We start from the raw sequence: 126,060 nt of genomic DNA, 5'->3' as shown, positions 1-126,060 counted from the left end.
TTTGCTCAAGTCAAGTAAAACAATGGTGAGCGCAGCGTTGTGAGATCCAGGCTACTGGATCTCACCCAGGTGAGAGATTCCTACAGAACAGAGTTATGTGCGTGGGTCCACAGTGTTTGACGCTGTGTGTGTGTGTGTCCACGTCTTTGCCAAAATAGGGGCTGGTGTTGTATAGTACGCAACAGATTTTTCCTGCACCCATCTTTTAATAGACCAACGTCAAGGGAATCATAAGCAGTGTTTTGACTGAGTGACACACGAGAAAATGTATAATCAAGCTATTTTAGTAAGAAATCTATTATAAGCTTGTACTACATCTTTGAGCCAAGACACTGACAGTATTTCAATGTTAGATTGAATGTAGACTGATACATTATGATCAGGGCCCAGAGTAATTCACTTGAGTAGGGCCAAAAGTAATTGAGAAATCCAGGTTCTAGTATCTTTTCCTTGTCAGGTCACTTAGTCCGAAAAAAATACTGGCTTGTTTATGACACAGTGATGATAAGGCCACATCATTGTGGGATGTTTTGACAGGAAAGTCTTTCCAAATCTCTTCTATAAGACAAAAGAAACAAACAAATAGTCAAAAGGATACAGACGTGAAATAATAAATACTGTACATTGAATATAATGTTGATCATTTTAATGGTTCATAAACCCAAACAGTTCCCCTTATCTCACACACATTCCCACAAGGAGTATTAGCCAACAGTTGTGTTTATGTTAACTCATTGTCATGTTTACGTGCAGTACTGTCAATCCTGTTGCAAGAAAGTTCATCTGAGTGAATAACTATTTATTGTCCAGTTTCTTTTCAGATGACAGAAATCTGTATATTTCTTTCAACCCAATTTTTAAAATAAAACTTACACAATTGTAAATCTAAGTGTTGGCGGAAGCGCTATAGGTCTGGGTGTGTCATAAATATTTTCACAGCCCTTATTATGAGTGCAAGAGCTGGCAGTGGAGTTAAAGGGTTGGGTTTTGATGAATAAAGTTGTAGGTGTGAGGAGGCCTTGGCCAGTCACTGGCCAATCAAGTTGTAGGTGTGAGGAGCTCTTGGCCAGTCACTGGCCAATCAAGTTGTAGGTGTGAGGAGGCCTTGGCCAGTCACTGGCCAATCAAGTTGTAGGTGTGAGGAGGCCATGGCCAGTCACTGGCCAGTCAAGTTGTAGGTGTGAGGAGGCCTTGGCTAGTCACTGGCCAATCAAGTTGTAGGTGTGAGGAGGCCTTGGCCAGTCACTGGCCAATCAAGTTGTAGGTGTGAGGAGGCCTTGGCCAGTCACTGGCCAATCAAGTTGTAGGTGTGGAGGCGGCCATGGCCAGTCAAGTTGTAGGTGTGAGGAGGCCTTGGCCAGTCACTGGCCAATCAAGTTGTAGGTGTGAGGAGGCCTTGGCCAGTCACTGGCCAATCAAGTTGTAGGTGTGAGGAGGCCATGGCCAGTCACTGGCCAGTCAAGTTGTAGGTGTGAGGAGGCCTTGGCCAGTCACTGGACAATCAAGCAGTTCCATGGCTTAATACTGCATGTGTTTGTCTCAAATTCTGTAGATTATTGACGGTCTTTGAGTTGTCATCAACTCCCATTTGGCTGGGAATAATATCGTCCGATCCTAGTCTATTGTGGATTGGTACTGCAGTTTATTAAATAGCATTGGCTACATTAACGTGTGGCAGTAACAGTAAAAACAAACATCCAGTGTTTGCTCATTATGTGTTGACAGTCAACATTATGTTGTAATTGGTTTCAACGAGTATAGGCCTTCAAGCATCGCACTTCTCCTCAAATAAAAAATACTAGGCTCCCTTAAATGGTATTGTATGTGTGAGGCACATTCTCAATAAGCAAGATATAGCATAGGCCTACTGTTGATAAGGCATTATAGGACTGAAAAGGTTGAATAGCCTATGTTTGGAGGAGGTCGTCTTTGGTAACGGGACAAGAGGTGCTCTTTGGAAATGGGATGGATCGAATGGAGTATGCACTACAGATACGCCTATGTGAATTGAGAATATTGCAAAAGCATGTCGGCAAAAGCCTCGCGAGTATACCATTTAGAAACCTTTTATGGATAGACTACTTGGCTAATACATGGCCAGGATAAGAAAGACATCTGTCGCATTGCTGTTGAACCAGCTTTGGTTATGGTAGTGTGAGGGCAGCCTACTGTTGGAGTCGACATTTTGAACATTGAGATATTAAATAAATGATAGGAAAGAAGCATAGAATCAAAGGAGAAAGAGACTGGGCCTCAGTAGAAAGACAGATAGCTGTGGAATGTGTTGGGGGACGTGAGCAGAGCGCGGTGTTGATACAGGAAAGACAGATGGATTAGAGGAAGGAGGGGTTGAGGTCAGGAGGTGAGGACAGATTCCCTTAAGGGAGTAATAAAGGTTTGGTATCCTGTTACCCTCTTTAATCTCTTCCTGTAGGACCATAAAATGTAAGGATTGGAGAGAAAGAAGGAGTGTCTTAAGTGGGATATAAATATCTGGGTGTCTTTTGGGTGTCTGAATACAGCTGTACAGAACCTTTGGGAAGAATTAAACTTGGTTAAAGCTTCTCTAGTGTCCGTGAGTTATTTACTCTGAAAAATAAGAACTTAACACTACAAAGGGCTTGATTTTTTTAACAAACGAAATGGAAAACAAGCAATAGTTACAGGAAAATAGTGTCACCGGATGATCTCATCTCTCATTCCATGATGGGCATATAGACTACATGGAGGGGTTTTACAGACATCCAAAATAATAGCAGGAGCTAAAATAATATAATAGCCTACATAGATAAAAAAGGAGATGGTCCGCTCACTGTTTTGCAGTGAGCGGACTCTGTTTTGCTGCCAAGATTTATTTCAAAGTGGTCTCACAAACCAAAACGTTTATTGATAATCCCCACTGGGCACAGACATCCGTTTAAGGTCTAGTTAGTTTTGAGTTGTCAACTAACATGAATTGAATTTGAAAAAAAGTTGGGTACATTTTTCTTTCGACAAAATGCTCTTACTTTGATGACTTTTTGCAAATCCAATCAGTTTTCCATGTTGATTCATTGTCATCACATTGATTTTTTGGGATGAAATAAGGCGGTAACAACCAGTATTATTGGGTATTGACTACTTGCCTGCATCTAGCCGATCTAGGGTGTAAAAAAATAAAGTAATGAACCCTTATTTTACCAGGTAAATTGACTGAGAACACATTCTTATTTAAAACAACAACCTGGTGAAAAGTTACAGGGGAGATGAATGAGCCTATTGGAAGTTGGGGTTGATTAGGCGGCCATGATGGTATGAGGGCCAGATGGGGAATTTAGCCCGGAAAACCTAGGTTAACCACCCAGGGGTCTTTAGTCAGGACACCCATTTAACATCCCATCTGAAAGACAGCACCTTACACAGGGCAATGGCCCCAATCACTGCCCTGGGATAGTTAAAGTATTTCAGACCAGAGGAATGAGTGCCTCCTACTGGCCCTCCAACACCACTTCCAGCAGCATCTGGTCTCCCATCCAGGGACTGACCAGGACCAACACTGCTTAACTTCAGAGGCAAGCCAGCAGTGGGATGCAGGATGGTATGCTGCAGGCACAGTCAAGAGTTGCAAAAGAGAGGTTCTATTGGGCAAATTCAGGTGTGTTTATGCCCATTTCATTCCATTTGATTCCGTTCAAGAAACATTTTTCAACATAATTGGCAAAATGAATACACCCCTGATCACACGCAAACACAGTTCATTTTCACAGCAGTCATATACAAACAGCATGATATTCTTTCTCGTTGTAGAACTCCTTCTCACGTCTATGTGCTCTCCTTCTCTCACATTTTCCCTTTGTGGACTTCAGCGAGCAAAACATCAGCTGTCTTTGACCAGGCAAAAAAAACTTTCCAAGCCAAACTTTCACATCATAACCGCTACACACAGCCTACCTACATCATCGTAGCTACTAGAACTAACGAGTTAGTAAACCCGCTACAATCATGCAGTACAGTGTAGGCAGCAAGTAGTTTAGCAGTTACACCGGCAGGCCCCAATGGCAATAAATTAATAAAACCAAAAGCTTGAGTTGGAAGAGTTCCAGTGTTAGATAGCCATAGCCAGCTAGCTAACATAGCTTCCCTCTAGGCTAAATTAGCTAGCTGCATTCACTTCATAAATGAAAGTTAAAAGAAAAAATAACGAAATATAGCTCTCTCTCGAAACAAATTTGTTCAAAACTGTTAAACCATCGTCTTTCACTTTCTTTGAGTCAACTACTCACCACATTTTATGCACTGCAGTGCTAGCTAGCTGTAGCTTATGGTTTCAGTACTATATTCATTCTCTGATCCTTTGATTGGGTAGACAACATGTCAGTTCATGCTGCAAGAGCTCTGATAACTTCCGGAGGACGTCCTCCAACGTTTCATAATTACTGTGTAAGTCTATTGAAGGGAGTAAGAACCATGACCCTCCTAGGTTTTGTATTGAAGTCAATGTATCCAGAGGAGGACAGAAAATAGCTGTCCTCCGGCTACACCATGGTGCTACCCTACAGAGTGCTATTGAGGCTACTATAGACCGTGTTTTAATAAATTATTTGGTGACTATATATTTAGTTTAGTTTTAGCTATGTTTCATTTATTTTAATTTTTTTTACATAGCATGACTCCAAAAATGTACCTCGACATTATGATTATTCTATCAACAATTGCGCAAGAAATCGTTTTCACCGCAACTTGTCACATAATTCATTTTACAGACACAAAAAGTTCCACCTTGTAAAATGAACAAATTGTCCGTCAACATTTCTGATATTGAACCTGCACGATTTTTCTTTGTAGAGTGGAAACGTGGCCAGACAGGAATTTATGCCTCTGCTACATCAGTAATGTGAAAGCAGATGTCTGGCCCCGAGACCATCCTAGCTGGAATACAGCTTTATTGATAAGTAGATGGTCATTTTACATGAAGGAAAATTGTATGCCCTGCTTCAGCTCTTTAAAAGTATTTTTGTGGTAGTGGGAGAAGTGTTCTGATATTATATTTGAAAAGCAGAGAAGTAGACTAAGATTTCATTCACTCCAAGTTTTTGTCTAACTTGTTGGGAAAGTGGTCAAAATGTCTGTTTTTTTAAAAGTTGGTGCAGTTACTAAAACAGCTGTTTTTTGATTGATAGAAGATAATTCTGTTCTGATTTCAGATTTGAGAAGCATAGAAGTATATCAAGATTTCATACCCTCTATGTGTTTGTCTAAGTTGTTGGAAAAGTAGTCAAAAGTTAGTATTGACAGTGAATAGAATGTTGGAAGTCACAGCTTCAGAATGGGATTTTTTTAAATAATGGGAGGTTTAGAATGTTGAAGAAATCCCATTAAAGTGTATGAAGTTCAATAAAAGTTCAATCGTTTAAAAAGTATAAATGGTTTCTAAAAGTGTATGTAAGCACGATATTTCTCGATCAGTTTGCATGTTTTAAAGTTTGGCATTTCTATCTTAAAAATGTGTAAGAGGAGTAGCCTTGTAAAGAATAATGAAATGTATAAATAAGTGGCACTTTCACAAGCCCACACTAAAGATGTAGATGTTTTGATGTAGGACGTGTATAGCGTCCAGGAAGACAAAATGGTGGTGATCAGGATAAATTGACTATTTTATTAGATTTTCTTGTATATTTTCTTGGATTTATTTACATATTCTATGCTATGAGATGCATAGGGATTAATGTTGTTATGTCTGAATTCCATCGGGGACGACGTTGAAAATAAGTGGAATACTTTTAACATGGAATCCCCTGGGTTGTACTCAGTGCATTTAACAAGGGCAGGATATGGCATCTATAGGATATTGGTACAAATTAGACCTCAGGTTGCCAGTTGACTCTAGTCCAGAACAGATTTCCCGTCAAACTCAGTATTTGAACTGCCGACCCTCCGGTTCTGGACCGCCTCTCTAACCTTTTAACCTCCAGTACCCCCAACAGTACACATGTTCGTTGTAGCCCCGGACAAGAACACCTCATTCAACGGCTTCTTTCCAGCTTCTACCTACAAGCCATAAGACTCCTGAACATCTTGTCAAACGGCTACCCAGACTATTCGCATTGCCCCCCCCCCCCCCCTCTCCACACCAACACCACTCTCTATTGGCCTATCAGAAGCTTCTAAAGCCATGACATCATTTTCTGGAATTTTCCAAGCTGTTTAAAGGCACAGTCAACTTAGTGTACGTGAACTTCTGACCCACTGGAATTGCGATACAGTGAATTATAAGTGAAATAATCTGTCTGTAAACAATTGTTGGAAAAATGACTTGTGTCATGCACAAAGTAGCTGTCCTAACAGACTTGCCGAAACTATAGTTTGTTAACAAGAAATTTGTGGAGTGGTAGAAAAACTAGTATTAATGACTCCAACCTAAGTGTATGTAAACTTCCGACTTCAACTGTACATACTATCTCAACTAACTGGTACATTGACTCTGTAGCGGCACGCCCTTGTATATATTGTTATTTAATTTTTTACTGCTGCTCTTTAATTACTTGTTGCTTTCATCTCTTATTCTTATCCGTCTTTTTTGAAACTGCACTGTTGGTTAGGGGGTCGTAAGTAAGCGTTTTACTGTAAGGGCTACACCTGTTATATCTTGTGCATGTGACTAATAAAATATTATTTTATTTGATGATTAGTTGACAAGTCCCCGAGGACTGGAGTTGGGAAACACTGCTTAGGCTACTTGTCACCCCAGTGTCAGTCATCTGTCTCTTGCCAGTCCATAGTGAAGGAGCTGCCGGTGGTGCTGTTGTGACTGTTGTTGTCATCGCAGCAGTCCTCTGCATCGGAGAAGGAGGACATGTAGTGGAGGCCAGTGACTCTGTGGTAGCCCCCCTGGAGAGCCTCGGGAAGGGCAGTCAGTTCCATGGCCCTTCGGCTGGTTCTCCTCACCGACAGACTCCACACATCAATCAACTGTGAGCACATGGCACAGCCCATTGTGGGTTTATGGAGAGCGATACACACAGAGTGGAATTGGCTCGTATCGTTGAATGCTGATAGACACGCACACACACACGCTTTGTCACATGAAGTCACTGATTCCCACAGACAGACACCGCGAACCGTTACGATATCACTCACACTTATTCACACGGACAGACAGACGGGTGGACAGATGTGACAGGTAAGTAAGTGAAACAGACATGACAGACTCACTGACACACACAACTCTCTCTCAGTGGCGCAGTCTGACTCAGACCTCCAGTGAGTGAGCGAGTGTGTGTGTCTTCCATCGGAATGCATTTACAGGAGAACTATTTGAACCCTTGCCCCAGGCCTAGAGAGAGAAAGAGGTGTGTAGCTACAACAAGAGAAGAAAACAGAGGGAGTAATAAAAAAAAGAGAAGTCAGACGTGGGTTGTACGTCGACCGCAGCAGACAGCTGCCTCACATCGAACCCAGCCCCTAGGGCATCTCTGAGGTCACCGCCAGTTCAAAGGGTTATGGACGAGCTCCCATAACCTTCCCTTCTCTTTCTCTTAGTGCAATTCAGATGAGGACAGGCGTCCAACACAATGTCAATATTTACATCAGATATTAGTCTGTTCTGTAAAGTCTTTCTCTAGTGCCAGTAGGGAGGGAGAGTGATGGAACAAGTGTTCGATATTTGTCCCCCTCTCCCCTTAATCCAGGATATGGTTCATCTGCAGTACGGTTTACTCTGGCTCCAACTAGTGTTTTCAATCCGAAAACGTGGTCTTGGTCAGTCTTTGGTCATGCAAGGGTTGTCCTCGGTGTGAGGTCCTCAGGTCAGTGAATGTTTTAGCTCGGGTTGTCGAACAGAGACGAGCCTGAAAAGAAAGAGAGAAGAAAAGGAAAACGAGGGGTTAATAAGTCTGGCCTCCCAGTCCTTCCTGTCCAGTCACACAGACACAACAAGGCTATCTGACACAGTTGTCTGCCGGGGTCGAACACATTCCAGTGATGTGCAGTCGGGATTGCCCTGTGATAATCTAAGAAAAAAGATGTTATGAAAATTGTTTTTTTTTCTCAATGATTCTGTTGATTGTTATGTTCAAAATGTGCTAAAACTGCATCAAAACCTCAGGAAAGGCACTAGGGTATTCACGTCTTCCTTTCCATTCATTCAAACCATTGACGCGAGCAGCTATTCCTTACTACAGTGACTTACTAGCGCTTCCTGACCATAAATCAGAGAAAGAGGCAGAAAAGCATCTGTTTGAATGCACCAGACTGCCCGACAGACACAGGAACCTGGAGCAGACATCTGATCAGAGATGAGAGGAATGTTTTACCATATCAGTGTTCAAATGAAAGCCAGGTTTGATCATTTTGTCATCCTTGGCCCTACAATGCTGTCTGTCACCAATAGGTTTACCCTGAAGGACAGACAAATTGACTTCTTACACAAGTAAAGGAAGGTCTAAATGCATTTTACTTTGCAATTTGAGGACTAGGCTACTGTTGAATGGACATGAGAATAGACAACATTCATTTGATTTATCAAGCTCGATTTTCATTTTGATGACACTTTTTTTGATGTTGTGAACTGCATTTTTCAGTCATTTTGATTGTTGATATGAACATTTGTGTAATAATATTTCACTTAAAAATATGATTATGTGTGTGCGTGTGTGTGTTTGCGCAGGCTGGGTGAAGTGCATTGGAAGAATTGTAAATCCATTGTGAAAGGACATGGAATTTGCAAACTCTTCAGATGAAATGTGTCCATATATTGGTATTTAAGTGCTACCTATTGGTTGTGACTGATTTCATCTGAATGGTTTGCATCATTCTATGGCTGAGCTGAGCAGTGTGTCATTTTGTCGGATGATATGAAATATCCAGCAATCGTAGGCCATCGCTTGTGTATCTTGGCTACATTGGTATTAACATTTGGTGAAAATTGATTGTCAATTTCGGTGAATAGCCTTTGTCACTGTGGTTGCTGGAGCTATCTGTTGCATGGTGAACTTGGGCTTCATCAAGGTTTATTCGTGAGTAAATCTGGCTTTGATAATAGCCAGTGCCTACCCAGCCACCGATCTGACTGCACGTCACTGACACACACAGATTAGGAGATCCAAAACAACATTCTGACTATCAATTTTATATTCTCTCTGTCATCTGTCACTCATACAAAGTTTCTGGACAGACAAACATACCCACCCGAGGTCAAACTGATCCATGCCAGTAATACTAATATCACACACACTAATAATACTGAAGCCATCTACTGGCATACTGTTGGCCTGCCCTACACACACTGGGAGTAGGCCAGTAAACCAATGGTTACTGCCTGGTAAAATCACCCAAGTTTTAGTAATGTAAAAATATATATAATAATAATTCAGTCTGCTCAATGTGGCAAATCAAAAGTTTATTGGTCATGCACACGGATTTGCAGATGTTATCGTAAGTGTAGCAAAATGCTTTTGTTTCTAACTCCAACCGTGTGGTAATAATACCTAGAAAACAAAATAAAATAATATGCACATGATCTTAAAAGTTCAAAGAAAATGAAGAAATATCAGAACGAGCAATGTCAGAGTGTGAAATGTATTTATACTGTTTATACGACAGGTGGGTCTAATCCTGAATGCTGATTGGTTAAAACCTCATTTCAGCCGGCTAAATCTATAACGTTAAAATTCCTATTTAGTTTGTTCCATCTGACTGCGCAGTCTCAGTCTCATCAGCCCAGCTAGGTAATTTATAAGCTTAATCATCTAAAAATCATCTAGACATTTAGACTAACATTTAGTTTTCAACAGCAGAGATTTATATAAACCTCACCTCGCCAACATTTGCAACATTGTTTCAGTATTCAAATTCGATCTTCTGCTGTCCCATAGTAATGAATTTGTCAGCCAGTCGAGATCATGAATCAGGTGGCATCATTTTTATGGATGTATAAAAATAAAAAGGTGAAATGAAACAAAATGCAGCTAGCCAGTCTTTCCAGCTTCCGTTTGAAGTGATTGTGTTAGCTGTGCTGTTGGCTAGCTCCTCTGAACAACAGAGCACATTTTCTAGGTCAGGCGAAATCACACCTCAGTAGCTCATTGCTATGGATGTACCCAAATAAATGTCACTAGAAAACTGCTTAAACAAATGCAGCTACTTTGCTGTTATTCTGGCTGCACTTTTTAACAAGGCAAGTCAGTTAAGAACAAATTCTTATTTTCAATGACAGCCTAGGAACAGTGGTTTCACTGCCTTGTTCAGGGGCAGAACGACAGATTTTTACCTTGTAAGCTCAGGGATTCGATCTTGCAACCTTCCGATTACTAGTCCAACGCTCTAACCACTAGGCTACCTGACACCCCATGAAGCTGTTGACCCAGCACTCTTGAGTATGTAACCTTTACGGACAATGCAGAGTTCTTATATAGTGAACACTAAAAACGCTTAGTCATGGCTGGTTCCACCCCTCCCATGCTGATCGGGGGGCACCACAAGCCATCCTGGGATCATCCTGTGGTCATCTGCACCCAGTGTTGTTTTATCCCCACCCGGGCTTAGTTTCCCAGATGCCATGATTTTGAGACAATAAGGGATCATGTTCTACTCCTCCAGGCTCACTCTATCTCAATTATACCCACCACATCTTGTCTATGGAAGGCAGTCTTTAGGTTTTATCACCAAGTCAACTGCCAGCTCAAGCCCCAGAGGCCCAACTCAGGCCCATGGACACAGACGAGAGAGAGTGCTCAAACCTTATTTGACGCATAAACAGTATTATAACATAATCTTGTAATTTTGCTCTCACACTAGCTAGCAAGCAAGGCATAAGAACGTTGCCAGCAAGTATTTTAGAACGAACGAACGGATACAGCCCATAGATACAGAACAAAAAGACAGAACGACTGGGTCGCGTCTCTGGCAACAGAACTGATAGAATGAACGGCCAGCCGGCTTGGTTAGCAACCCTAGATTTGTGTCGGGACTATATATTGTAGAACTTCTGTTTTTGACTATTTTTGTACATAATGTTACTGCTACCGTCTCTTATGATCAAAAATAACTTCTAGACATCAGGACTGTGATTACTCACCACGGACTAGCAGAATCCTTTTTCTTCTTTCACGACACTGACGAGCCCGAGGTGGAGGATATACGGCTCCCTCGGGAACAGGCCCCGACCCCAGTGATCTGCTTGAAGAGGAGGCTGCGAAAGAGAGGCCGGAGGGCGGGCTGCCTTCTGAGGAGTAGGAGGCGATCTAATAAATCACGACTCCCCTCAATTCTGCTCGCAAACTTACAATCTTTGGACGAGTTATTGGGAAGATTAAACTACCAACGGGACATTAATAACTGCAACATTTTACGCTTCACGGATCGTGGCTGAACGACGACAACATCAACATACAGCTGACTGGTTATGCTATGCACCGGCAGGATAGAAGAGCGGCATCTGGTAAGACGGTGGTCTATGTCTTTTTGTAAACAACAGCTGGTGCACGATATCTAAGGCAGTCTCGAGACATTGCTCACCTGAGGAGAGTTTATCATAATAAGCTGCAGGCCACATTACCGACCGAGAGAGTTTTCATCTATATTTTTGTATCTGTTTACATACCACCACAGTCAGAGGCTGGCACTAAGACAGCATTGAATGAGATGTATTCCGCCATAAGCAAACAAGAAAACACTCACCCAGAGGCGGCACACCTAGTAGCCGGGGACTTTAATGCAGGGAAACTTACATCCGTTTTACCTCATTTCTATCAACATGTTAAATGTGCAACCAGAGGGAAAAGAACTCTGGACCACCTATACTCCACACACAAGAGATGCGTACAAATCTCTCCCTCGCCCTCCATTTGGCAAATCTGACCATAATTCTATCCTCCTGATTCCTGCTAACAAGCAAAAATGAAAGCAGGAAGCACCAGTGACTAGATCAATAAAAGAGCGGTCAGATGAAGCAGATGCTAAGCTACAGGACTGTTTTGCCATCACAGACTGGAATATGTACTGGTATTCCCCCAATATCATTGAGGAGTACACCACATCTGTCATTGGCTTCATCAATAAGTGCATCGATGACGTCGTCCCCACAGTGACCGTACTTTCCCCAACCAGAAACCATAGATTACAGGCAGCATCTGCACTGAGCTAAAGGCTAGAGCTGCCGCTTTCAAGGAGCGGGACTCTAACCCGGAAATCCCGCAATGCCCTCCGACGAACAATCAAACAGGAACAGCATCAATACAGGACTAAGATCGTGTCATACTACACTGGCTCTGACTCTCGTCGGATGTGGCAGGGCTTGCAAACCATTACAGACTACAAAGGGAAGCACAGCTGAGAGCTGCCCAGTGACACGAGCCTACCGGACGAGCTAAATTACTTCTATGCTCGCTTCGATGCAAATAACGCTGAAACATGCATGAAAGCATCAGCTGTACTGGAAGACTGTGTGATCACTCTAGCCACAGCCGATGTGCGTAAGACCTTTAAACAGGTCAACATTCACAAGGCCGCAGGACCCGACGGATTACCAGGACGTGTACTGAGCCGTGATAAAAGTGTTTTGTTGTTGTGCACCTTAATAGCTACTGTAAATTAGACAGTGAAATGCTACTGTAAATTAGACAGTGAAATGCTACTGTAAATTAGACAGTGAAATGCTACTGTAAATTAGACAGTGCAGTGCAATTCTTGATAATCTTTCTGCACATTTAAGACATGTCCTGGAAAGTTGGATGTTACTTACAATGTCATTCTAGTCACATTAGCAACAACCTTCCCGGTATAGGGACACAGATCCCGTTAAACAGGTCAACATTCAGGAGGCTGCCAGACGGATTATGCGCTGACCAACTAGCAAGTGTCTTCACGCTGACATTTTCAACCTCTCCCTGTCCGAGTCTGTAATACCAACATGTTTTAAGCAGACCACCATAGTGCCTGTGCCCAAGAATACTAAGGTAACCTGCCTAAATGACTACTGACCCGTAGCACTCATGTCTGTAGCCATGAAGTGCTTTGAAAGGCTGGTCATGGCTCACATCAACACTACATCCCAGAAACACTGCCATTTCTCACCTGTACAAAGGGAACACCTATGTGAGAATGCTATTCATTGACTACAGATCAGCGTTTCAACACCATAGTGCCCTCAAAGCTTATCAATAAGCTAAGGACCCTGGGACTAAACACCTCCCTCTGCAACTGGATCCTGAACTTCCTGATGGGCCACCCTCAGGTGGTAAGGGTAGGTAACAACATATCCGCCATGCTGATCCTCAACACAGGGGCCCCTCAGGGGTGCGTGCTCAGCCCCCCCCCCCCCCCCCCCCGTACTCCCTGTTCACTCATAACTGCACGGCCAGGCACAACTGCAACACCATCTGTTACGTTCCCAGTTTCTGTGTTGTGTATATGGATGTGTGTATTTCAGGAAATGTCTTCCTGGATTCCCCCAAGCAACTGATTGGACGGCCTCCCATTGCAAATTGGAGCTCTGACCCCGCCCTTTCGTCAAGGGATACAGCTTTCTGCAATTACCGACTCCTTAATACAACTTGAAAAGCCAGTGTTCCTTTGTTTATGGGAGAGAGCTTCTTTGTGTGTCCTGTGTTTCGTTGTGGGGTCTGTATAATTTGTTGTAAAATATTTTGTAGCCGGTCCTGCAGGGATGTTTTTGTCAAAAGGACTGTGTTTTTGATTATGGAAATTGCTCACTGTAATTATTCTGTTTTTGTTCCCAAGGGGGAAGGAGAAGGCACCTTGGGAGTGCTAAGGCAAGAGGCCTGCGGGCATACATAAACCTGTAGTATGTACTCTGTCTATGCAGACTAGGTAAGACCTGGGCGGACCACACCCTGTATAAAGGTCAGGGCACCAGGTGGCATTAAGTATAAGTAAGTAGTGGGTATGTAGGTAAGGTAGAAGATGGGGCTCTTGAAATGTTATTTTCTTTGGTTCCGTCCAGCCCCTTTTCCTCAAATTACCATGTGAAGGAAGAATAAATTCCCTGTAAACAGTAATATTCTCTGCCTCTGACATCCTTACCCGCACCTACAGTCATATACCTCTTTCACTCCGCGGGGAGTTGAGTGTAGCAGGGTGTTGCGTTCCCTCCTCCAAGAGGCGTGCGTAACACCATCATTAAATATGCCGATGACAACACCGACAACAACAAAACAGCCTACAGGGAGGAGGTCAGGGACCTGGCCGTGTGGTGCCAGGACAACCTCTGCCTCAATTTGATCAAAGGAGACAAAGGAGATCATTGTAGACTACAGGAAAAAGAGGCCCGAGCACTCCCCCATTCTCATCGACGGGGCTGTAGTGGAGCAGGTTGAGAGCTTCAAGTTCCTTGGTGTTCACATCACCAAAAAACTAACATGGTCCAAGCACACAATGACAGTCGTGAGGCGGGCATGACAAAACCTATTCCCCCTCAGGAGACTGAAAAGATTTGGCATGGGTCCTCTGATCCTCAAAAGGTTCTACAGCTACACCATCGAGAGCATCCTGACTGATTGCATCACTGCCTGGTACGGCAACTGCTCGGCCTCAGGCCGCAAGGCACTACAGAGGGCAGTGCGAACAGCCCAGTACATCACTGGGGCCAAGCATCCTGCCATCCAGGACCTCTATACCAGGCGGTGTCAGAGGAAGGCCCTGAAAATGGTCAAAGACTCCAGCCACACAAGTCATAGACTGTTCTCTCAGCTACCACATGGCAAGCGGTACCAGAGCGCCAAGTCTAGGTCCAAGAGGCTTCTAAAACAGCTTCTACCCCAAGCCATAAGACTCCTAAACATCTAGTCAAATGGATACCCAGACTATTCACAAATACCCCCCCCCCCTCCCCTCCCCTCCCCTCTCCACACCACAGCCCCTCTCTGTTGTCATCTATGCATAGTCACTTTAATGAACTCTACCTACATGTACATACTACCTCAACTAACTGGTGCCCATTGACTCTGTACCCCCTTGTATATATTATTATGTTCCTCTTTTTAATTATTTCTTACTTTTCTCTCTCATCTGTATTTTCTGAAACTGTCGGTTAGAGGCTCGTAAGTAAAGCATTTCACCGTACGGTGTTGTATTCGGCGCATGTGACCAATAACATTTGATTTGATCCTAACATTTGGTATATTCAGTGTATTATGGTGTGCAGACAGTATGGACTCAGTATATGAATAGAACATGTTTGTACAGCAGTAGTTATATAGGATGAGCCATCACTAGAATACTAGTATATACATATGAAGTGGGTAAAACAGTGTGTAAACATGATTAAAGTGACCCGTGTTAAATGACTATGTACAGTGGATAGGGCAAAGCAGTCTCTAAGGTGCAGGATAGAGTATCGAGTGGTAACTGGCTAGTAAGAGTGACTAAGGTTCAGGGCAGGGTATTGGGAGGAGGCCGGCTAGCAGTGACTGTTTAGCAGTCTAATAGCCTGGAGTCTCTCGGTCCCAGCTTTGATACACCTGTACTGTCGCCTCCTACACTGAACAAAAATATAAAACGCAACATGCAACAATTTCAAAGATTTTACTGAGTTAAAGGAAATCAGTCAATTGCAATAAATTAATTAGATGCTAATTCTATGGATTTCACATGACTGGGAATACAGATATGCATCTGTTGGTCACAGATACCATAAAAAAAAGGTAGGGGAGTGGATCAGAAAACCGGTCAGTATCTGGTCTGACCACCATTTGACTCATGAAGCACTGCCAGCTAGCCTACATAGTCAACAACGCAGCCAACAACGCAGCCACTGCCAGCTAGCCTACTTCAGCAGTACTGTATCATTTTAATCATTTTAGTCAATAAGATTCTTGCTACGTAAGCTTAACTTTCTGAACACTCGAGACGTGTAGTCCACTTGTCATTCCAATCTCCTTTGCATTAGCGTAGCCTCTTGTGTAGCCTGTCAACTATGTGTCTGTCTATCCCTGTTCTCTCCTCTCTGCACAGACCATACAAACGCTCCACACCGCGTGGCCGCGGCCACCCTAATCTGGTGGTCCCAGCGCGCACGACCCACGTGGAGTTCCAGGTCTCCGGTAGCCTCTGGAACTGCCGATCTGCGGCCAACAAGGCAGAGTTCATCTCAGTCTATGCCTCCCTCCAGTCCCTCGACTTCTTGACACTGACGGAAACATGGATCACCACAGACAACACTGCTACTCCTACTGCTCTCTCTTCGTCTGCCCACGTGTTCTCGCACACCCCGAGAGCTTCTGGTCAGCGGGGTGGTGGCACCGGGATCCTCATCTCTCCCAAGTGGTCATTCTCTCTTTCTCCCCTTACCCATCTGTCTATCGCCTCCTTTGAATTCCATGCTGTCACAGTTACCAGCCCTTTCAAGCTTAACATCCTTATCATTTATCGCCCTCCAGGTTCCCTCGGAGAGTTCATCAATGAGCTTGATGCCTTGATAAGCTCCTTTCCTGAGGACGGCTCACCTCTCACAGTTCTGGGCGACTTTAACCTCCCCACGTCTACCTTTGACTCATTCCTCTCTGCCTCCTTCTTTCCTCCTCTCCTCTTTTGACCTCACCCTCTCACCTTCCCCCCCTACTCACAAGGCAGGAAATACGCTCGACCTCATCTTTACTAGATGCTGTTCTTCCACTAACCTCATTGCAACTCCCCTCCAAGTCTACGACCACTACCTTGTATCCTTTTCCCTCTCGCTCTCATCCAACACTTCCCACACTGCCCCTACTCGGATGGTATCGCGCCGTCCCAACCTTCGCTCTCTCTCCCCCTACTCTCTCCTCTTCCATCCTATCATCTCTTCCCTCTGCTCAAACCTTCTCCAACCTATCTCCTGATTCTGCCTCCTCAACCCTCCTCTCCCCCCTTTCTGCATCCTTTGACTCTCTATGTCCCCTATCCTCCAGGCCGGCTCGGTCCTCCCCTCCCGCTCCGTGGCTCGACGACTCATTGCGAGCTCACAGAACAGGGCTCCGGGCAGCCGAGCGGAAATGGAGGAAAACTCGCCTCCCTGCGGACCTGGCATCCTTTCACTCCCTCCTCTCTACATTTTCCTCTTCTCTCTCTGCTGCTAAAGCCACTTTCTACCACTCTAAATTCCAAGCATCTGCCTCTAACCCTAGGAAGCTCTTTGCCACCTTCGACTAGTCATTCAACTGAGACTGCTCTTCTCTGTATCACGGAGGCGCTCCGCACTGCTAAAGCTAACTCTCTCTCCTCTGCTCTCATCCTTCTAGACCTATCGGCTGCCTTCGATACTGTGAACCATCAGATCCTCCTCTCCACCCTCTCCGAGTTGGGCATCTCCGGCGCGGCCCACGCTTGGATTGCATCCTACCTGACAGGTCGCTCCTACCAGGTGGCGTGGCGAGAATCCGTCTCCACACCACGTGCTCTCACCACTGGTGTCCCCCAGGGCTCTGTTCTAGGCCCTCTCCTATTCTCGCTATACACCAAGTCACTTGGCTCTGTCATAACCTCACATGGTCTCTCCTATCATTGCTATGCAGACGACACACAATTAATCTTCTCCTTTCCCCCTTCTGATGACCAGGTGGCGAATCGCATCTCTGCATGTCTGGCAGACATATCAGTGTGGATGACGGATCACCACCTCAAGCTGAACCTCGGCAAGACGGAGCTGCTCTTCCTCCCGGGGAAGGACTGCCCGTTCCATGATCTCGCCATCACGGTTGACAACTCCATTGTGTCCTCCTCCCAGAGCGCTAAGAACCTTGGCGTGATCCTGGACAACACCCTGTCGTTCTCAACTAACATCAAGGCGGTGGCCCGTTCCTGTAGGTTCATGCTCTACAACATCCGCAGAGTACGACCCTGCCTCACACAGGAAGCGGCGCAGGTCCTAATCCAGGCACTTGTCATCTCCCGTCTGGATTACTGCAACTCGCTGTTGGCTGGGCTCCCTGCCTGTGCCATTAAACCCCTACAACTCATCCAGAACGCCGCAGCCCGTCTGGTGTTCAACCTTCCCAAGTTCTCTCACGTCACCCCGCTCCTCCGCTCTCTCCACTGGCTTCCAGTTGAAGCTCGCATCCGCTACAAGACCATGGTGCTTGCCTACGGAGCTGTGAGGGGAACGGCACCTCAGTACCTCCAGGCTCTGATCAGGCCCTACACCCAAACAAGGGCACTGCGTTCATCCACCTCTGGCCTGCTCGCCTCCCTACCACTGAGGAAGTACAGTTCCCGCTCAGCCCAGTCAAAACTGTTCGCTGCTCTGGCCCCCAATGGTGGAACAAACTCCCTCACGACGCCAGGACAGCGGAGTCAATCACCACCTTCCGGAGACACCTGAAACCCCACCTCTTTAAGGAATACCTAGGATAGGATAAAGTAATCCCTCTCACCCCCCCTTAAAAGATTTAGATGCACTACTGTTCCACTGGATGTCATAAGGTGAATGCACCAATTTGTAAGTCGCTCTGGATAAGAGCGTCTGCTAAATGACTTAAATGTAAATGTAAAGCATGACACATCTATCTCCTTCGCATAGAGCTGATCAGGTTGTTGATTGTGGCCGGTGGAATTTTGCTGGATATTGGTAGGAGCTGGAACACACTGGCGTACACGTCGATCCAGAGCATCCCAAACAGGCTCAAATTGGTGACATGTCTGGTGAGTATGCAGGCCATGGAACACCTGGGACAGATCCTTGCGACATGGAGCTGTGCATTATCATGCTGAAACATGAGGTGATGGCGGAGAATGAATGGCACGACAATGGGCCTCAGGATCTCATGACGGTATCTTTGTGCATTCAAATTGCCATCGATAAAATGCAATTGTGTTTGTTGTTCGTAGTTTATGTACCATAGCCCCAACACCACCATGGGGCACTCTGTCCACAACATTGACACCAGCAAACCGCTCGCCCACTTGACACCATCTGCCTGGTACAGTTGAAACCAGGATTTATCTGTGAAGAGCACACTTCTCCAGCATGTCAGTGAAGGTGAGCATTTGCCCACTGAAGTCGGTTATGACGCCGAACTGCAGTCAGGTCAAGACCCTGGTGAAGACGATAAGCACGCAAATGAGCTTCCCTGAGATGGCATTCTGACAGTTAGTGCAGATATTCTTTGGTTTTGCAAACCCACAGTTTCATTAGCTGTCCGGGTGGCTGGTCTCAGACGATCCCGCGGGTGAAGAAGCTGGATGTGGAGGTTTTGGGCTGGCGTGGTTACACTTGGCCTGCATTGTGAGGCCGGTTGGATATACTGGCAAATACTCTAAAACAACATTGTGGTAGAAAAAAATGAACATTCAATTATCTGGCAACAGCTCTGGTTGACATTCTTGCAGTCAGCATGCCAATTGCATCATCAGCTCCATCAAAACTTAAGACATCTGTGGCATTGTGTTGTGTGACAAAACTGCACATTTTACAGTGGCCTATTATTGTCACCAGCACAAGGTGTACCTGTGTAATGATCATGCTGTTTAGTCAGATTCCTGATATGCAACACCTGTCAGGTGGATGGATTATCTTGACAAAGGAGAAATGCTCACTAACAGGGATGTAAACAAACGTTTGAGAGAAATAATCTTTTTTAGCATACGGAACATTTCTGGGATCTTTTATTTCAGCTCATGAAACATGGGACCAACACTTAAGTTGAGTTTATATTTTAGTTCAATATAGGTCAGGGGCAATTCCTCGAGGGCCTGTTTGGCGTCAGAGTTATGCCCCAGCTAACACACCTGACTCCAATAATCACCTAAATCATGATCTTCAGTTTCTAATGCTATTTGATTAATCAGCTGTGTTTGCTAGGGAAGGAGATTGTGTGACACAGGCCCCCGAGGACTGGAGATGCCCACCCCTGATATTGATGGTCCTTCCTGTGACACCAGGTTCTGTAGATGTCCTGGAGGGTAGGCAATGTGCCCCGATGATGTGTTGGGCTGAACGCACCACCCTCTGGCGAGTGTAGAAGCTTGTGAGGGTCTTAAGGGGCCCGAGATGAATTTCTTCATCATCCTGAGATTGAAGAAGCACTGCTGCACCTTCTTCACCAGACGGTCTGTGTGAAGGGACAATTTCAGGTCATCAGTGATGTGCACGCCGAGGAACTTGAAGCTTTTGCCCCTCTCCACTGCGGCCCCATCGATGTGGAAGGGGACATAGTCTCTCTGCGGTCTCCTGTAGTCCACGGTCAGCACCTTCATTTTGTTGACGTTGAGGGAAAGGTTATTTTTCTGGCATTCCCTCCGCCAGGGCTCTCACCTCCTCCCTGTAGGCTCTCTCATCTTTCGTTGTAAGGTGGAGGTGATAAGATCCTTAACTAGCTTAGCTTATCCTTAACTTAGTTCAGTTACTTTTGCTTTCTTGGGTAGAGACACAATGGTGGACATCTTGAAGCAAGTGGGAACAACAGATGAGATATTGAATATGTCTGTAAACACTCCAGCCAGCTGGTCTGCACATGCTCTGAGGACGCGGCCTGCGATGCCTTCTGGGCCGGCAGCCTTGCGAGGGTTAACTGTCTTACTCACGTCGGCCAAGAAGAACGAGAGCACACAGTCCTCATGAGTGGCGGGGGGTCCGCGTCGTCGGCCCGATGTGCTTTTCCTCAATGTGTCCGCGACGTGTCTGGCTCTCCCTTGATAATCCGTCATTAATTGTCTGGAGTCCCTGCCACATACGTCTGGTGTCTGAGCCGTTGAATTGCAACTCCACTCTGTCCCTGTACTTTTATATTGCCTTTTTGATTGCCTGACGGAGTTCATAGCTTGTCTGTTTGTCCACGTCCATGTTCCCAGTCATCTTGCAATTGTTAAATGCTGTTGTTCTCCCTTTCAGTTTTGCGTGAATGCTGCCGTGTCTTTCCAGTTTTTGGTTTGACTAAGTTCTAATCTTCACAGTGGGAACATCCTCTATGCACTTCCTGATGAACCGAGTAAGTGTATATTTGGCATTTGATGGTGTGGTATTCCAGATGGGGAGAACAATAGGATTTGAATTCCTGTACGTTACCACAATCACACCATTAGTTGTTAATCATCAAACAAACCCCTCTGCCTTTCTTTTTCCCGGAAATTTTTTTCTTTCTGTTTGTGTGACGGACAGAAAACCCCGCTGGCTGAATGGACAGAGGCAGTGCAACAGACAGAAATCACTTACTGTACGTATTTATTAGTCTACATGCTGACACACAGGAGACTCAGATACTCACATTACTAACTACTCATGTCTCTCCTAACACAAACTGCTGTACGGTTGATTTGTAATTGCTTGTACAGTAGGTGAACATACACTGGGACACTGCTACATTTTCAGGCTTGATCTTTGTTTAGCATGTACACTACATGACCAAAAGTATGTGGACACCTTCTTGTCGAACATCTTTGCTGCTATAAGAGCTTCCACTCTTCTGGAAGGCTTTCCACTAGATATTGGAACATTGCTGTGAGGACTTGCTTCCATTCAGCCACAAGAGCACTAGTGAGGTCGGGCACTAAGCAATCGGGGGAGAAGGACCTTGGTCAGGGAGGTGACCAAAAACCCGATGGTCACTCTGACAGAACTCTAGAGTTCCTCTGTGGATATGGGAGAACCTTCCAGAAGGACAACCATCTGTGTAGCACTCCACCAATCATTCCTTTATGGGAGAGTGGCCAGACGGATGCCCCTCCTCAGTAAAAGGCATATGACAGCCTGCTTAGAGTTTGTCAAAAGGCACCTAAAGGACTCTCAGCCCATGAGAAACAAGATTCTTTGGTCTGATGAAACCAAGATTGAACTCTTTGGCCTGAATGCAAAGCGTCGCGTCTAGAGGAAAACTGGCACCATCCCTGCGGTGGTGACAGAATCATGCTGTGGGGATGTTTTTCAGCAGCAGGGACTGGGAGACTAGTCAGGATCGAGGGAAAGATGAATGGAGCAAAGTACAGAGAGATACTTGATGAAAACCTGTTCCAGACTGGGGTGAAGGTTCACCTTCAAACAGGACAACAACCCTAAGCGTACAGCCAAGACAACACAGGAGTGGCTTTGGGATAAGTCTATGAATGTCCCCGAGTGATCCAGCCAGAGCCCGGATTTGAACCCGATCGAGCATCTCTGGTGAGACCTAAAAATAGCTGTGCAGCGACGCTCTCCATCCAACCTGACAGAACTTGAGAGGATCTGCAGAGAAGAATGGAAGGAACTCCCCCAAACACAGGTGTGCCAAGCTTGTAGCATCATATCCAAGTAGACTTGAGGTTGTAATCGCTGCCAAAGATGCTTCAACAAAGTACCGAGTAAAGGGTCTGAATACTTATGTAAATGTTTTTTTTTTTTTTATACATTTGCTAACATTTCTAAAAACCTATTTTTGCTTTGTCATTATGGGGTAACAACAATTTAATCAATTTTAGAATAAGGCTGTAACGTAACAAAATATGGAAAGAGTCAAGGGGTCTGAATACTTTCCGAATGTACTGTATGAGGTGAAATGTGTTGCTTTTACTACTTTGCCACTTTACAAAAACAACATTTCTCTCATTCATTAAATAATCAGCAGCCCCCATTATTTTCACCATCCAATATGTTGATGTAGATATAGTTATAATGGTGGATGAGACATCCATGAATCATGAACAGTACCCTGAAACATACATGACCCAGTCGAAACCTTCAGTTACAGGACATCATACCTTGTGTGTCCTATTTCCATGTAATCATTGTAGTGACTAATAATTAAACCTTTCAATTGAACCAGATAAGAGCATTATGATGTCTGTGACCTTCTGTCTTATCGTCACATCATGATCAGCCTGTGTGCATCATGCAAAGGCAACTCGTTTGCATACAAAGAGCCATTACATCCAAAAGAGCCAATGATGTCAGTCGCTGGGGCGAGGACGGGAGAGCCCCACCCTTGTCCAATCAGAGCTACTGGCACAGCATCCCTGTCATTACTACAGATCCTCCATGATTTCATTTAGCTCTATCACAGCCAAAGGCTTAAAGTAATTCTACAGCAGCTATTTAACGATCATCACTCATTCATTTCACGAGGTTTGGTTTCTCCTGAGTCATTCAATGTCTGTAACAGCTGAAACTCTAATCCTTACTGTGTCAGAAAATGAAGTAACATTATGATAAACACTGCAGTCAGAGATGCACAGAACACCGGATTGTTGCGCCCAAACACAATCTGTGCAGGAACCGATGTCATTACTCTCAGACAGCTGGTGTAGACAGTCACACACATGCAGTAGTCAAGAGGCTGCAGTCAGAGGCACACATGCCAATGTTTTGAAACAGTGGAGCGATCCAGCAGCAGTCTTATTTGGCTTGGTCAAAGAGAGAATGAGAGGTATACATTACCCCTCCCACTTACCTTGTGTGTTGTTTCACTGCTCCTTTCTGATGATCCGTGTGCTCTTCTATCCTCTCTCCTCCTGTTATTTCCTCTCCTCCCTTCTCTCCTTAGTCATCTCTATCTGCCTCGGTCTGGATTAGCACGATACAGCCAGAGCCATGCATAGGGGATGAGACTATGACATCATAGTCTCACACAGCGAGACACCACTGTTCTGTCTCGCTCTCTCACACACAAGTTTCACAAAGCATACATGCGTGCCAACACACACACACCCAAAACACGTGCGCAAACATGTGCAGGCACTCACACACAGACAAGAAAAGGTCACCAAAGCATCAAGGGAGTGTCCAATTAGATTATTTTACCCAGCATGCAGCATAAGGGATCAGTGGCTCTTAATCAATTGGAAATGTCTGAAACGGGAACGTTTTTTATCCAAAAAATGAAAATACTGCCCCCTAGTTACAAAAGGTGAATGCCCCTGAAAGCTTAATCAATTGTAAATGTCTGGTCTTCCAGATTACCTATTGATCTGGCCATCATTCCAACATTAAAAATGATATGTCATAATATTCTCTTCCATTATTATAAATATTTTGAAAGATGGCAGATTGTTAGCGCTGATCATTATAACAAGATATTAAACCACTACTTAGTGTGTACTTTGGGGTGTGGCAGTGGGATAGATCAGCAGTCAACAATATTTCAAAATGAGACAATATATAGTTTTTTTTTTGCACTGGCAGGGGCTTGATATATATACAGTGGGGAGAACAAGTATTTGATACACTGCCGATTTTGCAGGTTTTCCCTACTTACAAAGCATGTAGAGGTCTGTAATTTTTATCATAGGTACACTTCAACTGTGAGAGACGGAATCTAAAACAAAAATCCAGAAAATCACATTGTATGATTTTTAAGTAATTCATTTGCATTTTATTGCATGACATAAGTATTTGATACATCAGAAAAGCAGAACTTAATATTTGGTACAGAAACCTTTGTTTGCAATTACAGAGATCATACGTTTCCTGTAGTTCTTGACCAGGTTTGCACACACTGCAGCAGGGATTTTGGCCCACTCCTCCATTCAGAGCTTCTCCAGATCCTTCAGGTTTCGGGGCTGTCGCTGGGCAATACGGACTTTCAACTCCCTCCAAAGATATTCTATTGGGTTCAGGTCTGGAGACTGGCTAGGCCACTCCAGGACCTTGAGATGCTTCTTACGGAGCCACTCCTTAGTTGCTCTGGCTGTGTGTTTCGGGTCTTTGTCATGCTGGAAGACCCAGCCACGACCCATCTTCAATGCTCTTACTGAGGGAAGGAGATTGTTGGCCAAGATCTTGTGATAAATGGCCCCATCCATCCTCCCCTCAATACGGTGCAGTCGTCCTGTCCCCTTTGCAGAAAAGCATCCCCAAAGAATGATGTTTCCACCTCCATGCTTCACGGTTGGGATGGTGTTCTTGGGGTTGTAGTCATCCTTCTTCTTTCTCCAAACACGGCGAGTGGAGTTTAGACCAAAAAGCTCTATTTTTGTCTCATCAGACCACATTCCTCCTCTGGATCATCCAGATGGTCATTGGCAAACTTCAGACGGGCCTGGACATGCGCTGGCTTGAGCAGGGGGACTTTGCGTGCGCTGCAGGATTTTAATCCATGATGGCGTAGTGTGTTATAATGGTTTTCTTTGAGACTGTGGTCCCAGCTCTCTTCAGGTCATTGACCAGGTCCTGCCGTGTAGTTCTGGGCTGATCCCTCACCTTCCTCATGATCATTGATGCCCCCATGAGGTGAGATCTTGCATGGAGCCCCAGGCCGAGGGTGATTGACCGTCATCTTGAACTTCTTACATTTTCTAATAATTGCACCAACAGTTGTTGCCTTCTCACCAAGCTACTTGCCTATTGTCTTGTAGCCCATCCCAGCCTTGTGCAGGTCTACAATTTTATCCCTGATGTCCTTACACAGCTGTCTGGTCTTGGCCATTGTGGAGAGGTTGGAGTCTGTTTGATTGAGTGTGTGGACAGGTGTCTTTTATACAGGTAATGAGTGGAGAACAGGAGGGTTTGGTATATGTTTGGGTAAGCCAGGGTGTGACATGGGTTTATATGTTGTGTTTCGTATTGGGGTTTGTAGTAATTGGGATTGTGTTGATTAGGGGTGTGTCTAGTTAGGCTTGGCTGCCTGAGGCGATTCTCAATTGGAGTCAGCTGCTTATCGTTGTCTCTGATTGGGAACCGTATTTAGGTAGCCTGAGTTCGCGTGGTGCTAAATACGTATTTTGTGGGTGTTTGTCCTGTCTCTGTGTTGTAGTCACCAGATAGGTGGCCTGGGGAGGCTGGGGAAATACATCAACACGATGTAATTAGTGTCACGTTCCGTTTGTTGTTTTGTATTGTATAGTTATTTCATGCATCACGTTTTTCTTCATTAAAGTAACATGAGTAACCTACACGCTGCATTTCGGTCCGACTCTCTTCATTCAACAGACGAACGCCGTTACAGAAACACCCACCACTCACGGACCGAGCAGTGTGTAAACTGGCAGGAGCTAAAGGACGACGTTATGGACAGCAGAAGTATGGATTATACGATTCGTGGGAGGAAATCGACAGGTGGGCGGCCGACCCAGAGCGAGTGCAGGAGCCCGCCTGGGATTCCCTACAGCAATGCGAAGAGGGCTATAGACGTTTGGGGTGTTGGGGGTGCACTCATCGAGTCGAAAAGGAAAGCACCGGAGGCGCAGAGCGAAAACCGAAAGCAATACGGGGAGAGCGCAGAGAGAGAGTGGCTGAGTCAGGAGTCAGACCTGAGCCTACTCTCCTGTTAATTGTGAGGAGCAGCAATATAAGGACTTCTGGTCGGGGAGAGGATCTTAGACGGAAAGGACCCTGGGCGCAGCCGGGAGAATATCGCTGTCCCAAGGAAGAAGCAGAGGCAGCCGGAGATAGGAGCCGACGACTTGTCCAGAGGCGAGGGAACAAGGTTGGCAAGGAAGCCCGTAAAAAGCAACCCCAAAAAATTATTGGGGGGGGGCTAGAATGGAGAATAGTTATGCCAGGTAGGAAACCTGCGCATACTCCCTGTGCTCACCGTTGGGCTAGAGAGACCGGGCAGGCACCGTGTTATGCTATGGAGCGCACGGTGTTTCCAGTGCGGGTGCAGAGCCAGGTGCGGCACATACCAGCCCTTCCTATTGGCCGGGCTAGAGTGGGCATCGAGCCAGGTAAGCTTGGGCAGGCTCGGTGCTCAAGAGCTCCAGTGCGCCTGCACGGTCCGGTCTATCCAGAGCCACCTCTACACACCAGTCCTCCGGTAGCAGCTCCCCGCACCAGGTTTCCTGTGCGTGTCCTCGATCCTGTAGCTCCAGTTCCAGCACCACGCACCAGGCCTTCAGTGCGCCTCGTCTGCCCAGCACCGCCAGTCTGTCCAGCGCCGCCAGTCTGCCCAGCGTCGCCAGTCTGCCCAGCGTCGCCAGTCTGCCAGGATCCGCCAGAAGTGCCAGTCAGCCATGATCTTCCAGATCTGCCAGACAACCAGTCTCTTCCAGATCTGCCAGACAACCAGTCTCTTCCAGATCTGCCAGTCTGCCCAGCGTCGCCAGTCTGCCCAGCGTCGCCAGTCTGTCCAGCGTCGTCAGTCTGCCCAGCGTCGTCAGTCTGCCAGGATCCGCCAGAAGTGCCAGTCTGCCAGGATCCGTCAGAAGTGCCAGTCTGCCAGGATCCGCCAGAAGTGCCAGTCTGCCAGGATCCGCCAGAAGTGCCAGTCTGCCAGGATCCGCCAGAAGTGCCAGTCTGCCAGGATCCGCCAGAAGTGCCAGTCTGCAGAGAGCTGTCAGCCTGCATGGAGCAGTCAGAGCTGTCAGTCTGCATAGAGCAGCTAGATCCGCCAGCCAGCCAGGAGTTACCGGAGCCTACTACCTGTCTGAGCTTCATCTCAGTACTGGGCGTCCTCTCAGTACTGGGCGTCCTCTCAGTACTGGGCAGTCCTCTCAGTCCCGGGCTTCCCCTCAGTCCCGGGCTTCCCCTCAGTCCCGGGCTTCCCCTCAGTCCCGGGCTGCCTCTGTCCCGAGATGCCCCTCTGTCCTGAGACGCCCCTCTGTCCCGAGCTGCCCCTCTGTCCCGAGCTGCCCCTCTGTCCCGAGCTGCCCTTCTGTCCCGAGCTGCCCTTCTGTCCCGAGCTGCCCCTCTGTCCCGGGCTGCCCCTCTGTCCCGGGCTGCCCCTCAGTCCCGGGCTGCCCCTCAGTCCCGGGCTGCCCCTCTGTCCTGAGACGCCCCTCTGTCCCGAGCTGCCCCTCAGTCCCGAGCTGCCCCTCTGTCCCGAGCTGCCCCTCAGTTATGTGGGGATCAGGGTGAGGACTATTAGGCCATGGTCGGCGGAGAGGGTGGATTACCCCAGGACGCGAAGGGGAGGAACTAGGACATTCATGGAGTGGGGTCCACGTCCCGAGCCAGAACCGCCACCATGGACAGACGCCCACCCGGACCCTCCCTATGCCTTTGAGGTGCGTCCCGGAGTCCGCACCTTAGGGGGGGGTTCTGTCACGCCTTGGTCATTATATTTTGTGTTTTTGGTATATGTTTGGGTAAGCCAGGGTGTGACATGGGTTTATATGTTGTGTTTCGTATTGGGGTTTGTAGTAATTGGGATTGTGTTGATTAGGGGTGTGTCTAGTTAGGCTTGGCTGCCTGAGGCGATTCTCAATTGGAGTCAGCTGCTTATCGTTGTCTCTGATTGAGAACCGTATTTAGGTAGCCTGAGTTTGCGTCGTATTTTGTGGGTGTTTGTCCTGTCTCTGTGTTGTAGTCACCAGATAGGCTGTAATTAGTGTCACGTTCCGTTTGTTGTTTTGTATTGTATAGTTATTTCATGTATCACGTTTTTCTTCATTAAAGTAACATGAGTAACCTACATGCTGCATTTCGGTCCGACTCTCTTCATTCAACAGACGAACGCCGTTACAGAGGGCTTCTTAAAGAAAAACTAACAGGTCTGTGAGAGCCGGAATTCTTACTGGTTCGTAGGTGATGAAATACTTATGTCATGCAATAAAATGCAAATGAATGACTTTTTAAAAAATCATACAATGTGATTTTCTGGATTTTTGTTTTAGATTCCGTCTCTCACAATTGAAGTGTACCTATGATAAAAAATTACAGACCTCTACATGCTTTGTAAGTAGGAAAACCTGCAAAATCGGCAGTGTATCAAATACTTGTTCTCCCCACTGTATGCATATTCAAGCCCCTGCCAGTGCAAAAAAAATCTCCTGGTTCTAATTCAACACTGTACTGCGGCTTTGTGTGAAAATAAGTGTGAAAATATGAATACACAGGCAAATGAAAGAAGCCTTTTAATCATATAATCATTACATCGGTTTTACAGACACGCATCGGAGTTTGGATGTACCACGAAGACAAACAGCATCAATAGATCACCATTGCTGTGACCATGACAGACACACTATAGTCATTGAAAAACAAGTTGATTAATTACTATTATTCTTTTGGATAAAGACAGAGGCGAGTCATTATCTACGCAATCAACTCCACCACAGCAATGTCTTAATGTTAAATCATCAACAAGTGAAAACAAAACTCTTACAAGCGAGTGTGTGTGTGTGTGTGTGTGTGTGTGTGCAAACAACCCAACATAAAACACACCAACCAGGAATTCAGAAGTGAGGTGAATTAAGATAAGTATCACATAACGTTGGAATAATACTGCAGCACAAGGATCGTCACTGTAGTCAACTGTCATAACAAATGTACAATGCTTTAGCAACCTATCAACACTTTAACAACAACAACAACTCTAAGGTGTCTGAGCACAGATGGGTCTGAGCACAGATGGGTCTGAGCACAGATGGGTCTGAGCACAGATGGGTCTGAGCACAGATAGGTCTGAGCACAGATGGGTCTGAGCACAGATGGGTCTGAGCACAGATGGGTCTGAGCACAGATGGGTCTGAGCACAGATGGGTCTGAGCACAGATGGGGGTCTGAGCACAGATGGGGGTCTGAGCACAGATGGGGGTCTGAGCACAGATCTGAGCACAGATGGGTCTGAGCACAGATGGGTCTGAGCACAGATGGGTCTGAGCACAGATGGGTCTGAGCACAGATGGGTCTGAGCACAGATGGGTCTGAGCACAGATGGGTCTGAGCACAGATAGACAGCCAGAAAAACAGACACTCTTGGAGGTTTCACATCTGTACCAAATTGACAAAAATACAGTACAAAAAAAATTATATATATTATATATCTATTTTAAAAAGGGGAAAAAATTACATGATCTTTTTAAAAAACGACATAATTACTCTTTGGACACTGACATACCACTTACCAACACGGCAGCACAGAATCACTCAGATGTTTTTCAAACCTCTACTTTTAGGTTCACTGTTTGGACCGACTAGACAGCATCCATTACATAGCATTACTACAGTAGCCATTGACACGCTTGAACGCGTGTCATTTAACCATTAAACGGTTAGTTGGCATACTCAGGGAAATCAGGGGAAGCTCATAATGACATCACCACTTGCATCATCTCTTGTCAAAGTACAAAACATCGTCCTACCTACCAAAAACAACCTCTGTTTTAGCGTGCAGTATATACATGCACAGTAAAGGGAATTGTACCTTTATGGTGGGAGGGATTATAATATTTAGTCATTTAGCAGACACGCTTATCCAGAGCAACACACAGGAGCAATTAGGGGGAAGTGCCTTGCTCAAGGGCACATTGACAGACTTTTCACTTAGTCAGCTCAGAGATTCGAACCAGAGACTTCTCGGTTACTGGCCCAATGCTCTTAACAGCTAGGCTACCTGCCTCCCATATTTTCCAAGCAGAAGGACGAGTGCAGACAGGTGCATGCTAGTAAACTGGGGGAGTGGTGAATTCTGGGAAATTGAGTTTTGCTGAGCTGAGAAGTACGAGACATCTGAGCAACACTCACTTTAGACGGGTGACCGACACACCTCTTTACACCTCTTCCACACCTACCCCTCCAGGTGGACGGGATCTCCCCCCTCTCTTTCCTCTCCTCCTAGCCTGATATCCTATCCTAAACTGGGGCTGCAGAAACCGGAGGGTTGGTAGACCATAGATTTGGTAAGACAGCACAACGCTCCTCCGCTCTCTCCACTGGCTTCCAGTTGAAGCTCGCATCCGCTACAAGACCATGGTGCTTGCCTACGGAGCTGTGAGGGGAACGGCACCTCAGTACCTCCAGGCTCTGATCAGGCCCTACACCCAAACAAGGGCACTGCGTTCATCCACCTCTGGCCTGCTCGCCTCCCTACCACTGAGGAAGTACAGTTCCCGCTCAGCCCAGTCAAAACTGTTCGCTGCTCTGGCTCCCCAATGGTGGAACAAACTCCCTCACGACGCCAGGACAGCGGAGTCAATCACCACCTTCCGGAGACACCTGAAACCCCACCTCTTTAAGGAATACCTAGGATAGGATAAAGTAATCCTTCTCACCCCCCCCTTAAAAGACCTAGATGCACTATTGTAAAGTGGCTGTTCCACTGGATGTCATAAGGTGAAAGCACCAATTTGTAAGTCGCTCTGGATAAGAGCGTCTGCTAAATGACTTAAATGTAAGCACAAATAGACCTGGGAACAGTCTATTCTCCTACACTAAGGAATGGAGAGAGAGAGAGAGAGAGACAATAACCTAATCTGCTTGTTCATACGGTATGTAAATTTACACTACTAAGGGTTATTGATGGGATAAGCCTCGATCTGTATGACTTAAATAAATAAATCGACTATGCGATGAGACGCCACGAGTCACGACAATCTGACAACGTTGCAGTTCTCCTCAGAAAGGGAGTGAAACACTTCAACAAGCTCTGAACAGCCTTTGTTTTTGTTTTTATTTTTTACATCCATCCTCTTCCATCGTCTCGGAGTGACAAACGTGTAATCATTGAATGTTTGTTGTTTGGGGCCTGCAGCAAAAAAAAAGATTAGTACAAGTTCACCCGAGTTGTCAAGTAGGAATTAACACTGATGATGGCACGCCCCTCGGCACGCCATTCCCTTCCTCCCTCTGCCTCTCGTCTGAGTGCAGGACACCATTAACGATATGACACACCTACTACAGTAGTACAGCAGCAATTTGGATTTTGATGTCGCCAACCTACTGCAACTACCACAATAGCGTCGAAGACATGGTGTCACATAATGTATATTTTCTTACTGAAACATCTTAAGAGTTCAATAAATAACACCTTTTCTACTACACTATGATGATAATTGACCGATATGTCTTCCTGCACAGGTAATAGAATAAGGCGCGTTGCTACATTTTACAAAGTGCTCACAATAAGGCTTCTCTTCACCCAGGTGCAAATCAACCACCTCAGCTCCAGTGAGGGCTAGTGTACAGGGGTACATAGCAGCAGCTAGTGTACAGGGTACAGGGGTGTCAAACACAGACAACCTATAAGGCTTCTCTTCACCCAGGTGCAAATCAACCACCTCAGCTCCAGTGAGGGCTAGTGTACAGGGGTACATAGCAGCAGCTAGTGTACAGGGTACAGGGGTGTCAAACACAGACAACCTATAAGGCTTCTCTTCACCCAGGTGCAAATCAACCACCTCAGCTCCAGTGAGGGCTAGTGTAGAGGGGTACATAGCAGCAGCTAGTGTACAGGGGTACATAGCAGCAGCTAGTGTACAGGGTACAGGGGTGTAAAACACAGACAACCTATAAGGAAAGAAAACATTCTTATGAGGAAAAAACATCAAGGGAAACGGACTTGAATTTTGTGTATTCTGGTGGATTACGTGTTTTTTTTGTAGAATTGCCTGTTTTAATGTGCAAGACCAATTCCCCTCCGTCTTAATGTGCAATCTAGTTACAGTATCTGGAATCTCAGGTTGTGCAAACACAGTTGTCCAGAATTACGTTTATTAACTACATCAGGTGCATTGCCTTCCTTGTTCTTTTCACATTGAGGCACACCCATTAACCACACATACCCTATCCCGCAATGGAGGAATGTAGTAAATCATGAGAACGACCAGAGCTACGTGAGAACAATGGTACCAGACAGTTAAAGGAGCCAAGAAGTCCAGTACTGAAGTGTTTGGGGAAAATTGTATTGTTTATGCAGCCTCCTCCTTAGACCTGAGTGTGTGTGTGTGTGTGTGTGTGTGTGTGTGTGTGTGTGTGTGTGTGTGTGTGTGTGTGTGTGTGTATATATATATATTTCGGAAAGTATTCACTTTACTTTTTCCACATTGTTAAGTTACAGCTTTATTCCAAAATGGATTTTCCTCAAATCTACAGTGGGGCAAAAAAGTATTTAGTCAGCCACCAATTGTGCAAGTTCTCCTGCTTAAAAAGATGAGAGAGGTCTGTAATTTTCATCATAGGTACACTTCAACAATGACAGAAAAAATGAGAAAAATAAATCCAGAAAATCACATTGTAGGATTTTTTATTTATTTATTTGCAAATTATGGTGGAAAATAAGTATTTGGTCACCTACAAACAAGCAAGATTTCTGGCTCTCACAGACCTGTAACTTCTTCTTTAAGAGGCTCCTCTGTCCTCCACTCGTTACCTGTATTAATGGCACCTGTTTGTACTTGTTATCAGTATAAAAGACACCTGTCCACAACCTCAAACAGTCACACTCCAAACTCCACTCTGGCCAAGACCAAAGAGCTGTCAAAGAACACCAGAAACAAAATTGTTGACCTGCACCAGGCTGGGAAGACTGAATCTGCAATAGGTAAGCAGCTTGGTTTGAAGAAATCAACTATGGGAGCAATTATTAGGAAATGGAAGACATACAACACCACTGATAATCTCCCTCGATCTGGGGCTCCAATATCTCACCCCGTGGGGTCAAAATGATCACAAGAACGGTGAGCAAAAATCCCAGAACCACACAGGGGGACCTAGTGAATGACCTGCAGAGCGCTGGGACCAAAGTAGCAAAGCCTACCATCAGTAACACACTATACCGCCAGGGACTCAAATCCTGCAGTGCCAGATGTGTCCCCCTGCTTAAGCCAGTACATGTCCAGGCCCGTCTGAAGTTTGCTAGAGAGCATTTGGATGATCCAGAAGCAGATTGGGAGAATGTCATATGGTCAGATGAAACCAAAATATAACTTTTTGGTAAAAACTCAACTCGTCGTGTTTGGAGGACAAAGAATGCTGAGTTGCATCCAAAGAACACCATACCTACTGTGAAGCATGGGGGTGGAAACATCATGCTTTGGGGCTGTTTTTCTGCAAAGGGACCAGGACGACTGATCCGTGTAAAGGAAAGAATGAATGGGGCCATGTATCGTGAGATTTTGAGTGAAAACCTCCTTCCATCAGCAAGGGCATTGAAGATGAAACGTGGCTGGGTCTTTCAGCATGACAATGATCCCAAACACACCGCCCGGGCAACAAAGGAGTGGCTTCGTAAGAAGCATTTCAAGGTCCTGGAGTGACCTAGCCAGTCTCAAGATCTCAACCCCATAGAAAATCTTTGGAGGGAGTTGAAAGTCCATGTTGCCCAGCAACAGCCCCAAAACATCACTGCTCTAGAGGAGATCTGCATGGAGGATTGGGCCAAAATACCAGCAACAGTGTTTGAAAACCTTGTGAAGACTTACAGAAAACGTTTGACCTCTGTCATTGCCAACAAAGGGTATATAACAAAGTATTGAGATAAAACTATTGTTATTGACCAAATACTTATTTTCCACCATAATTTGCAAATAAATTCATTAAAAATCCTACAATGTGATTTTCTGGATTTTTTCCCCCTCATTTTGTCTGTCATAGTTGAAGTGTACCAATGATGAAAATTACAGGCCTCTCTCATATTTTTAAGTGGGAGAACTTGCACAATTGGTGGCTGACTAAATACTTTTTGCTTCACTGTACTTCCAAAGTTGTGGCAGAATGGCTTAAGGAAAACAAAGTTAACGCCATCACAAAGCACTGACCTCAATCATACAGAAAATGTGTGGGCAGAACTGAAAAAGTGTGAGCGAGCAAGAAGGCCTACAAACCTGACTCAGTTACACCAGCTCTGTCAGGAGGAATGGGTCAAAATTCATCCAATTTATTCTGGGAAGCTTATGGAAGGCTACTCGAAACGTTTGATCCAAGTTAAACAATTTGAAGGCAATGCAACCAAACACTAATTGAGTGTATGTAAACTTCTGACCCACTGGGAATGTGATGAAATAAATAAATGCTGAAATAAATCATTCTCTGTACTATTATGCTGACATTACACATTCTTAAAATAAGTAGTGATCCTCACTGACCTAAGGATTAAATGTTAGAATTGTGAAAAAAATAGTTTAAATGTATTCTGACCTCAACTGTGTGTGTGTGTGTGTGTGTGTGTGTGTGTGTGTGTATATGTATATATATATAGTGTGTATTAGGTGCGTGTGTGTGTGTGTGTGTATATATATATATATATGTGTATAGTGTGTGTTAGGTGTGTGTGTGTGTGTGTGTGTATATAGTGTGTATTAGGTGTGTGTGGGAAACCGTCAGTGGGAAGCTATCATATGTAAGTGTACAGTGCCTTCAGAAAGTATTCATACCCCTTCACTCATTCTACATTGTGTTGTGTTACAAGCCTGAATTCAAAATGAAATTCAAAGTAAATCAAATATAATCTCACATCGACACACAATACTCCATAATGACCAAGTGAAAACCTGTTTTTAGAAATGTTTATTGAAATTTAAATACAGAAATATCTCATTTACAAACGTATTCACACCCCTGAGTCAATAAGTGTAAGAGTCCATGCAATTTATTATGTGACTTGTTAAGTAACTTGTTAAGTAATGTGTTGTATTGTATTTTTCCCCCCATTTATTTAATTTTATTCAGGACAAAAAAGTTAATTGGAAAACAAAAAATTGGAATCAATTTTAAATTCAAGCTGTAACACAACAAAATGTGAAAATAGTGAAGGAGTGTGAATACTTTCTGAATGCACTGTGTATGATTGAGTGTGAATACTTTCTGAATGCACTGTGTATGATTGAGTGTGAATACTTTCTGAATGCACTGTGTATGATTGAGTGTGAATACTTTCTGAATGCACTGTGTATGATTGAGTGTGAATACTTTCTGAATGCACTGTGTATGATTGAGTGTGAATACTTTCTGAATGCACTGCATGTGTATGATTGAGTGTGAATACTTTCTGAATGCACTGTGTATGATTGAGTGTGAATACTTTCTGAATGCACTGCATGTGTATGATTGAGTGTGAATACTTTCTGAATGCACTGTGTATGATTGAGTGTGAATACTTTCTGAATGCACTGTGTATGATTGAGTGTGAATACTTTCTGAATGCACTGTGTATGATTGAGTGTGAATACTTTCTGAATGCACTGTGTATGATTGAGTGTGTGCTTATTTGTATGTGTGCTTACCTGTATATGTTTTGTTGTGGCAGAATCAGAATTATTTTGGTAACATTGATAATAAATAAGATGTTTTATCAATGTTCATAAGATTATGTGGGGAAAGTTACTTGGGCCCCAGAGAGGGGTGAGGTGAGGCTTGTCTTCTTATGGGAATGTCCCCTCTGAGGTTGCCCTTATCTTGATTTAGTGTATGAACTAAGAGGCTCACTGTCTCTGTGATCTTGTCCAGGAGGGGGTTTAATTTGAGATGGGAGTATCTAGAATTGACAATTGATATATGCCATTGGATAAGGTAATGGTTTGGTACTATGTTGTACCAAGAACGAGATAAGAACTTTGTTTAGGAGAGCAAACTGAACGATAATTTATAGCTAATGCTGTCTGGCTATGGGATACTCCTCTCTCAAGTAAAGTCTTCCTTTGTAATGTTCCTAAGATCTGTTATTTGTCATGTGAGTTGAGATGGGTGTGTCTTGGCTATAAATGATACTAAGAATTGTTTTGTAAGGATTCTCCGAGAATTCATTTATAGACACTGAATTGATCTGAGAGTCACAGGGCTATGGTGAAGCTCATATAATTAAAGATGGACTTTGTGATATAACTCTGATTTGTGTGTGGTATGCTCTCTCATTATTTGGTAAATACAGGATTATTATCACGACAGTCTGTAAACACAACGTGTGTATTGGGTGCTTGTATGTGTGTGTGTGTGTGTGTGTGTGTGTGCTGTGACTCACCATTTCTCAGAGTGCCCTGGTCTCTGCCTCGATCTTCCTCTCTCCATGCAGGCTGTCTGTGTTGGTGGCCGGCACAGTCTGTCTCACTGCAATCTCAGGCCCTCCACTATAGATGCAGAGGAGATACTGCCACGTCTCCTCTGAGATCTGACCATAGTCAGCCCCTAGGAGCACACAGCAAGGCGTGTTAACATACACTACACTGAGTATATCAAACATTACCCCACAAGGATGTGGTCATTTAGCTATTTGATATACAGTGTATTCGGGAAAGTATTCAGACCCCTTGACTTTTTTCCAATTTGTTTTATGTTACAGCCTTACTCTAAAATTGATTTTTTTTTAAAGAGTTGTATCCCCTCAATTTACACACAATACTCCATAACGACGAAGTGAAAACAGGTTTGGACATTTTTGCCAAAAAATAAATGAACAAATATATGAAATACCTTATTTACATAAATATTCAAAACCTTTGCTATGAGACTCGAAATTTAGCTCAGGTGCATCCAGATTCCACTGATCTTTCTTAAGATGTTTCTACAACTTGATTGGACATGATTTGGAAAGGCACACACCTGTCTATGTAAGGTCCCACAGTTGACAGTGCATGTCAGAGCAAAAACCAAGCCATGAGGTCAAAGGAATTGTCCGTAGAGTTCCGAGACAGGATTGTGTCAAGGAACAGATCTGGGGAAAGGTACCAAAACATTTCTGCAGCATTGAAGGTCCCCAAGAACACAGTGGTCTCCATCATTCTGAAATGGAAGAAGTTTGGAACCACCAAGACTCTTCCTAGAGCTGGCCGCCTCGCCAAACTAAGCAATCGGGGGAGAAGGGCCTTTGTCGGGGAGGTGACCAAGAACCCAGTGGTCACTTTGACAGAGCTCTAGAGTTCCTCTGTGGAGAGGGGAGAACCTTCCAGAAGAACAACCATCTCTGCAGCACTCCACCAATCAAGCCTTTATGGTAGAGTGACCAGACGGAAGCCACTCCTCAGTGAAAGGCACATGACAGCCCACATTGAGTTTGCCAAAAGGACTCTGACCATGAGAAACAAGATTCTCTGGTCTGATGAAACCAAGATTGAACTCTTTGGCCTGAATGCCAAGGGTCACGTTTGGAGGAAACTTGGTACTGTCACTACGGTGAAGCATGGTGGTGATGGCAGCATCAAGCTGTAGGGATGTTTTTCAGCGGCAGGGACTGGGAGACTAGTCAGGATCGAGGGAAAGATGAACGAAGCAAAGTACAGTGAGATCCTTGGTGAAAACCTGCTCCAGATGGCTCAGGATCTCAGACTGGGTTCACCTTCCAACAAGAAAACAACACTAAGCACACAGCCAAGACAAAACAGGAGTGGCTTCGGAACAAGTCTCAATGTCCTTGAGTGGCCCAGCCAGAGCCCAGACTTGAACCTGACCGAAAAACTCTGGAGAGACCTGAAAATAGCTGTGGAGCGACGTAACAACATGTGGAAAAAGGCAACATTAAGGACACCTCCCCCTTTCGCCCTCAGAAAAGCCTCAGTTCATCGGGGCATGGCCTCTATAAGGTGTCAAAAGTGTTCCACAGGGATGCTGCCCCATGCCGACTCCAGTGCTTCCCACAGTTGTGTTAAGTTGGCAGGATGTCTTTTGGGTGGTGGACTATTCTTGATACACACATTAAACTGTTTAGCGTAAAAAACCCAGCAGCATTGCAGTTCTTGATAAAACCGGTGTGCCTGGCACCAACTACCATACCCTGTTTAAAGGCACTTAAATATTTTGTCGTGCCCACCATTCACCTCTGAATGGCACACACACAATCCATGTCTCAACCAAATCATATCAAATCAAACCAGCCTTGAGACCAACCGTCTCAAGGCTTAAAAATCCTTCTTTATCCCGTCTCCTCCCATTCATCTACACCGATTGAAGTGGATTTAACTTAACAAGTGACATCAATAAGTGATCATAGCTTTTGCCTGGATTCACCTGGTCAGTCTGTCAAGGAAAGAGTAGGTGTTCCTAATGTTTTGTACACTCTGTGTGTACAGACGTGCGCGCGCACACACACACACACACACACGGTGTATTCCAATACACACAGGAGGGCACGCACCCACAGACCGACCAACCAACCCACACAATGTGAATATGTATGAGAATACACTGCTTACCTTGCTTGAGCTGTACGTGTCCCCCTTTCATGACACCGATCTTACTGTTGTCAATAGGACCAGGGGGCTCTGAGAAAACAACGACCAACATAAACAAACACCAACAAAAGCTTTCGTGTTGTTACTGAGGAACATTGCAGACTGTATTTATTCATCTGTAGCTCAGTTGGTAGAGCATGGCGCTTGTAACGCCAGGATAGTGGGTTGATTCCCGGGACAACCCATTTTAAAGTGGGTTGATTCCCGGGACAACCCATTTTGGGTTGAAAGTGGGGTTGATTCCCGGGACAACCCATTACGGTGGGTTGATTCAACAACCCATTATTTTGATTCCCGGGACAACCCATTGGGTTGATTCCCGGGACAACCCATTACGTAAAGTGGGTTGATTCCCGGGACAACCCATTACGTAAAGTGGGTTGATTCCCGGGACAACCCATTACGTAAAGTGGGCTGATTCCCGGGACAACCCATTACGTAAAGTGGGTTGATTCCCGGGACAACCCATTACGTAAAGTGGGTTGATTCCCGGGACAACCCATTTTAAAGTGGGTTGATTCCCGGGACAACCCATTTTAAAGTGGGTTGATTCCCGGGACAACCCATTTTAAAGTGGGTTGATTCCCGGGACAACCCATTACGTAAAGTGGGTTGATTCCCGGGACAACCCATTTTAAAGTGGGTTGATTCCCGGGACAACCCATTATAAAGTGGGTTGATTCCCGGGACAACCCATTTTAAAGTGGGTTGATTCGTAAAAAGTGGGTTGATTCCCGGGACAACCCATTTGATTCCCGGACGTTTTAAAGTGGGTTGATTCCGGGACAACCCATGGGTTGATTCCCGGACATAAAGTGGGTTGATTCCCGGGACAACCCATTTTAAAGTGGGTTGATTCCCGGGACAACCCATTACGTAAAGTGGGTTGATTCCCGGGACAACCCATTACGTAAAGTGGGTTGATTCCCGGGACAACCCATACATAAAGTGGGCTGATTCCCGGGACAACCCATTACGTAAAGTGGGTTGATTCCATAAAGGGGTTGATTCAACCCATTTTAAAGTGGGTTGATTCGTAAAGTGGGTTGATTGATTCGTAAAGTGGGTTGATTCCCGGGACAACCCATACATAAAGTGGGCTGATTCCCGGGACAACCCATTACGTAAAGTGGGTTGATTCCCGGGACAACCCATTACGTAAAGTGGGCTGATTCCCGGGACAACCCATTTTAAAGTGTGTGCACGCATGACTAAGTCGCTTTGGACAAAAGCATCTGATAAATAGCATATATTATTATTACATACCTGGTCTGCACAGAGGATACAATATGATAAGGATGGTGTACTGAGGTAATTCAACTCTTAGCTTCTGTTGGTACTATAATGCCTGGTATCTATTCTCATAGAATCCTACCGTTGTCTTTGCCCTTGACAAAGCTCTCCCACTCTCTGAACCACTGCATACTGATACACAGGATGACTGTAGGAGCCTCCTCCGCTTGGAACTCTTTATTCAACTGGAGAGACCGAGAGAGGGCACAAACACACAGGGATTTTTCTACCATTGAAATCCTTGGGCGGGCCGCTTAATAACTAAACCGTTTTTTAAGAAATGAAATGGAAAATGCTTTGTGTAAACTTAAACGGCTAAACAACATAACATATTTAGAATATAATTTAGAATTATATTTTTAGAATATAATCTTCGAGAACTAACAATCACCAAAATAAAAGCTAGACAGTCACAGGGAGAATTGAAAACTCCAAAAACAATGAACTTATCTGTACAGATTTAGTTATTATGTTTGAGCAAAAGAACACAGCAATAGCCATGGCAAAATGCATAGAATTGCAGGAAATTAGCTTTAAAACTGCAACATTTTCTCTCAGCTCCATGGCAGAATGTGTACACTGAACCAAAATATAAACGCAACATGTCAATTCTTGGTCCCATATTTCAAGAGCTGAAATAAAATATCCCAGAAATCTTCTATAGGCACAAAAAACGTATTTCTCTCAAATAAGATTATATCCCTGTTAGTGAGCGTTTCTCCTTTGCCAAGATAATCCATCCACCTGACAGGTGTGGCAGATCAAGAAGCTGATTAAACAGCATGATCATTACACAAGTGCACCTTGTATTACGAACAATAAAATGTGCAGTTTTGTCACACAACACAATGCCACAGATGTCTGAAGTTTTGAGTGAGCGTTGCAATTGGCATGCTGGCTGCAGGAATGTCCACCAGAGCTGTTGCCAGAGAATTTAATGTTAATTTCTCTACCAATGTCATTTTAGAGAATTTGGCAGTACGTCCAACCGGCCTCACAAACACAGACCATGAGTAACCACGCCAGCCCAGGACCTCCACATCAAGCTTCTTCACCTGCGCGATTGTCTGAAACCAGCCTCCCGGAAAGCTGATGAAACGGAGGAATATTTCTGTCTGTAATAAAGCCCTATTGTGAGGAAAAACAAATTCTGATTGGCTGAGCTGGCTCCCCAGTGGGTGGGCCCATGCCCTCCCAACCCCACCCATGGCTGCACCCCTGCCCAGTCATGTGAAATCCCAAGACTACAGCCTAATAAATTAATTTCAATGGACTGATTTTCCTCATATGAACTGTAACTCAGTAAAATCGTTGAAATTGTTGCATGTTGCGTTTATATTTTTGTTCAGTACAGAATTGCAGGAAATGTGCTTTAAAACTGCAAAAAACAAAAAAAACAAATGGAATTCCAAAATGTTTATACACTGCAAGATGGGGGGGGGCCTCTAAAATGTTCTCTCAAATTCAGCCACACTGACCGTGCCATGCCAACCACTTAAGCCCCTTTTTGATGCAGAGAAAACAGACACACAACACCTCTTACCCTGATAAAGGTGTCTATTTCCACCTTCCTGCGTTTGGCCAAAGCCTCTAACTCCACCTGGCAGATGGCACACACGTACAAGTGGTTCACTGCTGGACCTCCTCCAAAACTGGGAGACAGATATACAGTCTGTTAGAGAGACAGTCTGATGAAAAGACAGAGAGACAGGTGGGCAGGAAGACAGTCGGACAGAAAAGACAGGAAGACAGACAGAAAAGACAGAATTTATAGACCATTGAACTCCTTCACCATGTCAGTCCGTCAGACAGAAAGGAAGTAAAAAGTTTGACAGCCAGCCAGCCAGCCAGACTGAGACTCATCTTACCTGTTGTACAGGTACTCCCACACGTTCTGGGGCAGGATCACCACCAGGTCGTCAATGTAGTGGTACTTATTGGGCGGGATCCCTGGACAAAACACAAGTAGGAGATTAGTTCAATTGGGGTTGAAAGTGGTTGTGCTTGGGATCTAAAGGTGAGGACAGAAATAGAATACCTTGAACAGGAAAGGCCCTCAGACCAGAGTTTGCACTTTTGGGACTACTCAGTACTCTACTGCTTCCACTGCGCCAGGAAGCTCAATCAAGTGCAGCTTAAAGTATTTGAAAGAAAACAAGTACTACTTGAAGTGAGCCCAGTTCTTATATGGATTGAGTGTGGTTGATGCTTAGGATGGGTTGTGGTGGTTTTGTCCAGTACAGTACTGACCTCCGTGCTGGCAGAGGAAGGTGTGGTTGCTGATGGGCCCTGGCTCAGTGAAAGTGTTGAACTTGTTCAGCCACTCTCTGGAGATGTAGAACTGCAGCAGGCTTGGCTCCTTCATGCTAGCTAAATCCACCACCTTCTGCCTCTCCCTCACCGACTCCTCACTGCTCTTCCTGTGGACAAACACAAACACATATACACACACACACACACGGATTACAGGCAACATCCGCACTGAGCTAAAGGGCAGAGCTGCCGCTTTCAAGGAGCGAAAATCTTATAAGAAATCCCGCTATGCCCTTCGACGAACCATCAAACTGGCAAAGCGTCAATACAGGACTAAGATCGAGTCGTACTACACCGGTTCTGACGCTCGTCGGATGTGGCAGGGCCTGCAAACCATTAGACTACAAAGGGAAGAACAGCCGCGAGCTGCCCAGTGACACAAGCCTACAAGGCGAGCTAAATTACTTCTATGCTCGCTTCGAGGCAAGTAACACTGAAACATGCATGAGAGCATCAGCTGTTCCGGACGACTGTGTTATCACAGTCTCCGTAGCCGATGTGAGTAAGACTTTTAAACAGATCAACATTCACAAGGCCGCAAGGCCAGATGGATTACCAGGACGTGTACTCTGAGCATGCGCTGACCAACTGGCAAGTGTCTTCACAGACATTTTCAACCTCTCCCTGTCGGAGTCTGTAATACCAAAGTGTTTCAAGCAGACCACCATATCCCTGTGCCCAAGAACACTAAGGTAACCTGCCTAAATGACTACCGACCCGTAGCACTCACATGTGTAGCCATGAAGTGCTTTGAAAGGCTGGTCATGGCTCACATCAACACCATCATTCCAGAAACCCTAGACCCACTCCAATGTGCATACCACCCCAACAGATCCACAGATGATGCAATCTCTACTGCACTCCACACTGCCCTTTCCCACCTGGACAAAAGGAACACCAATGTGAGGATACTATTCATTGACTACAGCTCAGCGTTCAACACCATAGTGCCCTCAAAGCTCATCACTTAGCTAAGGACCCTGGGACTAAACACCTCCCTCTGCAACTGGATCCTGAACTTCCTGACGGGCCGCCCCCAGGTGGTACGGGTAGATAACAACACATCCGCCACACTGATCCTAAACACAGGGGCCCCTCAGTGGTGCGTTCTCAGTCCCCTCCTGTACTCCCTGTTCACTAATGACTGCGCTGCCAGGCACGACTCCAACACCATCATTAAGTTTGCTGATGACAACAGTGGTAGGCATGATCACCGACAACAATGAGACAGCCTATAGGGAGGTGGTCAGAGACCTGGTCGTGTGGTGCCAGGACAACAACCTCTCCCTCAATGTGATCGAGACAAAGGAGATGATTGTGGACTACAGGAAATGGAGGACCGAGCATGCCCCCCATTCCCATCGACAGGGCTGTAGTGGAGCAGGTTGAGAGCTTCAAGTTCCTTGGTGTCCACATCAACAAACTAACATGGTCCAAGCATGCCAAGACAGATATGAAGAGGGCACTACAAAACCTATTCCCCTCCAGGAGAAAAATATTTGCCATGGATCCTCAGATCCTCAAAAAGTTCTACAGCTGCACCATGAAGAGCATCCTGACTGGTTGCCTGGTATGACAACTGCTCGGCCTCCGGCCGCTAGGCACTACAGAGGGTAGTGCGTATGGCCCAGTACATCACTGGGGCCAAGCTTCCTGCCATCCAGGATCTCTATACCAGGCGGTGTCAGAGAAAGGCCCTAAAAATTGTCAAAGTCTAGGTTCAAAAGGCTTCTCAACAGCTTTTCCCCCGAAGCCAAAAGACTCCTGAACAGCTAATGGCTACCCAGACTATTTGCAATTCCCTCCACTTTATGCTGCTGCTACTCTCTGTTTATTATCTATGCATACTCACTTTAATAACTCTACCGACAGTGGTTCCTCCTTTAAAAGTTGCGTCATACTGCGCCACACCTTGCTGCGGCACATCATTCTGTGGCACACCATTTCATTCTCAGATATTTTTTCCAGTTACTGCAAGTTATTGCTAGTTTGATATCGCATCTTTGAGAAGCATTAGATATTAGCATTACCAGAGAATTTAAAATCTTTTTTTGTAATAACATGGTTTATTGGATAGATTTTAAGAAATTTGGCTTAATTAATTTGATTCGAGTTTCTATTCAGAGAAAAAAAAGAAGAAAAAAAACCCTCAGGGATTCCGTCAGGATGGAATGGAAAATATGGTGATGGTTCAAACGTGACAGTCGGGAGTAGGCTACAGGATTGGAGGATTCTAAAATGATTTACCTTTCAAGAGACAACTTTGTTCCAATAAAAAATAAATTTTTAAAAAGTAACGCCATTTTTGGAGATTCTTGGAACATGGGATGAGACATTCTCACTAATTTGTAAATTAAGACAGTTATTTAGAATGATTTAATTCTGGAGAAACCTAACTTGATTATTTAGCAATATTTGAACATTTTTGTTTCTCCATGCTTGTCTCAGAGCAGCGCGAAACAGTGCTGAAATAGACGGCCACAGCGGGAGGGTATGTATTCTGTGCCCACTCGTGGTATCTCTCTTTCGGTTACACATCCTTGGAATAGCAGAACAGCATAACGGTCCGGGCGGCCCTTGCTGTGCCTGGTGAGCAGTTGGTCAAGTTCTGTTGTCAGAAGAGGAATGGAAATGTCAGGGTGAAACGAAAAGCTGACAAACCCGCCACGTACTGTATGTTGTCTCTGTCTGTAGGAGGTGGAGTTCCAGAGCTCACAGGTGTGCCTGGCATGGATTGTGATGCCATCTCGTTCCTTTTCAATGCGCGAGTGAGTCAATGACCATTCAAGCCGTTGACTCACTGATGAATGAAGATGATGAGCGATCGGCAAAGGTAAACTGTAATCTGCGGGCATCACGACTCGGTAAGAAATGTATGACACACACACACACACACACATTTTATTCTCAGAACATTAACCTAGTGTTTGCTTGTTTTGTACTGTTCTGTAGTTTCGACCCAATGATTCGTCTGACAAACAAAGAACTTTGCGTCCTGCAGGCCCAGTGGATCAAAGCTGGCGAGACATTCAATAACGTCATCTTCACAGACTAATCAACCGTGGCCCTTGAGCAATTTGCTCAAAATTGCTACAGAAAAAAAGAAAGATCAAGAAGATTAACGAAAGCATAAAGATGTTGATGAAGAAATGCTGTTTTGAGTTAGAAATGTAACACTCTAGAGTACTAAAGCATCGAATATATTGCAAGTTGAGGAATTTTCACAACAGTAGCCAGGCTATAAAGAGTCTATTGTCCTGCTAATAAGAATCATTTGAATGATGGGCCACATTCTTTATTGTAAGCACAATGTCACACATCATTTGTATCTACCTTCCCAATTACTTTTAGAGTTTGGGAATTCCCAATGTGCGCTTTCTTTTTAGTTACATTGTTTTAGTTCGAACGTGCAGACTTTATTTTCTTTAAATGATTGTTTTTATGTAGGATGCTACATTTTTGACCAGTTGCAATTGTAAAGTAGGCCTAAAAAAATCCTACTTCTATTAGGCTGTTAAGCTTCATAGCCTACCTCAGCCAGTTAAGTTATTTTCTATAGATCTGGGCTCTGAAGAAATAGACTCCAATTAAACCCTCTTCTTGTTTGTAAAGTCAAAGTGAAAAGGTACTCGCACATCTGAGCTATCTTTTTTCCAAGTGCATGGCAACAGCCGGATAAGATGAGGAAAAAGAAGAAGAAACCCGCACACTTGATCATATCACTGATCTTTAATAAGCTTTACGTATCGGCCTCACGGCCTTCGCCAGAGCCTTTGTGAGTTAAAAAAAAAAATGGCACCCTTATGTAGACCTAGCCACACCCACATCCGTTCCACGCATCGAAAGGGGTTGGAGGAGAAGGAAAAACAAAGTGCTACCAATTATAACAATATGCATTTCATAAATATTCAAATAAAGTGGGAACATAAAACGTATTAAACACATGCACAGTATGCACAGACACAGGCCCACACAAGCACATGTGTATACACACACACACACAAAATCAAATACTCAATATTCAGTTCAACCAAACATTAAAACATTTAAAGTGTTCTAACATGATGAAGGTTGAAGTCTCACCTGTAGAAGAGCACATAGGCCTCAGCATTCTGCACCACAGTCTCATGGACCTCCGTTACATACTGGTCATCAAACTCGTACCATTGACTGTTGAGCACGTTCTGACAGTACGCTATGTAGTGACCACCTAGGAGTGAGGGGAAGAAAGAAAGAAAGAAAGAAGGAAAGAGAGAGAGAGAGAGAGAGAGAGAGAGAGAGAGAGAGAGAGAGAGAGAGAAAATAGGAGGAGAAAGACAGAGAGAAGAGAGAGGGGGGAGGCAGTGGAAAAAGAGGTTGATTAATGGAATTGCAGAAATGTAGATAGTAAGCTATGAAGAAGACTATACTGAGGAAGAGAGAAGAGAGAGGGTGGAGGCAGTGAAAAAGAGGTTGATTAATGGAATTGCAGAAATGTAGATAGTAAGCTATGAAGAAAACACCCGACACACTAAGACTATACTGATATCCGCCAAACAAACATGTCAAAAATAGCTGGAGGGAGTCTTTAATGTTAGGTCATTCAGTCAAGGGTCACCCACTGCCTGCGGTGCCATGGTGACAGATAACGGACAGCAGGTCATAGGTGGTGATCTGAGAAGGGCTGTCCTTGGCCAGGAATGGTCGGAGTTCGAGGCCCTCCAATGGGAAGGCCACGTGGCTGTTGATCTTGAAGGAGTACATCACCTCGTGGCGAAAACGTTTCAGGTGGATGCACAGGATCTGAACACAGAATTTTCATTATGAAGAATTTTCTTACAGGAAATATACAAGGTGGTTCCATTTGATTTCAATCACTTTTTGACTGCACCCCTTTTGATTCGAACGAAACCTTCCATAGATAATTGCTCAGAAAGTGACGTTTTGGAACTGATAAAATGTACTAAAATTGAAATTTCTACTTTGGGAAAGTATCACAAAGATGATTGGAGGTTTACACATCAGAGAATGTTGACTTGAGTGGCAATATCAGTTGTTTTAAATGACACTGCCAATCTTCCATAGGAAACCTGTTGAAACCATAGATATATAGATAATAGAATAGACACTCCCATTTAAAGAACCACTGAACATGCCAGTCTTCCATAGGAAACCTATTGAAACCATAGATATATAGATAATAGAATAGACACTCCCATTTAAAGAACCACTGAACATGCCAGTCTTCCATAGGAAACCTATTGAAACCATAGATATATAGATAATAGAATAGACACTCCCATTTAAAGAACCACTGAACATGCCAATCTTCCATAGGAAACCTATTGAAACCATAGATATATAGATAATAGAATAGACACTCCCATTTAAAGACCCACTGAACATGCCAATCTTCCATAGGAAACCTATTGAAACCATAGATATATAGATAATAGAATAGACACTCCCATTTAAAGAACCACTGAACATGCCAATCTTCCATAGGAAACCTATTGAAACCATAGATATATAGATAATAGAATAGACACTCCCATTTAAAGAACCACTGAACATGCCAATCTTCCATAGGAAACCTATTGAAACCATAGATATATAGATAATAGAATAGACACTCCCATTTAAAGAACCACTGAACACTCAGATTGGCACGTGTGTTATTCTGTTGCTCATAAGAAAAACTAGACTTCAGTCTGGTAGGTGTGTTTTCTAACCGATTCCGCGTTTGGTTAAAGATGTTCATCCCCATGAGACACTGTAGACACGGAAGGCTATTTCACTTTCTCAAAATCCCCAGAATGAATCTCAGAACAAATTAATTACAGATTTCTTGAGTTTACGTTTTGGCCGAGGATGTGTTAGTTGCGCAATTTTACTTTAACTAGGTTGTTTGGTGCAGTATTTCTCCAGTAAAAAAAATGTGCAATGTGTTGTCTTATGTAAAAAAGTCGGAACTGCTGGGCAGGTCTGTCTCACTGTCTATGCTATTGGATCGAGAGCAATCACAGCAGCTGTTCACCCCCATGTTAGTGGGCAAATGGACATTGTCAAATCAAAACTCAACCTTATTTTACCCGTTGTGATGCACAGATGTTCCAAACTCAGTTTTAGACCAGACTGACTTGTGACCAAAATGATTCTGTTTATGCTTTGTAGTACATTTTGACACTAGAATAACGGTTCCCGACTCATATCGATGCCATGAAGGGATTCGTTGGTTTTTAAAGGCAGTCGCTCTTTAAGTTGATATTCAATAGTGGTGGACCGGCAGCAATCTTTGTGGTAGTAATTGGAAGTTTAAAATTCAATTCTATTTAAAATGTCAATTGTGTACCAGCAATTTCTTCTTCTTTTTTACCTCTTTTTCCTCCCCAATTTTGTGGTTTCCGATTGGTAGTTACAGTCTTGTCTCATTGCTGCAACTCCCATACGGACTGAGGAGAGGCAAAGGTCGAGACCCACGCGTCCTCCGAAACACGACTCAACCAAACCGCTTCTTGACACAATGCCCGCTGAACCGGAAAGCAGGGGAAACACCATACACCTGGTGACCGTGTCAGTGTGCGTGTGCCCGGCCCGAGTCGCTAGAGCGCAATGGGACAAGTACATTCCTGCCGGCCAAGCCCTCCCCTAACGACGCTCGGCCAATTGTACGCCGCCCCATGGGGTCTCCCGGTCACAGCCGGCTACGCCAGAGCCTGGACTAGAACCAGGATCTCCAGTGGCACAGCTAGCAACTGCGATGCCTTGCGCCACTCGGGAGGCCTTACTTTCTATGATTGAAATGACATCCACCCTCTATTGAAGCTGTGTCTCAACCGATGGCGGGCAACACACAAACACCTCAGATTATGTAAATTAAGGTCTAAATTACAAAAGATACGAAAATTAAAGAGTTGATGCATTTTTTGACAATTTATGTTAAAAGGTAAAAAAAAAGTAAATAATTTGTATTAACCCGTTAACTCGATCCCGTTTCAGCCGTAAGAAGTTAACTACCAATACACTGCTTAAAACTATAATTGTTCAGAATGTGTAGGTTTACTAGTTAAAAAGAAAATAAATAAAATGTAATTGTTCAATAATTCAATGTGTTGTATTTTTAAAAATCTGATCATATAAAATGTGTTGTGTTTATATTACTTTTACAAATAAAAATGTGATAATAAACAAAGCAATCTAAACTAACAAATGTCAAAACATATTTTTCAACGAGATGGCCAGTCAATTTGATCAACGTCATTGTGTATTCTACGTAATGACGCAGTTTTACGTTATTACGTAATGACGTCATCACGCAATTACATCACAACGTCATTTAGCAACATTTCCTCTAGCAACTTCCCCTGAAAATTAGTTGGCAACACTGCCTGCCACTCCCAATTTTTCATTAACAGCGATGCTAATGCTGACTGTGGGGTATATAAATAAATAAAAACTAAGCCACATTTTTGGTCAAAGTCTCTCAGGATCAATGGATGAATAAATCACTTTTTGTCAATAAAATTAAGTACATTTCAGTACATTTGGTGTACTGCCCCTTTAAATTACAAAATGAATATTTACTTAAAAATTCCGCTAATTAAAATGATACCAGAATCAAATTATGGTAAACTAGCTTTTTAGCACTAATGTGGTTTGTACTTTGGAAAAAAGCTGCACATTATATAAAGGGAAAATGAATATTTCAGTTCCACAGGGAATGCAAATTAAGTGTAAGTTTACAAAAATAACAGTCTGTTTTGGTTATTTCTTATTTTAGACAACATTAACTACATGTCTAATGCAGTTTTGATAAGAAATAAGCAGATATTTTGCTTTGATTGTTGCTTTTTTTCAATAGTTTCTTCTGGGATCAAAATGTTGATAATTGATGTATCTAAAATATCTCAGCAGCTTGAGGGTTAAAAAAACATTTCAAGAAATTATCAAATAGTTTGACAACCCTGTTTGTAAGCTTTTAAATAATATCAAATTCAATCATTAATATGTTCCAGTGATGAAGACATGGATGTCTTATGGTATGTTGGGGTATGAAAAAATGGATTTACTTTGAGCACCTCTATCCCCTGAATGTTTGGACATTCAGGTCCAAAATGTCACTTTCTGACCACTTCTACCATAGGCAAATACGTATGGAAAGTGTTGTTCAAAAGGGGTGCAGTCAGAATGTGATTGAAATCAAGTGGAACCACCCTATACGACCCTATAGATAGAACCACCCTATACGACCCTATAGATAGAACCACGCTCTACGACCCTATAGACAGAACCACCCTATACGACCCTATAGATAGAACCACCCTATAGATAGAACCACCCTATACGACCCTATAGATAGAACCACCCTATACAACCCTATAGATAGAACCACCCTATACGACCCTATAGATAGAACCACCCTATACGACCCTATAGACAGAACCACCCTATACGACCCTATAGATAGAACCACCCTATAGATAGAACCACCCTATACGACCCTATAGATAGAACCACCCTATACGACCCTATAGATAGAACCACGCTCTACGACCCTATAGATAGAACCACCCTATACGACCCTATAGATAGAACCACCCTATACGACCCTATAGATAGAACCACGCTCTACGACCCTATAGACAGAACCACCCTATACGACCCTATAGATAGAACCACCCTATAGATAGAACCACCCTATACGACCCTATAGATAGAACCACCCTATAGATAGAACCACGCTCTACGACCCTATAGACAGAACCACCCTATACGACCCTATAGATAGAACCACCCTATAGATAGAACCACCCTGTACGACCCTATAGATAGAACCACCCTATACGACCCTATAGACAGAACCACCCTATACGACCCTATAGATAGAACCACCCTATAGATAGAACCACCCTATACGACCCTATAGATAGAACCACCCTATACGACCCTATAGATAGAGCCACGCTCTACGACCCTATAGACAGAACCACCCTATACGACCCTATAGATAGAACCACCCTAAAGATAGAACCACCCTATACGACCCTATAGATAGAACCACCCTATACGACCCTATAGATAGAACCACCCTATACGACCCTATAGATAGAACCACACTATACGACCCTATAGATAGAACCACGCTCTACGACCCTATAGACAGAACCACCCTATACGACCCTATAGATAGAACCACCCTATAGATAGAACCACCCTATACGACCCTATAGATAGAACCACCCTATAGATAGAACCACCCTATACGACCCTATAGATAGAACCACCCTATACGACCCTATAGATAGAACCACGCTCTACGACCCTATAGATAGAACCACCCTATACGACCCTATAGATAGAACCACCCTATACGACCCTATAGATAGAACCACGCTCTACGACCCTATAGACAGAACCACCCTATACGACCCTATAGATAGAACCACCCTATAGATAGAACCACCCTATACGACCCTATAGATAGAACCACCCTATACGACCCTATAGATAGAACCACGCTCTACGACCCTATACAGAACCACCCTATACGACCCTATAGATAGAACCACCCTATAGATAGAACCACCCTATACGACCCTATAGACAGAACCACCCTATACGACCCTATAGATAGAACCACCCTATAGATAGAACCACCCTATACGACCCTATAGATAGAACCACGCTCTACGACCCTATAGACAGAACCACCCTATACGACCCTATAGATAGAACCACCCTAAAGATAGAACCACCCTATACGACCCTATAGATAGAACCACCCTATACGACCCTATAGATAGAACCACCCTATACGACCCTATAGATAGAACCACCCTATACGACCCTATAGATAGAACCACGCTCTACGACCCTATAGACAGAACCACCCTATACGACCCTATAGATAGAACCACCCTATAGATAGAACCACGCTCTAAGACCCTATAGACAGAACCACCCTATACGACCCTATAGATAGGACCACCCTATAGATAGAACCACCCTGTACGACCCTATAGATAGAACCACCCTATACGACCCTATAGATAGAACCACCCTATACGACCCTATAGATAGAACCACCCTATACGACCCTATAGACAGAACCACCCTATACGACCCTATAGATAGAACCACCCTATAGATAGAACCACCCTATACGACCCTATAGATAGAACCACCCTATACCACCCTATACGACCCTATAGATAGAACCACCCTATACGACCCTATAGATAGAACCACCCTATACGACCCTATAGATAGAACCACCCTATAGATAGAACCACCCTATAGATAGAACCACCCTATAGATAGAACCACCCTATACGACCCTATAGATAGAACCACCCTATAGATAGAACCACCCTATACGACCCTATAGATAGAACCACCCTATACGACCCTATAGATAGAACCACGCTCTACGACCCTATAGACAGAACCACCCTATACGACCCTATAGATAGAACCACCCTAAAGATAGAACCACCCTATACGACCCTATAGATAGAACCACCCTATACGACCCTATAGATAGAACCACCCTATACGACCCTATAGATAGAACCACCCTATACGACCCTATAGATAGAACCACGCTCTACGACCCTATAGACAGAACCACCCTATACGACCCTATAGATAGAACCACCCTATAGATAGAACCACCCTATACGACCCTATAGATAGAACCACGCTCTACGACCCTATAGATAGAACCACCCTATACGACCCTATAGATAGAACCACGCTCTACGACCCTATAGATAGAACCACCCTATACGACCCTATAGATAGAACCACCCTATACGACCCTATAGATAGAACCACGCTCTACGACCCTATAGACAGAACCACCCTATACGACCCTATAGATAGAACCACCCTATAGATAGAACCACCCTATACGACCCTATAGATAGAACCACCCTATACGACCCTATAGATAGAACCACGCTCTACGACCCTATAGACAGAACCACCCTATACGACCCTATAGATAGAACCACCCTAAAGATAGAACCACCCTATACGACCCTATAGATAGAACCACCCTGTACGACCCTATAGATAGAACCACCCTATACGACCCTATAGATAGAACCACCCTATACGACCCTATAGATAGAGCCACGCTCTAGAACGACCCTATAGACAGAACCACCTATACGACCCTATAGATAGAACCACCCTATAGATAGAACCACCCTATATGACCCTATAGATAGAACCACGCTCTACGACCCTATAGACAGAACCACCCTATACGACCCTATAGATAGAACCACCCTATAGATAGAACCACCCTATACGACCCTATAGATAGAACCACGCTCTACGACCCTATAGACAGAACCACCCTATACGACCCTATAGATAGAACCACCCTATAGATAGAACCACCCTATACGACCCTATAGATAGAACCACCCTATACGACCCTATAGATAGAACCACGCTCTACGACCCTATAGATAGAACCACCCTATACGACCCTATAGATAGAACCACCCTATACGACCCTATAGATAGAACCACGCTCTACGACCCTATAGACAGAACCACCCTATACGACCCTATAGATAGAACCACCCTATAGATAGAACCACCCTATACGACCCTATAGATAGAACCACCCTATACGACCCTATAGATAGAACCACGCTCTACGACCCTATAGACAGAACCACCCTATACGACCCTATAGATAGAACCACCCTATAGATAGAACCACCCTATACGACCCTATAGACAGAACCACCCTATACGACCCTATAGATAGAACCACCCTATAGATAGAACCACCCTATACGACCCTATAGATAGAACCACCCTATACGACCCTATAGATAGAACCACGCTCTACGACCCTATAGACAGAACCACCCTATACGACCCTATAGATAGAACCACCCTAAAGATAGAACCACCCTATACGACCCTATAGATAGAACCACCCTATACGACCCTATAGATAGAACCACCCTATACGACCCTATAGATAGAACCACCCTATACGACCCTATAGATAGAACCACGCTCTACGACCCTATAGACAGAACCACCCTATACGACCCTATAGATAGAACCACCCTATAGATAGAACCACCCTATACGACCCTATAGATAGAACCACGCTCTAAGACCCTATAGACAGAACCACCCTATACGACCCTATAGATAGAACCACCCTATAGATAGAACCACCCTGTACGACCCTATAGATAGAACCACCCTATACGACCCTATAGATAGAACCACGCTCTACGACCCTATAGACAGAACCACCCTATACGACCCTATAGATAGAACCACCCTATAGATAGAACCACCCTATACGACCCTATAGATAGAACCACCCTATACGACCCTATAGATAGAACCACCCTATACGACCCTATAGATAGAACCACCCTATACGACCCTATAGATAGAACCACCCTATAGATAGAACCACCCTATAGATAGAACCACCCTATAGATAGAACCACCCTATAGATAGAACCACCCTATACGACCCTATAGATAGAACCACCCTATAGATAGAACCACCCTATACGACCCTATAGATAGAACCACCCTATACGACCCTATAGATAGAACCACGCTCTACGACCCTATAGACAGAACCACCCTATACGACCCTATAGATAGAACCACCCTAAAGATAGAACCACCCTATACGACCCTATAGATAGAACCACCCTATAGATAGACCCACCTATAGATAGAACCACCCTATACGACCCTATAGATAGAACCACGCTCTACGACCCTATAGACAGAACCACCCTATACGACCCTATAGATAGAACCACCCTATAGATAGAACCACCCTATACGACCCTATAGATAGAACCACCCTATACGACCCTATAGATAGAACCACCCTATACGACCCTATAGATAGAACCACCCTATACGACCCTATAGACAGAACCACCCTATACGACCCTATAGATAGAACCACCCTATAGATAGAACCACCCTATACGACCCTATAGATAGAACCACCCTATAGATTTCCGGAAAGAAAATGTTTCATAATAAAAAAGGAAATGTCACAACTTAGGCATCTTCAATCATTTTGATAAGGTAGTTTTATCTTCTATGCAGGATGTCAAAGTATGATATAATAGAAGCCGTTACCTCAGGTAGCCGAAGTACTTTGCAATATTTTACACCATTTCTCAATCTGGAAGGTAAGTGAAAAATTATTCAAAATGTATGTAGTGTTGTTTTACCAACTAGACATATTGATCTTCTAATGCTAAAATGATCAACAAATTCCACAAATACTTACTTTTTACACCTTTCACAGCTGTACATGTTGTCCCCTGCAAACCAATGAATGAAGAAATGACTGACCATTTATTTCATCTTCTGATTATGAATGGATCGTACAGCTGAAATCTAGGCATCTTATTAGACAACAACTTTATCGTGACTAGTTTACCTTTGAGCTCATCAGCGGCGAAGAAGGCGGCGAGGCAATCCTCCAGTGTGACCATAGGACCCCAAAACCAGCTGGGGATACAGGACACCACAAACCTGCAGAGGGGGGGGGGGGACATGGGAGGGGGTGAATACATAGTAATGTGGCTGTTACATATACTTTCATACTTGTTACAAGACGAATACATAGATGACGTTGGAACTGTGAATAGCCGGCCGGACAGAGAAAGACAGCGCTGACTAGCTACTTCTTTGAGAGTCAACTACAGGGAGGCAGAGGCTCGATTCTCCATAATGCTGCTGTGTGAACTTTATGATGTTATGAACTACTGCCATCAATGCCGGGTGGCGAGTCTGCATGATCGGAGTCCCCCAACTCTGCTGGGGAAGTCCTGCTCTATCGCTCTCGCGGTCGTGTATGACGTTATTCTCCTGTTTATTTGTGTATCCTCGTTCCCAAGCTGTAAGGAAGTCTCCTGTGACAGACAATTACTATGTTGGCCTAGTGGGTCTCCTGTGACAGACTATTACTATGTTGTCCTAGTGGGTCTCCTGTGTATGTTGTCCTAGTGGGTCTCCTGTGTAAACTGTTTATGTTGTATGTTGTCCTAGTGGGTCTCCTGTGTAAACTGTTTATGTTGTCCTAGTGGGTCTACTGTGTAAACTGTGTATGTTGTCCTAGTGGGTCTCCTGTGTAAACTGTGTATGTTGTATGTTGTCCTAGTGGGTCTCCTGTGTAAACTGTGTATGTTGTCCTAGTGGGTCTACTGTGTAAACTGTTTATGTTGTATGTTGTCCTAGTGGGTCTCCTGTGTAAACTGTTTATGTTGTCCTAGTGGGTCTCCTGTGTATGTTGTATGTTGTCCTAGTGGGTCTCCTGTGTAAACTGTTTATGTTGTCCTAGTGGGTCTCCTGTGTAAACTGTGTATGTTGTATGTTGTCCTAGTGGGTCTCCTGTGTAAACTGTGTATGTTGTCCTAGTGGGTCTACTGTGTATGTTGTCCTAGTGGGTCTACTGTGTAAACTGTTTATGTTGTATGTTGTCCTAGTGGGTCTCCTGTGTAAACTGTGTATGTTGTCCTAGTGGGTCTCCTGTGTAAACTGTGTATGTTGTCCTAGTGGGTCTCCTGTGTAAACTGTGTATGTTGTCCTAGTGGGTCTACTGTGTAAACTGTGTATGTTGTATGTTGTCCTAGTGGGTCTACTGTGTATGTTGTCCTAGTGGGTCTCCTGTGTAAACTGTGTATGTTGTCCTAGTGGGTCTCCTGTGTAAACTGTGTATGTTGTCCTAGTGGGTCTCCTGTGTATGTTGTATGTTGTCCTAGTGGGTCTCCTGTGTAAAACTGTTTATGTTGTATGTTGTCCTAGTGGGTCTACTGTGTAAACTGTGTATGTTGTCCTAGTGGGTCTCCTGTGTATGTTGTATGTTGTCCTAGTGGGTCTCCTGTGTAAACTGTTTATGTTGTCCTAGTGGGTCTCCTGTGTAAACTGTGTATGTTGTATGTTGTCCTAGTGGGTCTCCTGTGTAAACTGTGTATGTTGTCCTAGTGGGTCTACTGTGTATGTTGTCCTAGTGGGTCTACTGTGTAAACTGTGTATGTTGTCCTAGTGGGTCTCCTGTGTAAACTGTGTATGTTGTCCTAGTGGGTCTCCTGTGTAAACTGTGTATGTTGTCCTAGTGGGTCTCCTGTGTATGTTGTATGTTGTCCTAGTGGGTCTCCTGTGTAAACTGTTTATGTTGTCCTAGTGGGTCTCCTGTGTAAACTGTGTATGTTGTATGTTGTCCTAGTGGGTCTCCTGTGTAAACTGTGTATGTTGTCCTAGTGGGTCTACTGTGTATGTTGTCCTAGTGGGTCTACTGTGTAAACTGTTTATGTTGTATGTTGTCCTAGTGGGTCTCCTGTGTAAACTGTGTATGTTGTCCTAGTGGGTCTCCTGTGTAAACTGTGTATGTTGTCCTAGTGGGTCTCCTGTGTAAACTGTGTATGTTGTCCTAGTGGGTCTACTGTGTAAACTGTGTATGTTGTAAGTTGTCCTAGTGGGTCTACTGTGTATGTTGTCCTAGTGGGTCTCCTGTGTAAACTGTGTATGTTGTCCTAGTGGGTCTCCTGTGTAAAACTGTTTATGTTGTATGTTGTCCTAGTGGGTCTACTGTGTAAACTGTGTATGTTGTATGTTGTCCTAGTGGGTCTACTGTGTATGTTGTCCTAGTGGGTCTCCTGTGTAAACTGTGTATGTTGTCCTAGTGGGTCTACTGTGTATGTTGTCCTAGTGGGTCTCCTGTGTATGTTGTCCTAGTGGGTCTCCTGTGTAAAACTGTTTATGTTGTATGTTGTCCTAGTGGGTCTCCTGTGTAAACTGTTTATGTTGTCCTAGTGGGTCTACTGTGTAAACTGTGTATGTTGTCCTAGTGGGTCTCCTGTGTAAACTGTGTATGTTGTCCTAGTGGGTCTACTGTGTAAACTGTTTATGTTGTCCTAGTGGGTCTACTGTGTAAACTGTTTATGTTGTCCTAGTGGGTCTACTGTGTATGTTGTCCTAGTGGGTCTCCTGTGTAAACTGTTTATGTTGTCCAAGTGGGTCTACTGTGTAAACTGTGTATGTTGGCCTAGTGGGTCTCCTGTGTAAACTGTTTATGTTGTATGTTGTCCTAGTGGGTCTACTGTGTAAACTGTTTATGTTGTCCTAGTGGGTCTCCTGTGTAAACTGTTTATGTTGTATGTTGTCCTAGTGGGTCTACTGTGTAAACTGTGTATGTTGTCCTAGTGGGTCTCCTGTGTAAACTGTGTATGTTGTCCTAGTGGGTCTACTGTGTAAACTGTTTATGTTGTCCTAGTGGGTCTACTGTGTAAACTGTTTATGTTGTCCTAGTGGGTCTACTGTGTATGTTGTCCTAGTGGGTCTCCTGTGTAAACTGTTTATGTTGTCCAAGTGGGTCTACTGTGTAAACTGTGTATGTTGGCCTAGTGGGTCTCCTGTGTAAACTGTTTATGTTGTATGTTGTCCTAGTGGGTCTACTGTGTAAACTGTGTATGTTGTCCTAGTGGGTCTCCTGTGTAAACTGTGTATGTTGTCCTAGTGGGTCTACTGTGTAAACTGTTTATGTTGTCCTAGTGGGTCTACTGTGTAAACTGTTTATGTTGTATGTTGTCCTAGTGGGTCTCCTGTGTATGTTGTCCTAGTGGGTCTACTGTGTAAACTGTGTATGTTGTCCTAGTGGGTCTCCTGTGTAAACTGTGTATGTTGTATGTTGTCCTAGTGGGTCTCCTGTGTAAACTGTGTATGTTGTCCTAGTGGGTCTACTGTGTAAACTGTTTATGTTGTCCTAGTGGGTCTACTGTGTAAACTGTTTATGTTGTATGTTGTCCTAGTGGGTCTCCTGTGTAAACTGTGTATGTTGTATGTTGTCCTAGTGGGTCTACTGTGTATGTTGTCCTAGTGGGTCTCCTGTGTAAACTGTGTATGTTGTATGTTGTCCTAGTGGGTCTCCTGTGTAAACTGTGTATGTTGTATGTTATCCTAGTGGGTCTACTGTGTAAACTGTTTATGTTGTCCTAGTGGGTCTACTGTGTAAACTGTTTATGTTGTATGTTGTCCTAGTGGGTCTCCTGTGTATGTTGTCCTAGTGGGTCTACTGTGTAAACTGTTTATGTTGTATGTTGTCCTAGTGGGTCTCCTGTGTAAACTGTGTATGTTGTCCTAGTGGGTCTCCTGTGTAAACTGTGTATGTTGTCCTAGTGGGTCTCCTATGTAAACTGTGTATGTTGTATGTTGTCCTAGTGGGTCTCCTGTGTAAACTGTGTATGTTGTCCTAGTGGGTCTCCTGTGTAAACTGTTTATGTTGTATGTTGTCCTAGTGGGTCTCCTGTGTAAACTGTTTATGTTGTCCTAGTGGGTCTACTGTGTAAACTGTGTATGTTGGCCTAGTGGGTCTCCTGTGTAAACTGTTTATGTTGTCCTAGTGGGTCTACTGTGTATGTTGTCCTAGTGGGTCTCCTGTGTAAACTGTTTATGTTGTCCTAGTGGGTCTACTGTGTAAACTGTGTATGTTGGCCTAGTGGGTCTCCTGTGTAAACTGTTTATGTTGTATGTTGTCCTAGTGGGTCTACTGTGTAAACTGTGTATGTTGTCCTAGTGGGTCTCCTGTGTAAACTGTGTATGTTGTCCTAGTGGGTCTACTGTGTAAACTGTTTATGTTGTCCTAGTGGGTCTACTGTGTAAACTGTTTATGTTGTCCTAGTGGGTCTACTGTGTATGTTGGCCTAGTGGGTCTCCTGTGTAAACTGTTTATGTTGTATGTTGTCCTAGTGGGTCTACTGTGTAAACTGTTTATGTTGTATGTTGTCCTAGTGGGTCTACTGTGTAAACTGTGTATGTTGTCCTAGTGGGTCTCCTGTGTAAACTGTGTATGTTGTCCTAGTGGGTCTCCTGTGTAAACTGTGTATGTTGTATGTTGTCCTAGTGGGTCTACTGTGTAAACTGTTTATGTTGTCCTAGTGGGTCTACTGTGTAAACTGTTTATGTTGTATGTTGTCCTAGTGGGTCTCCTGTGTAAACTGTTTATGTTGTATGTTGTCCTAGTGGGTCTCCTGTGTATGTTGTCCTAGTGGGTCTACTGTGTAAACTGTGTATGTTGTCCTAGTGGGTCTCCTGTGTAAACTGTGTATGTTGTCCTAGTGGGTCTCCTGTGTAAACTGTGTATGTTGTATGTTGTCCTAGTGGGTCTACTGTGTAAACTGTTTATGTTGTCCTAGTGGGTCTACTGTGTAAACTGTTTATGTTGTATGTTGTCCTAGTGGGTCTCCTGTGTAAACTGTGTATGTTGTATGTTGTCCTAGTGGGTCTACTGTGTAAACTGTGTATGTTGTATGTTGTCCTAGTGGGTCTCCTGTGTAAACTGTGTATGTTGTCCTAGTGGGTCTCCTGTGTAAACTGTGTATGTCGTATGTTATCCTAGTGGGTCTACTGTGTAAACTGTTTATGTTGTCCTAGTGGGTCTACTGTGTAAACTGTTTATGTTGTATGTTGTCCTAGTGGGTCTCCTGTGTATGTTGTCCTAGTGGGTCTACTGTGTAAACTGTTTATGTTGTATGTTGTCCTAGTGGGTCTCCTGTGTAAACTGTGTATGTTGTCCTAGTGGGTCTCCTGTGTAAACTGTGTATGTTGTCCTAGTGGGTCTCCTGTGTAAACTGTGTATGTTGTATGTTGTCCTAGTGGGTCTACTGTGTAAACTGTGTATGTTGTCCTAGTGGGTCTCCTGTGTAAACTGTGTATGTTGTCCTAGTGGGTCTACTGTGTATGTTGTCCTAGTGGGTCTCCTGTGTAAACTGTGTATGTTGTCCTAGTGGGTCTCCTGTGTAAACTGTGTATGTTGTATGTTGTCCTAGTGGGTCTCCTGTGTAAACTGTGTATGTTGTATGTTGTCCTAGTGGGTCTCCTGTGTAAACTGTGTATGTTGTATGTTGTCCTAGTGGGTCTCCTGTGTAAACTGTGTATGTTGTCCTAGTGGGTCTCCTGTGTAAACTGTTTATGTTGTATGTTGTCCTAGTGGGTCTCCTGTGTAAACTGTGTATGTTGGCCTAGTGGGTCTCCTGTGTAAACTGTTTATGTTGTCCTAGTGGGTCTACTGTGTATGTTGTCCTAGTGGGTCTCCTGTGTAAACTGTTTATGTTGTCCTAGTGGGTCTACTGTGTAAACTGTGTATGTTGGCCTAGTGGGTCTCCTGTGTAAACTGTTTATGTTGTATATTGTCCTAGTGGGTCTCCTGTGTATGTTGTCCTAGTGGGTCTACTGTGTAAACTGTTTATGTTGTATGTTGTCCTAGTGGGTCTCCTGTGTAAACTGTGTATGTTGTCCTAGTGGGTCTCGTGTGTAAACTGTGTATGTTGTATGTTGTCCTAGTGGGTCTCCTGTGTAAAACTGTTTATGTTGTATGTTGTCCTAGTGGGTCTACTGTGTAAACTGTGTATGTTGTCCTAGTGGGTCTCCTGTGTAAACTGTGTATGTTGTCCTAGTGGGTCTACTGTGTATGTTGTCCTAGTGGGTCTCCTGTGTAAAACTGTTTATGTTGTATGTTGTCCTAGTGGGTCTACTGTGTAAACTGTGTATGTTGTCCTAGTGGGTCTCCTGTGTAAACTGTGTATGTTGTCCTAGTGGGTCTACTGTGTATGTTGTCCTAGTGGGTCTCCTGTGTAAACTGTGTATGTTGTCCTAGTGGGTCTCCTGTGTAAACTGTGTATGTTGTATGTTGTCCTAGTGGGTCTCCTGTGTAAACTGTGTATGTTGTCCTAGTGGGTCTCCTGTGTAAACTGTGTATGTTGTATGTTGTCCTAGTGGGTCTCCTGTGTAAACTGTTTATGTTGTATGTTGTCCTAGTGGGTCTCCTGTGTAAACTGTTTATGTTGTCCTAGTGGGTCTACTGTGTAAACTGTGTATGTTGGCCTAGTGGGTCTCCTGTGTAAACTGTTTATGTTGTCCTAGTGGGTCTACTGTGTATGTTGTCCTAGTGGGTCTCCTGTGTAAACTGTTTATGTTGTCCTAGTGGGTCTACTGTGTAAACTGTGTATGTTGTATGTTGTCCTAGTGGGTCTACTGTGTAAACTGTGTATGTTGTCCTAGTGGGTCTACTGTGTAAACTGTGTATGTTGTCCTAGTGGGTCTACTGTGTAAACTGTGTATGTTGTATGTTGTCCTAGTGGGTCTACTGTGTAAACTGTTTATGTTGTATGTTGTCCTAGTGGGTCTACTGTGTAAACTGTGTATGTTGTCCTAGTGGGTCTTCTGTGTATGTTGTCCTAGTGGGTCTACTGTGTAAACTGTGTATGTTGTATGTTGTCCTAGTGGGTCTACTGTGTAAACTGTTGTATGTTGTCCTAGTGGGTCTCCTGTGTAAACTGTGTATGTTGTCCTAGTGGGTCTCCTGTGTAAACTGTGTATGTTGTATGTTGTCCTAGTGGGTCTCCTGTGTAAACTGTGTATGTTGTATGTTGTCCTAGTGGGTCTCCTGTGTAAACTGTGTATGTTGTCCTAGTGGGTCTCCTGTGTAAAACTGTTTATGTTGTATGTTGTCCTAGTGGGTCTCCTGTGTAAACTGTGTATGTTGTCCTAGTGGGTCTACTGTGTAAACTGTTTATGTTGTCCTAGTGGGTCTACTGTGTAAACTGTTTATGTTGTATGTTGTCCTAGTGGGTCTCCTGTGTAAACTGTTTATGTTGTATGTTGTCCTAGTGGGTCTCCTGTGTATGTTGTCCTAGTGGGTCTACTGTGTAAACTGTGTATGTTGTCCTAGTGGGTCTCCTGTGTAAACTGTGTATGTTGTATGTTGTCCTAGTGGGTCTCCTGTGTAAACTGTGTATGTTGTCCTAGTGGGTCTACTGTGTATGTTATCCTAGTGGGTCTACTGTGTAAACTGTGTATGTTGTCCTAGTGGGTCTACTGTGTAAACTGTTTATGTTGTCCTAGTGGGTCTCCTGTGTAAACTGTTTATGTTGTCCTAGTGGGTCTTCTGTGTAAACTGTGTATGTTGTCCTAGTGGGTCTACTGTGTAAACTGTTTATGTTGTCCTAGTGGGTCTCCTGTGTAAACTGTGTATGTTGTCCTAGTGGGTCTCCTGTGTAAACTGTGTATGTTGTCCTAGTGGGTCTCCTGTGTAAACTGTTTATGTTGTCCTAGTGGGTCTCCTGTGTAAACTGTGTATGTTGTCCTAGTGGGTCTCCTGTTTAAACTGTTTATGTTGTATGTTGTCCTAGTGGGTCTACTGTGTAAACTGTTTATGTTGTATGTTGTCCTAGTGGGTCTCCTGTGTAAACTGTTTATGTTTACACAGTAAACAGAACAGGGCTCCGGGCAGCCGAGCGGAAATGGAGGAAAACTCGCCTCCCTGCAGACCTGGCATCCTTTCACTCCCTCCTCTCTACATTTTCCTCCTCTGTCTCTGCTGCTAAAGCCACTTTCTACCACTCTAAATTCCAAGCATCTGCCTCTAACCCTAGGAAGCTCTTTGCCACCTTCTCCTCCCTCTTGAATCCTCCTCCCCCTCCCCCTCCTCCCCCTCTCTGCAGATGACTTCGTCAACCATTTTGAAAAGAAGGTCGACGACATCCGATCCTCGTTTGCTAAGTCAAACGACACCGCTGGTTCTGCTCACACTGCCCTACCCTGTGCTCTGACCTCTTTCTCCCCTCTCTCTCCAGATGACATCTCGCGTCTTGTGACGGCCGGCCGCCCAACAACCTGCCCGCTTGACCCTATCCCCTCCTCTCTTCTCCAGACCATCTCCGGTGACCTTCTCCCTTACCTCACCTCGCTCATCAACTCATCCCTGACCGCTGGCTACGTCCCTCCCGTCTTCAAGAGAGCGAGAGTTGCACCCCTTCTGAAAAAACCTACACTCGATCCCTCCGATGTCAACAACTACAGACCAGTATCCCTTCTTTCTTTTCTCTCCAAAACTCTTGAACGTGCCGTCCTTGGCCAGCTCTCCCGCTATCTCTCTCAGAATGACCTTCTTGATCCAAATCAGTCAGGTTTCAAGACTAGTCATTCAACTGAGACTGCTCTTCTCTGTATCACGGAGGCGCTCCGCACTGCTAAAGCTAACTCTCTCTCCTCTGCTCTCATCCTTCTAGACCTATCGGCTGCCTTCGATACTGTGAACCATCAGATCCTCCTCTCCACCCTCTCCGAGTTGGGCATCTCCGGCGCGGCCCACGCTTGGATTGCGTCCTACCTGACAGGTCGCTCCTACCAGGTGGCGTGGCGAGAATCCGTCTCCTCACCACGTGCTCTCACCACGTGCTCTCACCACTGGTGTCCCCCAGGGCTCTGTTCTAGGCCCTCTCCTATTCTCGCTATACACCAAGTCACTTGGCTCTGTCATAACCTCACATGGTCTCTCCTATCATTGCTATGCAGACGACACACAATTAATCTTCTCCTTTCCCCCTTCTGACGACCAGGTGGCGAATCGCATCTCTGCATGTCTGGCAGACATATCAGTGTGGATGACGGATCATCACCTCAAGCTGAACCTCGGCAAGACGGAGCTGCTCTTCCTCCCGGGAAGGACTGCCCGTTCCATGATCTCGCCATCACGGTTGACAACTCCATTGTGTCCTCGTCCCAGAGCGCTAAGAACCTTGGCGTGATCCTGGACAACACCCTGTCGTTCTCAAATAACATCAAGGCGGTGGCCCGTTCCTGTAGGTTCATGCTCTACAACATCCATGAGTACGACCCTGCCTCACACAGGAAGCGGCGCAGGTCCTAATCCAGGCACTTGTCATCTCCCGTCTGGATTACTGCAACTCGCTGTTGGCTGGGCTCCCTGCCTGTGCCATTAAACCCTACAACTCATCCAGAACGCCGCAGCCCGTCTGGTGTTCAACCTTCCCAAGTTCTCTCACGTCACCCCGCTCCTCCGCTCTCTCCACTGGCTTCCAGTTGAAGCTCGCATCCGCTACAAGACCATGGTGCTTGCCTACGGAGCTGTGAGGGGAACGGCACCTCACTACCTCCAGGCTCTGATCAGGCCCTACACCCAAACAAGGGCACTGCGTTCATCCACCTCTGGCCTGCTCGCCTCCCTACCACTGAGGAAGTACAGTTCCCGCTCAGCCCAGTCAAAACTGTTCGCTGCTCTGGCCCCCCAATGGTGGAACAAACTCCCTCACGACGCCAGGACAGCGGAGTCAATCACCACCTTCCGGAGACACCTGAAACCCCACCTCTTTAAGGAATACCTAGGATAGGATAAAGTAATCCTTCTCCCCCTCCCCCCCCTTAAAAGACCTAGATGCACTATTGTAAAGTGGCTGTTCCACTGGATGTCATAAGGTGAAAGCACCAATTTGTAAGTCGCTCTGGATAAGAGCGTCTGCTAAATGACTTAAATGTAAATGTAATGTAAATGTAAATGTTGTCCTAGTGGGTCTACTGTGTAAACTGTGTATGTTGTCCTAGTGGGTGTCCTGTGTAAACTGTGTATGTTGTCCTAGTGGGTCTACTGTGTAAACTGTGTATGTTGTCCTAGTGGGTCTACTGTGTAAACTGTGTATGTTGTCCTAGTGGGTCTCCTGTGTAAACTGTGTATGTTGTCCTAGTGGGTCTCCTGTGTAAACTGTGTATGTTGTCCTAGTGGGTCTCCTGTGTAAACTGTTTATGTTGTATGTTGTCCTAGTGGGTCTACTGTGTAAACTGTTTATGTTGTTTGTTGTCCTAGTGGGTCTACTGTGTAAACTGTGTATGTTGTCCTAGTGGGTCTACTGTGTAAACTGTTTATGTTGTATGTTGTCCTAGTGGGTCTCCTGTGTAAACTGTTTATGTTTACACAGTAAACAGAACAGGGCTCCGGGCAGCCGAGCGGAAATGGAGGAAAACTCGCCTCCCTGCAGACCTGGCATCCTTTCACTCCCTCCTCTCTACATTTTCCTCCTCTGTCTCTGCTGCTAAAGCCACTTTCTACCACTCTAAATTCCAAGCATCTGCCTCTAACCCTAGGAAGCTCTTTGCCACCTTCTCCTCCCTCTTGAATCCTCCTCCCCCCCCCCCTCCTCCCCTCTCTGCAGATGACTTCGTCAACCATTTTGAAAAGAAGGTCGACGACATCCGATCCTCGTTTGCTAAGTCAAACGACACCGCTGGTTCTGCTCACACTGCCCTACCCTGTGCTCTGACCTCTTTCTCCCCTCTCTCTCCAGATGACATCTCGCGTCTTGTGACGGCCGGCCGCCCAACAACCTGCCCGCTTGACCCTATCCCCTCCTCTCTTCTCCAGACCATCTCCGGTGACCTTCTCCCTTACCTCACTCATCAACTCATCCCTGACCGCTGGCTACGTCCCTCCCGTCTTCAAGAGAGCGAGAGTTGCACCCCTTCTGAAAAAACCTACACTCGATCCCTCCGATGTCAACAACTACAGACCAGTATCCCTTCTTTCTTTTCTCTCCAAAACTCTTGAACGTGCCGTCCTTGGCCAGCTCTCCCGCTATCTCTCTCAGAATGACCTTCTTGATCCAAATCAGTCAGGTTTCAAGACTAGTCATTCAACTGAGACTGCTCTTCTCTGTATCACGGAGGCGCTCCGCACTGCTAAAGCTAACTCTCTCTCTCTGCTCTCATCCTTCTAGACCTATCGGCTGCCTTCGATACTGTGAACCATCAGATCCTCCTCTCCACCCTCTCCGAGTTGGGCATCTCCGGCGCGGCCCACGCTTGGATTGCGTCCTACCTGACAGGTCGCTCCTACCAGGTGGCGTGGCGAGAATCCGTCTCCTCACCACGTGCTCTCACCACTGGTGTCCCCCAGGGCTCTGTTCTAGGCCCTCTCCTATTCTCGCTATACACCAAGTCACTTGGCTCTGTCATAACCTCACATGGTCTCTCCTATCATTGCTATGCAGACGACACACAATTAATCTTCTCCTTTCCCCCTTCTGACGACCAGGTGGCGAATCGCATCTCTGCATGTCTGGCAGACATATCAGTGTGGATGACGGATCATCACCTCAAGCTGAACCTCGGCAAGACGGAGCTGCTCTTCCTCCCGGGGAAGGACTGCCCGTTCCATGATCTCGCCATCACGGTTGACAACTCCATTGTGTCCTCGTCCCAGAGCGCTAAGAACCTTGGCGTGATCCTGGACAACACCCTGTCGTTCTCAAATAACATCAAGGCGGTGGCCCGTTCCTGTAGGTTCATGCTCTACAACATCCGCAGAGTACGACCCTGCCTCACACAGGAAGCGGCGCAGGTCCTAATCCAGGCACTTGTCATCTCCCGTCTGGATTACTGCAACTCGCTGTTGGCTGGGCTCCCTGCCTGTGCCATTAAACCCCTACAACTCATCCAGAACGCCGCAGCCCGTCTGGTGTTCAACCTTCCCAAGTTCTCTCACGTCACCCCGCTCCTCCGCTCTCTCCACTGGCTTCCAGTTGAAGCTCGCATCCGCTACAAGACCATGGTGCTTGCCTACGGAGCTGTGAGGGGAACGGCACCTCACTACCTCCAGGCTCTGATCAGGCCCTACACCCAAACAAGGGCACTGCGTTCATCCACCTCTGGCCTGCTCGCCTCCCTACCACTGAGGAAGTACAGTTCCCGCTCAGCCCAGTCAAAACTGTTCGCTGCTCTGGCCCCCAATGGTGGAACAAACTCCCTCACGACGCCAGGACAGCGGAGTCAATCACCACCTTCCGGAGACACCTGAAACCCCACCTCTTTAAGGAATACCTAGGATAGGATAAAGTAATCCTTCTCCCCCTCCCCCCTTAAAAGACCTAGATGCACTATTGTAAAGTGGCTGTTCCACTGGATGTCATAAGGTGAAAGCACCAATTTGTAAGTCGCTCTGGATAAGAGCGTCTGCTAAATGACTTAAATGTAAATGTAATGTAAATGTAAATGTTGTCCTAGTGGGTCTACTGTGTAAACTGTGTATGTTGTCCTAGTGGGTGTCCTGTGTAAACTGTGTATGTTGTCCTAGTGGGTCTACTGTGTAAACTGTGTATGTTGTCCTAGTGGGTCTCCTGTGTAAACTGTGTATGTTGTCCTAGTGGGTCTCCTGTGTAAACTGTTTATGTTGTATGTTGTCCTAGTGGGTCTACTGTGTAAACTGTTTATGTTGTCCTAGTGGGTCTACTGTGTAAACTGTGTATGTTGTCCTAATGGGTCTCCTGTGTATGTTGTCCTAGTGGGTCTCCTGTGTATGTTGTCCTAATGGGTCTCCTGTGTAAACTGTTTATGTTGTTTGTTGTCCTAGTGGGTCTCCTGTGTAAACTGTGTATGTTGTCCTAGTGGGTCTACTGTGTATGTTGTCCTAGTGGGTCTCCTGTGTAAACTGTTTATGTTGTTTGTTGTCCTAGTGGGTCTACTGTGTAAACTGTGTATGTTGTCCTAGTGGGTCTACTGTGTAAACTGTGTATGTTGTCCTAGTGGGTCTCCTGTGTAAACTGTTTATGTTGTATGTTGTCCTAGTGGGTCTACTGTGTATGTTGTATGTTGTCCTAGTGGGTCTCATGTGTATGTTGTATGTTGTCCTAGTGGGTCTCCTGTGTAAACTGTGTATGTTGTCCTAGTGGGTCTACTGTGTAAACTGTGTATGTTGTCCTAGTGGGTCTCCTGTGTAAACTGTGTATGTTGTCCTAGTGGGTCTACTGTGTAAACTGTGTATGTTGTCCTAGTGGGTCTACTGTGTAAACTGTTGTATGTTGTCCTAGTGGGTCTCCTGTGTAAACTGTGTATGTTGTATGTTGTCCTAGTGGGTCTCCTGTGTATGTTGTCCTAGTGGGTCTACTGTGTAAACTGTGTATGTTGTCCTAGTGGGTCTCCTGTGTAAACTGTGTATGTTGTCCTAGTGGGTCTCCTGTGTAAACTGTTTATGTTGTATGTTGTCCTAGTGGGTCTCCTGTGTAAACTGTGTATGTTGTCCTAATGGGTCTCCTGTGTAAACTGTGTATGTTGTCCTAGTGGGTCTACTGTGTAAACTGTGTATGTTGTCCTAGTGGGTCTACTGTGTAAACTGTGTATGTTGTCCTAGTGGGTCTCCTGTGTAAACTGTTTATGTTGTATGTTGTCCTAGTGGGTCTCCTGTGTATGTTGTCCTAGTGGGTCTACTGTGTAAACTGTGTATGTTGTCCTAGTGGGTCTCCTGTGTAAACTGTGTATGTTGTCCTAGTGGGTCTACTGTGTAAACTGTGTATGTTGTCCTAGTGGGTCTACTGTGTAAACTGTGTATGTTGTCCTAGTGGGTCTCCTGTGTAAACTGTGTATGTTGTCCTAGTGGGTCTCCTGTGTAAACTGTGTATGTTGTCCTAGTGGGTCTACTGTGTAAACTGTGTATGTTGTCCTAGTGGGTCTACTGTGTAAACTGTTTATGTTGTATGTTGTCCTAGTGGGTCTCCTGTGTAAACTGTTTATGTTGTCCTAGTGGGTCTCCTGTGTATGTTGTCCTAGTGGGTCTACTGTGTAAACTGTTTATGTTGCATGTTGTTCTTGTTTTTTAACCGATCCAAACAAGAAGTTCACTCACGGGAAAATAAGTTCATATAATCCCGATGTGGCAGATAAGAATTCATTGAATAGAGCCGACACGATTCCCTTGTTCTACATGACAGACCATCATATCTGTTCTACACCACACACTCCCAGTCTATCCCCAACCCCCAGCCCCCCCATCCCCCAACCCTCCAGCCCCCAACCCCCCAGCTCCCTCACCTGCGTATGGAGCCCATGATGTAGGTGATCCAGCCCTGGGAGCCGTAGACGTCCAGAGATACCCCGGTCTTGGCTGGGAGGTTCTGGTGGATGGAGGAGTGTAGCTTGGCCAGGTCCTCCTTACCTGGGATGGGCAGGGACAGGTCCTGGAAGGTCTCCACTGTGGTCGACACCTATAGGGGGAGAGGAGAGATGAGGAGGGAGAAGAGAGGGGACAGCCAGAGCGAGCGAGAGATGGTTTTAACAATCTGAAGTGATAATCCAAACAAGCAGAATCCATCATATTTATGGATAAAGTAGGATCAAGTTTAGGCATAAGAACATGTGGTAAAATGTCTACAAATTACAACACGTCAATGTTGTAATGCATGTAACAGTTTTGTGAGGTTTCAATAGAAGAAGTGGAGCTGAGTTATGTAAATGGCGCACCCTTTGTGCTACGACACATGACCACACACAGCTCACCCTGTCACAAGTCAGACACTGGACCAGGCTGAGGATTGAGCCGTCGAAGATGTCTGAGATGACGCTGCGGTAGTGAGACTGCTTCTGCTTCTTGGCACCCAGGAACAGCTGGGCTGTGGAGGATTATGGGAAACGTAGTTTGTGTGTGAGAGAGTGAGCGTACGTGACTGTGTGTGTCGGTAGACTGCGTGAGAGAATGTGTGCCTGTACGTGTATGTGAATTGTCCAGAACCCCCATACCTTTCTTAAAAGAGTATTCGGGCCCTGCAGAGCGGAAGGGGCTGGAGCGAGTGGGGCTGGGGGAGAGTTTAGGGTGCAGTTCCTGGACAGTACGGACGGGGCTGCAGGGGCGAGACTGGGGGCGCTTCTGCATCGATGCCTCATTGTCTGGCTCTGGGTAGAGGTGGGTAGGAGAGGAAGAGGGGACTTGTAGAGATTACTCACACATCACTACAACAGGTCTCTCCACATACAGAAACAGACACACAGAGATACACACACTTACATATATCTTTTGATGTTCTACTTCCACCATCACCAGGCCCGTACCTGGAGTGCTGTTGCTCTGCGTCTGCCCCTGTGTCTGACTCGGACCCTGTGGCCTAGGGCTAGGGGGGGTCCCCTCCTCCTCCTCCGCTCCCCTCTCCAGACCACCCTCTTCGGCCACTGTCGTATCCACATCAGCGTCCTCGTCCATCTCCTGGGAGCCCCTGTGGAGGGGCGAGCCCAACACCCTTTTCTCCTTCAGCCTCTCTTTCTCTGAGATGGGCCCCCCTGTGCCAATCCCTCCGCCCGTGCCTGTCCCCCCTCTTCCAACTCTCGGCCCCACCCCACACTCGTCCTGAATGAGCAGCTCGGGCTCCCCCAGTCCCCCTCCCTCCCCCCGGTCGCTGCTGGCGCCTGAGTCGCAGGAGAGGAACTCGTCCTCAGAGGGGGAGCGGTCGCCCCCATCCCTCCTCTCATCCCCCTCCCCTCCCCCACCACACTCTACCTGTGGCTCTTTGAGCTCCTCGTGGAGCTGGTCCATCAGACAGCGCAGGAACTCCTGGGTGTCCTACAGTAGAAAACACAGAGGGAGAGTGTGCTGAGCAGTCCTATACACTGAGAGGTGTGTGTGTGTATAGTGAGGACAGTATTGTATGAATGTTCCCTGCAGCTCCTAGGGACAGACAGAGACAGCCATTGAGACACACAGGCTTAACTCAACACCATTTTAGATGGAGATAAATGGATTTTCCATAAACAAAACCAAACAAGTGAAATACACACAATCCCATTCCAACATCCCAATCAATTCAACATTGAGGAACGGATTTCATCTGGTTAACTGTGGGTTAGTTAAATAATGTCTGGATCCCAAATGGCACCCTATTCCCTATATACTGCACTGCTATGGCCCTGGTCAAAAGTAGTGCACTACATAGAGACTAAGGCATCATTTGGGGGGGGACCATTTCATCGTCTTGGCACCACACTTCAAGATGCCAATCAGCTACACAACAATCAATCAACCAATCCAATTTCATTGTCCCCAAAGGGAAATTCAATTTGAGGTAACAGGGGTGATTTGGGGGGGATGAGAGGGGACATAGGGAGAGGTGGGTTAGGTCAGGGGTCAGAGAGAGGGGTTGGGGCATTGTTTTGTTCCCTACCTGCTGGGAGCTTGCCCCTACCTGCTGGGCGTAGCCACGGAACATGGGGTTGACCAGCTTGATGCCCTGGGACAGGCTGGTGGGGACTACGTAACTGGGCCTGGAGCAGAGAGAATAGAGAGAGAGGGGAAAGAGAAAGTCGGTTTTTTCTTCTATTACATAAGTCAGACAGTATCTTGCTGCATTCTTGGATATCATCTTATGAATCTCTATTGCAAAAATATGCACACTGAGAGGTACTCTACAGAGAGATAAGTACTGTAACAGAGATAAGAAATATAGTGTCATGTGTGTATAGTACCGTTTCTTGTGCCAGAGCTCAGAGATGAGTTTCTGGTAGCTTTTGCACAGTGCAGGCTTTTTGTCAGTCCGCACCAGTCCACTGCAGTCCAGGAAGAACTGAGTGAGAGGAGGACTGGAGAGGAGAGATATTAGAGGAGAAGAAAGAAAGAAAGAAATAACTGATCAGTCTATGTTCAAATCTATGAAAACGAATACAATCCCTTCTGCTGAGATGAAGGTACACATACACATGCTCGCTCACACACTCAAACATTTTAGTGACAGCTCTCAGAAACAGGTCAATCTATCTGCCATAAATCCCCAGACTAATGAGGAAATAAGACAGGAAGTGAGCTCACCAGTTGGACAGGGCTTGAAGCGCTGCGTTCATGTAACAGGAGTTACCAATATTCTTCATCCCGGTCAAACCTTTCAGAGGATGAGATGTAGGTTAAAAAAAGCTCTAATAGCATCATTACAAGTATATTTATAACATTAGGACTATATGGTAAGGCCACTCCGTGGCGTTTATACCTAATATTTGGAGAACATGCATGACACAGACCCAGTCAGTTAATGATGAACTTCAGTCTATTACCGTTACTTAAATGGATCTGGTACCTGGTCTGGTACCTATTCTTAGGCTCAAAAACAATTATATTTCTCCTAACCCTGATCATCTGGCTCTCAGATCATTTGGGAGGTCTCTGCCCAAATCGGCTTGGCATAATTCACTAAGGAATAGACCTGCAAAGCCTGTCAAAGGATGAAAGAATCAATTCTACAGAGTTCTAGACCTTGACAGCTGGCTTTTGCCTGATTGATGTTACATTTGTAACATAATATGTTAATTTAAGCTGCAGATCATATTTGATAGCTATGATTGTGTCATCCATAAAGATAAAAATACAATGATGTAACGCTAAGGGTATCAGTTTAACTGTGGATATGCTGGACTATAGTTTTTACTGTTATTGAATAGATCCCATAACGTTGAGAGAAGGGGGTCTGAGGTTACCTCTGGGTTTGAGCACATCCTCCTCTGACTCTGACCACTCTTCTTCGGCTACCGCGATAGGCACTGCTTTCAACGGGTGGTGGTGACTCACTGGTTGATGAACTGCATCCTGGGAAAGTAAGTCATTGTTAAAAACAGCAAATAATGACATCAGTGTCTGCCTGTGGAAAGCCAATTACACAATATATTAAAAGAACATAAGCTGTATTTCAGCTCACAAATGTAAATTGTGCGCTAATCAAAATTAAAACGTTAAAACGTTATATTAAATAAATGCTTTATATATAGTGCATAATACAGTAATCATGAATAGTTTGTTCATGTTTACTAATGACAGATATGGTGGCGTTACCCATATTTGATATAGGGCCCATCCCAAATAGCGCCCTATTCCCTATATAATACAGTAATCATGAATAGTTTATTCATGTTTACTAATGACAGATATGGTGGCGTTACCCATATTTGATATAGGGCCCATCCCAAATAGCGCCCTATTCCCTATATTGTGCACTACTTTTGACCAGAGCCCAAATGGCACGTAAACATAGTATAGTTGACTATAATTCAGCTGACCTTTGTGCGATGGCGTACCTGGTGTTCCTTAGCTTTACAGTGGTGGGGAGTGTGTGTGGCAGACATAGCAGGTACAACTGCAGGCCTCTGCTCCAGAAACACCTCCCTCTCACACACATAGCACCAGATCCTGAAAGTGGTCAGGTTCACCGTCAGGTTGTGTTTATTTGCCTTGGGGGATGAGCACACACACACACACACACACACACACACACACACACTAAGCTTAGAAAAACGTTGTTGCATGCTTTCTAGAAATGGCATCTCTCACTACCCAAGGAAAAAAAAAAGCTCTGTGAAAAACTCACCTGTGCATGTAGGGTGCTATGGTCTGAAAAGGTTTCTCCACAGCCAACATATTGACACTCGCTCTGACCAAGAGAAATAAAGTAATAAATGAGAAATAAACATATATGGGATAAAAACAAAAAGATGTATAATCCATCTGAAAGTGTTATAAAAGTGTCATAATAACACATCCTGAGAATTATGTCATGGCCTTTGAATCTATTTCAAAATATTTTGAGGATAAACAGACCTAGAGAAACCCCCTGTTTACCTGCAGACAGGCCCAGAGGTTGGGACCTCCCACTCCACATGACTGGCAGGATCCCTGAAGAACAGGACAGAAAAAAAACAGTATTAGACAACAATCTAGGCTGAAAAACTATCATAGAGCACCATCTCCTATGTGATTGTCAGACCACCAGAATGTCTTCAAAAAATGTTGACCTTTTTGCGAAGGCAAATCTAGTAGATGTGACTCAAAACTAAAAGACATGCATGACTTGTCACAAATTGCATTCCATACATAATTCCAGAAGCTTGACGCAGCAAGTCTCTCTTGAAACCATTCATGCTCACCTTGGATTTCTGCAAAAGCTCCTCCTTGGTTACCTCCCCTATGGAATTCAGGTGGGGACAAATGTCCCCCTGGTCACTCATGTTTATTAAACTTCTTCTAAAGATCAAATAATAAACAAAAAGGTATTAATCTATGACATTTTGTATGGGCAGGTAAAACATGAAATGGAAGCAAGCTGACAGAGTCAAAGGCTACAAGCAGTTACACTTAAATCAAGGTGTGTGTCTACTAACTCTACAAGTCAGCTATTACAAAATGTATGGAGGATTCATGATTGGAGGGAATTCAGCTAACAATGAAGCTCTTTGATTTAGCTAGCCGGCTACTCTACTCACTCAAACAAAGCTTTGAACTTGAAATCATATGGAACAATATGCAACAATTCACTGTTGGGTGGTTCCAATCACTTTCTGACTACACCCCTTTCCATATGATTCCAATCACTTTCTGACTGCACCCCTTTTCATTTGAAAGAAACCTTCCATACACGTTTGCCCATGGTAGAAGTGGTCAGAAAGTTACTTTTTGGACCTGAATGCTAAAACATTCAAGAGATTGAGGTGCTCAAAGTTATCACTGGAAAATATATAATTTGAAAGCTTACAAACAGGGTTGTACAACTATTTTTTGATTGACATTGTCATTTAAAAAAAAACTTTTAAAGTTAATTATCTAAAAATGTGTGAACTCCGATGTTTTTTTCATTTTCATATTTATTGTAGCTTAGACCCTATTTACAGCTTCTGAGGTGTTTGTGATGGGCCCGCCATCGGCTGAGACACAGCATACTCTTGCGTTACTGGGAGGATATGGCTGATAAATGTACTAAATGTCATCTTTGAAATAGTACCACAAAGATAGGAGGTCCATACATCAAGAGTATGTTCACTTGCAATGGAATATCCATTGTTGTATATTAAACTGATCATCTTCCATAGGTAACCTATTGAAATATTGATCATTTAATAGACATTACCATTCAAGTTTACATTCAATGGTGGGTGGATGGACGGCTATCTTTCAGGTAGTAATTGGACGTTTTAATTCCATTTAAATGTTAAAGGTGCACCAGCTAAATTGCAGTGGTCTGAAGGGATAGGTTCGATCTATGAATAACATTTCAATGATTGAAATAACACCCACCCTGTATTCAAGAGTATGTCTGATGACGGGCACATCACAAACACCTGAGATGATGTAAAATAGGGCTAAAATAAAACATTTGTGAGTTTAAAAAAAAAAAAAAGATAATTGATGTCAAAGGTTAAATAACAAAAAAATATATATATTTCAAGAAAACATAGAATAGTTTGTACACTTTCAAATGAAATCAAACTCAAATCAAACAGTTTGATATTAAACTAAAACTCAACCAGAAAGATATGAAATCCATGTTTTGTTCCGAGCGAGGAGGTTCTCGCCATCTTAGCTGCCGCACATCTAGCGTTTAACACAAAACATGGATTGAATATCTTTATGAATTTGTTTTTTTGTCGAACCACCTGCAAAACTGGAAACTGACATTTCTAAGATACTTTTTTTCACCGAATCGAGTATAGCCAAGAACATGTTAGATGAAAAATCTATGTTGGCGGTTCGTATGGGGCTTTCCTGTAATGGACACCAAAAGCCTTTGTTTATCCAATGCTGTATATAAACCCTGGGATTGTAGATGTTATGTATTGGCCATTGAGAGGCTTTGAAGCCACCGGTCGGCCATTATGCCCATTCCCAGTATGAGCCGTCCTCCATAGAAATTACAGAACAGTATTTCAATTAAATGTTAAAGACAAAATGACATGTACTTAAGTAACATCAGTAATAAATAAAAAATTACACTTGAAAGGATGTTTTTAGATATTTTTTTGTTTTTAGCTCACATAATATAATTTAAGAGTATGTATTAAGGTGTCTGTAATATAATACATTTGGAAAAAACAGATGTAGACATTAATAAATGCATTGCTATAGCTTCCAAAATATTGTTTTAAGACGGTGAGGGAGTGCCAAGCTGGAGGCACGGTGGATTCAAAACATCCCCCCAAAAACTCATCTAGTGTCTCCGAACAGCTGTGTGTAAAACAGAAGACGGATGCCACAACAGTGATGTCGCTGAAAAATACTATTGGCTGCAACTGTGTTAAAACAGTATACAATAAGTGTATATTTTGCATTTGTGAAATTATTTTGATGTAAAATGAAAATAGTGTCCTTTATGTTTCTAGAACCGTACGGTAATTGGCACTTGAGAATCGATTCACTGTAGACGGCGTATTTGACTGCCAGCCAATTCGCATTATGAAAGGTCCTTGGACTATAAGGAGTAAAGTCAGTCTCCTTTAGTCCATTATTGGGCTAGTGTACAATCTGTTGTTACCAAATTGGGTCAACTTTGAGCATCTCGAACTCATGAATGTTTTGGCATTCCGGTCCAAAAAGTAACTTTCTGACCACTATTACCATGGCCGGGCAAACATGCATGAAAAAGATTTCATTCAAATCAAAACGGGTGAAGTCAGAAAGTGGTTTGAAGTCATAGAACGTCAACCCTGTAGCTAACTGCCTGACATTCCTTGCGCACTCTAGAAATTGATGATCAATTAATTCATCATCTAGCTACCGCATATCAGCCAACATAGGCATATTGTTTCGGAATTAAATCAAAGACGAGACAACATTTTTCTGCACTTTGGTTTGGCCACAGACCCACCGAAATAACAGCTCTGTTGCAAACTTGAAGGCCCTGTTTTCCTCTCCAGACTAGCATCATACATTAAGGATGACAACAAATACATGCTTTGCCGGAATTATATTTACCAACACCAGGCGATGTCAGAACAGTTCATTTACGGGAAAACTTCCGTTAAAGATAGCCAAACAGTAAGTTAACGTCTAACTAGTGATTGTACGCCAGCTAGCTGTTGTAACGTGAATGTACTACTGTTAGCTGCTGGTGCTGCCGTCGTACAGATTGGTTTTACGTCAGTGTTGTTATGCACAATGTCAGCAAGAACAGGAGCTATGGGGGGTGATAAGGGACATATATAAGCCTAAGCAACGGTACCATCTGACATGACATGATACCAACGCCTTACAGGCTGACTACACCGCTAGCATCACGTACGTTGCAAAATAAATGAAAAATCTATATTATAAAATTATTGCTCCCACACTGCTCGCGCACGCCAACGAATGTCTGCGTTGTCAAGCGCTAAAATAGAAGTCAGTTCTATTTGTGAAGCAGATCACGTTGCAAGTCCTGCCTCTCCTGTCTCCTCATTGGTTTATAGAAGCAAATACCCATGCCATCTCCTCATTGGTTATACCCACCTGGGTGACTAAAAGACGAACGAGGTCGTGGCATTAATGCACCTAATTTATGAATGTTGCCAATTGCAATATAAAGTCCAGAGAAGAAAAAGCCTAGAAGGAGGAGAGATGACTAGAAATGATTCGGTTGACCGTTTTATGTTTGGATTAATTGTCGTAGTAGAGGACCTTGTCCATTTCAGGTAAAATAACAACTCAATGTTGTTGTCCTCAAAAGGACAAATTAGCTAGCAAGTGCAAGCTAGCTAGCTAAATTGACATAAATGTTTAATGCTTTTCAACCTGTTTCAAAATTAATGTAATTGGTTCAGTTTGTTTTGATATTTTAACCTGTGTGTCGTAATCACCTTCCTTAGCGTTGGTCTCATTGTTGAAAGAGCCTAGTCTTTGCTTTCTTGACTACTTATTATTGCATTTCCCTCCAAAACTATGCATTTTGGAGGGAAATTGTATTATAGGCTCTCACGATAAATTGTTATGTATGCTACTTGGCAAATAAATGAATTAAATATGTAAAGAAATTATGCAATCAAACTGTTTTATTATGTAATCCCAATTTTTTTTTTACTGGACATGTGTGCAACAGAAATTCAACATTCACATTTTGCTACTTTCTGTGAAGTCTGCGCATACAATTTGATGCATACGTTCGATTAAGCACTGCAACTGCCTCTGCAACGCAATGCTGCAAGGCAAACGCAGCATTCCAAATTAATGTTCTTCTTGTCTACCAAAACGCAAAAACACAGTCGTTGTGTTCAAAGCGCTACTGACGCCTGTGTAACGGATGTGAAACGGCTAGCTAGTTAGCGGTGGTGCGCGCTAAATAGCGTTTCAATCGGTGACGTCACTTGCTCTGAGACCTTGAAGTAGTGGTTCCCCTTGCTCTGCAAGGGCCGCGGCTTTTGTGGAGCGATGGGTAACGATGCTTCGTGGGTGACTGTTGTTGATGTGTGCAGAGGGTCCCTAGTTCGCGCCCGGGTATGGGCGAGGGGACGGTCTAAAGTTATACTGTTACACCTGCATCGCGTGTTAATGAAAATCATAATGTGCATAGTTTATAGTTATATTAATTCAATCTCAACCATAAATGTTAGAAATGTACAATTTTTCCTGTGCCACATCAGTTTACAGAAATACTCATCATAATCTTTGATAAAAGATACAAGTGTTATGCACAGAATTATAGATATACTTCTCCCTAAATGCAACCGCTGTGTCAGATTTCAAAAAAGCTTTACAGCAAAAGCAAACCATGCAATAATCTGAGTACAGTGCTCAGACACAATACAGATACCCGCCATGTTGTGGAGTCAGTAACAGTCAGAAATAACGTTATAAATATTCACTTACCTTTGATGATCTTCATCAGAATGCACTCCCAGGAATCCCAGTTCCACAATAAATGTTTGTTTTGTTCAATAAAGTCCGTAATTTATGTCCAATTACCTCCTTTTGTTGGGGGCGTCTAGTTCACAAATCCAAACTCATGAGGTGCGGGCAAGTCCAGGTCAAAGTTCAGACGAAAAGTCAAAAAAGTTATATAACAGTTCGTAGAAACATGTCAAACGATGTATAGAATCAATCTTTAGGATGTTTTTAACATAAATCTTCAATAATTTTCCAACCGGACAATTCCTTTGTCTTTAGAAATGCAATGGATCAGCTCATGGCCTTCAGCCAGACCCCTTAGTCAAACAGCTCTCATTCTCTCACCCTTCACAGTAGCCTAAAACAAGGTTCTAAAGACTGTTGACATCTAGTGGAAGCCTTAGGAAGTTCAATATGACCCCATAGACACTGTATATTCGATAGGCAATCAGATTTCCCACTTCCTGGTTGTATTTTTCTCAGGTTTTCGCCTGCCATATGAGTTCTGTTATACTCACAGACATCATTCAAACAGTTTTAGAAATTTCAGAGTGTTTTCTATCCAATACTACTGATAACACTTTCATCTGCTTTTATACGCTTTTCATCCGAACGTGAAAATGCTGCCCCCTATCCCTAACATTTGCCCTTGTATTTCAAGGTTGTAAAATATAATAACATTATCTCGTGGACAGAGCTAGCCAATGCTCAGACAGATTCAATGGCTGTAGCATAGCGTATTCGACTGAATGATTAGCTAATAAATACTTGAGATATTATGAATAATAAGCATATGCTTTAACCTGATAATAGACTACTAATGATAATGTAACAATTTCAAAACCCGAGCTAGTAACGTTAAGTAGCCTAGGTAAACTTAGCTGACCTTCAATTGAGGGAATTCAGCAGAGTTCTGAGACATTTTTACAACTCATTGAAACTCTGAAAATAAACACATGGGCAAATGTTACCAAACATGATAATAAAATAGGCCTGCATTACGGTAGGCAGCTAATTGTTAAATTACACTTTCCAATTGTTAATTCTAATTGTTAAAGCCACTGTCTCTTCGCTGATAGCCTGTGAGTGAGATAATGCTAGCTAGCCAATGGGAGCGTAGTAGAACGCCCCTCTGAATAACACGGTGTGGGACAACATCCGGTGAAACTGGAGGGCGCGCAATTCAAATAAATACTCATAATTATTATAGATTTTAAACATTTAGGTATATGTAAGTGTCTAATATCGACTGAAAGCTTACATTATTGTTAATATAACTGCACTGTCCGATTTACAGTAGCTATTACAGTGAAAACATGCCATGCGATTGTTTGAGGACGGCGCCCCACATCAAAATATTTTCCCACCAGCACAGGTTTCATACATTCACATGTAATGATTAAATATTCACTTACTTTTTGAAAGTCAAAATACATTTCTATTTTCTCCTCAGATACCCTAAAATGTAATCAAACTATAATATTTATTTCGGAAAGAAGTATGTTCAATAGGAAACGATTTTAGCAGGTGCGTTCTGTCTTCATGGCGTGCGCAAACACGAATTTCCAAGACTGTGTCCTACTTAAACAGTTATTTCTTATTCGTTTTTGAAGTTACAAGCCTGTAACCTTGAACATAAACTGCTGACACCATGTGGAAGCCATAGTAATTGCATCCAGGGAGCTAATTTTCCATATGACCTTTCTCTTGCATTTCTAAGAGGATGGTCTCTCAAAAAAAAGATTTCCGGTTGGTTTTACTTTGGATTTTCTCCTACCATATCTATTATGTTGTATTCTCCTACATTATTTTAACAATTCTACAAACTTCAAAGTGTTTTATTTCCAATGGTACCAATTATGTCCAATTTGTAAGTCGCTCTGGATAAGAGCGTCTGCTAAATGACTTAAATGTAAATGTAAATGTATATCCTGGCTTCAGGCAGTTTACTTTGGGCACGTCATTCAGGCAGGAAGTGGAGAAAAAAGGGAGCCTAGCCCTAAGAAGTTATTCAAAAGTTGGCTTAACTGCGTTGGTAAAAAGAAAGACACGGACGAACATTTTGATTTCCTTAGGCGGGCACATTTTTTCACGGGACTTCCTATGTGTGCACCCGCTTGCACGTTTAAAAAAAATAGCACGCTCGTGAGTTTAAAATTTGGGGAGGCTTACAATGTATCCTACCATTTCTACCGATCTGAGTGTGAACAGTTTCCTTTCAATAATAATGTTTAAGTTTCTCAAAATCATTGTCACGTGGTTAATCATAAAAATCTGAAGTAAAATTATAATCTAAAAGTACAAATTCAACAATGGCGAGAGCACAAGCCATATGAACAGACACATTGATACACACTGTGATCCATGGGCGGCTAAAGAAATGAGAGCATAGGACTCAGAGATCTTTATTACATTTCTTAATTCAATCACATTCATCTCTCTACTCTGTCTCCCTTTCTATCTGTCTTGACTTGAGCTATTGCTAGTGAAGTGTAACATTGTATCATGGGTCCAGCCCAAAGCTGTTGCTAGCGAACTTGCAACATTGTATAAACTAGCCGAATCTGGGACAAATAGCTGTTTTTACGACGTTTCTACTGGATATATGGGATTATCAGATCATGATATTTTGCTCTTTCACACAGAGGATTGGTGATTATAGAGGAAAGCCGTCAACGCATACAGTTCGACGTATACGTTAACATATGCGTTCGATAAATCCAACCACACCGAACGCACTGTAACACAATGTGGTAAGGCAAACGCAGCGTTTCATTGGAAATGAATGTAATTCTGGTGTACCAAAATGCATAACACTGTCGGTGTGTTCGAAGCGTTAGTTCTAACAACTTTCAACAAATGTGCTTCAGACAGAGCTACAAAAGTCAGTAGGCCTAAATAGCCATATTAGACTGAAATATAAGGTAATTTCGTCAAACTTGTGAGGCTCTCCGTGCTCATTAGTTGCTCATTCAACATATTTGCTGCTACTTCACCCAATCCCATTTTAAAAGTCTCCCTAACTGTTCTACATTCCTTGAGACCAACCAGAAATGTTTCATTGGCAAAATATTCCCTGATTTTCATAAAACAGCCACATGTGGTCTCTCGTTTCCGCACCAACAAATTTTGCGTAAGGTAAAGCACTAGCTTATAGGTGCGCTTCGTTCTGTATAGGAGCGCACTTGGGTGTTGCTCCGCCACTTCTCACAATGATGCTTGTTTAGTCAAATTTAGATCAAAGCTGAATCAATGTCTTGGAAGATCACAATGATTCATTAGTATTCTGCATAATAGAAACAAATATTAGGCCAAAACTCAACCAAAAGAATGTGCATGGATTGAAACAAAATACATGAAGGCCATAGTGATGCCCCCCCCAAAAAAAATCGTCATTTAGGCTACACTGTCCTGCAAAATCCTCCTGTTGTCCCGCATTTGGGTATTTTAAATGTGGTCACCGTAACTGGAGTGTTGGAAAGATTTTTCAAATACATCCATTCGCAATGGATTAAAAAAAATAAAAACAGACTTCGTTGACTTGTGTGAATTGAAGTAAAAATGACTGAGAAGCAAATTGTATTAGTGGTGTAAGTGGTGAGTTAAGACAATCAGAAATCATACATTACGCACCATAACCCTCCCCCCTCTCTTCTTCTTAAGACGCAGCATATCCCCCTCTTCTTCTTGATGCAACTTTATATTACACTCAAGACACATATTATCTTCACAGATATTTTAGACGCTTTTCACTGACAGACGCAACTCAATCAGCTAGACCTATTGCCACGCGCACTACCCAAATTTACGTGCTTCCCAAATAGGCATAGGCTAATGATCCTCTGTGGCTAAGTCATGCTCCATGGTGAAGTATTTTTTATTATTTTATTTAGACAGGAGTAATTATATTATTTTGGCGAAACATCTATTTAATTTAGGGCAATCCAGCATCCTAACTGTGCACCCGCCAACTTTCATCTACAATTCGCAAAAGGGTGAAACCAGAGATCTGTATATAATGACAATATGCTCATGTCTCTACCCTAACAATGAGAGTTTTTGTCTCAAAGGCCGGAAGGCAGGCAACAAGCTTAGGTTAGCATATTATGCCCATAAAAACGCATTCTCTTATTCTGGACAGATTTTGGCGAGAGTGAGCCCTCTCGCTTCACCTCTTCCTCTCTGCTGAAACTATGTCACTGGAGAAAGCATCCGAGTGAGCGAAACAGCGCAACTCAATGTGTAGCCCATGTATCGGGTGCGGTCTGGCCAGAAATAGTCTGACATGTCATACTCTTTTGGTCCAGACAGCATCAGATACATGGGTTACACATAACGAGACCGTGGGGCGCTGTTTCGCTCACTCGGATGTTTTAACAGAGATTGATGCTTCTTTCTGTCCATGTGCGTCTCGGTCAAATAAATGATAAATATTTCAGTATCTTATTTGGACGGGTAAGGAGATCCGGTAGCCTGGCCCGTCCATAACACCATCCCTGGATTGAAACGAGAACCATGTGTAGCCTACAGTGAATAAATACATGAGATTGAGGCTCTCTCTCACGAATTGCTTGTATAATGTACACACATCATTTCAGTTTGTGAATGGGTGTTGGATAATTGTTTTTTTTAGACATGATAAAGAAACCCTATTATAAACAATTGTAACACTGCCATGTTGATCTGAGCTTTTCTGTTGGAAAAAATGCATTTGTGTCCGACTTTTGTCAATTGCAGATTTACCTCCGACTTCACTCCTCGACTTTGGTCTAGTCGGTTGCTTTAGCCACTCAAATGCGCCCAATATTAGGATAAATTACTGGAGGGGCTATGTCATAAACTCTCAAAGGTCCAGAATGGGATGAAAATGGCAGCCATATTGGTCAAGAAGAAATCCAAACCAGTCTAATTGGAATTGATGGCATAATCCTGATTTTACTTAATGCGGAAAATAAAAGTAAGGCATGTGATATCAGAAATTGTGTAATGGAATTATTGTCAACCTAGAATTGTCAAAAATTATAAATACAGTTTATATAGGTTTCATACCCATTTTCTGTATAAATATCCTCTATAATATATGTAAACATACCATAAATATCTAAATTGTTATTTTCTTGGAAAGTGCTATTGGAGTGCTGTTATATGATACAATAGCGGTACTTGTTACACTTACAACTTGTGTAAATCCTATCTTCAACTGATTTCAGCCAGTGTTTGGCTGTGGATTGACTGCATTGTTTGAATGGAATGTTGGCATATTGGCAGTTAATTTGAAACATTTATAGCACCATTCCTGTAAAACTGGCTAGCTAGCTAACAAACAAACAGTGCAGATCAATTCTTCAAATTCCTAATTTTACACAATATCTTATCACAACACTGGCAAACCATGGTTGACCAACTCCCTGACCAAAATGGCTGTCTATTATGCCATCATAAGAAGGTTCATCATGTCTATTCTAGTATTCTAATTCCTAGTTCTATAGTCTACAGTGATCCCTGGTTACAATGTTAGGAAGTAGAATTAGGCACAATAGGAAGCTATATATTTTTGCATTTTCTCTCCCCCTGTCCTCCTGGCTAGGATGAAGTACATTGAGACAGAGCCGAAGAAGGGCTTGGCGGTAGTGGAGGAACAGAAAGTTGAAGGTGAAGGAACACAGAAGACCTCCTGTACGAGTTGCCGGAGAACATCCGGACCCAAGGAGACAGGAGATGTTGTCCAATAAAATGCTTAATGGGATCCCCGGGGTTGACCTAGGCATTTAGTGAGTTGTCTCAAAATGTTTCTACGGCTGTGGTAGTGCCCAGGTTTTGGAGCTTGGTGTAGTTCATTTTTTTGTACTTGTTGAAACTGTATTAATGTCGTCAATAATCTTACCGCAACAAATCCAGTGACTGAAAACCTCGCACAACAGCTTTGGTGTTTGTTTATCTCTATTACTATCTTTAAGCACATCTTGTTTGACCCCCACGGCTTGGATAAAGAGCATTGTTTTATTTCCTTATTCCTCAGTGCTAAGATAAAGAACATCATCTTTACGGAGGAGGCCTCGGTCAAATAGCCCTTGGCTCTCTCGGGATATACTAGTCCGTCTAGCCAGTTGGGTTCTCAGTTCATCGCGCATACAGTAATAAATATCTCTCCGGGAAGAAGAAGGGTGGGGTTGCATGTTTCATGATTAACGACTCATGGTGTGATTGTGATAACATACAGGAACTCAAGGCCCTTTGTTCACCCGACCTAGAATAACTCACAATCAAATGCCGACGTATTATCTCCCAAGAGAATTATCTTTGGTTATAGTCACAGCCGTGTATATCCCCCCTCAAGCCGATACCCCAACGGCCCTAAAATAACTTCACTGGACTTCATGCAAACTGGAAACCACATATCCTATTTATTGTAGCTGGGGATTTAAAAAAAGCAAATTTGTGAAAAAGTCTGCCGAAGTTCTATCAACACGTTGACTGTAGTATGTACCTGTGCTAAGAACTATTCAACGCTGGTCTAACCAATCGGAATCAACTCTTCAAGATTGTTTTGTATCACGTGCACGTGGATATGTTCCTGGCAGCCTCCAAAAATAACATTGACGAATATACTGATACGATGACTGAGTTTATCAGGAAGTGTATAGGAGATGTACCCACTGTGACTATTAAATCCTATCCTAACCAGAAACTGTGGATAGATGGCAGCATTCGCACAAAACTGTGATGGCCACTCCAATACCTTGACTTTGTTGTCCGTAAGCCATTTTGCCACAACTTTGGAAGTATGCTTGGGGTCATTGTCCATTTGGAAGACCCATTTGCGACCAAGCTTTTACTTCCTGACTGATGTCTTGAGATGTTGGTTCAATATATCCACATCATTTTCTTTCTATTTTGTGAAGTGCACCAGTCCCTCCACAACATGATGCTGCCACCCCCGTTCTTCACGGTTGGGATGGTGTTCTTCGGCTTGCAAGCATCCCCCTTTTTCCTCCAAACAAAACGATGAACATTATGGCCAAACAGTTCTATTTTTGTTTCATCAGACCAGAGGACATTTCTCCAAAAATGACGATCTTTGTCCCCATATGCAGCTGCAAACCATAGTCTGGCATTTTTTTATGGTGGTTTTGGAGCAGTGGCTTCTTCCTTGCTGAGCGGCCTTTCAGGTAATGTCGATATAGGACTCGTTTTACTGTGGATATAGATACTTTTGTACCTGTTTCCTCCAGCATCTTCATAAGGTCCTTTGCTGTTGTTCTGGGATTGATTTGCACTTTTCCCACTAAAGTATGTTCATCTCTAGGAGACAGAACGCATCTCTTTCCTGAACGGTATGACGGTACCTTCAGTATTTTGGAAATTGCTCCCAAGGATGAACCAGACTTGTGGAGGTCTACAATTTTTTTTCTGAGGTCTTGGCTGATTTCTTTTTACTTTACCATGATGTCAAGCAAAGAGGCACTGAGTTTGAAGGTAGGCCTTGAAATACATCCACAGGTACACCTCCAATTGACTCAAATTATATCAGTTAGCCTATCAGAAGCTTCAAAAGCCATGCCATCATTTTGTGGTATTTTCCAAGCTATTTAAAGACACAGTCAACTTAGTGTAAACTCCTAACCCACTGGAATTGTGATACAGTGAATTATAAGTGAAATAATCTGTCTGTAAACAATTGTTGGAAAAATGACTTGTGTCATGCACAAAGTAGATATCCTAACCGACTTGCAAAAACTATAGTTTGTTAACAATACATTTGTGGAGTGGTTGAAAAACAAGTTTTAATGACTCCAACCTAAGTGTATGTAAACTTCCGACTACAACTATAAACATGGCAAGAAGACTGGGAATATGGCAGAATACAAACCGTGTAGTTATTCCCTCCACAAGGCAATCAAACAGGCAAAACATCAGTATAGAGACAAAGTGTGGTGAAAAAGGTTTAACAGCACCTAAACCCTCACAAACTTTTACAGATGCACAATTGAGAGCATCCTTTCGGGCTGTATCCCCACCTGTTACTGCAACTACACCGCCCACAACCACAGGGCTCTCCAGAGGGTGGTGCGGTCTGCCCAACGCATCACCGGGAGCAAACTACCTGCCCTCCAGGACACCTACAGCACCCGATGTCACAGGAAGGCCATAAAGATCGTCAACCACCCGAGCCACTGCCTGTTCACCTCGCTATCATCCAGAAAGCGAGGTCAGTACAGATGTGTCAAAACATGTCAAAATTAGGACACACTCATTCAAGGGTTTTTTCTTTATTTGTACTATTTTCTACATTGTTGAATAATAGTGAAGACATCAAAACCATGAACTAAAACATATGGAATCATGTAGTAAAAACAAATCAAAATATATTTATATTTTAGATTCTTCAAATTAGCCACCCATTGCCTTTAAGACAGCTTTGCACACGCTTGGCATTCTCTCAACCAGCTTCATGAGCTATTCACCGGGAATGCTTTTTCAACATTCTTAAAGGTGTTCCCACATTTGCTGAGCACTTGTTGACTGCTTTTCTTTCACTCTGCGGTCCAACTCATCCCAAACCATCTCAATTGAGTTGAGGTCAGGTGATTCTGGAGGCCAGGTCATATGACGCAGAACTCCATCACTCTCCTTCTTGGTCAAATATCCCTTAGAAAGCCTGGAGGTGTGTGTTGCGTCATTGTCCTGTTGAGAAACATATGATAGTCCCACTAAGCTCAAACCAGATGGGATGGCATATCGCTGCAGAATGCTGTGGTTGCCATGCTGGTTAAGTGTGCCTTGAATTCTAAATAAATCACAGACAGTATCACCAGCAAAGCAACCGCACACTATTACACGTACTCCATTACACGTCCTCCTCCATGCTTCACGGTGGGAATCACACATGCTGAGATCATCTGTTCACCTACTCTGCGTCTCACAAAGATATGGCGGTTGGAACCAAAAACCTCAAATTTGGAATCATCAGACCAAAGAACAGATTTCCACCGGTCTCAAATCAAATCAAAGTTTATTTGTCACATGCTCCAAATACAACAGTTGTAGACCTTACAGTGAAATGCTTACTTACAGGCTCTAACCAATAGTGCAAAAACGTATTAGTTGAAAAATAGGTAAGTAAAGAAATAAAAACAACAGTAAAAATGCAGTGAAAAATAACAGTAGCGAAACTATATACAATAGCGAGGCTACATACAGACACTGGTTAGTCAGGTTGATTGAGGTAGTATGCACATGAATGTATAGATAAAGTGACTATATGATAAACAGAGAGCAGCATCCGTGTAAAAGAGGGGCTGGGGAGGGGCACACAATGCAAATAGTCCGGGTAGCCATTTGATTATAGCTTGGGGGTAAAAAATGTTGAGAAGCCTTTTTGTCTTAGACTTGGCACTCTGGTACCGCTTGCCATGTGGTAGTAGAGAGAACAGTCTATGACATTTACATTTACATTTAAGTCATTTAGCAGACGCTCTTATCCAGAGCGACTTACAAATTGGTGCATTCACCTTATGACCTCCAGTGGAACAGTAGTGCATCTAAATCTTTTCAGGGGGAGGGGGGGTGAGAGGGATTACTTTATCCTATCCTAGGTATTCCTTAAAGAGGTGGGGTTTCAGGTGTCTCCGGAAGGTGGTGATTGACTCCGCTGTCCTGGCGTCGTGAGGGAGTTTGTTCCACCATTGGGGGGCCAGAGCAGCGAACAGTTTTGACTGGGCTGAGCGGGAACTGTACTTCCTCAGTGGTAGGGAGGCGAGCAGGCCAGAGGTGGATGAACGCAGTGCCCTTGTTTGGGTGTAGGGCCTGATCAGAGCCTGGAGGTACTGAGGTGCCGTTCCCCTCACAGCTCCGTAGGCAAGCACCATGGTCTTGTAGCGGATGCGAGCTTCAACTGGAAGCCAGTGGAGGGAGCGGAGGAGCGGGGTGACGTGAGAGAACTTGGGAAGGTTGAACACCAGACGGGCTGCGGCGTTCTGGATGAGTTGTAGGGGTTTAATGGCACAGGCAGGGAGCCCAGCCAACAGCGAGTTGCAGTAATCCAGACGGGAGATGACAAGTGCCTGGATTAGGACCTGCGCCGCTTCCTGTGTGAGGCAGGGTCGTACTCTGCGGATGTTGTAGAGCATGAACCTACAGGAACGGGCCACCGCCTTGATGTTAGTTGAGAACGACAGGGTGTTGTCCAGGATCACGCCAAGGTTCTTAGCGCTCTGGGAGGAGGACACAATGGAGTTGTCAACCGTGATGGCGAGATCATGGAACGGGCAGTCCTTCCCCGGGAGGAAGAGCAGTTCCGTCTTGCCGAGGTTCAGCTTGAGGTGGTGATCCGTCATCCACACGGATATGTCTGCCAGACATGCAGAGATTCGATTCGCCACCTGGTCATCAGAAGGGGGAAAGGAGAAGATTAATTGTGTGTCGTCTGCATAGCAATGATAGGAGAGACCATGTGAGGTTATGACAGAGCCAAGTGACTTGGTGTATAGCGAGAATAGGAGAGGGCCTAGAACAGAGCCCTGGGGGACACCAGTGGTGAGAGCACGTGGTGTGGAGACGGATTCTCGCCACGCCACCTGGTAGGAGCGACCTGTCAGGTAGGACGCAATCCAAGCGTGGGCCGCGCCGGAGATGCCCAACTCGGAGAGGGTGGAGAGGAGGATCTGATGGTTCACAGTATCGAAGGCAGCCGATAGGTCTAGAAGGATGAGAGCAGAGGAGAGAGAGTTAGCTTTAGCAGTGCGGAGCGCCTCCGTGATACAGAGAAGAGCAGTCTCAGTTGAATGACTAGTCTTGAAACCTGACTGATTTGGATCAAGAAGGTCATTCTGGGAGAGATAGCGGGAGAGCTGGCCAAGGACGGCACGTTCAAGAGTTTTGGAGAGAAAAGAAAGAAGGGATACTGGTCTGTAGTTGTTGACATCGGAGGGATCGAGTGTAGGTTTTTTCAGAAGGGGTGCAACTCTCGCTCTCTTGAAGACGGAAGGGACGTAGCCAGCGGTCAGGGATGAGTTGATGAGCGAGGTGAGGTAAGGGAGGAGGTCTCCGGAAATGGTCTGGAGAAGAGAGGAGGGGATAGGGTCAAGCGGGCAGGTTGTAGGGCGGCCGGCCGTCACAAGACGCGAGATTTCATCTGGAGAGAGAGGGGAGAAAGAGGTCAGAGCACAGGGTAGGGCAGTGTGAGCAGAACCAGCGGTGTCGTTTGACTTAGCAAACGAGGATCGGATGTCGTCGACCTTCTTTTCAAAATGGTTGACGAAGTCATCTGCAGAGAGGGAGGAGGGGGAGGGGAGGAGGATTCAGGAGGGAGGAGAAGGTTGCAAAGAGCTTCCTAGGGTTAGAGGCAGATGCTTGGAATTTAGAGTGGTAGAAAGTGGCTTTAGCAGCAGAGAGAGAAGAGGAAAATGTAGAGAGGAGGGAGTGAAAGGATGTCAGGTCCGCAGGGAGGCGAGTTTTCCTCCATTTCCGCTCGGCTGCCCGGAGCCCTGTTCTGTGAGCTCGCAATGAGTCGTCGAGCCACGGAGCGGGAGGGGAGGACCGAGCCGGCCTGGAGGATAGGGGACATAGAGAGTCAAAGGATGCAGAAAGGGAGGAGAGGAGGGTTGAGGAGGCAGAATCAGGAGATAGGTTGGAGAAGGTTTGAGCAGAGGGAAGAGATGATAGGATGGAAGAGGAGAGAGTAGCGGGGAGAGAGAGCGAAGGTTGGGACGGCGCGATACCATCCGAGTAGGGGCAGTGTGGGAAGTGTTGGATGAGAGCGAGAGGGAAAAGGATACAAGGTAGTGGTCGGAGACTTGGAGGGAGTTGCAACGAGGTTAGTGGAAGAACAGCATCTAGTAAAGATGAGGTCGAGCGTATTTCCTGCCTTGTGAGTAGGGGGAAGGTGAGAGGGTGAGGTCAAAAGAGGAGAGGAGTGGAAAGAAGGAGGCAGAGAGGAATGAGTCAAAGGTAGGCGTGGGGAGGTTAAAGTCGCCCAGAACTGTGAGAGGTGAGCCGTCCTCAGGAAAGGAGCTTATCAAGGCATCAAGCTCATTGATGAACTCTCCGAGGGAACCTGGAGGGCGATAAATGATAAGGATGTTAAGCTTGAAAGGGCTGGTAACTGTGACAGCATGGAATTCAAAGGAGGCGATAGACAGATGGGTAAGGGGAGAAAGAGAGAATGACCACTTGGGAGAGATGAGGATCCCGGTGACTGGGGTGGCTGGGGTCTTTGACAATTTCTAGGGCCTTCCTCTGACACCGCCTGGTGTAGAGGTCCTGGATGGCAGGCAGCTTAGCCACAGTGATGTACTGGGCCGTACGCACTACCCCCTATACTGCGTCTAATGTCCATTGCTCATGTTTCTCATGGCTCAAGCAAGTCTCTTATTATTTATTGGTGTCCTTCAGTAGTGGTTTCTTTGCAGAAATTCGACCATGAAGTCCTGATTCAGTCTCCTCTGAACAGTTGATGTTGAGATGTGTCTGTTACTTGAACTCCGTGAAGCATTTATTTGGGCTGTAATTTATCCTCTGCAGCAGAGGTAACTCGGGGTCTTCCTTTTCTGTGGCGGTCCTCATGATAGCCAGTTTCATCATAGCGCTTGATGGTTTTTGCATCTGGACTTGAAGAAAATTACAAAGTTCTTGAACTTTTCCTGATTGACTGACCATGTCTTAAAGTAATGATGGACTGTTGTTTCTCTTTGCTTATTTGAGCTGTTCTTGCCATAACATGGACTTTGTCTTTTACCAAATAGGGCTATCTATTGTATACCACCCCTACCTTGTCACAACACAACTGATTGGCTCAAACGCATTAAGGGAAGAAATTCCACAAATTAACAAGGCACACCTGTTAATTGAAATGCATTCCAGGTGACTACCTCATGAAGCTGGTTGAGAGAATGCCAAGAGTGTGCAAAGCTGTCAAGGCAAAGGGTGGCTACTTTGAAGAATCTCAAATATATAAAATATATTTAGATTTGTTTAACACTTTTTTGTTTACTACATTATTCCATATGTGTTATTCCATAGTTTTGATGTCTTCACTATTATTCTATAACGTAGAAAAAACATTTAAATAACGAAAAACCTTGGAATGATTAGGTGTTTTTCCAAACTTTTAACTGGTACTCTATATAAACATTCACACACCGTTTTGAGAGAATGAACTGCTGATACTGTCACGTTCTTTCAAAATCGAACACAGAAGCAGACCAGGACAAGGAGAGTAAGAAGGTGAGTATTTATTTACAAGTGAATGTGAATGGGTAGATATATCCAGGTGGCGTAGCGGGCAGCGGTGGTGAGTTGATGGGAGTAAATAGGTGGATCCAATGGGGTAGCGGAATCCTCCGACGACCAGGCGGGAATGGGGTAAATGATCCGGATGAGTAACTGAAGACAGAACAAACGGAGGTAAGTTTAAGGCAAGCAATATGTAAAAAAAAAACAACAAAACAAATTCTATCCAACTTGAGGCTGATACTCTGGCACAACATACTGTTCATGGCTAACGATCCAGCAGGGAATGGATGTCAGGTCCGGGCTTATGAAGAGGAGAGATGATGATCAGGACCAGGTGTGCAGATAGCTGATGGGATACAGGTGTGGGTAATCAGAACTCCCAACTGGCTACATTGCCCGGCAACCAGACAGGGTGCGTTCCAGGACGCCGGACAAAACACTCCAGGACAGAACACAGGCAAAAAACTGACTCGGGAAACGGGATTCGTGACAGATACTGATAGGATAACACAGTATTTCTGAAATGAAGAGATGTTTATATTTTTAGCTGACATATTTTGACCTATTAGAGAAGCCAACTGTCAATCTGCACTCGTCTGTCCCAGCTGTGGAACCACCCAAACATCGCAAGAGGCCCAACAACGAGAAGGCCACTGATAACTTCGAGAAGTTCAAGAAGAGGAATCACAGATACTGGGGACAGATTGGCCCTAGGACTGGAGATCGAAAAATCTCTACTAAACATGCTTTTTTAGTCTCGGACTAGGCTTAATCTGTGTCCTGGAAACCAGCCCTAAATGTTCATCAGAAAACAAAAATCTGCCTGTTTTCCTCGTGAACACCTTTGTCTTTATAGCCCCTTCTCCTTTTTGTTTCCAGCATTGGTATATTGTCTGGGACTTGATCAATGTTTTGTATTGTCTATATTTGTATTTTACCATTGCAGATAGCATGTGAAATGTCATAAATCTGAATTATGTGATGGTGTCATTCCATCCTTGGTTTCTACAATACATTTCCCATGCTATTTTAGAATTTTCGTGTCAAAGTTAGAATAAAAGTATTTTTGTTGTAGCAGTATACATTTTCAGATTTTTCCAGAAATATCTGCGATTTTTTAAAAGATAAAGAGGCCGAAGCTTGAGTTTATAATGATGTTTTATTGACTTGTCTAATCCTTCATGGAATTAACAGACGCGTACTAACTGAAATTGCAAAATTACAAAAATAATGCTGCAAAAGAAATCCAAAAACATCTCCATGACATGCTGTCCTATAGTCATACATTTAAACTTGTTTTAACAGAACGAAAGAAAATGGCATCTAGTAATACTGTACATCTCTGCCACTGAGTTAACTGAAATGTGTTTCACCTAACGAAATATCAACAACAATGTACATAATGGGCATATTAACACCAGAAAGAGAAAAATACAAAACCCTTTATAATCTTAGATATCCAGGGACACATTTGAAGGTGTTTAGGCCAGCTAATTAAGTCTTCAAACTAGTTGTATTATTACTTCTAATCTTGTCCCAACTATTCGTGAATGAACAACACTAAAATTGCAGCATTTATGAACAGTTACAGTTGATTACCATGATTGTTTTCATAAAATATGTGTGATGTTTGTGCAGTTTGGAGTGATGTTAGAACCATAGTTATACACAGTGGTGGAGGGAGAGAGAGAGTTCCAATGTGATGGAGGGAGAGAGAGAGTTCCAATGTGATGGAGGGAGAGAGAGAGTTCCAATGTGATGGAGGGAGAGGTCCATTCTCTTGTTCCAATAGAAGGGTTGATTTGTTTAGCAACCAAACCGACCTGTGCGCAACTATAAGGAAAACAGACAGGGTTGTAAAACTACATTTAGTCTCCAAAATGTTTATTGAAAACACAAATACATTTGCCCAATGAGCACTTCTCTCTCAAATACATCGTTACAGCTGTTGGTTACATACAGTTGAAGTCGGAAGTTTACATACACCTTAGTCAAATACATTTAAACTCAGTTTTTCATAATTCCTGACATTTAATCCTAGTAAAAACTCCCTTTCTTTAGGTCAGTTAGGATCACCACTTTATTTTAAGAATCTGAAATGTCAGAATAATAGTAGAGAGAATAATTATTTCAGCTTTGCATTCTTTCTTCACATTCCCAGTGGGTCAGAAGTTTACATACACTCAATTAGCATTCGGCAGCATTGCCTTTAAATTGTTACCTTGGGTCAAAAGTTTCAGGTAGCCTTCCACAAGCTTCCCACAATAAGTTGGGTGAATTTTGGCTCATTCCTCCTGGCAGAGCTGGTGTAACTGAGTCAGGTTTGTAGGCCTCCTTGCTCGCACACACTTTTTTTTAGTTCTGCCCACAAATGTTCTAGAGGATTGGGGTCATGGCTTTGTGATGACCACTCCAATACATGAACTTTGTTGTCCTTAAGCCATAACTTTGGAAGTTATGCTTGGGGTCATTGTCCATTTGGAAGACCCATTTGCAACCAAGCTTTAACTTCCTGACTGATGTCTTAAGATGTTGCTTCAATATATCCACATATTTTCCTCCCTCATGAAGCCATCTATTTTGTGAAGTGCACCAGTCCCTGCTGCAGCAAAGCACCCCCATGTTTGATGCTGCCACCCCCGTGCTTCATGGTTGGGATGGTGTCCTTCGGCTTGCAAGCTACCCCTTTTTCCTCTAAACATAACGATGGCCATTATGGCCAAACAGTTCTATTTTTGTTTCATCAGACCAGAGGACATATCTCCAAAAATGACAATATTTGTCCTCATGTGCAGTTGCAAACCGTAGTCTGGCTTTTTTTATGGCGGTTTTGGAGCAGTGGCTTCTTCCTTGCTGAGCGGCCTTTCAGGTTATGTTGATATAGAACTCGTTTTACTGTGGATATAGATACTTTTGTACCTGTTTCCTTCAGCATCTTCACATGTTCCTTTGCTGTTGTTCTGGGATTGCACTTTTCCCACCAAAGTACTCTAGGAGACAGAACGCGTCTCCTTCCTGAGCGGTATGACGGCTGTGTGGTCCCATGTGTGTGGTCCCACTTGCGTATTATTGTTGGTACAGATGAACGTGGTACCTTCAGGCGTTTTGAAATTGCTCCCAAGGATGAACCAGACTTGTGGAGGTCTACAATTTTTTTTCTGAGGTCTTGGCTGATTTCTTTTGACTTTCCCATGATGTCAAGCAAAGAGGCATTGAGTTTGAAGGTAGGCCTTGAAATACATCCACAGGTACACCTCCAATTGACTCAAATTATGTCAATTAGCCTATCAGAAGTTTCTAAAGCCATTATATTATTTTCTGGAATTTTCCAAGCTGTTTAAAGGCACAGTCAACTTAGTGTAAACTTCTGATCCACTGGAATTGTGACAAAGTTAATTATAAGTGAAATTAATCTGTCTGTAAACAGTTGTTGGAAAAATGACTTGTGTCATGCACAAAGTAGATGTCCTAACCGACTTGCAAAAACTATAGTTTGTTAACAATAAATTTGTGGAGTTGTAGAAAAACGAGTTTTCAAATTACTCCAACCTAAATGTATGTAAACTTCCGACTTGAACTGTAGCTAATGAAAAAGATTAAACAAGCCACCTACAATTCCCCACTTGGAAGCTTCTTGTCATTGTTGTTAGCTATCTGACCGTATAGAATCATAAAAATGCATTCCTTCCGGCCACATCGATGTGTGTGCATAATGTTTTTGACGTTGTCACCCAACCCGTCTTTGTGCCCATCCATATGGTCTGCTCCAGTGCTTTAGGGCTCATCTATCGCGCCAGTGGTCCCGTGACCGTTTAAGTTGTGTTTGGGGGTAGTTTCCTGTGAGGTGGGTCCGTCTGTGTCCTCCACGCCCTCCAGGGCTGACCTAGATGTGTCACCCCCGTCCGGGGACGCCCAACTGTCCCGGCGCCGGTAGGCCTCGCACAGAGGCAGGTCCGTACTGTCCCACTGACTGTAGCTTTACCAGAACAAAAACCATAGGGGGGCATAGAATCAGCAAAGCACAGAGAGGAAGGGGCAGACTCACATCTGGCACAGACACACACACATGCACAAAAGAGACAGACAGGTATGATACCAACAAGAAGTCAGTAAACAGCAGTATAAAAGACAAGCTTAAGCTCTAAGGATCACAGAGAAATGTTATCTGGTGCTGTGATGATATCCCTATATGGTGCTGTGATGATATCCCTATATGGTGCTGTGATGATATCCCTATATGGTGCTGTGATGATATCCCTATATGGTGCTGTGATGATATCCCTATATGGTGCTGTGATGATATCCCTATATGGTGCTGTGATGATATCCCTATATGGTGCTGTGATGATATCCCTATATGGTGCTGTGATGATATCCCTATATGGTGCTGTGATGATATCCCTATATGGTGCTGTGATGATATCCCTATATGGTGCTGTGATGATATCCCTATATGGTGCTGTGATGATATCCCTATATGGTGCTGTGATGATATCCCTATATGGTGCTGTGATGATATCCCTATATAAGTGTGTCTTCATTCCTGTCCGTCTTCGCTACTAACAGCCTCAATGCGATCTCAAAGATGGTCAACCGAACACGTTCATAGCTTGTTTTTTTCCATTTCCAAATGCAAAACACAATCAATGGAACATGACCTGGAGCAAAGGGTCAATGACTAGCTTTGGGTCATCTTGAACTGAGTGCTTAAAACACCTAAATCGCCTAATTTTGTAACCATAATCCCAGAAGTGTATTAGGTCCTGATGCAGGGGTAAGAACAGGAAATGCAAAAGGCAGAGAAAAAGAGTGGCCCCAACACCTTGCATGCCTAAAAGCAGCATCCAGAGAGAGACAGCTAGATTTCTCACAGTTAGACAAATTAGACAACGAACTACATTGTTTTGTCTCTAGTTTATTTTTCAAAGTTTAAAAGGGTTTAAGGGTGGATCTATGTAGGTGACTGATATAGACATAATGCCATAGCTGATGTTCGTGCAACAATGTATGCTTTGTGAACACAGTTTGCACGGTTACTGGCTTGGTAACTTGTCGGCTAGCTAGGGATGGAATCGGTAGAGATACTGGATTCTGTTCAAACAAGTTTATGGAACCCTCATAAGAGATTGGATTTGAGACATGTCTAGCACTTTCCAGTCAAAAAACATTCTATAGAAAATGAATAACATAGAAAGCTTCAAATGGCTGGTGTGATTATACAATGGTTAATCGACCTATACATCCATAATTTATATTTGGGGTTATAAAGACATGTTAATGGAGGAACAACTACAACAATTGGATATATTGTCCTCTTTAAGGAATACCTAGGATAGGATAAAGTAATCCCTCTCACCCCCCTTAAAAGATTTAGATGCACTACTGTTCCACTGGATGTCATAAGGTGAATGCACCAATTTGTAAGTCGCTCTGGATAAGAGCGTCTGCTAAATGACTTAAATGTAAATGTAAATGTATAAATAATCTTCCAGTGATTTTGTGATTGTATCAAAGTTTTTGTTCTTCATAAGAGTCCAAGAAATATGCTACAAAGCATTTAACATGTATTTTTCTGACATTTCCCTTTCCTCCTCTCTATATGCATGTTCTCTTATTCATCACTTCCATTTGCCTATTACAAAGAACTGAGGAAGAATATAGCAACCAGATACAGTAGAAACTCCACACTTATGATTGAGTGTAACATTTACCATGTAGAGACCTACAATCTATCATACATGAGGACAAAAACTTCCAGAGGCATGTCAAACAAGGCACTTCATTTAATTTTAAACTAAATGAGATTCTCACGTTAAATGTACTGCAATTGATTTTTGACCATAGATAGATCAATCATCTATTGAACCCGGGCATTTGGATATTATAATGAAGTTGACTCAACACACAAAGACAATAACGAACTAATGGATATGACTGAGGTGGTGGGGTAAGATCAACCCTTCATAAGGCATGGCGGTGAGGGGTATAGGTGCTATAATGTAGGGGCTAGGTTGGGGCTATAGGGCATGATGGAGTAGGCCAAATGATCAACGACTGTACAGTATGACTCAACACACAAAGACAATAACGAACTAATGGATGAGGTGGTGGGGTAAGATCAACCCTTCATAAGGCATGGCGGTGAGGGGTATAGGTGCTATAATGTAGGGGCTAGGTTGGGGCTATAGGGCATGATGGAGTAGGCCAAATGATCAACGACTGTACAGTATGACTCAACACACAAAGACAATAACGAACTAATGGATGAGGTGGTGGGGTAAGATCAACCCTTCATAAGGCATGGCGGTGAGGGGTATAGGTGCTATAATGTAGGGGCTAGGTTGGGGCTATAGGGCATGATGGAGTAGGCCAAATGATCAACGACTGTACAGTATGAGCCTACTTGTACCTGGAGGAGTAATATTCTTCCTCTAGCTCGTACAGGTCGATGGCGATCTCGTCGCGGAGAGAGGTGAGCTTCTTGTCGCACTCCTCCTGCAGCGAGCGCAGCTGCTGGTTCTGCAGGCTGATGGCCTCGTTGACTGACGGGAAGTCGTTGAGGATCAGGAACTGTTTCAGGTCCGACACCAGTTTCATCAGGGACTCGCCCGCACGCACCTTTAGACACAACAACAAAGCACTGGGATTATCACTGGTGCTTTTGCTTTGTAACATGCACTCATGTTCATTATGCACCAAATGGGGAAAGTACTGACTGAAACAGGGAAGGACTACCAACGTTTTTAGTTTCAAAAGATTTTCAAATGTTTTCTGTTTCATGCCCCAATGAATATGAGCCAGGATTAAATTCCATGTTTATCATGTACTTTACTAGTGTCATGAATATACACTCTGGGGTTTAAAGACAAGCTTGTTTAGTTTCAAGGGAGTCTGGGTGGTATGTGTGTATAGTGTAATGAATGTACTTACTATGTTGGCTGCTCTGACATGCATCTCATAATGGTCCTGCTCAGCCTGTGTAGCCCGAGAGACCTGTGTCTCATCCTCTACCTGAAGCAAAACAACACATTTTGGTTGAACCGTCATTCTTTCAGTAAAAAATCAACACTTTTTCTGTTTCTCTCTCTCACACAGACAAACACACACTATGTCTCACCACTCTGCGACTGGAAGGCCCTACAAGAGGGTGGTGCGGACGGCCCAGGGCACCACTGGGAGCGAGCTCCCAGCTATCCAGGACGTACATGCCAGGTGGTGTCTGAGAAATTGCTAAAGGTTCCAGCCACCCGAGACATGTTCTCCATACTGGTCACTATTACTCATGTTTACATGTATATCCTACCATTAGTATATTACCATGAGTATTTATATATTCCTGCTACCAGTAACTTTTCAGGCCTGTTCACATGTATATCCTTACTACCAGTCACTTTTTATGTATAAACCCACCTCAACCACTCCAGTACCCCTGCACATTGAATAAGGTACTGGCACTGACCAGTACATACTTGCATTTTCATGTTCTTTAACGCTCATCATAGTTTTTATGTGGTTTTTATTTTTTACTTGTATTTGCTCCTCTATTTTCTATTATCTATATTATTAATATTACTATTATTGTCACTGCATTTTTGGGAAAGAACTCTAAAAGGTAAGAATTTCACTATACTTTTTACACAGGTTGCATGCTGCGCACGTGGCGCGCGCGCACACACACACACGCGCGCACACACACACACACACACACAAATATCGTAATGTTACAGCTACCTTTGCAGTTTTGATGATTTCTGTGAGGTTGTCTAGAATGGACCTAATGTCATCCTTCAGTCTTTTGTTGTAGTTCTGAAGAAGGCTCTCCTTGCTTTGAGGTAGCGCTCTTTGGCTTGCCATAGTATTCAGGAATGTGAACAAACCCACTAAAAGCACATAAAGAATATACATAACATAAAATACGATCATAAAGTTATGTTGTTAACCAGAAAAAGTAACGTTAGTTTATCACAAGTGTATTAACTTCCTCCACTTGCAAAAATGTACTTAGAAATGCATGAACCAAATATGTTTAGGCATATCCTATGATTGTGCACCCTATATATAGTCTAGTATTATTCATGAAATCTCACTTACCTTCAAATTCATTGTTGAAAAAATAATATTTATAAAAACAGAAACATCACGTTGAAAAACAACCCTGCCGTCGATTGTTTATGACGCCACATCAAGGTATCGCGGAACTTAAATTACCCACAATGCATTGGTCTTTCTTTCTATCTGATCCAACATGGTGAGTGTATGGATATTTCGTTTGGTGGGGAAAAGATACATGTTTTCATCCCTTACCATCTTATTTTTAAAATGTTTTTTTGTGTCATAAAAGTTACTCTTACTTGTCGTACATAAACAAAGCACCCATTTCACATTGGTATGGTAATAATGTTTTGCTGTTTTATCCGAAATCTCCCATGACTTGGCACTTGGAAGTTGTCCGCAGGAACACCACCCATACAGAGTGGTTTATTTTAACACCATCTGTGTCTAGGAACTTGTTGAAATGCAGTTTATGGAAACGTTAAATCATGCATTAAACTTTTTACGCATCTTGGGAAATGTATAGTTGATGTGGGACTAAAGGGCTATTGCAACGTAGCTAGCGAGTGGGCTAGCTAGTCTCGAAGGCCTAACTTCGCGCCAGTTCAGGTTACGGGTCTCACGGCCTGTTCCATGCGCCCAGATTGCGTTAACTCATTGTCCATAACAGTAGTAGTGAAGGATATCAAATTGTCAAGTAAACCATTGTATGCCTTTGAGAGCTGGGTAGTTAAATGTGTTAACTAGGTAGCCAGAGCTAACGTTACCTCCAAAGACGCTAGTGTTGATGTCTGTTCGCACAGACATTTTTATTATTGGCTTTTGCAATGATGCTTTGAATTTGTTGAACTGAATCTGTTATGTTGATTCAAAACACGAGCTTTTTAACCCTGAGCTAAAGCCACAGTCAAGTTATATTCTGTTAAATGTATTTGACCGTTTAACGTTATGCTTGACTAGTCTTACCTGTTTTTGAAAGCCTAAAGGCAAGAAGTCTAAGGGGAAGAAGGTGGCACCCGCCCCTTCAGTGGCCAAGAAGCACGAGGCCAAGAAAGTGGTCAATCCCCTGTTCGAGAAGAGGCCAAAGAACTATGGCATTGGTGAGTAACCTGGGGTTTCTATTAGATTTTCACTAACTGTTAAGACATTTTCCCATGTCAGCATGTGCAGATGATGTAAAGAATATTTGCTATCTTAACAACAATGCAGACACCCCACCAAGATCGCTGATGCACTTCTTTCATGATTATAGTGGCTTCAGGCTATTTTCTATTCATTTCAAAGTGATTAGATGCACTAACCCCCCCCTCGTGTTTATAGGTCAGGACATCCAGCCCAAGCGTGATCTGACACGCTTTGTGAAATGGCCCCGCTACATTCGCCTACAGAGGCAGCGCTCCATCCTGTACAAGCGTCTGAAGGTCCCCCCTGCGATCAACCAGTTCACCCAGGCACTGGACCGCCAGACGGGTAGGTCTGTGCATGGGCTTATCTAGATTGCTGAGTTGTGTATTGACATGGGGGAATTGTTTCTGAAGATGGCTGGTATATTGTGGGTTTTGCAGATGATGTGAAAGAATATTTGCTAACTGAACAGCAATGTTGACACCCACCAAGATCACTGATGCACCTTACTGTACTTGAAAGACCCTGAAGCTATTCGGCTGGATCCCGAACTTTTGACAACTTAAGTTGCAGATTTTTTCTGCAATTCCTCAGATCCAGTGGGATGTACTAATTCTGTATCTCCGCAGCCACACAGCTGTTCAAACTGGCCCACAAGTACAGGCCGGAGACCAAGCAGGAGAAGAAGCAGAGGCTGCTGGCCCGCGCTGAGCAGAAGGCTGCTGGAAAGGGAGATACCCCAACCAAGAGGCCTCCTGTTCTCCGTGCAGGTGAGGCATGAGGGATTGAAGTCATTTTTAGATTACATACTTTGGCCTTGATGCAATGATGTTTGAATTTCTTCACCTGAAACAATCATGTAGTTTGAGCTTTTTAACTCTGAGCATCAGCCACAATAATTGTTTTTGACTAGTTCAACAGAACTTGTTTTTGATATCCATGTTGAATTCTCCCAAAGGTGTGAACACAGTCACCACTCTAGTGGAAAGCAAGAAGGCCCAGCTGGTGGTCATTGCCCACGATGTGGACCCTATTGAGGTAGCACTCCTTTCACTATTCTATGGTTATTTAGCTCATTATGGGTGAGCTGTTGCAGACTTGATCATTATTCATGGGCTAATGTGGTTCTTTGCAATGATGCTTGAATTTCTTCACCTGAATCCTCAATGTGGATCAAAACATACAATCTTTTTAATTCTGAGCGAAGACTAATATTGTAGTTTAGACGCAAAAGCACAGTCAAGTGTTTGGTCCACAAAGAATAGATACTTGACATTTTCTTTTCCCCTTTGTAGTTAGTGGTGTTCCTGCCTGCTCTGTGTCGTAAGATGGGTGTCCCTTACTGCATTGTCAAGGGAAAGGCCAGGTTGGGACGACTGGTGCACAGAAAGACCTGTACTTCAGTTGCCATCACACAGACAAACCCGTAAGTAACAGGTGGCATAGCCAAACATTTGTGAAAGTGGTGTTGATGCACTAAGGCCTACGCCTAGGAATTTATAATATTGATTTAATCCTTTGGCAATGATGTATGAATTTCTTCAACTGAACATGTTTCTTTATGAGCTTTTTAACCATGAACCAACGGATTGTGTGCAGCGTTAACTGGATTTCAAATGTTCTTTGTGATGATGCACTATTGACATGTTCCTACCTTTTCAGTGAGGACAAAGGTGCCCTTGCCAAGCTGGTGGAAGCCATCAAGACCAACTACAATGACAGATACGAGGAGGTGAGTGGCTGGTCTGCCCACCATCTTTGTTAATATTGACAAGTAGTCAAGCCAGTATGTTTTTGGTGTCCTGAAGATGGAATGGATTATCTTGTGGGTTCACATTTTGGTTTTGCAGATGACTTGACATATTTGCTCTCCTAAAAGGGATATTGACACCCACTAGGATCACTGATGCAATTTTTTGTTAACGACCTTTTGCATGCGTTAATTTCTGTATATGGCTTTAGGGCGGGGAATTGGCAGGAACCTCACGATACAATTTCACGATACTTAGGCGCCGATACAAAATATATTGTGATTTTTTGTGTTCCAAACGTATTGTTCACTGTATGCTGCAGGGAGACAGAGGACCTGAAAACGAGCTCTGATCAATTGGGGAAATGGTAGTGCTGAACATGTTGGCTCACTGTTTTTTTTGTGGGATTGAGTACAAGCTATACGATTAAAAATACCAGCCTTTTGGCACAGCAGACTAGCTCTAGCTAGCGCTACCTTTTTACAAACTGATACTGGAGTCAAATATCGATTGTCGAAAAATATTGCGATATCCTGTTGCTACATATCTGGAGGCACACAAGTCACCAGATTGCTGCAGTCTTTGCCTTTCTCTAAAATGTCTTATGCCATTCCCCACCAGGCTGAATTAAATCATGACAATGTGCTTCCTTTCCTAGATCCGTCGTCACTGGGGAGGTGGTATCATGGGCCCCAAGTCCACCGCCCGCATCACAAAGCTGGAGAAGGCAAAGGCCAAGGAACTGGCCACCAAGCTCGGATAAACTGTTTGCTATCAAAAATAAATGTTCCAAGAAATATGCACGTTTTTTTTTCTGGTCTTTTGTCAGATTGGATTGTGTGTATACTGAACAAAAAAGAGAGAGACAAGAGTTCAGAAAAGGAAATCAGTCAATTGAAGGAATGCAAACTAGTCCCCTTTCAGCGAAATTCGCAGTTTTGAATGCCAAATGTGAACTACGAAATTCGTGTAGATCCGATGAGAAAAGTTTGGCTGTATGTGAACAAGTGGCTCAGCCAATCATTCACATAACAGAATGCAGCATGCGACCGAAGAGAAGAGACAAAGTATGCAGTATCAGCGCGTGCTCTGGAAAGACAGCGGGAGAGTGGCATGGCAGTTTGCCAGTTAACTTACGGCAACGCGTCCCATGAATGATAAATGTAGGTAGGTGAGTATGAAACGCCATTTGGGTCTTTGCATGTCAAAAAATATGCTTCAAATAACACTGGCTTGTCAAATAAGCTTTTTGACCAATCGACCTGAATATGACTGCGCGTCACACAATTTAAAGCGTTTATTGTTTTACGTAGTTAACACATTGATTTCACTGTCACTCGTATTTCAAACGTCACAACAATTAATAGATTACGTATGCTATTACGCTGGTAAAGTTGTCTCGCACTCTGCGCTGGTCATAAAAATAAAAGGCTAGCTGTTTGTATCCATGAGCTAATGTTCTTCCCCAAAAGGATAGCAAAACGACAATCTTTTTTCAGTAGCTATAGTTATCTAGCTGTGTCATCTTAAAATAACCCTAATTTAGAAGACTGTTCTTACTTGATCAATGGTGGTGGTCGGACCCATCTATGTGAATCTAGCCACAATAGTGGACTTTGCGGTTAGCCTTCAAAATAAAAGTATAATTTGACTGACGCGAATGAATACAAATAGTATAATTATGACATTGAATAGATCATGCTAAATGAGTTGGAAATGTTATATAAAACCAAAAGACAATATGAAATCACACTGGATGTATTGGACTTAGAATTTAATTACGGGCATACTTATTTCACTGTACAACCTTAGTCGCTCTGGATAAGAGCGTCTGCTAAATGACTTAAATGTAAATGTACCTGTGGATCAATGACATGGGGGTGTCTGTCTACTCAGTGACACCCAGAGTACATTTGTGTCGTAGCTTTGATTGTGGGACTCTGAAAGAACTGAATTGAGACACATTTATTGTCAACCCATGTGTATTGAACATTATTCCAGAGGAAAAACAATACTGCGTGGATGTTTTGGAGTCTGATAACTCTGAGGATGATGTTGGGGGAAAAATATATTGGGTATTGAGTAGACTGTTACCCCATTTCATTGATCCCCAAACCTTAGGTAAAGCTGTACAGTGCAATATGAATGTCACCTCCCCCTAGAGTTGCAGGATGGCGGAACGAGACTGGGACCAGAGTCGGAGCGGGCAGAACTGTGGTGGAGAGGAAAACGGCATCAGCCAAGGAAAACAGGCACAACAGAATAACAGGATCTGAATAGTAACAAACGGCTATAAACGTAGGCTGACTGAGCAGAGATAACGATCTGGCAGCGTCGAAGTGGCAGGGCTGAGTATTTGTAGAGGTCTTGATTATGGAACAGGTTGCAGCTGGTGGGGCTCTGCTCTGACTCCAGCACACTTGTCTCGCCCACACACACACAGAGGGGGAGGGGGGAGAGTACTGGGGGAGTGGCGGCAGGCCAAGGAGACACAGGATGAGCAGCAGAGGGCGTTGCTGGAGCAGATGTGACAGTTCTGTATTGACACTTTGCCTGTTTGATGTTTCGTTGGAGGGCATTGCGGCATTTCTTATAAGCTTCCGGGTTTGAGTCCTGCTCCTTGAAAGTGGCAGCACTGCCCTTGAAAGTGGCAGCACTGCCCTTGAAATCAGTGTAAATGCTGCCTGTAATCCATGGCTTCTGGTTGGGAATTGTATATACAATCATTATGGGGATAACTTCATCGATGCGCTTATTGATGAAGCCAGTGACTGATGTGGTAAACTCGATGCCATTGAAGTATCCCAGAACATATTCCAGTCTGTGCTAGCAAAGCAGCCCTGTAGTTTAGCATCTGCTTCATCTGGGTTGGCCTGTGACCTTAGGGATGGTGCCAGGTTAGCTCCAGATGTGCTGCTTGGCATTCAGGCCAAAGAGTTCAGTTTTGGTTTCATCAGACCAAAGAATGTTGTTTCTCATGGTCTGAGAGTCCTTTAGGTGCCTTTTAGCAAACTCTAAGCGGGCTGTCATTTAGCTTTTAATGAGGAGAGGCTTCCGTCTGGCCACTCGTCCATAAAGGCCTGATTGGTGGAGTGCTGCAGAGATGGTTGTCCTTCTGGGAGGTTCTCCTATCTCCACATAGGAACTCTGGATCTCTGTCAGAGTTACCATCAGGTTCTTGGTCACCCCCCTGACCAAGAACTTTCCCTTAGTCACCTCCCTGGTCACCCCCGACTGCTCAGTTTGGCCAGGTGGCCAGCTCTAGGAAGAGTTTTGGTGGTTCCAAACTTCTTCCATTTAAGAATGATGGAGGCCACTGTGTTCTTTGGGACCTTCAATGCTGCAGAATTATTTTGGTACCCTTTCCCAGATCTGTGCCTTGACACAATCCTGTCTGAGCTCTACGGACAATTCCTTCAACCTCATGATTTAGTTTTTGCTCTGACTGTGGGACCTTATATAGACAGTGTCTTTCCAAATAATGTCCAATTAATTTAATTTACCACAGGACTCCAAGTTGTAGAAACATCTCAGGAATGGTCAATGGAAACAGGATGGACCTGAGTTCAATTTCGAGTCCCATAGCAAAGGATCTGAATGTTTATGTAAAGAAGGTGTGTTTTTTTTCAAATGTTTAATATATTTTCAAACATTTCTAAAAACCTGTTTTCACTTTGACATTATCGGGTTTTGTCAATGAGATTGATGAGGAAAATTGTTTATTTAATTTTATATCATTTTTAAAGAAGCTAATGGGCCTCTATGTCTAAGTCATGCTCCTTTGTAAAGTATTTTGAATGATTTTATTTAGACAGGAGTAATTATATTATTTTTTGGCTAAACATCAATTTACTTTGGGGGAATCGAGCATCCAGCAAGACTTAAAACCTCAACGTCAATATGGAGAAGTCAACATACAAGTATAAGTAAAAACAAATGTAAATAAGTTAGAAATTGTGCTACTAATGCACATGACGGCATAAACACGTCTCGTAAAAGTAATGTTTTGTTTGGTTAGATTCTGAAAATTGTAGAAAGAAAAAAAATCCTTCTTCAGAAGTTACAGCTAGGCAGGCTAACGTTAGTTAGCTCAGTAATTTGCTAGTTATCATACAGAAAGTGTATATTAATAATTATATAGTTACTACAGGTAGACATGCAATCATAATTGACTGTAGCACATATAAAGCACCCACAAGCTACCGGCTGAAAACACAATCGTCGCGGGACGAACGAGTGATGAATTTCCGGGCAAGGGCTATCCATTTAAAATTAATTTCTTCCTCCCTCACCCCTCGTCCTGCAAGTGCAAACTCTTCAGACGTCATGACACGTCATCGGGAGTGTCCACTTAATTTGAGGGCTGAGGGGAGAGGGTGTGTCTTTTAAGTGTTTGGAATACAGCCCTTGAAGGATAGCTCTTCTTGTCCCAAAATAGCCCAGAATGCCCATTGACAACGCATAGGAAACATACGCAATGGGCGTTAATGCGATTTCAATAGAGTTTCCATCTCCTCAAAAGTATCTCTGGAAATATTATGTCCCCGAAGCAACGTCAAGATTTCTGGTTTACAGATTTTTCCTTCCAAATAAAAGTCTGCGCTAAAACTGTATGATACAGAATCATTTTTGCAGCTTTGCATAGTGCATAATGTTAAAAATATATATATATATATATATAACTACATGGGGAAAAATCTCAACTGAAGAGAATTACTACTTTGTATAAGATAACAAATAGAGGTGGAGCACATTTTGAAATGTTTGTAGCTTAAATGAATGAATGTAAAGAACATAATAATAATAATAGGCTACCGAAACAATATAATGAACATTTAAAAACATTATTTTGATTGTATGGTTAATTTGAACTAACTGGCGCTATTGTTCAAGGATACAATGTTTAAAGTGTAATGTTTAAGGAAAGTCCTGCTGTATTTTTGTTGTGTTGCACAAACAAATAACACTGTACAGGAAAAACGATTGATTGTGCGTCCATAAAACCAGGGTCCAGTAGTTTTCTCACAAGTCCTTATTATACAAAAAAAAGTGTGTTTGAACAAAAAGCTTGGTCATAGCAAGTGTTGCTGGACTTTTACTGTGATCAAACAGCTTAAAATGGAGCTACTGGACACTATACAGTACATATATAGCACTGTACAGGCAAAACAATTGATTGAGTGTCCATAAAACCAGGGTCCAGTCTATTCACTAGAGTCCCTAGAATCGGTGTCGATTTTAGCATGTAAATCTTGGTGGGCCAAGATATATATATTTTTTAGATGCATGCCAGCAAAGCCACTATTCAACACAACACTAAAAAAATACATTACTTGCACTATAATGGTGACAAACTGTGCCCACAAACTGCTCTACATAAAACTGCCCAACAGCAGAGCTTTCTTTTCAGCACCATGGAGTGAATCCTTACCACCGCCACACCTGGTTATCAGCAGAGCCTTGTCTGGCAGACAAACAATTCAATCAGCCTCATTTACTGCCATTTGATAAAAAACATAACTGATATGGCTGACTTGCTTAATCTAATGTGTTTTTTTACTGACAATTGAGGCAATCCGTAATCTCGATTAAGGCATTAATGAGCGATCTAAGACGGACGTAGTCAATGTAACTATTTGTTCAGCACTTAACTCGCAAAACACCAGTCTCGATGTTAACAGTGAAGAGACGACTCCGGGATGTTGGCCTTCTAGGCAGAGTTGCAAAGAAAATGTCATATCTCAGACTGGCCAATAAAAAGAAAAGATTAAGATGGGCAAAAGAACACAGACACTGGACTGAGGAACTCTGCCTAGAAGGCCAGAATTTTAGAGGACACAACGAGAGGGAAAAGTCCGCTAACAAGGGCAACTACAAGGAGCTTGCAGAGGTAATAACACGTAATGATGCATTACTTGCTGAACATATGGAACTTTTTACTGTCTTTTCTGGGATGTCAAAATCAATTCAGAATGATTTTTATAGCTTCCATCGCATCATCCGTTAAAAGTGAGATTAAAAGAAAAGTGGAGGCAGCACTGTTTTTCGCATGGCAAATGAAGGAAACCACAGACATCAGCTGTCACAACCGGTTGTCAGTTATCATCTGTTATGTGGATGATCAGGCCTTTATTCAGGAACATTTCTTGGGCTACTTTGATGTGCCAAGTGGGCGAGATGCACAGTCTGTGTTTGACTTTGTGAATTATGAGATGTCTGAGTTTAACTTCTTATGGGCAGGTGGGACGGTAGCAGAGTGTGAAATTCAAATGACAGTATTATAAATATTTAACTTTCATGAAATCACAAGTGTAATACATCAAAATAAAGCTTAACTTCTTGTTAATCCAGCCGCTGTGTGAGATTTCAAAAAGGCTTTACGGCGAAAGCAAACCATGCGATTATCTGAGGACAGCGCCCCGCATACAAACACATGAAAAACATATTTCAACCAGGCAGGTGCGACACCAAAGTGTCTTACCTTTGATGATCTTCTGTTGCCATGTTGGCACTCCAAAAGGTCCCAGTTACATCACAAATGGTCCTTTTGTTCGATAATGTCCTTCTTTATATCCATAAAAACTCAGTTTAGCTGGCGCGCTTCAGTCAATAATCCACTCAGTTTCCCTCCATCAAAATGCATACAAAATGAATCCCAAACGTTACTAATACACTTTTCCAAACAAGTCAAACAATGTTTATAATCAAACCTTAATAATCAAATACGTAAATACGTAACTAAACGATCAAATTTAAGATGGAGAATCGTTATTGTCTTTACCGGAGAAAAACACCAAAGAACGCAATGTCTTCCAGGTGCTTAGAAGCACTAACGGCAAAATGGGAGCCACCTAGAAAAACTACCATTTCTGGCTCATTTTTCCAAAACCCAGCCTGAAACTCTTTTTAAAGACAGTTGATATCTAGTGGAAGCCCTAGGAACTGCAATCTGGGAGGGCTTGGTCTTATAATACAAGTGATAGCCATTGAAAGTAGGGGTAGGCTAATTTGTTTTTTGGGGGGTGGTTTGTCCTCTGGGTTTTGCCTGCCATATCAGTTCTGTTATACTCACAGACATAATTGTAACAGTTTTAGAAACGTTAGAGTGTTTTCTATCCAAATCTACCAATTCTATGCATATCCTAGCTTCTGGGCCTGAGTAACAGGCAGTTTACTTTGGGCACGCTTGTCATCCGGACGTCAAAATACTGCCCCCTACCGAAGAGAGGTTAAAAAAATATTCTCTAGAACTGTAGAGAGGATCATCTTTGAGTTGAACGGCCTCCTAACCCTCAACCATATGAAAATACTATTGAACCACAACCCTATTCATAAACGTGTACAAATCTCAGGGGATGATGAGCGGGCTATAAAGACCAGTGATAATTTAGCCTACATGTTGGGGATGAATCCCAATATATGGACATATTTGAAAGATAAATTATTCCTATTCCCAGTGGATATACATGCAGGGTTTTACAACATGTTTTTGTATACCGACATCATATCCTATCAAAGGGTAGGAGACAGTTATGTGCCCCTCCCAAGAACAGTTCATATAGATGGAAAAGATGGTGATGTAGTCACTGTTCACTATGACAAGCCACACTATGTACCTGTAAGCAAGAAATATATTGAAAACATTCAGGTTGAACTTAAAACGGATCAGAACAAAAATATTGAATTTACTTATGGTAAAACTCCATTTTAGACCCACCAAAATCTCTCTACATATCTAATATATTATTAGTATTATATATATATATATATATATTTTTAAATAAATATAATACAAATAAATTAAAATGGTTATGGTACACAACCACCATCTCGACCTTAACCGATATGTCTCATACTATGTTGATCAAGTGGGTCATGGATTACCGGGTTATCATGGTTACCATGTAAAGCGGAGGTAACCCCACTCTCTGCCATGACAGACAATGGACCTATAGAGTTTTTCATCCCAGGCCATTGTGACAACTACCTGGACCTCAAAAACACCTTATTACATTTACGTGTCAAAGTGACCAAAAGACATGGTACTAATATTGTAAATGATGCCAAGGTGAGCCTCATTAATTACCCCTTGGCGACCATCTTCTCCCAAGTGAATGTGACTTTGGTTGAATGCCTTATCAGTCAAAGCAGTGCCACCTATCCTTATAGGGCCATCCTGGAATGTTTACTAAACTACTCCGAAGACACTATTCAGCACTGGGCTGTTTATCAAGGATACTGCAGGAGCATCTATGGAAGATATAGATCCCACCACCGGTGAAAACAAAGGACTGGAGGCAAGTGCTCGCTACTGTACAGAATCTCGAGGGCCTATACACTCTAGGGCCTATACACTCTGGCATTTTCTTTCAAGAACGTTTCCTCTTAAATTCGGTTGATTTAAGGCTAAAATTAACAAGGGCCAAGGAGGAGTTTTGTCTAATGTCTGCCTAAGACGCTCTGGATAAGAGCGTCTGCTAAATGACTTAAATGTAAATGTAAGACGGTGACTTTAGTTTAAAAGTGTTGGGGGCTACACTTTATTATTAAAACGTGTCTGTATCTCCAGCACTTCATCTGGGTCTTTGATGAACTTTGGGGACTCTGGGTCTTTGATGAGGCTTTGATGGCTTTGATGAAAGGAAATTCTCTTTACCCTCTCCAAAGAATTACCATGAAAACATTCAGCATAGCCGTGGGGAGTAGAATCTGCAGTAAAAAAAAACTGTTTTTAGGCCCGTTACCCCACTACATTGTTAAAGGCTTGGTTGATCATGCCTCTAGTACAGGTAGCTTACATTAAAAAAATAGTTAAATTTTCAGCATTTCAATGCAGAGTATGTAGCTCTCTGTCAGGATGGACGTCAGCTCCCGGCTAAGGTCTTCGAACCACAATTCAATAACATATCTGTGCGAGTATTTTACAATCTATTCCTGGCTACAGGGAGGCATCTAAAAGATCTCTCTTTACCTATTGACAGAAATGATTTTGCAGAGTTTTACACATTTTATGGTTTCAATTCATCACCCGATGATGACACCTCAGGAAATCTGTCTGCGGTGTCCCAAGGTAATCTCGGGCAGGAAATGTGTTTCCTTTCACCTTTAGCTTGTTAATACATGCTCTGATTTAATCTTGGATGTGAACGCTCGAAGACAAGTATTAGTGGATTATTATTATTAGTTAAGATATTAAGGATCATTGAGCAAAAACATGAATACCCAAAAGCTAGAAGGTCTCATGAGCTGCTTGATTGGAAAAACATTTGTGGAGTATGGGCTTGTGATGAACTACCTTTTGAGAAATGGAAAGATCGACCGGCCATCTTTATTGTCAATAACACATGCCTGGTGAACATTGATTGGCTAGCTGTGACATTAGAAGATGAAGAAGGAGGTAGAAAAATCTCAACTTTTTTTGATTCCTACGGCTCACCCCCCCCCGGATTTTCACATGTCCCCCTATCTATCAAACAGTTTTTGAACAAAAATGGATCTAAGATCTACTACAGCACAATATAACCTTTCTACTACATGTGGTCAACACGGTGTATTCTACCTATGCCAAAGAGCCTGCGGAGTTTCTTTTGAAGATGTTATGTCTCTTTATAATGATGATTTAAGAAGTGATGATAGCACCATGGATTGTTTCTGGTAGAAAATATCAACGGTGTTTAAGTATGTGTACTTTAATACTCTATAATCAAGGTGTATGTTCACATTAAACGTTTAAATGTCACAAATGTTAATTGTATAATTTAAAAAATATATATTTATTGAATTGAATCAAAAGTCATTCAAAAGTCTAACCACCCTGAGAGATCAGGATTAGGAAAAGGTCCGGAGGCGCTCAGGGGTGAAGACTCACCCATAAATGTGTTATCATTAGCCCTTTCAAAAGGGGGAGGGGCTCAGGGGTGAAGACTCACCCATAAATGTGTTATCATTAGCTCTTTCAAAAGGGGGAGGGGCTCAGGGGTGAAGACTCACCCATAAATGTGTTATCATTAGCTCTTTCAAAAGGGGGAGGGGCTCAGGGGTGAAGACTCACCCATAAATGTGTTATCATTAGCTCTTTCAAAAGGGGAGGGGCTCAGGGGTGAAGACTTACCCATAAATGTGTTATCATTAGCTCTTTCAAAAGGGGGAGGGGCTCAGGGGTGAAGACTCACCCATAAATGTGTTATCATTAGCTCTTTCAAAAGGGGGAGGGGCTCAGGGGTGAAGACTCACCCATAAATGTGTTATCTTATCATTAGCCCTTTCAAAAGGGGGAGGGGTCCCAAGACCATCTTTAGGAGAGCTGTAGCTCTTTGAAGTGTATGTTTTAAAGCTTGAATCTGTTGGGCGAAGCTTATAGTTTGGTAGACCTGAGAGTGGAATGGTGAGGACTGCCAGGGCTTTAAGACACTGATGCCACCGAGGAGGTCTTCTATCCTCAACAATCTGTTGGTGAAGCTTATAGTTTGGTACCTGAGAGGGGAATGGTGAGGACTGCAGGGCTTTAAGACACTGACTCCACCCAGGAGGTCTTCTGTTGGTGAAGCTTATAGTTTGGTACCTGAGAGTGGAATGGTGAGGACTGCCAGGGCTTTAAGAAACTGATTCCACCGAGGAGGTCTTCTGTCATCAGCAATCCTGTGGGTTGCTGTGGTACTTTAAAGCAAGTCCATCATATGAGAACCACTGACAACATCCCCCTGAAAGATAAACTATCCTTTGTCATTCCAAGTAGCGGCCCCCTTTGAGTCTTTTATTTTGTTCATAATGTATCTAACATTTTTCCTGTTATGTGCTGGAACATGTGTCAACAGGTCATGCATAACATTATCTTCAACATGCATTTTTTTTATCTTCAACCGGTAAGATCTCTGGTCTAGGCATTACAGGGACATTGCTCTCTCTATGCTCTTCATCCTTTAAGGGTTCTGGTAGGGAAAGCGATAAATGGTTGGTCTCTCTCTCACCTTGTTTAACCAAGTGCCAAATACCTTTGCAAGAGGTTCGTGTATTTTTGGACCTTATCATAGGGATTCAAACCTCTTCTGTTCAAAATATCCTTCATGGCCGTATCCAAATCATTTCCGGCTGTTTTATCTGATAATTTCAGGACCTTGTAATTGCTGTTTAAGTCTATCCAACTCTTGTTGAGGCACTTAGTACATTTTATTGGCCATCACATTCTGTGTTCAACCCCCACATCTGGCAGCAATAAGGCTGGTGATGAAGGGCACGGCTCTACTTAGTAAAGGTAGAAGAAAACCCACAGATTGTCTTTTCTTTTGAAGACTGGCCCTTTTATTGGAAAAGAGTTTGATGGCAGTCTTTTGTCTCTTTAATTTTTTAAAAATTGGGTCAGGGTGAGTGGAATGTGGCCTTTGAGAAGATTCAAAGCAATCTCACATAGTGATAATATGAGATCTGAAGAACAATGACCCAAGATGGCCTTGCGTTCTTTAGGGGTAGCCCCAACTAGGGATCTCAAGAGCAGTAGGTTTCTTTTTAAACACAGAGACAAATTAAATAAAAAAATCGTAATGTAAACTGTCGGCCACTCCCACGGAAACAATCCTGCTCGGAGCCTCAGGTGTTCTGGAGTATTCGATTTTAAATACACATTTAAAATGAGGAAATGGTGCTTTGGTAGCGTACTCATACCTTTCCATAAAGTAGGATTTCCTTCCAGTGTACATCTGCTGAGCTAGAATGTTTATTTGTAGTTTGTCTCTGGAGTTTTGAACTAAATCAAGTAATTGGCGTTCAAACTAATGGTACTGCTTTTTTTTTTTTACCTTGGTGAAACACATTTTGTACCAAGTAAAACACGGACAGGTTTGATATTGAGTCAAAGCTCATGCTATTTCAGGATGTTCATTCCGGCAAAAAGCATATTATCCAAAACCAGCAGATTGTTTTTATAATGAGGTAAAAGTTCATCGTCAGACAGGGATGCGGGTGTTCCTTCAATAAACTTGATTTTTATTTTCTTCAACAACTCATCTTACAAAGATTGATAACATGAATAACACCACACAATGTTGTCAGGTTTCTGAGATAATACATGTTCAGAACTCTCTAAAATACTTTTTACAAAACAAGTTTTACCGCTATTGGATGGGCCTGCGATTTAGGCCGAAAATGGTAGTTGCAACTTGGGATCAAAACCTTCTACCGCAGCCATTATATCTTAAGGGTTAAGACATACAGGACTTGTAACATAAGTCAGTAGCCAAAGGGCAAGGTGGTCTCGTCAGGTACAAGCAATCTCTTGTCATAGACTACCTGGAATCTTTCAGTAAGTGGGGCATTACATAGATGGAACCCATTTTTATCTCTAAAAATATTTTTGTAGGAGTTAAAAATGTCTAATTCACTATTCTGGTCATTTATGAACCCCTGACAAAGCGTGTGATTGATTCCAAGTTTACACGGGAGGCATTTTCATAATTTTGAGTCACGCCTTTGGCTTTCAACACCACGTGATTGTCTTTAGTCCTAAAAGCATAGCTTTAGGGACCACAGGAGGACCACTCTGTGATATGGTCACCAACTTCGAGTTCACTCATTAAACCACCCAGATAGTTGCTAAGAGGGGGGTTCCAATCACCAGGGTTTCTTACATAGACCACAGTGTCTGTGTCATGGTAAACCACCCAGATAGTTGCTAAGAGGGGGGTTCCAAACACCGGGGTTTCTTACATAGACCACAGTGTCTGTGTCATGGTAAAGAACCCGCCTCTGAACCTGCTCCACGAGGGTGTATAGTTCAAGTCGACCATAGGCCGTGGTAAATAATGCAAGAAACACATTTACATTACCCGGGGGTAGAACCCAGGGCAATGTCTTGACTCAAGAATGAAGAATATGAAGTTTCATATTGGTCCGATAAAACAAATTCCATAAATTCTTCGGGATCTTTAATAATCGACATTGTTAACATATTACCTCTCTGGGATAATTTCCCCAGAGCGAATTTAAATACATTTTCAACAGATTTATTTTGGTTTTGTTGACCTCTCTTCTGTCAGGGACAAAACGTATACCTTCTCTGTCGTGATAGTCCTGAATGGACTTGCCTTTGCTCTCGATCTGTGACCGATGCAGGATACCCTGAAGCCATTTGCTTGCAGGTCTTGATATGCTCTTCAAAAAGAGTGTCTGATTTCCTGGAAAAATTCCACACTTCAAAGATTTTGGCCACACGGTACCCCTTCTCTATAACAGTTGCTTAGAGAATTCAGAAGTGACGCATACACCTGTCAGGGCTCGGACCAGTGTATGGGTCTGAATCATCACAAGGCTTTTCCTGGTTGTTGTTTTCACTGCAGGTGCGACAAAGGGGAAAGAAACGTTTTCATTGAGGTCCCTTGTAAGGCAACAGTGGCAGAAACAAGCCCTGGGGAGGGTAAACAGTTGCTTTTATCAGACCAAAATAGTTTTGTGGTAAATCATGGTGAATAATTTCAGGATGACCCATAGGATAACAAGAGGAACTCACTACATGAGGATAAAGGGATGTAAAAATCTACATATCCAATTTTCTCATCAGGTTGCACTATATACCGTAATGCCAAAGCATTGGTATGACCTCCATACAAGGCCTGGCGGGGTTCCAGGGGTTCGGGTATGTCAAAGGTGGAAAGGACATGAGGATCAGACTTTTTGAGTTCTGTCCACTCATTTTCCCAGATAACCGTAACGATCACCCCTTAAGCAGCCTGTACAGATTCCATTCTGTCTTGGAACTCCTGGTACATATCCCCAAAACTCTTTTGGGTTAAAACACACATCACCCCATAAGCAGCCTGTAAAGATTCCATTCTGTCTTGGAACTCCTGGTCCCCAAAACTCTTTTGGGTTAAAACACACATGGCCTGGGCCACAAAGCAAGATTTATAACCGTGGAAGAAACCAACCGTTGTACTTATACAGTCTCAACACCGTCAAAATGTGTGTAACCATCTACATGGTAGGGTCCAATCTCCCCCCCCCCCCCCCCCCCCCCTTTTCTATGTTGAATAAAAATGTTTTTAGCCTGGGATAAGTATTCCGACCATTGAACGGAGCCGCTAGAGTATGACTTGAATTGTCGGCGGTAGTTGTCAGGCAATGGAATAGCTGTAGATGCTGGAGGTAAAAAGGTTGTACGATAGGTTTTCATGCATGCCGATGCAATAGTTGTACAACTCCAGGGGTCATGGAGTAAGAAACTTAAACTGTCAATGTATCTCTGGTTGAAGGCGGAGTCTACAAAACACAATATTTTACTACCTTGGACTTTGACCCTGGGTGCAACGCCTTGTTGTATCAAGGGGTTCAAAAGAAGATAGGAATCATAGGCTCTAAAATTGTGAGCTACAAATTGAAAGTTTTGTACTGGGGATTTCTGAAATGTTTTAGAAAGAGTAGTGCACAATTGGGGCCCTCTGCCGGCCACTTTTCACCCTTCAAAGTCATGGTAGATACAAAAATAGGCAAATTAATCCCTGATTCCTGATTACTCTCAAAGTCATAAATCATATCCCTCTGAATGTTCACCAAATAGAACTCATGTTCCACTTCTTGAATCACTTCAGTGTCTCTGCTTTTCAAAGCCCTTTACAGATTGGGCAGCGTATGATACCACACAAGTGAGTTTGGGGGTTGTCTATTTTAAGTTTGTAATTGCAATGGCATTTTGGATATTTCTTGTTAATGTCACAACTGCTTACAGATTTACATGCCTTGGGGTGTTAGTTAGTTAGTTTCAATGTTGTGTTTTTCGTAGCAGTAGGCAGAACGACATGTATGATGACAATCCTCACGTGGTGTTAGGTGTAAGGGCTGCATCGGACATTTTTCATCCTGACACACTGAACTGTTATAACGACAAGAGTGCCCCCTGTCGGCTGTAGCCTGAATGACATGATGGACACATAATTCTCTGATGTTGGTAATACCATAAAAATGGTTGTTTTTCACATAAAAGCACGGAATATGAGGATGAGATTGAGGGTTGTTCTGGAATTTCAAGAGAGCTGAATTAGCTCTAATATGGCACAAAACTACAATCGTGATGTTCAGCAAATTTGACTATGTCAGAGAAAGCCACAGCCTCCTGTATACCTAGACCTACAGCCTTTTGGAGCTCACTAGCCTTTTGTAAAGCTTCTAGGTCAGTACATCCAGGGTTGAGTAAATGTGATAGGCCTATTGCAAAGCATAACTAATTACCAGGATTGTTAACGTTTATGAGATAGCCTGCTTATTTTTTATGATTTCAGATTGCATGAGACTATCAATTTTTCTTCTTTGACCCCCTCCGCCTAGGGGTTGGCAGACTATTTGTACAGCAAGTTCTAAGGTCCTATCAGCTATGATGGATAAATTAGATTGAAAAAAAACCCATTCCAGCAGGGCTATAAATTGTTCAAGATCTGCTTCGCCATTAGGTACAACAAGAGATAGTCTGCAAAACACAGTATCACAACATATTTCAAGTTGTAAGACATCACGAGGTTTGATAAAACCTGTAGCCCTCTAAGAGTATCTAACATCATCACATAAAAGACTGCATAATTATGGCTCTGATTGATACATGTGAATTAAAAAAACTGACGAATCGCTGTATTGTTCAACACGGACACTTGTATCAATACCGTCCCCCCCTCTGATTTAAAACACCATTTTCTAATTCCTCAAAATCATCATGTGGTTGCTCATTGTCATCATGTATAGGAGTTATAGGAGGTGTGTGTGTGTGTGTGGGGGGACCGTGAAGACGGTGTGCTCTCATTCATTTGGTTAATTAAGGATAATGTGTAAGGGTTATAGGAGATGAGGGCTGATGTGGGGGGGCCTCTCTTGTTAATTAAGGATAATGTGTAAGGGTTATAGGAGATGAGGGCTGATGTGGGGGGGGACCTCTCTTGTTAATTAAGGATAATGTGTAAGGGTTATAGGAGATGAGGGCTGATGTGGGGGGGACCTCTCTTGTTAATTAAGGATCATGTGTAAGGGTTATAGGAGATGAGGGCTGATGTGGGGGGACCTCTCTTGTTAATTAAGGATAATGTGTAAGGGTTATAGGAGATGAGGGCTGATGTGGGGGGACCTCTCTTGTTAATTAAGGATCATGTGTAAGGGTTATAGGAGATGAGGGCTGATGTGGGGGGACCTCTCTTGTTAATTAAGGATAATGTGTAAGGGTTATAGGAGATGAGGGCTGATGTGGGGGGGCCTCTTGTTAATTAAGGATAATGTGTAAGGGTTATAGGAGATGAGGGCTGATGTGGGGGGGGACCTCTTGTTAATTAAGGATCATGTGTAAGGGTTATAGGAGGTGTGTGTGTGTGTGTGTGGGGGGTGAAGACGGTGTGCTCTCATTCACTTGGTTAATTAAGGATAATGTGTAAGGGTTATAGGAGATGAGGGCTGATGTGGGGGGACCTCTTGTTAATTAAGGATAATGTGTAAGGGTTATAGGAGATGAGGGCTGATGTGGGGGGGACCTCTCTTGTTAATTAAGGATAATGTGTAAGGGTTATAGGAGATGAGGGCTGATGTGGGGGGGGACCTCTCTTGTTAATTAAGGATAATGTGTAAGGGTTATAGGAGATGAGGGCTGATGTGGGGGACCCCTCTTGTTAATTAAGGATAATGTGTAAGGGTTATAGGAGGTGTGTGTGTGTGTGTGTGTGTGGGGGGGGGACCGTGAAGACGGTGTGCTCTCATTCATTTGGTTAATTAAGGATAATGTGTAAGGGTTATAGGAGATGAGGGCTGATGTGGGGGGACCTCTCTTGTTAATTAAGGATAATGTGTAAGGGTTATAGGAGATGAGGGCTGATGTGGGGGGGACCTCTCTTGTTAGTTAAGGATAATGTGTAAGGGTTATAGGAGATGAGGGCTGATGTGGGGGGGGGGGGGGGGCTCTTGTTAATTAAGGATAATGTGTAAGGGTTATAGGAGATGAGGGCTGTATGTGGGGGGGGGACCTCTCTTGTTAATTAAGGAGATCAGTTCTGGTGCTATTCTAGAAGTATCCATGTTACATATGGCTTTTATCATTTGTTTGGGTGTTTTTTAATCAGATTGATGCTTAACAAGAGTAACATGGTTTTATGCCAGAAGGATATATCTTGGCTGTACTGACCTCTTAATAAAGCAACCATACGTGTGTGTGTGTGTAGCTGGACCTCTCTGGCGTTTAGAGCCCTGTAAAAGGCTGTGAGAAACCTATCTTGAAGTTCTGTTTCAGGATCAGTGTCCTCATTGATGCTATCTACAATGAGTATTGGCTCGACCTCAGAATTGATTGTAATCAAGCTGTTTAGCCGCATCATACATCAACACATCATCCTCATCATAGCTCAACCCTTAATCGGCAACATCAATCATCCTTGACATTAACAGCATTGAATGTATCAACCGGTTTTACTCTGAATGACATCAGCGTCCTCTTCCTCCTCCTCCTCTTGGTGTATTGGGTCTTCTATGTTTGTATAGGCCTGGGAGAAGTCTGAAAGAAAAATATATACAAAATAGTGTATTAGAAATCAAATTTATATTATATTAAATAACCAATAATAGTACTAAAAGAGAAAATCGTACATTTAACACATCACCTAACTCCCTGTTTCTGTTTCTCATTGTTAGGCCTTGGGTTTTACATTTCCTTTGGTTGTTTGATGCCTGTTTTTCTGAAGAATTCTTGATGATGCGTTTCCTATCCTGATGTCCTCTTGATGTATAGACTCTGCAAGATTTGTATAGGTATCGTTGGAGTCTGAAAAACATAACATGATTTGAAATAGTTAACATATTCTTTTTAATTTTTTTTATAACTAATAAAAAAAACTGTTCATACCATATCCATATGGCTCTTGAATCCAATCATTTCAGACCAGTCAACCTTCTCGGGCAGAGGTGATGCAGTTCTGTGTATTTGAATTGGTGTTCTGTGGAACCGTGCAGGACTAGGATATGCTGTAGGCGCAGAATTATATACCGAAGGGCTGGGGCTTCTTGGAGGTGTGTATATGTGTGCTAAATCTTCGATTCTTGGGCTGTTTTGAGTTTTGGCGAAGCCGGTCGCACAGAATGGTAGAATATTGTCATTTTCAATACCCTCAAAGTCATTCAATGGTAGAGCCCATAATGCCTTGGGTATTCTGTGGGCTGTCAGCTGTAAACACAAGATTAGGTTTTTAAAATAGTGTACACAATTTGTTTAATGCTTAATGTAATAAAGATTATTACGCATTTTATTTTTTGACTCACGTCTAAATCATCTTGAGGGTGTAGGACCGAGTAAAGATACACCTTAGGTCGGTTGTTCCTCAAAATCATCGTCTTCTATAATTAGAACTTCTGATGGTTGATGATCCAAATCAATTATTGCAGGTCACAGCTGGGTAAATGTAGGGTATCCTATATACATTTAAATAATAAAGAAATACATTTATACAAAATATATAGGTTTTCTTAAAAAAATACATACAATTGACATAAAAACAACATATACAGTAGTAATAATATGAATTACCTGAAAATTGAATGTCATCCACTTTTAAAATATCTGCAAAACCACATATATAACTAATGTTAAATATTTGAAGAAACCTTATATATATATATATAGAGAGAGAGAGAGAGAGGCTATGGTTTGCATGTTTTTCATTTTTCAGAACAATTTGAATCATGTTTTATTGGTCACATACAGAGTTAGCAGATGTTAATGCATATGTAGCGAAATGCGTGTGCTTCTAGTTCCACCAGTGCAGTAATATCTAACAATTCCCGACAAATACCTAATACACATCTAACAACTAATCTAACAAGGCCCCACCAACCACCTAATACACATCTAACAACTAATCTAACAAGGCCCCACCAACCACCTAATACACATCTAACAACTAATCTAACAAGGCCCCACCAACCACCTAATACACATCTAACAACTAATCTAACAAGGCCCCACCAACCACCTAATACACATCTAACAACTAATCTAACAAGGCCCCACCAACCACCTAATACACATCTAACAACTAATCTAACAAGGCCCCACCAACCACCTAATACAACAACTAATCATCTAACAACTAATCTAACAAGGCCCCACCAACCACCTAATACACATCTAACAACTAATCTAACAAGGCCCCACCAACCACCTAATACACATCTAACAACTAACAACAAGGCCCCATCTAACAACCCCACCAACCACCTAATACACATCTAACAACTAATCTAACAAGGCCCCACCAACCACCTAATACACATCTAACAACTAATCTAACAAGGCCCCACCAACCACCTAATACACATCTAACAACTAATCTAACAAGGCCCCACCAACCACCTAATACACATCTAACAACTAATCTAACAAGGCCCCACCAACCACCTAATACACATCTAACAACTAATCTAACAAGGCCCCACCAACCACCTAATACACATCTAACAACTAATCTAACAAGGCCCCACCAACCACCTAATACACATCTAACAACTAATCTAACAAGGCCCCACCAACCACCTAATACACATCTACCTAATACACATCTAACAACTAATCTAACAAGGCCCCACCAACCACCTAATACACATCTAACAACTAATCTAACAAGGCCCCACCAACCACCTAATACACATCTAACAACTAATCTAACAAGGCAAAAATGGTGAATGACAATATGTACATATAAATAAATGGGTGAACGATGGCCTGATCCAGTAGAGGGTATAAAATGCAATATATACATGTGCTATGCTTAATGTAAGATATGTAACCATTATTAAAGTGGCATTATTTAAAGGGACTAGTGATCCATTCATTGTCCAGTGATGCACCGTGATTGGGTCTCAATGTAGGCAGCAGCCTCTCTGAGTTAGTGATTGGGTCTCAATGTAGGCAGCAGCCTCTCTGAGTTAGTGATTGGGTCTCAATGTAGGCAGCAGCCTCTCTGAGTTAGTGATTGGGTCTCAATGTAGGCAGCAGCCTCTCTGAGTTAGTGATTGGGTCTCAATGTAGGCAGCAGCCTCTCTGAGTTAGTGATTGGGTCTCAATGTAGGCAGCAGCCTCTCTGAGTTAGTGATTGGGTCTCAATGTATACAGCTCCCTCTCTGAGTTAGTGATTGGGTCTCAATGTAGGCAGCAGCCTCTCTGAGTTAGTGATTGGGTCTCAATGTATACAGCAGCCTCTCTGAGTTAGTGATTGGGTCTCAATGTAGGCAGCAGCCTCTCTGAGTTAGTGATTGGGTCTCAATATAGGCAGCAGCCTCTCTGAGTTAGTGATTGGGTCTCAATGTAGGCAGCAGCCTCTCTGAGTTAGTGATTGGGTCTCAATGTAGGCAGCAGCCTCTCTGAGTTAGTGATTGGGTCTCAATGTATACAGCAGCCTCTCTGAGTTAGTGATTGGTTCTCAATGTAGGCAGCAGCCTCTCTGAGTTAGTGATTGGGTCTCAATGTAGGCAGCAGCCTCTCTGAGTTAGTGATTGGGTCTCAATGTAGGCAGCAGCCTCTCTGAGTTAGTGATTGGTTCTCAATGTAGGCAGCAGCCTCTCTGAGTTAGTGATTGGGTCTCAATGTAGGCAGCAGCCTCTCTGAGTTAGTGATTGGGTCTCAATGTAGGCAGCAGCCTCTCTGAGTTAGTGATTGGGTCTCAATGTAGGCAGCAGCCTCTCTGAGTTAGTGATTGCTGTTTAGAAGTCTGATATATATGATTTTATCCACAACACTTTGGGGTAAATACCTGTGTAGGCCCCAAGTCCTTTCTCTTTAACAAATAAATAAAGCATTTAACAATAACCCCTTCTCTCATTCTATATATAGACCTTATTAAAAAACATACATTTTACAATGTACAATATATACATATTAACACGCATAGTTAGTTAGATATATAAAAAAAGGCATTGTTTAGATTGTAATTTCAACTCACCTTCAAAATTCTCCATGTGTTTAAAGGATTGCAGGAGCCTCTTACTGTCTATGTGATTGACTGCGACTGCAAACATTTGTGTGGCGCTCTCCTGGGGTGTAAAACTTTTTGTTGATCCCCACCCAGGGGAAAAAAACATCTGTTGTTTGGGTATCCTTATATACAGTACATATAGCCCCCTACTGCTGAAATGATGAGAAAAAAACATTGGTTCAAACACACACACCTTTCCCAGAATCCTTTCTCTTGTGTTGGGAAACCGAGACAGACAGATACAGAGAGAGCGTGAGAGACATAGAGATTCCATTCATTAAAGGTAAGATACCATTTTAAAATGCTTTATTTAATTCTAAATCTTTAGTACAGACCTTTTAAACATTATAATTATAATTATTTAAACAATTTTACTATGCAATATTTAACTATGCCAAAATGTATAGAACATATATTATTACCACACAGTACTACACTTTAAAACCCATTAAATGTTTATATTTATAATTGTCTGTTGTAGGAAAGACTGTATTCATATAAAAGAAGGCTTTTTGATTATTTTCAAGATTCTCTGTGTGTGTGTAAACCCAGCTCGTAATCTGACACCGGGACACACAAGTGAGGTAGAGAGCCAGATATTTCAGCCCCTTGAAGGGAAATGAGATGCTCAGGGGGAAAAAAACAAACACTTATTTGGGTATCCTCATGTACATATAGCCCCCTACTCCTGAATTGATGAGGAAAAAAACATTGGTTCAAACACGCACGTAGACACACGCAGACACACACACACACACACGCAGACACACACCCCAGCCTTTTGAGGTACATAGACAGAGAGAGACAGCCGGATATTTCATTCAATGTAAATTACATTTAAAAATCCTTAGTACCGAAATGCATACATATTGCATGTTTTTTTATTGAACAATACTGTCATTATTCTTTAATTCACACACAGACACAATACTGTCATTATTCTTTAATTCCCTCCTTAGAGAAAAAGGACTGATCTATGGTAAACCAACATCACCATCGGTCTCCAATTCACCATCGGCAAGATGTGACCGGTTCAGACAGTCTCTTCCCCACAAGATACCCCGCTTCTTCCAGGTTCCTTTTCTAGGACAGATCAACCTTCTTGCCTTTAGTCCCAGGTTCTGTCTGTTTGCTTTTCTAGGACAGATCAACCTTCTTGCCTTTAGTCCCAGGTTCTGTCTGTTTTCTTTTCTAGGACAGATCAACCTTGCCTTTAGTCCCAGGTTCGGTCTGTTTTCTTTTCTAGGACAGATCAACCTTCTTGCCTTTAGTCCCAGGTTCGGTCTGTTTTCTTTTCTAGGACAGATCAACCTTCTTGCCTTTAGTCCCAGGTTCGGTCTGTTTTCTTTTCTAGGACAGATCAACCTTCTTGCCTTTAGTCCCAGGTTCGGTCTGTTTTCTTTTCTAGGATAGATCAACCATCTTG

At 43.4% G+C, this 126,060-nt stretch overlaps 3 protein-coding genes and 6 non-coding genes across 16 annotated transcripts; 7 read left to right on the top strand and 2 right to left on the bottom strand.

Annotated features, from left to right (window-relative positions):
* Positions 1-6,121: 6,121 nt before the first annotated feature.
* On the bottom strand, positions 6,122-77,766 carry LOC115147111 (ubiquitin carboxyl-terminal hydrolase 20-like). 7 transcript variants are annotated; one of them, XM_065004629.1, is made up of 25 exons: positions 77,621-77,766; positions 74,803-74,899; positions 74,498-74,551; positions 74,247-74,309; positions 73,939-74,109; positions 73,363-73,471; positions 72,704-72,773; positions 72,364-72,477; positions 72,063-72,162; positions 70,960-71,464; positions 70,651-70,803; positions 70,411-70,523; positions 69,946-70,118; positions 55,736-55,830; positions 55,583-55,616; positions 55,429-55,474; positions 46,896-47,076; positions 46,378-46,504; positions 42,232-42,401; positions 41,850-41,931; positions 41,525-41,633; positions 40,064-40,166; positions 38,650-38,718; positions 36,486-36,649; positions 6,122-7,826 (listed from the first exon to the last, which is right to left on the bottom strand). In XM_065004629.1, the coding sequence occupies exons 2-24, from the start codon at positions 74,881-74,883 to the stop codon at positions 36,492-36,494; spliced, it is 2,880 nt and encodes a 959-aa protein (XP_064860701.1). In that variant the 5' UTR covers positions 74,884-74,899; positions 77,621-77,766; the 3' UTR covers positions 6,122-7,826; positions 36,486-36,491. The 7 variants fall into 7 exon arrangements, with proteins under 7 accessions (XP_064860701.1, XP_064860698.1, XP_064860699.1 ...); XM_065004626.1 differs by lacking the exon at positions 6,122-7,826 and adding an exon at positions 30,586-32,038; XM_065004627.1 differs by lacking the exon at positions 6,122-7,826 and adding an exon at positions 30,586-31,891.
* A 14,955-nt stretch (positions 77,767-92,721) lies between these two features.
* LOC115147110 (mediator of RNA polymerase II transcription subunit 22) lies at positions 92,722-100,936 on the bottom strand. Of its 2 annotated transcripts, none has more exons than XM_065004625.1 (5): positions 100,829-100,936; positions 100,469-100,617; positions 99,668-99,748; positions 99,147-99,355; positions 92,722-92,887 (listed from the first exon to the last, which is right to left on the bottom strand). In XM_065004625.1, exons 2-5 carry the CDS (start codon positions 100,589-100,591, stop codon positions 92,737-92,739), a joined length of 564 nt encoding a protein of 187 aa, XP_064860697.1. In that variant the 5' UTR covers positions 100,592-100,617; positions 100,829-100,936; the 3' UTR covers positions 92,722-92,736. The 2 variants fall into 2 exon arrangements, with proteins under 2 accessions (XP_064860697.1, XP_029544981.1); XM_029689121.2 differs by lacking the exon at positions 92,722-92,887 and adding an exon at positions 93,878-96,713.
* Positions 100,937-100,982: 46 nt separating this feature from the next.
* On the top strand, positions 100,983-104,464 carry LOC115146872 (large ribosomal subunit protein eL8). Its single transcript, XM_029688892.2, has 8 exons — positions 100,983-100,991; positions 101,769-101,889; positions 102,110-102,259; positions 102,544-102,684; positions 102,873-102,952; positions 103,210-103,340; positions 103,577-103,646; positions 104,324-104,464. Exons 1-8 carry the CDS (start codon positions 100,983-100,985, stop codon positions 104,426-104,428), a joined length of 807 nt encoding a protein of 268 aa, XP_029544752.2. The 3' UTR covers positions 104,429-104,464.
* Positions 101,612-101,688, top strand: LOC115101510 (small nucleolar RNA SNORD36). Its single transcript, XR_003859314.1, has one exon. It is a non-coding gene; the product is annotated as a small nucleolar RNA SNORD36 (small nucleolar RNA).
* LOC115101490 (small nucleolar RNA SNORD24) lies at positions 101,955-102,023 on the top strand. The gene has a single exon (XR_003859295.1). It is a non-coding gene; the product is annotated as a small nucleolar RNA SNORD24 (small nucleolar RNA).
* Positions 102,350-102,418, top strand: LOC115101491 (small nucleolar RNA SNORD24). Its single transcript, XR_003859296.1, has one exon. It is a non-coding gene; the product is annotated as a small nucleolar RNA SNORD24 (small nucleolar RNA).
* LOC115101521 (small nucleolar RNA SNORD36) lies at positions 102,735-102,802 on the top strand. Its single transcript, XR_003859325.1, has one exon. It is a non-coding gene; the product is annotated as a small nucleolar RNA SNORD36 (small nucleolar RNA).
* On the top strand, positions 103,044-103,120 carry LOC115101522 (small nucleolar RNA SNORD36). Its single transcript, XR_003859326.1, has one exon. It is a non-coding gene; the product is annotated as a small nucleolar RNA SNORD36 (small nucleolar RNA).
* Positions 103,434-103,499, top strand: LOC115101488 (small nucleolar RNA SNORD36). Its single transcript, XR_003859293.1, has one exon. It is a non-coding gene; the product is annotated as a small nucleolar RNA SNORD36 (small nucleolar RNA).
* Positions 104,465-126,060: the final 21,596 nt, after the last annotated feature.

This window comes from Oncorhynchus nerka, linkage group LG19, assembly GCF_034236695.1.
Source record: "Oncorhynchus nerka isolate Pitt River linkage group LG19, Oner_Uvic_2.0, whole genome shotgun sequence".
Lineage (NCBI taxonomy): Eukaryota > Metazoa > Chordata > Actinopteri > Salmoniformes > Salmonidae > Oncorhynchus > Oncorhynchus nerka.
The sequence above is the reverse complement of the archived record's forward strand: the minus strand, read 5'-3'. Positions and strand labels throughout refer to the sequence as shown.

Coding starts and splice junctions, on each gene's coding strand:
- LOC115146872 (XM_029688892.2), top strand. Junction 102,260..102,543: donor GGCACTGGACCGCCAGACGG/GTAGGTCTGTGC, acceptor GTATCTCCGCAG/CCACACAGCTGTTCAAACTG. Junction 102,953..103,209: donor ACGATGTGGACCCTATTGAG/GTAGCACTCCTT, acceptor TCCCCTTTGTAG/TTAGTGGTGTTCCTGCCTGC.
- LOC115147111 (XM_065004629.1), bottom strand. CDS start 74,883: ATGAGTGACCAGGGGGACATTTGTCCCCACCTGAATTCCATAGGGGAG. Junction 72,478..72,703: donor CTTCAAGCCCTGTCCAACTG/GTGAGCTCACTT, acceptor TCTCCTCTCCAG/TCCTCCTCTCACTCAGTTCT. Junction 41,932..42,231: donor CTTCCTCTGCCAGCACGGAG/GTCAGTACTGTA, acceptor TGTTTTGTCCAG/GGATCCCGCCCAATAAGTAC.
- LOC115147110 (XM_029689121.2), bottom strand. CDS start 100,591: ATGGCAAGCCAAAGAGCGCTACCTCAAAGCAAGGAGAGCCTTCTTCAG. Junction 99,749..100,468: donor AAATCATCAAAACTGCAAAG/GTAGCTGTAACA, acceptor GTTTTGCTTCAG/GTAGAGGATGAGACACAGGT. Junction 99,356..99,667: donor ATGTCAGAGCAGCCAACATA/GTAAGTACATTC, acceptor TTGTGTCTAAAG/GTGCGTGCGGGCGAGTCCCT.